Source organism: Gymnogyps californianus, chromosome 12, assembly GCF_018139145.2.
Source record: "Gymnogyps californianus isolate 813 chromosome 12, ASM1813914v2, whole genome shotgun sequence".
In the NCBI taxonomy this organism is placed as follows: domain Eukaryota; kingdom Metazoa; phylum Chordata; class Aves; order Accipitriformes; family Cathartidae; genus Gymnogyps; species Gymnogyps californianus.
This window is the reverse complement of record NC_059482.1, coordinates 7,451,154-7,595,332: the sequence shown is the minus strand read 5'-3', so window position 1 is coordinate 7,595,332 and position 144,179 is coordinate 7,451,154. Positions and strand designations below refer to the sequence as shown.

General features: G+C 38.7%; 1 protein-coding gene across 1 annotated transcript; it reads right to left on the bottom strand.

Annotated features, from left to right (window-relative positions):
• Window positions 1-38,322: 38,322 nt before the first annotated feature.
• ADAMTS18 (ADAM metallopeptidase with thrombospondin type 1 motif 18) lies at window positions 38,323-116,415 on the bottom strand. Its single transcript, XM_050903978.1, has 23 exons — window positions 116,248-116,415; window positions 116,015-116,093; window positions 113,830-114,146; window positions 87,302-87,584; window positions 83,382-83,581; window positions 82,551-82,634; window positions 81,521-81,680; window positions 80,836-80,941; window positions 77,318-77,455; window positions 75,916-76,069; window positions 74,770-74,865; window positions 73,651-73,799; window positions 67,877-68,049; window positions 65,774-65,904; window positions 65,514-65,637; window positions 64,037-64,281; window positions 53,247-53,388; window positions 51,588-51,714; window positions 46,843-47,047; window positions 44,337-44,528; window positions 43,747-43,959; window positions 42,161-42,308; window positions 38,323-38,438 (listed from the first exon to the last, which is right to left on the bottom strand). Exons 1-23 carry the CDS (start codon window positions 116,347-116,349, stop codon window positions 38,323-38,325), a joined length of 3,684 nt encoding a protein of 1,227 aa, XP_050759935.1. The 5' UTR covers window positions 116,350-116,415.
• Window positions 116,416-144,179: the final 27,764 nt, after the last annotated feature.

Below are 144,179 nucleotides of genomic sequence, written 5' to 3'. Positions count from 1 at the left end.
TTATGTAGTAGGTGAGCTGCTTAAAAAAAGTCACTGTTAACAAATTAAGGAGGACAGAAATAGAAAAATGGTTTTCTAAGCCCAAAAAGCAAGTTGGAAATAGAGCCAGGATATCATGGTACTCATGATATTTTTTAGCATGTTACAAATATAAAGACATTTTCTGCCACAGTAGGATTTTGCAATATGTACCATATAGGTGTGGAGGTTAGACCACTGTAAAAACGATGACCCAATGCCTTTTATCTTTGTGGCTGGTGAATTCTCACTGTTACACTGTCTTCTTCCTGTGTGGTTGTCATTCAACACTGGCTGCTGGCAACTTTGGCAAAATCTTATGACAAGATAACTCTAAAAACAGTATTTGAACTAGGCATTTAAGCAAATAATGTAGTTTATTCTCAATGATCATGGTAGCTAAACATTTCTTTGTGAATCAATTTTTTCCTAGTGTTATTTGCTCTTGAAATCCTTGGGAATTATATTCTAGTGACATCTGTTAACACTGCTGCACTTAACATGTAATTAGGAAGGGAAAAAAAGAAAACAAAAAACAAAAGCCCATGCCAATGTAAATGTGCCTGAAAGGCGCCAGATTGATAACTCGGGAGAATTGAGTCCTCTGTTTATGCTCTGAATTAGTGCAGCAAAATCAATGGCAGCATAAACTTGCTCATGTCACCCTGAAATGTCTTGTGCTCACTCAGCTGTGAGGGTAGCCTGGGCTTCGTTTTGCTGACAGTCCTTAGGGTCCCAGTAGGAATGATATGAAGGATGCTGTCCTGTGGTGGAAGGACTGTACTGAGAACACTAAACTCATTTCAAATAAATTTCTGACCATCCATCTGAGGTCAAACTTTTGGTTGTACTTTGCAGTTCCAGCATAGACTACAAATGGTGATTTTGAATTAAAAGCTTTATAGTGCGTTTCCAGTCTCTTAACTGTCTAATCCCCTGGTGTGTTTTATTTAATGCATAAACTTCCATTGACATGACAGAGCCAGAGGCATTACAATCTATCATGTCAAGACTTCATACATTAACAGTTCTTGTTAGCACGCATTGGCACAATACACTGTAATAGTTCTGAATTATGCTAATGATCCATGGATAATGGGTCGCAAGGAGATTTTTGAACCATACCTTTAAACCTATGCCACAGTGCTTTTAGGATGTGTCAGAGTGCATGGAGGCTTGGCACTATAACACGCTTTAATGCATCTTCAGAGCACCTTATCTTGTATGCTCTGCTTTAATTGAGATTAAATGGCTTTGAAGGACCTAACACAATTTCAAGGACAATGCAATATCTCATATTCTCAGTGAAAGGTTTTTAATGTATTTCCTTAAAACCAAGACAAATATTCCATACAAACACATTACACCAAACTGATGTTAAAGGTCTGTCTCAAACTTAGAGAAGCCAATACAATTTGAATTAAAAGCATGGCATAGTATTCCTGAGGCTATGACTAGGATGGGGTGAGAGAATTGCTTAGGATCCTTGTTTCTGCAAGAGCACCAGTTAGCAAAGTAGCAACAGAAGCAACGCTTTTTTAAAGGAAAGTAGAGGTGCCTAGATCCTGTGGAAAGTCAGATTGAATTTGTGCCGGGGAAGGCTTGTGAGAGTATTCTTCTGGGGGTATGTACTCTGAATTCTTTGCATGATGTCAAGGCAGGAGCAAAACCATCCTGAAAGTTTGGTTTAGTTTGTCCCCCAGTCTTTACTACGTTCCTGTAATAATGGTTTAAGAAAATTTAAATAGATGTCATATGAAAAGAGAAATGACAAAAGAGAGACTCAGCCCCCCTCCCCTTTTTTTGTAACTTCAGTTTAATACTTAGCATTTTATTTAGTTGCAAACTTGTCCTCTCTGCCTTGCTTCAATAATGATATAAAGGTGCTGCAGTATCTTGGAAGATGTTGTTGTATTCCAATAATGATAACACTGTAGCTTCATGACCCTCCTGAGCTTACATTTGAGGAGTCGTTGGAAAAACTGCCATCATATCGCAAGGATGTGAAGTGTAGTACTGCCAATTTTTTGAATTATTCATTAGTCAGAAGGAAAAAGAAGCAACAAAGACACTCGCTGCTTCTTTTTATTTATGGTTTTACTACTCTTCATATATTTTAAGTGAAGGGAATACAATTCTTCCATCTTTTCCACAACAACAACTCAAAAAGAAAAGAAAATGTGTGTGCTTGAAAAGTTGGGATTTCTGGGAATACATTTTCCTCTTTTAGCTTGCATTTTAACATAAGGTAAAACATTTTTTTGACAAGGTAAGTAGAGTAAACAAAGATCAGTGAGAAAGCAGAAATTATTGAAGTACTGGAAAAACTGCTGCAGGCTACTTTTTCACACATTGCTGCTCAAGTCAGGATTATGCTATGACAGTTCTAACTCTCCTGCTGACATCCTTATAGACTCTATTACATTATTTACTTCTTGTAAAATAACATTCTATTACAGCTCCTTCATGTCCTGCTGCTATTCTAAGTTCAAGGGGAAGAAATTCTACTCAACCATAATTCCTCGCTTCCAGCTCGTTAATACAGCTCTGAGGAGATCATTATTAAAAAGACTGATATGCGGCCTCTATTTCATGCCCCATTTTCTGTTGCAGTAACAACTGTATTTCTAGGGTGTTGGTCTTCACTTAAATCAACAGCGCTGCATAAGATACATTAGCCTGTGTCTTAAAGTATCAGATGAAGCGTGCCTCACCCTGTGCTGAAGATGTAATGTCATTTTTATGTCTGTAAGGGGAGAAGCTTTCAGATATTTCTCTTACCTTTTCATTGCAGGGAAAAGTGAAGCCAGGCACGCAATCATACCTGATTTCAAAAGAAAAAGAGTTGATTCTCAGTAGACTTGCCAGGAACATCTGTGGATAGAACAGGGTTAACAGCAGACAGGTTACTTGAACACTCTCTGAAAATTGGCTTAGGTCTCTTTTTCGATGTCGGGAGATAATCAAACACATATCACTGACTCCCACATAAGGAGTCTGTTGAAACTTGTTTTCTGGGAAGACATACTTATTTAGGACCCAGAAAATGAATTTGCCTATTGTCTCTGAATTCTCACTGTAAGTCCAGTTAGCAACTAGATGTACAACTAGCAAAATATTCCCACAGTATGGTAGAATGCTCCCAAAGCACCAGCCTTTGAAAAGTAGTGCTTTCATGACTGCCTGAAATCACCCTGGCAAGTCAGTTATCAGCCCTGCTGCTTGCAGTGTGAATCTTGAAAGCAGCACTCAACACTTGAAGAACTGGCATCAAACCAAACAGCAGTGACCACATGCTTTGAGATGGTCAGAGGACAGGGAACCCCTGGCACTACACACACAGTTCTGAGCAGTGCACTTCATTGGCTTTCAAAACCTGTTTGGACCATCCCTAATGAAATTTAGGTAGCATTTCATCAGTAGCAATACAGACAACATGATAATTATCTGATTATCCAGTCCTTGGGAAGAGATATTTAATAAACTCCCCAGCAAAAAGTGAATCATACATACTACTCTTTCTTCAAGGCAAACAGTGAAACCGCTGGAAAATTGGCACCGGCTGCAGTAGCATTTCATTGTGTATGTGGTGGGTCCTGATAAGAGCAGTGCAGAGCATTTGGCCGTTGATCTCTGAAGTTTGGCAGGGACTGTGTGGGAATTAAGGGTGACTTTTGCCACTTGCCTCTACCTGAACCGGGACTTCAGTCACTGTCTCTATTATTTTCACAGTTTGCTGCGCAGCTTAGAGTTATGGCACTGAAACTGGGGATAAAGTTACATACATGAGCGTGCTGTGTCAGAAGCTGGTGATTGTTAACTCTGTCTTCATGGTAATGGACATGGCTAATTAAATATCTCATTCGTCATGAGAAGATTCTCTGATGTTCCTTCACAGAGGCAAGAGGTGAGAGTAGCAGGAGGTCCAGTTTAAACAGTGTGGTTACTAATTCTACTAGAGTAATCAAACAGGATAGATACTTGCTATTTCTTTCAGATATGGGGCTATTGGTCAATCTGAAAGAATTATGATTCCTGGTACCCTTTGATTTCGAGGCAGTTTGAGACAGATTCCCATTATTTTGCTTCACAGCCTTCCTGGTGGGTTAGTCTGTGGAGTCCCTGGATGGGTCACACAGGCAGAGGTACGGGCCACATATTTATTACTGGCAAAGAAAAAAGCAGGTTGCTTACTAGTGCTGCAAATTTTTATTTCCCTTAGGCGTGAACGATGATCCTCTTATTCATCCCCTTACTTCTCTATCATCTCCCCAGTCTGACCTGCTTTTTCTGTAAGAAGGGTTGATTCTTCTCTGGGAAACACACTTTGAAAGAATTTCAGTAAAAATACCATGAATATCTGACCAGCTGTTAAGGTCATTTAGTTCAAGTGCCTGTGGAATGTTTTTAAGATCCAGTGTCCTAGCTCAGTTTGCGCTGGTAATCCAATCTTTGAACCAGGGAGTCATTGTATTTATCTGTTTGGGTTTGGGTTTTATATACCACCAATTACTGTTATCAAAATATGTTAAATTAACTGTGTTCTAGGAAAGCAGATAATTTCACTGTAGACTGGTAAATATCCGATTATAAATGAAGCTACCTTTTATTTATTGCAAAGGCTAGCACATTCATCAGCGTGCCTAATTAAAATTTAACAATTAATAAGCAGTGGCAAACCCTGTATGAAGGTCAGTAGCAACCTAAGCAAACTTATCAAAAATGCAAAGAGGTTTAGAGTTTTTAAAAAGTTCATTCTGTCCTTAATTAACAGATCTAATTACAGCTCTGCCATAGCAAAATGCAAAATGATCTCTTCAAAAGACAAGAAGTCAAAGGTTTAATAGTGCAGATAACCGTCTTCTTCAGTACATACTGACCCAAGTGTAGAAGGGAATTTTACCAAGCAGTCAACAGAGCTGATTGGATGGCTTTGACAGAAATTAAAGCTAAGCAATACATAGAAATCCCCAAACAACAAAGGAATTCAGAGGGAATAAAAACTCTCTTATGTCTTGGGATTTGAAATAACACCAAGTCAAGACTTTGGATAATCTCCTTTCTTAGCAAGTTGTCAATGTATTTATTCTGTGACCTTTACTGGTTAGTTTTGAATAACACTTTCTGTTATAGACTGCATGTGTTTAATTATCACCTCATTCAACAAAAATGGACAGTGCAAAAATCAAGGATAATCTAGCATAGTAGAGCTAAATACAATAGAGTGAAACACTTAAAATTCCTGCAGTTAATAGTCAGCATTTAGGAGCTGAAGGGCGATTTTCCAAGTTTCACTGAAGGGTTTAGTTATGCATTACTTCTTCAAGAAGACTAAGAAAAAACTGAGCGTTATGTTCATAGTTTTACAGGAAGAGGCTGGAAATGAACAGAACTGGGTTCATCAGTAAGCGAATTAAATCTTCCTGGCTGATTTATGTGGGCAAGGGTCATTACATGTGGGTAATATAAAGTGGCTGAAAGAAAAATTAGACTGCTTAAAATTAATAATATATAGCTGAAATGAATTGTTACTATTCATCTTTACGTTTGGATTAGCAGAAAGAACACCAGTATGAGAGGCAAGATCTCTTCAGGGAAACCTGACCTATGTGAATATCCTTATTGTTCCCTTTCATACCCTGCCAATGACAAAGTGAATGTAGACCTATGGAACATAGGTACATAAAGTAGAAACAATTGAATATCAGTAATTATCTTGGAGAGGCTCAAAAACACAGGAGCCATATTCATCTTATACTGGAAACAAAGTGCATCATAACAAATTTTTCAACCAAAAGGCTCATTAAACGCAACATGAAAACAGAGAGTCTGTTCTGAGCAATCTCCATGAATTGTCCTCTAGCTTTACAGCTGCACTATCATGACCTGAATTAATTTCATATGGCATGATAATTTTCTATTGGCTGTAGGAGGAAAAAAAATTAAGCCCACTCAGACTGATGCGCATTTTAAGACTTCTCTTTAATTCCTTTTCTTAAAAAGAACATAATCTTCTGTTTTTAAACTGCCTGGCTTGAACCGATAGGTAGCATCAACCATCAATAACATGCCATACTAATGTGGCCTCATGCTAGTCCTGTGCTATATATTTGAAAGCAGAAATGGTGAGGCTTTTAAATGTAACAAACATTCTTTTTCTACTCAAAGGAGCCAGACATCCTGTGTAGCCATGACATGATCCCCACCTCACCTTTAAGGAAATTATAGTGATCTGTCTAAAATGTGGGTGCTCAAAAAGAGTTTTATCTGCTATTTGGTCCTTCTCTGCATTCTGCCTCAGTAGAGGAGACAAAACTCATCCTGCTACGTTGCTTAAAAACACAGATAGTAGAAAACACGTACCACATGATCACATTCCTTTCTATGGTAACACTTGCTTTAAGATAAGAAATGAACATAATTACTTGAGTTCTGCTGATGGGAAGTGAAATATAAGAGGTAGGCATTATTACTGTTACTGTTATTATTGAAGTAGCAGGAAGTGCAGTGCTATAAAAACTCTTCTAAGCAGTCACTCCCTCTTACAGACCATTAAAGGTTCACTTCACACTTATATCTCTTTCTTCCAGACTGAATCCTGAATCATTAATTTTGTACTTGACATTCCTAAAAGAGAGCTTTTTTGAAGCAAAACTTTCTCTTGATGTCTGAATGCACCCTGAAGATGTTAATCACCAGAGCTGTAAATTCAAGACAAAAAGCCATCCAGGTGCCTTGAATTTACTGAGACTTGAAAGCAGTAAGATGCGATGATTTTTGTTTTATTTTCCAGCACCATACAATGTCCAAGCTTTAGACAATATCCTTTACTAATAGCAATCTGAGTAAGCAAAGTTGTTAAAAATAATATATGGCCCAAGGCACAATATGAAAGGGTGATAAATTAGTTTCAAGAGCAAAGTGAACCAAACCAAACACTTCTTTCTCTCCCTTGCCAAACTCTCAGTTTACAGATCAACTAGCTTTAAAGATAAAACTTACAGAGAGACTTGACACTAAGGGTAAGTACAATCTTTGGGCTATGCAGGTAAGATACCTCTAATGAAGACATAATTTTTTTTTTTTTAAATTCTACCTACCTCTATAAAGTTTTTCTTTTTTCTCTTCTCTTTCCCCCTTTCTTTTCCCTTTTTCCTTCTGTTTTCCCTTTTCCCTCTTCTCTCCTTTCCTTTCCAGGAGATTTTCCTCTGTCAGTGCTTCACCAAAACACAAAATAAATTCAGGGATCTTAAAATGTCCTTTAATATTTTGTTTGGAAGAGACACCCCTTCCCTGTATGCAGATATCCTTCCCAAAAGAGTTTCTCCCTTTCTTTTAAGAATATCACAGCAACGTGAAAGAAAGCAAGTGATTTTTCATTTCCAGTCTTCTGTGAAGCTTTTTCTTCCTCCTTTCCTATCCCAGCACAAGTCCTTTCCAAATTAAAGCAAACACATGAAGCAAATTATTAATTTTGCTTAACTGTTAGCAAATTAAGACCACCCATCTCAAATATTCTCCAGACTCAGAAATTCTGAATATCTCGTGCATTATTGCCCTCTAGTGTTACTTCAGAATGTATGTAGAAGATTCCATCTGTAAAATTGAACAACAAACGCATGTTTCAAAAAGACAGGGCCAGATCTGAACCTGAGAAGAAGTGACCATATATCCATGAAAAGAGGCATTTTGCAATCCCTTGATTTTGGTTGGGTCAATTATCTAAGGTCTTTACTAAGAACCAGTGCTTTGAATATTCATTTCCACACAAAGGGAGTGGGGGGAGCACAGGGATCTTTACTTTGCTCTCCACATCTCTATTCATACCATATCAAAGAGGATGCCACTGGTGCCATATGGCCATTTTGATCTAATCCCAGTTTTCCTGTGGCTGAAAGTTTCTCAGGGAGTTTAAAATGCTTGGTTTAGCGATGGGCCAATATAAATAAACAAACATGGCAGTGTAGGCTCAAAACAGCATTGTTGTAGAATGGCATGAACAAATTACAGTGTGACCAGTTACCATGTCTGGTTCATGAGACTTAGATGTTCATCAAAGAATGGGAAAAAATTAATAATTACAATTTTCTGTGGAAATATTCCAAGGCTTTCCAATTTCCAGGGAAATTTACAAGTTGAAATGGGAAGAAAATTACTAAGTCCCAGGTCTTTCCTTATGTCTAAAACAAATTCCTGATGCGAACAGTCCCAGACTGTGAGGGAGTGTGGATCCAGATCTAGCCTCTCCATGAAAGTAGGGATAAAATAACTACTATGCCCCTGCCAGAGAATAGTTCTATATTAGTAGACAGGCTACTAGCAGTTTGCTAGAGTGAGTGCTGAAAATTATGACCCTGTATCACTATTTAGGTAACTCATTAAACCTGATCTAATAACATACTGGCTAGTTGCAATTTTAAGTAAAAGCAATCAACAGGAATATTCAGTTTCTTTGAAAATGAGACCTCTAAAATCGTATTTTGGTTGGTATTTAAATGGTGTTCAGTGTTATTACCAGAGAGGCATCAAATACTGCTTATTTCCTCATCTGATGGAGGTCTACTGGAAAGTATATCATGTGGCTTAGTGGATAAATTTACCACCTGTGGGATGCTAAGAGTTCAAATTCTGGTTTTCCTGCATCATATTGTTTTCCTGTGCTTCATTTTTCCCATCTAGAAAATAGGATGATGAAATAATTCTCTTATGTAGAATTCTTTCTGTAGATGAAAATGGTCCATCAGAGCTGGAGTTTTACTAGATAATGTCCAAACTTCCTCTGAAAGCTCTAAACATAATAGGATAAATTACTAGATTCTTTTAATTCTCTCCAAACTTACAGTAGTTTTTCAGAAAAGTTCTCTAACCTTCCTGGAAGTTTCAAGGCCAGCTCAGCAGGTAAATGCACTTTCCTCAAACCATGCATCATATTCATTTTGCTGCCATTTAGGGGGTAGTTTGAAGGAAAAATCCGGAAGACTCAAATCAAGAGTCCCAAGGTGATCCATGGAAAGTACAGCTTCAGTTCTCTCACAGGTGCTTTCATCCTGTGCTCATGCAGGAGCTCACATGCACCACTGGAAGAGATTTTGCTGGGAACATGCTGATGAAATCCAGGAAAGAGCTCTGCTTATTTCTTACTCAAAATCTTGAAATCCCCAACACAAGACGAATCATGACATCCTAGCTGTTTACAAACAAGAAATGTTACTATGTTTTTAACATATTCATATTGGACATGATTTTTATCTCATACTGATTTTACAGCTGTATACTGCAGTCAACTTCAGTGACGTAACGTGACCTATCCTAATAAAAGGAACAGAAACAGAGCGATGTTAAATAACCCATTACATTTTGTGATCTATTTATCTCTTGTTTTAAATGTGTAAGGGGTCTGTTCTATATGTTCTTTTGCCAGCCATTTAAAGGCACTGATGATTAGACTTTTGAAGTCATTTGGGCACTTGCCATGCTCAGTACCTCCTGGAATTTTCGAAACAGCTGAGATATTTCCGGATTTAAAGGATTTTGACAAGAGTGAGATACTAAAAATTTTCAAAACTGTCAATAGGCATTTATCTACAACTTTAGAAATGAAATGTCTTTCAAAATGTGACCCTAATCCCTTTCTGAGAAGAGTAGACCATGACATCCCAGTACTGGTTGTGTTACATGACACTTTTAAAACACACTTTGCCAACATTTTTACACATCTCCTTGACCTGCCTGCAAGAAGTTAGCATTCAGACAACTTAGAGAGGATGATTTAAAATCTGATCTTGAACAAGACACTATTTTTCTAAAAGCATGCAAACGTCTCTAACATTTCATGCTCTGAAGCTCATTTTTTTAACGATGCTCATAACTAGATTTTTATGGTGAATCTTTATGATTCAGAGAAATCAAATCTCAGAGTGATTTGTGTCCCCCTTTAGCTATGGTTATAGCTTTATAGTAGTCTTAGGATATGCACTAGTTGTTTTTTATATTCAAGGCCTGTTAAAGGATTTATATCTGAAGCTAAATGAGTAAACGTACTGCAGGTTGCACAGTTTCCTAGTACATCATGAGGCCAATTGTCTTCATGTATGTGGCTGAAGTGAGAGGTTTTCCAGAGAGGAGTTCCATTAGAGTCAGGGAAGACTTCAGAGCAGCAGCAAAAATGTCTGGAGATTTACTTCATAGCCCACAGCAACTGCAGCCATCACAGTTGTAAACACTTGTCTCCATAGAGGAATCTGTTGAGGTAAGCACAGCATAGAGGCACTCGGCATAGCTCTTCATATGCGTTAAACACATTTGTATCAACATGAGAGGAGACTCCACACAACCCAACAAAATACACAAACTGTGGAAATAAGCTCTGGCTATTCACTTCCTGTTCTGAGCAGCAGAGCTGTACTGGCTGATACTAATGAAACTGCCAGCTCCGATCTCTGAGCAAAGGAGCTGAACATGGTGCATAAGCTACCTTCATTTTCTGGCTCTGGGACACAGCTGCCTTTGGGTCGTGACTGAACTTGTTGCACTCTAGATTTACTATGGAGCCAGTCACAGTGTAGTATATGTAAGGAAGATTGCACCTTTACCTCTAATTTGAGCTGGACACAAAAGAGGTATTTTTCATCGTCAGAATGCAGGAGTTGTTTAACTTGGGGGGATTTATTCCTTAATTTTTGCATAAGCAATCTAGAGTGGAAGGGGGGCTGCCGAAGAATGCGAGAAAATTCTTTTGAGTTCAGAAAACGTACAGGTCGTTGCTTGCACCTCCTGTCCCTGTGTTCCGTCTGTCCTTCTGGTCAAAAATGGAGCCAGGTATAGTTTTCCCTTCATACTCATTAAATCTGTTCCCTGCATGCCTTTTTCCTTTTATATGGCAAAAACAATTTCCAGAGTCTCTTTATTCTTGTTAGTCTTGTAGAATCAACGGAGCAGTAGGGAAGTAGTTTGGATAATTTTTTCTCTCTTACATTAACAATAGAGTTTTAACTAAGACGCCACTTCAGAAGAGCAATAATGAAATGCACAAGTCAAGGAGAACACAGCTGTGACTTTCAGAGTTTGCAGGGCTGTCAGCAAGAGAAAATGTATCTTTACCTGTAAAGCGGGCAAATTTATTCTGTAAGACTTTGAGAGAAAATAAATTTGGAACTTCACAATGCTATTTATTCAGAGTCACTTTTCAGCATATAACCACTTCTTAAAGTTCTCATAATAGTCAGTAGGAATCTCATAAGCATCTCAATGCACCTTACATTCTTACCTCTGTCAAGAGTCAGCAACCAAATTGATAACAAGACCTATCTTGTTTAATTTTGCTGGAGAGACTCTTTTAATCAGTTCACAGTTGCCTGGTATGTGTCTAATTTTATGCAGCAAGAAAAAGATGAGCATATCCATACTGACTTAGCAAGTTCAGAGATATTTTGCTTTGAAATTTACAAACAGATAGGATCCATGACTGGAATTACAAATGTAGATAAGCATAACACATTTAGAATTGCATTTCTTTTCTTCTAAATTGTTTCTCTGCAGCTTGTCATTGCTTGTGTAACATATCAGCAGACTCAGGACAGGCACAGTAACACAAATGTCATTGGGCCACATTCAGAGTAGGATACAAACTCTGGTTTCATATATGCAAATACATATTTTAAGATTGTTCACATTTTAAAAGAAAGCTGTACATGAGATATATGGGAGAATAATAAGAAACAAGGGAAGTTCAGCTTTAAATGCATTCCTACCACTATGTCTGGAAAATCTCCGCTGCATTCTGTAGAGTTTAAATCTGTACTGAGAAGAAAATTTGGCCCTGGAAATAGCACAGACTACATTGTGTAGGTCTAGCCAGGAGCATGCTGAGCTACAAGGAGAACTGAGTCTATGTGGTTTAAGACCATAGTTTCTGCCTTGAGTCCCATAAAGCAGAATGACAGAGAAAAGCCTATTTTAAGCATCATTCTGTAGCTCAGGAGCTAATGTCTTAAAGGTGTTGGTGGTATTCTGTGTATGTCCAAGCAGATACTTAGCACCTAATGCATTTCAATGGAAACACTTTGATTCAAGACTTTAAATGTTAGGTGATAGCTCATATAGGGTTTTGAGGATCCAAGTAGCTTAAACCTTACTGGTTTTCGTACCTGGGGTCAAGTTCCTCTTCATGTTCTTAGAGTCATAGTTATTCTTCCTGCCTGTAAGGTCTGAGCACAAGTGTGAACTGGTCTCCATGTGCCTGGGTTTCCTCTAGCTGGAGAGCAAGAGAAGGTTCAACATGTAGGGCTGTACGTCTTATAGTAGAGTTTGGGTTCAGATCCGCGGAGGTACATGGCTTTCAGCTGGCATGAGATGCAATAGATAATAGGTGCTTAAGCTTATTTAGGATCTGGACCTCAAATGTTGGCACTAATTAGCTCGTTAAATCACTGCTGAATGGAAGTGCAGAATGAAAAAACATTTTACCCTCAACATAGTCCTTTCCAAATTAGGATATGTTTGCCGAGGATAGAAAATATCTTGAACATGCTGTACTTGCACTATACCTGTTCTGTAGCTACACAGAGAACTAGCAGTTCTGGCATCTCTCCCAGACTCTGCAGTATGTTCACTTTCAGTTTCAACCAGTTTAGTAGTAAAAGATCCTTCCTTGGCAGTGGCTACAAATATCAGAATTCCCACTGTGAGGAAAAGTTTAAATATTCAGAAATTCTCCTTCAAAGCATTAGTTGAAAATCACTATAAGAAATTCTGCTCTTGTCTTTGTTTTTTATCTTGTGAAGAAAAGCAAACCCATAAAACCTTAAGAAACAAAATCTGTCTTTGGCCTTACCCTTGCCTGGATTGGGCATACACGTGTATGGAACTAGAGTTTTGTTAGTCAGCAACTGAATGTGTTTGCAAGTTTAATGATACAGTGTCCAACCTATTCAATTACAATACTAGGGCTTAATCACACTAGTAGCAAGCTCTTAGAGATCTGGAAGCTGTATTCTGCTCATACTTGCTACTTTTCTTTTTACCTGTTACAGTACACTTGGGCATTTGCTAGTTTTGGCAAATTCAAGTTGACGTTGTCTTAGAGAGGTAAGAGAAGACCACAGCTGCATGCCTTAATTGTAATTCCCAGAGAACTTCAACTGGGCCAGCTATGGAAAATGAAGTAATTCTCTTGGTCCAGTATAAAAAGGATCTGATAGGTGCTGTTCTGGTTGACTGTTTTTATGATGGAGGGGAGGCCTTTAGGGGAAAGCCTTTAGGCAAAAACACTATTAGAAAAAGTTTTTCAGACATTTTCAAGCTGTATGTTGTGATTCTCGATTGCATTTCTTTAGTGGCCAGGCTGAAGAGAATTGTCCCTTTGTTCTTAAGGTCTGAGTTTAGAATATAGGAAATATACTTGTCTTTCTAACAGGCTGTAAGTGTAGGCTTTGAAACTGTAGTTGACTTGATACATTCTTGGCTTGCTGACTTTGCTTTATCCTCTTAACAGAATAAATGATCTCATGTAATAACAAACCTGACACATCTTCATAATTGATCACTATTCCTGACATATGAAGGGCACAGGATGCAAACAGAATGAAGCAGTCTAAGTATTGTGCAATGTAAGTATTGATTCTTTTAATAGCAGTACTGCTTTTCTCTGTAAGTGCCCACCTCAGCAATAAGAAATTATGGGGAAAAATAGAAGTGGGAAGTAAAATTAGTCTTAAATGAAAAAAATATGTAACTGATAACTCAGAGAGAGCCTGCCAAGTAGTCTCTCATTGCCTAAGGGTTCAGTTTTACATAAAGCCCTTAACTGTATCAATAGATTCCTTTTGGACTACTGAAGGCTAAAACAAGTATAAGTAGGGGAGGAGTAATAAATCAACCCTGCTTGTACTAGACACAATTTAGTGTTCAAAACCCCTTTATACAATTAGAGTGATTTACCGATGAGTGATTGGCATAGGCTCAGAGGTGCTGTGGGTAATGGGTAGAGTGGCATGGGGAGGGCTGCTCACACCTCTTACAGCAAAATTATAATCTAGCAAGTTGTGCTTTCAAAGCCTGATGTCCTTGATAAACAAGAAATGGCAAGACTTATTAAAGTGTAGTCCAATCATTGTTATACCCTGATACTGGAAGAGATAGGTGTCAGGTTCTGTTACTGCTGAAGTTTTCACAGCATCCAAATGATCTCTTTTGAGGTGTGTGAGAAGGCACATTGGCACATAATGTGTGCACACCTATTCCCAAACCTGCAAAACCACTGCAGGAGCCCTTTAACCTGTTCTTTCATCTTCTCTTATACATCACCGTTGTCTCACAATCTGCTCCCACTGAGCATGCTGCAGTTGTCTAACAAATTTCACATTCAGATGGTTGACTCACATTACACTCCACAGGGTCATATAAATGTTCTGAAACTGACAGTTGTGATTACAAGTTAGTTGGGTAAGAAGAGGACCCCTGGGCACAAATCTCTGATGTACCTGAAAATTTTTTTGGCAGCAGTGACTAAATCTATCCCAAGCCTACAAGGTCGATTTGCAGCTCAGTTGCCATCCATATTTATCTGCCTCACACATTGAAATTTTACTATTACAGTGATAGGATCTCTAGGAAATACCTCAAGTAGATTGTTTCTATAGATAGCCTGCAATCCTCATTCTCTTGAAACAATCTTCCAGGATATGTCATTCTCCTGATGATGCCATCTTATGTTAAGTTTAGAAACAAAACAAAACACAAAACAAAATATGTTCTTATAGTAATAGAATTCACCTTGATTTCAAATCTCAATGTCTTGTAACTTGGTAAGCATTGGTCACAGCTGTGTCACCAAGTGTAGGCATTGTTCTGCTAAACAATAAAGGGAAAGGGGTGGCTGCTAGAAGGGACAAAGAATACAGTGTAAGATCATTAAGTAACTTAAATTTCTTCTGTTAGTTGTGACATCTCCTATTATGGAGGCGCTTACAAATAGAAAAAATATGGAAGACAAGGAAAATCCTGTTTACATATACAGCCTCTTTTCTCCTAAGCACTTTCAGTTTCTGATGATCTGTCAGTAGGAGTTCCTGCTGAGAACTAATATATTTAATCACAGTAATAGTATGGTGAAACACCAGATAACTACAGTTACGAAAGGAATCATTCCTACATGTATCATAAGGATTTTAGAAGCAATAGCAATTTTAGAATCAAGTGGTGGTGGTGGGAAATCAGACTGTTTAAACTGTTTTTAAAGTATTTAGAATTTAGCAAGTTTAAAAGTATTTAGCATGAGGTGATATTTGAGAAGTTTTCAGCTGAGTCTCTTGAGAGAACAGCTTCTCTTGGTCCATGATCAAGACAGCACATGGCCTTGTGTGATATAGGGACATGCCTGAAATGGAAGAAGGTTTTAACTAGGATTTTGTAATTCACTAAATGAAATGGCTGATTCTTTTCAACTCGCAACACAATACACTTCTGAACTGCTAAATACTGGAAAAAATAAGACAGTCATTGCTCTGAAGTAGCTGTTTAATATTGAGACAATGCCACTGATATTTTTGTCTGATTTTTTTTCCAAGAACAAAAGCATGCAAAAGCAAGGAAGGTTGCTCAATGGCTTGGAGAAACTGGTATTTTTTGTGGTAGACTGGAAAATGAGCACTGAAAGGGAGGGAATATAACTTTCTCTAGCTCTGTCATATGTGTTCCTTAAGTTGTGAAATATCCATGTAGCATAAGGGTTCAAGAACTTCAGCATTCAAACACTGTCACTGCAACTAACTGTACCAAGGGCCTAATATAATGCATGCTGAAGTCAACAGGAGTCTTTCCATCAGCTGGAATGGGTGTTGGATCACGTTCAACACAACACAGAAATGCAATCTCTGCAGCCCTTGCTCTCAGAGGAGCTCTCCACTATGTCAGCTGAAGTAAACTCTCCATTAGCTGAGTTGGTATTGTCATCTGCGATACTGAACACATAAGCAATTCTGCAAATTAAGCCATATGCTAGAAGGTAGTGATAGGCACTAGATGCAGGTTAGTACATATCTTCAGAAGCACCATCTCTGTGCTGTGTATGTGCTATGATGTGCATATGCAAAGTTTCTGCTCAGCAGAATTAGTCTTTTCTGTACTTAATTTTGATATTTAATCAAAAGACTGTATTTTATAGTTACTCAACAAAGAGTGTTCCCTAAGATAGGAAACTAACATACAGGGAGATGGAAATGCAGAGGTTCTTTCTGAACCTATGCACTGATCTCCCTTGTGACCCAAGGCAAAGTTGCTGTAGCTTCCCTCATCATTATTTAATTGCTACAATAGCAATAACACTTCACTAGGGGCCAGAAAATGCTACCAGTGTTCTATTGTGAATGTGCCCTCATGCCATTCACAACCTGGAATCCTAGTCCTGCAAAATTTTGCTTTTTATTTACAGCCCTCTAAGTACATTTCTAGAGCTAGATAATACAGTCTTTGTCAGAGGTACAAGCAATAAAATATTACTGTATACCTGGCATCTCTGAAGCTAGAATACAACCCAATCAAACTGACACAACTGATAAAATTCGGTGCTGCAACTCTTGCAAAGTCTTTGCAGCACTCTGAAATGCTTGACTACAGAATGGTCCTGAAATCAGTATGGTTTTGCCATAAAAACACACTACATCAGTGCCAGGGAATAGTGTCCTTTGTTGCACTGATTTAGTGCTCCATGCCAACCCCATTCTCGTTGGGAAATGGTCACCAGGAACAACTCAAAAGTGTTTTTCTGCTTTTAAGTAAGAAATCTAAATTAGTGGAAGCTTCAAGTGGAGGTGTATGTTTTCTTTTGCTACCAGAAATCCCTCTGTCCTTTGCATCAATAAAACCAATTGATTCTAAATTTGCTAATCCTGTTGAAAATGGTTTTATTGTACTCTCTGAGTCTAGTAAATGGGGATGGAAAGTGATAGTTACAGTAGATGCAGTATGATATAGATGGTGAGTCAGAACTCCTAAAGTCCAGCATGTTGGGGTTGTTTTGTTTTGTTTGAAGAGGTAATCTAGGGCTAAATTATAGATGTACCTTCAGTTCTAAGTATGCTTTGTTTATCACTTATTTCTTGAAGAACTAACTTTATATTAGGTAGCAAAGTATTTCTTCCTATACAGAGGAAGAGAAAGTTTTGGTCTCATACTATCACTGCACATTTGATGACAGGAGAAAATATTACCCATATGTATCTTTGAAGTATCTGTGGTGATATGGTACAGAGCATCACAGGCGCCAATCCTGCTATATAAAACCCATTAAAGAATTTCACTGACTCTTGTAGTTTATTGAGCCTGGAAACTTGTTCAGTAACTACCTAGCTTTTAACCACTTGGGTTTTTTGTCCTCCCTTCTGCCCCACAGGAGCAACGTAAATTTAAATGAAAGATGGTTTACAATGTTTTGAAATAACATGGTATATGTTAACTTGTAAGTGTCAAATATCATTAGACCTGATGGGAAGGATGAAAAAGACTGTATTCTGTGCCATGCAAAAATGTTCTGTTTGTAACACAAGCTTGCAGCAAAGCTCCCACCCCAGCACGTTTCCTACTGCTTTTCCATATTGCTGCAGGTGATACTAGAGAGCTAGACAAAAAGAAACACATTTTACTTTTTCAAAGCTACATCTTTCCTTCTTTCATCTCTTCTCTGCTTATCTCTTGCTGTTGTTCAAACCCCCCTCTAGGAGGAAGATTAAAGAACAATATAGAAAAACAAAGGAAATAACAAGAATTTTTTATTTTAAAGAAACCTTTCTCAAGAATATCTGTTCTGAAATGCTTACCTTCAGATTTTAATTTTATTGTGTGGTTTTTGTGTTTAAACACATTCCACTCTGTCATAAACACTCCTTGTGCCATTTCCAGTGTCAGGAAGGGAAATCTGGGGCTTGAATTGATTGTGTAAAGGTACAGTTACAAGGAGAAGCAGATGGAGGATAAAACGTTGGGTGAGATCTTCTGTCTGTCTAGCCACCCGTTCATTTATTGTTCATTTCCATCTGTCTTTGCCTGGCTTCCAAGACTGCATTGTGTATTTCTCTAAGTGCTGTTAAGTGCCAGAGATTTAACTGAGTGCTACACTAGCTTACTTCAGGAAGACATAGTATTTAGTTATACTGAATTGGGTTTGTGTTCAGCGTTTTTTATAGGATTTTTTAAAAATTTGTTGTTGTTGTTCATGGGTCTGCAGAAGGCTTTTATGACAGGTTTGTTGTGTAGCCCATCTTAACCAAAGATATGTTACCTACGATGTAGAACGCGTGCTTCAGGGGTTTTTTTTCTTCAGTGCTCGTATCTTTATTTGTCTTGCAAGTTTTTAATCCTTATTCTCACTTTTCAGCTGGCTTGCCTCTTGATACTTTTTTATTATTTTCTTTAAGATTTATTCAGCAAAATACTTTTAGGTTTTGTTAGCATGGGAAAGGAAAGGATTCAGTAAGGTAGGTGGATTGTATACAGGTTTTAAGGTGACTTTCCTGAATTCTAGGCAGGTCTGATCCTAATGGTAGGTGTTACTTCAGAAGGGACATAAACTTCTTGCCTCTGTCTCCCCAGCTGGAGCATGGAGATGCTAATGCTGCTCTCTCAACTGCAAATGGCTGGTTGAAAAGGATAGTTAAACAGTGTTAACTGTTGACTGTTTTGTACCCCATGCTGATAGTTTTAAAGTGCTACAGCCTCAGAAAGACTCACAAAACCTGGTGTTTTTAAGCTCACTTGACATTTTGTTCCGATAAACACCAGTTTTTTCCATGTAATGTGAAAATCTGTGTATGTGTATATATCAGATTGCAAATGTTCAAAATGTTCAGACTACCAGCAGCTTTAGGTTAGAGGACCATAGAATCCTGCTTAGAATAATGATGGAAATGTCCAGTGAATTGAATGATGGGATGCTAACAATTCCTGCATATGGAAAACGAGATATGGCTACTGTAAAGTTAGACAGCTAGAGCTAACAACCAGGTGCTGATGTCAGGAGCTTTTAGGGAGAGGCTATGGGAAATGACCCGGATCAGATCTACAACTGAGAAGGGATGTATATTTTGAAGAAAAGATCAGGAGATGGAGGTAAGGGTACTTATCTTCAGGTCATCAGAGCAAGATGGTAATTTTAAAGACTTAAAATACAAATTCTGACATCTTTCAACGCCTAGGTATGGTTACTGCTTTGTTCTCAGTGGGGTTCTTTTTTAACTGTTCATTCATTCATTCATTCATCGTTTCTCTGATTCCTTGTCCTGAAATAACAATTGTGTGAATTGGCTGAAAAACTCCACAAAGTTACATAAGGTTTTAACAGATTCTCAGCCTTAGGGGGGGAAAAAAAAATCCTTCTTCCTCTGTGTTTCCAGGATCCTTGTCCTCTCTCCTCTTAAGGATAGGTGCACTCACTTCCTCTGTTAGCTCTATTTGTGAAATAGTTAAATGCTGCTAGGCATTGAATATCAATGCAGAATCAGTTCACCTATGATATGCCACACAACCCTATCAGCAATTGCTACGCTGTTGCGAAAAAAAAATTCATATGCAGGTTATTTCTCGAGTTTGTCTCAAGACAAACATCTCGTTTACTGTCTCAAGACAAACATCTATTTCTTTGTGAAGCTTAAATAGGTTACTAGTTTTTTCATTATTATTTTTCAGTCACTTGAGAATACTTCTTTATGCAGTAGACTTCAGTGAAAGCCATTTGGGTAAGAATTATAGGATTAAGAAATGTAGGATTAGAAACTTTCTTCATAGAAAAAACTGTGGTTTTCTCTCTAAGCAATTACTTTATTGGAGTACCACTGGAAGTTCCCCAAAACTTCATGGCTGAATTTCTGAAGAGAGTAATTCCATTGTGATCATTCCCATATGTTTTGTAAAAAGAAACAGCAGTCTGTACTCAATTTGCTTCAACAATATGCATTAAAATATTCGTTATATATTTATAGTGGACACAGATACAACATGTATCTTCATGTCTTGTAAATAAATGCTTTTTCTGTTTGCTGGTGAATTTCATGCTATAAGCCTTTCTGAGATACCATCCGATTGAAATCTTAGCTGACATGTTTTGTTTCCTGCCTTTTTATAACATTTCAGTGGTTTGGGACCTGAATTAAAATACATTCCTCAATCTGATTTATTTTGTTATTTTATTTTTAAAGTTGCATGGTCACCACAGTGCTGCTAAGATGTTCATAGTGAAAAGGAAAAGAACCTAGAGTTTTTCTTCAACCTGTTTTGCAAACTTGGCAACACCAAGTTGCAAATTGGTGTTGGCATGTGCTGTTCTCCAGATACTCTCAAGGGAGTTTCCTGGTGTGAGGAGTCTCCAGTCTGTGTAAAAATACCACAACCAGCTCCTTTGCCATAATTCCCTTAGAGAATCTGAGGACATAGGAAAATTGTGTCTAATGTCTGCTGAAATCTGACCGTCTGGGTATGGGGGATGTCATGTTGGAAGTCACCCGTTATAGATTAGGCTAGTTGCTCTGGCTTCCCTGACTATTAAGACACTGTAATTGGGTTACTGATTTCCCCAACATAGTCAATCCCATCTGCAGAAAATGTTGTCATATAGCGCTCCCATCAAGCTACGCAATAGCCAACTTCATCACCATTTTCCTTGGCACCTCTACGTGCAGATGCAGAGATAACTGTACTATCTGGGATGTTCTTATGAGATCCCTTCGGGTAGGACCAATTCCTTAATGACTACCACAAGTTATTCCAATAGCTCATTGCCACATAGTGACACACTGCTCACATTTTCTGTTGCCTTTTTCAGAGAAGAGAATGTTTCTGTTCTGAGAAATGCACTAGATTTTCCTTAAAGTGTTTATGAAAGAGGAAGAGATAGCCATTACACTGTCATGTAGGCTGCTTTTCCAACCCCACAGTTGTCTGGCAATAAATACTTGGATAGGAGCAAGATGAAGTTGTGAAATTGAATCATGATATCTCAACAGATGGTCATAAGCAGCCTAAATATGAGGTGAGTGCATCATATGTTTGACTTGACTCTGAGAAGAAGATTTATACAGTTATGTTCTACCTTAAAAGGAAATACCTAAATACCTTTGCTAATCTAGATCTGTACTACATTAAATTTCAAAGATATACAATATCTCCATTGCACTCTAAGGTAGATTATTGGTTCTTCTGAGCCAGAAGGCGTGTAAAAAATGACAAAAGGGAATAGGCTGCTATTGAATTTACGAGAACAAGTTGATGAATTGTATGTGAAAAAGGAGGTTGGAAGTATAAATATGTTCTACATCCTTTCCATGACAGGCTATGGAATATTTATTATAAATGGATACATAAAGGAATAATCTTCCCCATGACCTCACTGTGACAAACTGGCTTTCTAATTCTTGCTGAGTGCTGATTATTACTTGGCTAACACTCTGAGCTAAAGATGAAGCATGTGCTAAGTTGCAGGAATTCTTACAAATAGGCTGAGCTATTTTCAGAAGGGCAATTTTAAGGACACATTCATGTTTTTACTTGCAGGGTTATTTTTTCTTAAAGCATATGAGTAGATCCATACATGTGCAAAACTTTCAGGCAAACAATATGAATGCAATGGCCCATTTATGCATTGTGTTTAGTGCCTGGTTCAATGAAGTAGGCTTGTGAAGTGGGGGTTAGAGAGCTTGGTTACATGCTCTGAAAGGCGCTCTCATTAAACACCTTTTTGGAAGTGTGTATTAAAGGAACAGGTGTAACATTCATAAACTTGCTTCAATTTTTATCAATTCAGAGGGGATGCTGCTGGCAAAGGTAGCATAGAAATAGCTAGGTATAACATGACAGAGTAGAGTTAAGAGGTTCCTTGTTGAGTTTTGTCACTTGCTGGAAACATTTGAACTATATTTATGTACAGACTTTCCTCATGGAAGGAAGCAAGGATCCTGCTTCTTGTAGCAGTGCAGCTGTTTTGCCATGTACTTCCATACAGTGCTTTCAGAAGACTAGAGAGAAAAGCTACAGCGAAATCACAGAAAGAAATAGGAAGTCATTAAATTAAGAATTGTGCCATTCTTCATGCAAGGTTTCCCCTGTGTAGCATCTTGATGATTTTACCATGATCTCAATTAAGCCAAAGCTACTTCTGGTCTGTACTTTGAAGGTGGCAATGCCCTTAAGCAAAGACTCATCAGATCTGTGTGACCGTACATAGGCCATCTCCTCTCCAGACCTGTAACTGTAGGAGTAAGGAGCCAACCCTTCTAGTGTGCTCTGGGCAGCGTAACATAGACTTTATACTGCTTAGGTTTAACCTGGACACATTTTAATCTAGCAAGCAGTTCAAGCCAGTCAGATCTACCTGAACAGTTGTCTTGTTGTTCTATACCTTTCCCATGTTGCATGATGTGCTCTTCCAAATCTTGCACCGACCTTTGATCAATTCCTCTTATGCTTACATAGCAACAAGCCATAGCTGAGGGACCTCTATAAGCTCTTTCTTCCCATGTTTTCAGAGCCTGTTAGTGGTAGCCTCTTTGCAGTTTTGTTCCACAGCGCTCTTGATGTGTAGATACAGGAACAAGGGGAAAAAAGGTAAAAAGTTTTCAGGTCTTACTGATACCGAACAGCAAGAATAGCACACTTCTGGGGATGGTTGTTATAGCATTTCTTCTAATAATGTCCAAAAAGTGTATAAAGGAAGGATTTATCATTCATTTTGTTATAATCTAAACACCTGTACCTTGCTTTCAAAGTTTTCCCATATGACATAAGAGTTTCTCTACAACTTATTCTACCATCTCACCACGCGGTCTGCTTCTATGATACAACACTTCTGTTCTGAAATTAAGACCACTAGGGGAGATCAGTGGAGGGAATTGTCTCACATGAAGAGTGTAAAACATCAAACAGAATGAGCAAACACCTCTTTTAAGTTCTAGATGAGCTGTGGGAAGTTTTTACTTCTATGAAGTTTCAGAGACTGCCTGAATTTAAATCTCCGAAAACAGAGAGAGGGGGTTTTTTTATTTCTTTCAGATCCAAAATATGAGACTTTCTCCAAAACTAGATAGGCTCAGCATTGAGCAGCACTGACAAGAGAGAAAAGCTATCTCCAAGCTCAGTAGCATGTTTCTATTGGCTCTGTCATCTGAGTCATGTGGTATTATCAATGCAAGCATACTGTTAATCCATATGATGTTATTAAACCAGTAGGTATATCTTAGTTTCTCAGATGGGTCAACGTTTCTCCTGTTTTACAAAAAGTGTGACAACTTTGTGTCTCTGAGGTTGTTTTCACTAAAATGGAACAAATCGGTTTTTGCAAGCAAGTCATCCAGCAAATGTAGGGTTTTTTTCTCATATTCTTGATATGACTTTGAAACTTTGCTACCTGCAAAGAATCTCAGGCAATTCATGTCTGCAGAGCATCTTTTGCAAGCACACACTGCATTAGTTTGGTTGATTGCAGCTCAGTTGAATTTGTCAAAAAACTCAAGCAAATTTTAATTGTTAAATTTGTGTTCTTTTGTATCTCATGTTCACAGGATAACACAAACTTTTACATAAAATACACTGGAGATCTATATGACTCTTAATCTAATTTTGTTGCTTCAACCTCTAATAATTAAAGAGAAAGGCTTCTAAATTTTGCTAATAGGATCTGTGCGGATATCTGTACTAGACTGGAGAAGCACACAGAGGGATCATGGAGACTGTGGAAACTGTTCCTTTAAAGAGGCTTGTGTGTGTAACTAAACAATAACTGGAAGCAGCTTTCTTGATAAAATTCCTGGACAAGTTGCAGTACTAGAAGTAAGATAAAAAACAAACAAAAAACCCAGCATGGAGGAATAGAACTCCTAACGGCAGAGCTAGAAACCTCAGCGGCTGCGGAAGTGGCTGGCAGAGGTTCAGACCAAAATGTCACATGCAGCACCTGCAAGTGCTGAATTCCAGCAGCAGAGGAGTGCTGGGAACCAGGGGCCGTTTGGGGAACACTTGTAGGTGACCCCAAGTGGAGGAGAAGTATGACACTGTAGTGGAGATGTTTCAGAAGGTCTGTGTTCCATGTTGTAAGTCTTTCCAACAGCTGGAATTTAATCTTGTAAGTTATAATTTGCCAGACTCCCTGATTTGGCATTTAAAAACAAACAAACAAACAAACAAAACCCATTCAAAAGTCACTGCAAGATCTAGAATGAACCTTTGGGATGACAGATAAAACACTGTAGTAAACAAAAGTCAGTCAGGGCCAGGAGGAGGCTTGTGACACTTAGCACTGGGTATGTTTGAACCCATAGTACACACACAAAAAAAATCAAACCAAAAGCCTATGCTTAAAAATACTCAAGACCAGGAAAGGAGAAATTACACAAAAACGAACTGCAGGACTTTGTTAAATATGACAACCAATATCTGTTATACTGAAGTGGATTAAATAATTCTAGTATTTTGTATTGGGTTTGCATGGCAAGGTTTTGGTAGCAGGGGGGCTACAGGGGTGGCTTCTGTGAGAAGCTGCCAGAAGCTTCCCCTGTGTCCAATAGAGCCAATGCCAGCCGGCTCCAAGATGGATCTGCCGCTGGCCAAGGCCAAGCCTGTTAGCGACAGTGGTAGCGCCTCTGCGATAACAGATTTAAGAAGGGGAAAAGTTACTGCGCAGCAGCAACTGCAGCCAAAGAGAGGAATGAGAATATGTGAGAGAAACAACTCTGCAGACACCAAGGTCAGTGAAGAAGGAGGGGGAGGAGGTGCTCCAGGCACCCGAGCAGAGATTCCCCTGCAGCCCGTGGTGAAGACCATGGTGAGGCAGGTTGTGCCCCTGCAGCCCATGGAGGTGAATGATGGAGCAGATATCCACCTGCAGCCCGTGGAGGACCCCACGCCGGAGCAGGGGGATGCCCAAAGGAGGCTGTGACCCCGTGGGAAGCCCGCACTGGAGCAGGCTCCTGGAAGGACCTGTGGACCTTGGAGAGAGGAGCCCACGCTGAAGCAGGTTTGCTGGCAGGGCTTGTGACCCCGTGGGGGACCCACGCTGGAGCAATCTGTTCTTGAGGGACTGCACCCCGTGGAAGGGACCCACGCTGGAGCAGTTTGTGAAGAACTGTAGCCCGTGGGAAGGACTCAGGTTGGAGAAGTTTGTGGAGGACTGTCTCCCGTGGGAGGGACCCCACGCTGGAGCAGGGGAAGAGTGTGAGGAGTCCTCCCCCTGGGGAGGAAGGAGCGGCAGAAATAACATGTGATGAAGTGACCACAACCCCCATTCCCCGTCCCCCTGCGCCGCTGACAGGGAGGAGGTAGAGAAAATCGGGAGTAAAGTTAAGCCTGGGAAGAAGGGAGAGGTAGGGGGAAGGTGTTTTTAAGATTTGGTTTTATTTCTCATTATCCTACTCTGATTTGACTGGTAATAAATTAATTTTTTTTCCCCAAGTGGAGTCTGTTTTGCCCGTGATGGTAATTGGTGAGTGATCTCCCTGTCCTTATCTTGACCCATGAGCCTTTCATTATATTTTCTCTCCCCTGTCCAGCTGAGGAGGGGGAGCGATGGAGTGCCTTTGGTGGGCACCTGGCATCCAGCCAGGGTCAACCCACCACATATTTGTAAATACCTACTTAGAGCAAACTGGATATTCATATCATTCCAATTCTCATGGAGTATAAATTTTAGTACTTACTATTAATAAGTATGGCTGGGAAAGGGGGAGGTGGAAGACTACTTTAGAGATGCCCCAATTCTTTAATGCCAAAGCCTTAAATATCTGAGTTGGAACTGGGACACTGAAAAGTGCTTATTTCACATGTCTCGGCACGGTCACAGAACACCACAGCACCGTGGCACAAATTCCTCGCTGGGTACAAAAGAGATGAGAACTGAAGTTTGTGGAGGGAGATGGCAGAAGTGTGAATTTGTCGGGATCTCTTCTGTTGGTGGTGGTACCCACACTCCCTCTGGTGATACCCTTCAGGGTCTGGTGAGCTGCCATCAGGATTTAACTCCTCTTGCCCTGTAAGGAAGGCAGTGAGATCTGAGTTTGTATTCCAGTTGCCGGGCTGATAGCAGATCTGCTTTTGTCTGTGGGAGGATAAAGGGGCTGTAACTCTTATCTGGAATAAATAAATACTGTTTCTCCTTCTCCACAGATTTTGTGTGGAACCTTTGTGCATATGTTCAGCTTCCACACAGAAGCACACCATATGTGCAGGCTAGCTCTTCCTGAGGTATAAAAAAATAAGAAATCAGCAAATGGCACCAGCCTCACATCTGGGGAGTTTCAGAACTGGAGCTCTGAGGGCTGGATGACAGTAAATTCTTGAGGAACAGGAAGAAATTGGGACAGAAGAGCAGCAACCAGTGTGAAAGGGAAAGAAGAGGCCTGGAGCACAGCATGCAATCTCAGTGTGACTGAGCGTTTTGTAGTGAGCTGAGCCATGTGAGGCTAGGAAGATTTTAAGTGAGACCTAATTAAAATAATCTGGCCCTCATTAAGGGAGATTTCTTTTTCCTTGCAATTATTTTTTGTGTGTCGAGGATATTTAATTAGGCATGTAGAGCTGATGTTTCGAGAGGAATTCAAAGTGCACTCATAGCTCTTTTTAGTATATTATTATATTGTTGGACTTGGGGATTACAAATATTGCAAGTCTATAAGAACAAGGAAACTATATGGCCAAGGCTGCAGCAATGGTTCAGGATTGACATGATCTGCAGCTATGGCAGTTCTCTGTATCTGATTTTTGGGAGGCAGTAAATATCTAAGTAGAAATTCTACAGCATCCCAAACAGAGTATCATCAGCAGGGTTTAATTGTTTCTTCTTCGACCTACTTACCCCCCTGCAGCTATTCTGTGGCATGTTAATATTAGATGAAACTTTGGAGAACCATGGTTTTGATAAGGTTTTCCTCTAGTGTCGTAATTTTTTATTTCAGCTGATCTTTTTCTTTCATTTTCTTTTCAATGATCACAGTTATAAAAAGAGACCATCTGGGAGCTTTCTTCTCAGAAGTGGTCTTCATAGCAAAAAGTAATTTAGCAAGCAGTTGTTAATAGGTAACTGCTGGACTGATGAGGTGCCAATTCTGGCTGCTTCATTATAATTCCACACATTCTGTGTCTTTCTAACATGAGGATAAAGTTGCACGTTGTGGCTCTGTGAACATCCAGAGCACTAGCACAGATATGAGACCGTAAGTGTGTAACTTTGTTGGAGGTCTCCCTGGAATAACTTTGCAAAGGCAAACTCAGAAATCATACCTGAATATTTTTCTGTGGATCCTTATGGTTGAGGGCTTTTTTTTTCTTTTCTTTCATAGAGCTAGAATTTAGCACACACAACTAGCAAATGCAAGTGCTATTCCTGATATGAACCGGGCTCATAAGTTCTCTTGTCTTACTCAAAAGACTTCATGTTATTTTCACAACCACATTCAAATTTAGATTAGCAAAAATGGTAGAATACAAACACGCTGTTGAAGTGGGCTCTCTGTGCGAATTCCCAGGGGCAGTTCTAAGGATCTCTCCCTCTGGATTTTGCCCCTTTTTTAATATTGCATGGTGTAAGGGTTTTCAGTCAACAGCAATGTTTTGATTTAGAAATGGGTACCTAAAAAAAAGGTGAGGTGAATATATATATATAAAAACGTACACATATACTTGTTCCTAAACAAAATTTTGAAAGTCGCTTAATCCATTCATTTCTAGAATCGTAAAGTGATGAGGAATCTTGTCTCACAGCTGTTAAATAATTCAAGAGTCCTTCTGCTCTGCTACTGCATTGACTACGAGGTGAAAAACCTATGAAATGCATTGCTAATTTTAGTACTGTTTTAGCACTGTATTTGTAGTGTAACTCCGGTCTCTGTAAGAGGTCACTGAACTTTCTTCCAGCTCTTGATTCCTCACTAAGCTCACTAGGTGGCTGTCTAAGAACACACATATTCTTTTATTTGCTGAAACGCAGCTCTTTCGCTGCTGTGCCATTCTCTGATCTCACACTGGAGAGCACCCTCTCATCAGCCACAGCAGGTACCAGGTGCCAGCTGCAAGGCGGGGCGGAGGGAACCGGATCCCTTTGATTAAACCAGTTTTGTTCTCCAAGACAGAATTAAGTGTTTATATCAACTAAGTCCAAGCCTCGCTTGAATGACTTCCTCGCAACACCAGTTTTTCGAATTCTATGTGGCATTCATAGGAGTTAGGTAAAAAGAGGGACTAAGGTAGACTGTGCATAACTAAGGCTAGTTTGTTCTTCCAGTAAGCTAGAGGAGTGAGGCAAAGCGGCTTCCAGAATCTGGAAATTGTGGTTTGTATGTGAGGGGATAGACTGAGAAAAAAATACATGCTGTTCACTTAACATCCTTCTTGTTGTTAAAATCCTTATTACCAGATGTGGCTTGAGTTTGGCTTGTACGCACTGATTTTGTATGGTTATGAATCCTTTAACTTAAGGGAAATTATTTCTGATTGAGACGAAAATTGGACCCCAAGGCTCAGGCTGAGCTGAACTTTGGGCATGTATCTCAGTTTTCCAATGCTTTTCATTGGAAACCCTGACTTATGAAGGAAAGTATGCATGGATCTATCTCCAGTCCATGTGTCATCCTATTGTCTTCAGTACTGCAGAATATAAAGCAGGGAATAAGACCACACAGGAATGCATCTCTCTAGAGCACCTCTGAATCTTACTTACATGGTTTGTGTTACTCGGTACTACCCCAGAAAGATGAGGCAGGGAATAGGCAGTATCTTGTCTCTTTGCCTTAATGTGATTGCAGCAAAGCTGAATCGGTACATGGCTGGGAATGGTCTTAATTGCTTGTGCATGGAGAAACAAGGGGGAGGATAGGAGAATAGTAGGGAATATAAATGTTGTCTGTACTTAATCAGTTTTTTCCCATCACTGTGTTTTCAACAGGATACTTATATTCCGTAAAACAATAATTTTTCTTTTAGTTTAGCCTTGTTGAAAAACCTAGATTTACCTGACACTTTAACAATTTTCAGTTGGAAACACTGAAACGAGATACTTAGTCTGAGGGCTGGGTCAACTCCATATCTTCCAGAAAATCTCAGACTGTGAAATAGTTTGTTTCCTGTCATCAGGACACAAAATGCTGATGTACAACTCTCCAGTGCCTTCTGGGAGTTGTAATTCGCTTGTTCTCTGCCCAGCTCTGGTATTTTTTGGCACCTTGCTACTACATGATACCTTTTCCACATGAAGACAAATGCATAGTTTTAAGCTTTCATTTGCCATAAATCCTAATTTGCATATTGCAAGTTTAGCTGAAATAATAACAAATTGCCAGAGTGTTTTTGCCTGGCCGTCAGGCGAGTATGAAAGCTAGCATTCTTGGCTCAGAATCTGCGGGATTAATATGAAACGCTAAAACATGATACTGGAGCTGATCAAACCGTGCAGCCTACACCTGAGGGGAATTTTTTCTCATGGAATTCATAAAAACGTCCGTATTTTCTCTTGATTAGATGTGACTGTTAAGGTTTAAATAGAAAGCAGCAACTTGTACATGGACAGCAGTGGGAGCTTCACTGTTCCAAAGCCATAACTTTTAATCAGCGTAGTTCCCTGTCAAAGTGGATTACCCCAAGACACTTCACAACCCACTCTGCTCCCCACCCCCCGATGGCTTCGGGGGGAGTTTTGGAACAGGAGGAGAGAAGCAGTGAAAAAGGGGATGCAATTGTCCGAGAGAGACAGAGCTGTGTGCCAAAATGTCTGAAGGTTTCAGGACTGTATGATTCTCACATTATAGGTACTTTATTTTTTAATCGACTGCTGTTTTTAAAAAGACAAATCCACTGTTTGCCTTCCTCTTCAATATAGTTAGTATGCCACAGTAACACAATTTGGAAGCTGAGGTGTAAACTCTCCTTTGAAAGAGTCCTTTGGTAGTTGAAGGATGCTGGCTGGGATCCATGCAGTAGGCATGAGGTTCAGAAGGTTAATGAGAAGTTCAGGGAAGAACATTTACAAAAGCCAGCACCAAGAATAACCCAGTTCTTGAAGTACTCTGTTCCTGGGCAAAGTGTGATTGTGTAATCTAGGAAGCTGGGGAACTACTTTACTCTGGCTGTTTCCTGAATAAGAAGACATGGCATATACGAAATAGTTTGGGTTTTTTTTCCACCTTAATTATGTTCCTTATATTAAAAAAGAGCTAGATTAACAGCCTAGAAGAACTATACAGTATATATTGTGTATATGTGGATAAGAAGAGTTTGGGTGGCAGATCCTAAAATTGGCCTTGTTAGAGGAATCTCTACTCTGACCTAAAAGAAGAATAAGACCTTTAATCTCCCTTTAAGTCACGATCTCTCAGCAGATCAGTGCTGTTATCAGTACCAGTCAACGCGAGGGCCCCATTGCGCTTGCCTTCCTGCAGACATGAGGTGTGAGTTGTGCCTGCCCTAAACAAAATTAGCCATTTAACCAAACTAATCAAAGAGGGGATAGTGGATATAGTGAGCTAGAGAGAGGTGGTTCGAGGGCTGAAAGTGATCACTTGTTTTATCAAATCCAGTTTCTGACCACAACAGACTGCTATATGTCATAGATGTAGAGAGTCCAGAATGAACCAAAAGATTATCTGCTCTTCTGTTCTCCTTCCCGTCTTCCTTCCCCAGTGCAAGTACAAGAAGTTGCAAAAACACTATCTACCACCTTACAGCAGACTTGATACAAAAGGTCAAAGACTCAAAACCTGGTAATTCGCAGAAGATTGTAGAAGAGGTTAAAATATGTGCAATAATACTAGGAATGTATTTGAAAATGTCCAGATGATCTTAACGGGGTGAGAAAAAACCCTCCTTCTTGACCATAGATTTAGCATTGGGTGTAAAAAAAGAGTGAGCAAATCACTCAACCAAGAACAAGAGGGTATTGGCAAATCCTGTACAGTATCTCGTCTCTGCTTTTTGTCAGTCAGAAGATAAATTCCCCTCTATTTTGTGTTTCCAAGTTACGCTTCAAGATGAAAAACCCATTCTTGGCCACTGCTGAAGACCAGCAGAAACACTGAAGAGTGGGTCAAATTCAATGCAATGCAAATACTGTGCAGCAAACACAACTCAGTCTGGCCTCCCTTCAACCTCCCAGTTGTTGATGACAACAGGTCAAAGCTCAGAAGCCCTGTAATCCCAAACTTTAATTTATAGCTCTGGCATCAACCCTCACCTGTTATATTAGCAGTTCTGTGAACTTCTGGCTTCTCAGCTACTTAGCCCAGATGAAGTTTTTTCACCAGTGCTCACAACCAACCTGCAACACTGCACTGTGGCAGGGAGGCTTTAGCTCTACCTTGCAAACAGCAATATGACTGGTGAAACTGAGCACGATTCTCAAAAATGTGTAAGCTCTAGGGTGGAATCACTGTGCTAAGGAATAAATAAAATGGCTGATGAGTGTGCCAGATGTTAAATGTGTCTTAGTGATTTAAATGTTTTCTGTCAGCTGCCCAAGAGTTGCATTGGTACGCTCTTGAATCAGTGTCGCTAATGTAACATAGGTCTAGCATAGCTAGAGATTAGTAGACTCTTTTCTGACACTTGAGCAAGCTGTATGCTTATCTGAACAACAAGCTTATAACAAGTTCATGATTTTCATGACAAGTTGCATTGCGATTGAGAAACAACAAAAAAAAGTCAGCATTAGATGTTAATGGGCCACAAGACAACACCAATTCAAGTTCAGAACATATAATATGGTAGATGTATATCACAGCAGCCCATATACCATCTGACGGTCTCACTCAATAGCTGAATGCTTTTCAAATTAGATGTTCCAGTTTGTTTATGTACAATTTTGGTTTTGCAACTAGTATTTTGGAAGTGGACACCAAAACCCTCAAAATTAAATTGTGGTAAATGATACAGTTTGAAGAAATACATACTGTATTTAATTGGAGAGAGCTGTGTTTACGGCCTGTTATTGTCTGTGTTGGTTGACTTTTCCCCACACACCAGCAAAGACAAGAATGAGTAAGTCGTGGTAGTTCTGGGCAACTTGGCATTTGCAGTGTATTTTTACAAAGTCTGAGCTGATGAGCTTTTTGCTGACAGGCAATATCTCTGGCTAGAAATGAAATGTTCTCATCCAGTTAAAATATTATCTATCAATGGAGGGTGCTGTACAGTTAAAGTAAAATTGTTTGAAAGTTGAAATTCCTTTAATGGACTTGGAAGTGGAGTATCTTTTTGTGGAGGGTGAAATAATGATTTGTATATTGAATCTTATTCAGCTTCTGTGGATAAATAGTGACATATCATTAATACAATGAATAATCTATGAGCACTTTCTGCAGCGTTTATCTATTTGTATCATTTGGGGAAAAAATCAGTGAGAGGATCTGTTTGGATATTAAAAATAGACCTAGAAAGCTTATTCTGTCTTTTTCAATCCAAAGTTATATTTCAGCTATCAAAAGCCCCCAAAATGAAGGCCACAACATACTTTGTTTAGTAGCTTATAAAAATCATTTTTTGGTGGTGCATTTTGAGGAAACAGAGACCTCAATTACTTTTTACTTGCTCAACAGTTACCTTGAATATACAATGTGGAAATGTGAATTCTAGTGCTCTGGGGAACACATTGCACCAGAATGGCTTTTCCTGTGAGATGAGTCATAACTGCATCCAGGGAAAACATCAATGCCATTTTCTCTCATCTTCCCTTACGGAAGGAAAAGGTAGGCACTTCTGTGCTCAGGTGCCCCGCTCTGCGTGAGCCCTGCAGGAATCCTGGGTATCATTGCAGTGTCCTGCAGTGCCTGAGGTGAGGAATCAGGATCGCTGCAATACGTTACCATGCTAAAAGCACTATGACAGTTGGTCAGAAAGGGCATTGTAGATAGGATTAAGTATTTTACACAAGAACAATTCTTGAATTCTGCAGATATCATGAATCTCTTCGACTATAATCTCAACAGAGCTAGTAGAGGGTCATTATTTCCATGGAAGCACAGGAGTGTTGGCAGGGGATTCCTGCTTTGGGGAGAATGCCGTCAGTTTCTCCTATTAGACAGCCCTAATTCAGATCTTATGGTGATATGAGAAGGTGAAGATCCCAAAGAGGGAGTTCTTGTGTATGCTTTTCTCTGAAATCTGTTTGCTTCCCATAGGTAAGAACTTCAAGAGCAGATATTTCCATTATAAAGCCTTTCATATTCTTTTTGAATGAGCTTTTGTGTCAGCTCTCCTATGTTATTATGAAAGGATTAGTGAACATTATCACAACAGAACATAATAAATTAATGCTTGGCAGCCCAAGTCACCTAAGGGATACTAAAGGTCTATCTTAACTGCAGTCAGTACACAGCAGTGTTAAGGCTGAAATGTATGGTGACAATAGCTTGATTTAGTGCTTAGAAAGTAAGCCTGGAAGTTAGGGCTTAGCTGCATTATTCTGCCTCCACTGGCAGAATCCATAAATTAAAACAGATTCTGTTCATGATTGAATACTTCTTATTATTGAACAGAAAGTACATAAAATATTTAGTAGTTTGAAGTATAGGTCCCATAATAGATGCTTTTCTTCAGCGAGCATGAGGAAAACTGGTTTTGACGTTACTACATTGCACTGTGAGTTGAGAAATTCAGGTTTTGTCTCTAGTTCAGCCCAGCTGGGACATTCAGGCTGTTTCTGCCATGGTATCTCTCATGGGAAATGAGTACACTACTTCGCCTAGCCCTACCTGGTGTGTGTTGGCTGTTAGAAGGCAAGCTCTTCGGGCCAGAGAGTGCTTCTGGTTACCTCTACCCAGGGCAGAGGCAATGACTTCCCATGGGCAATGCAATACAAATGCTGTGAATAGCAACCCTCATCTGTACCATTTGCAGTGCAAGTCTGAGAATCAGTACGGGCCCGCTACTGGTCTGTCACTGCCTGTTCTTCTGAGAAGCAAGTGTTATTTCTAAGCTGCAAGGTGAAGAACTTCAGAATGTGATACACGTCGAAGGACATGTTCCAGCCCAGCCCATACCTGGATTTGTTCTGAAGAGCAAGGGATGAAGAATATCTATGACAGTGGTGCACAGTGTGCAGGAAGTAGACTGCAAGGTCAGCTTGATTTGGCTGATGTTCATACAATATTGGCGAGGGAGGAATTGAAGGTGTTTTCTAACAGCTGCATCTCCTTATTTCAGAAGGTTTTTTATGGGAAGAAGACTTACTGCCTTGCCAAAAACTTCGCATCTCTCTAGTCCCCGATAACTGCCAGGCTAACAGTTTGAATGATTCATACGTATTGCTTTCCTCTTGTGATAGTCACTATCTTGGTTAGGACTCAGCATTCAACACACCTCATCTTTCTTTGATTCATTCCACTGTATCCCAGCTTCCCTACTGCCTTTCCCCTCTACTATCCTCTCAGGCCTCAGCAATGCTCAGTGTTTGCTTTTGAAACAGAGTCAAGATAAAGTTCCTCAATATTGCTCTTTCAGATCTTATCTGCATGGAGCTGCCTTTGAAATGTTCTGCAGTGTCCAGACAGACAGTGAGCCACAAGCAACACTTCTTCTCCTAATCACAATGAGCTCGCTGTTAACATGTTCTTTTCCTATTGTTTCTTGTTGTACACTCAGGACTGTAAGCCTTTCATGACATGTGTATACAGTGTTGTACACAATGGGAGCCCAGTGACTCACTAGGGTTGGACTTCTATTACAATACAAATAATAACGTTAATTTATTTTATTGATGCTTTTGAATAGGATTTGCTGAAAAATAAAGGAAATATGGGATATGGATCATGTTACCATAAAACCACATGCAGCGAAACGTTCATCTGTCTCCAACATTTCATGACTTCTGGGCATCCGAGATAGTTGAGTTTGATTTACACAATCAAGCCATTCATTAAATATCTGTTTGAGTTTTAGGCAGATGCATCCTTTACCTGAGTGATGAAATCTGACTACAGGAAACGGAGCTATTCCTTTGTGAAAAGACCCCATTCTGCTTTATAAAGTGAGCCTTGCAGCAATATACTTCTAGAAAACTGCCAAGCTTTGTGTACCAAATATCGTTGTAAGGGCTCAGCAATAAAACAGTTGTGGACTTGGGGTTGATCCAACATCTTTATGCAATATTTCCTCTTTCAACATCCATCTCCAACACTGTAATTCACTGACAACCGTCAGTTCATTTTAATTCCAAAATTCTAGCCCAGAACACAAAGCAGTTCAGTCTGAATTCTTGTGTGGGCATATTAACTATTTAAATCACTAGTCCAAATCATGTTCAAAAGAGCGCTCACTGGGAATCCTTCAGGAGCAGACTGATCTATTGCTTATTATCGCCTACTAGATTATACTGTAAAAGTCAGAAGCATGCTCAGTGTTTCCTATCAACAATACCCTATATAGCTTGCTGTTGTCAGAGAACTGAGTAATGGTGAATGAAGGGAAAAGCGGCAAATATATGTTAGAGAATATATATATGAAATGATCCAGTGAATCGGTGTAGTCCCTACTAGGGATTGGCCTGGAAACTTCGTAACTGAGTCATTTTTAGAAAAATAAAGTATCCCCTGGCAGATGGGAGAGGCTGTAAAACCTAATGCTATGTGGAATGAGGCTTCTTATCTTGCAAACCACCTTGCAGATAAATACATGCAGGGAAGAATCATGCTGGTTCTGTGATACACAAGTTTCCACTGTCTTTGGTGAGAGAAGCAATAGGTCAGTTTTGTCTCGCACATAGGGGGGCAACTGTGATTTTGTGTATTTTAGCTTTTGTGTTGTTACGAAAATAAAATGATGAAGTTATGTCCATTTTGCCTTTTCGTGCCTGAAATGGGCACAATCCAAGCCAGCTGCTTCAGTGGTAGGGTAGTCATTCAAATGAGAAACATCATCTGCTCTTAAAAGGCAACTACAATATATTCACTCTGTTGAATAACCAGTCGTGCATTCCTCACTTGCCAGTATAATGGGACCTTCAAAAGTAGCGAAGTTTCACATGACCTTAGCACATAGCCTGACTTTGAGTGCCTGAAAGGAATGACCTCCATCCCATTCATCATAATGGCTTGTTAACACTCAAATCCACTGTTTTGAGGGTTCCCCGCCAATATTAACCCATACAAGACCTGAATGGTAGGGGCATGGTTAGGCAGCGAGGTCACACTTAGCTATGGTGGCAAAATTTCCACTGCCCCAAAGAACAGGCTCTTCTTGTGGGCAGCTTTTGTCGCTGCCCCTCTACAGGACTGGCGTAGGCTCAGAGTCACAGGCATTAGCCAAGTACGTAGCAAAAGAAAACAGGATCATGTTTTACTTAAAGGTACTATGGGACAACCAACACAAACGCAAATGAATGCATACACCACTTATATTACTTGGTATTTACTTATAACCTCCATATTTTATTCATGAATTTTACAATTCCAAATATAATGAAACAGTTAGAGTACTTTATTACAAAGCTTATAAAATAATTAAATATTACACTTATATTTTTTGCTTTTTTTACACCATAATTCATATTTTGTGACACTACCATTTTCTTTCCTCAGTTGTCACTTAAGGAAGTGAGCAAAGAAATATAAAGGAAAAGCTATGCATTAATAAATTAATTATTTTACATCAAATAATAAAAAGGACACAATTACAAAAACAAAACAAAAAAACCCTTGCAGTTTTCCTAGAAAAAAGGTTGTAATTACACAATGTCCAATATCAAGACAGAGCAGTGTAGGTTGAGATATGCTTCCAATCATCATTTCTTAAAGTATCATAGAATACATGTTTTTAATTTAAATTGTTGCAGAAGGAACTGCTAATTTTAAGTGACCACTGTCTGGCATTAGTGCTGAGCTGGCTAATCTTACGCTGAAACGATACTTTAAAAAAACAGTAAAACTGAACTACATTCATCAAACAAAGTTGTGGGATTGGGTGGAATTAGATAAATATGTCCCTCGTAGGCACTCCCCAGAAAATTGCAGTAGAACACAGCTCTGTCTCAGAATGGGTTTGGCAAATATGTTGGGTATTTTTTCAATGCAGAAACTTTTTAAATTGTACCCTTTGATATATAGTGTCACTGAACGTCTCGATACTGAATGATTACAGATATCATTATGTTTACATTTCTTTTGTTTGCTGGTGGATTCTGAACTAAAGAAAAGTATTAGGAGAATGTATAAAAATAGAATTGACTTTTATTTGGTTAGAGTAAATCATCCACTTACTTATCTTTTTCATTTTTTTTCATATAACCTGCGTGAATAAATAACTATTTAGAGAAGTTTAGCATGAATTAACGGACTATAATATTCTTGTTATTTCCTTTGGGTAACAGATGAATCAAAATTTGCAGAGAGATTTGAGATTAAAAGGAAGACATTCTTCAGTATCTTGGCATTCAAACAACCTAGCTTCTGAAAAAAACTACTTTAAAATATCAAGTTTAAATTTTAAAATTACATATCTAATGAGCTTAGAAAGTTGAAAATGTAACCATTGAGCTCAATAAATCTGAGTTCCTTGAGTTAGTTGAAATATGAAATTCTATTTTACTTGTAACACAGCAATATTAAAAGTCCAAATATTCTAACGCTGAATATTTCTAGGAATACATTTCAAGTTACTAGTTAACCACCTCTGAGTTTCTACACAAAGCAGAAAATGATTTCTTCAAAACAATAAAAACATTAGCATGATGCAAAACTTGCTTTTCCAGCAGCAAGTCTAATAGAGAAGCACCATATATCTTTGTAGTGCACTATTTACTTCTTGTGGTCACATGTGTGATGCTGCGTTCTCCAGACAACAGCCATTTGAATGTCTTTCTGTGAAAGTGGCAGTAAACAGCTTCCTTACCCTGGGACGATAGTATCATAAAAATATAGGAAAGAAAACGCTTTTGATAGTGCGATCTGTCGTGCTGCCACACTGTAACCTTCCTCCTCGAGCTCCCAAGCTCTTTTGCTTTGCATTCTGGTAAATTAGTCAGAAAAGGCTTCCTTGCCTTAATTTCTTCCTCATAACGTATGACAGTGCAAAAGGACACTTTTAAAGAAAGAAGAACTGCCCCTCGAGTCTCAGTGTTCAAGTGATCCATAGTACCCTGTGCTTTAGTGAGGTCAGCCAATAAAGAAAAAAAAGAAAGAAACATTCCTTTTTCAACAGATATCAAACAATTACTGTACCTCAGACATTCCCTTAGAAAAAATGTCTCTTCCATCAGTGGTTTATGTGGCACCATGTCTTGCCTCAAAGCAAAGTTAATTCCGACATAAATTGAAGAAGAGAATCCCGTCACTGAAGGGTTCAGATAACACGCTGTTATCAGTTCTTCCTTGTGCATGATTTACAACATTGCTTGCCGTAAAATTTGTGGTTGCAGACACCGTGCTGGGGTACCAGATGACACCAAGTGAAGAAATCCACACAAGAAGGATCATCTGAAGGAGAGAAATCCAAGCAATATGGTAAGACTGGGTTTTAGCCAGTCTACAAGTCAGGCAATAGTTCCGCACACTTGTATGCATTTGGTAATATTAAAAACACGATGGGTGACTCAATTCAAAGAAGAGGAACCATGAACTAGCTTTCATCACAAAAAATACTAGTTTCTTTTTTAATTTGTTAAGAGGTGTTTAATTTGTTAAGAGATCAAATTTGTTAATTTGATAGAGACAGAGTTAATATAATAGGAGGGTCAGAGGCTAAAGGAATTAAAAAATTTAGAGCACACTTTGAAGTTCAGGAAAACAGGAGGAAGTTCCACTGTAGAGGATAAAAAAAGTCATCTGTGTTTTCATCTCTGATTACAAATGTTGTTCTAAGCCAGGTACTTGTACAAATGAGCCTGCTCCATGCTTGATGCTGATTGCTTGTTGCCATCAACGTCACGTGGAGTTGACCTGCACCTCAAAGTAGTGTCAGCTTTGAGTGTATGTGCATGTACACACAAACTGCATGGAAATCTGAATGCATGGACCCTCCTCTGTGCAGATGTGTGCCCGAAGTGCTCTGCTATGTGTTTGCATTCCAGCACTGTCTAGAGGGACTTATTTCTCTCCATGTGAATATGCAGGGAGCCTAAGAAATCTCTCTTCTTAGACACTTTAGTTAGGTGGCATGAATCAGACTTGTGGGACTTTGACTATGCCATGTTGTTGAAATCTTAATTAACTGCAATGGGAAAAGAGACAGGCTGATAATGTTTAGTTCTGAAAAGCCCAGCTTTTAATTACAAATACAAATAAACCATATTTTTCAATTAAGATTTTATTTCACTTAAATTTATGTACAGATCATTTATACACACAGCCCAGTCACTTTAAAAACATTTCGTAGCTGCTTCTTTCTGCAGTTTTGTAGTGGATGCTTTATGTTTCTTTAAAAGAGCAGAGTGATGATTCGTGTGGATGATTTATAAACAAATTCACCACGTCTGAGAGAGCAGTAAGACATTTAAATGAGGTTTAGCAAAATTTATAGCTAAAGTGAAATCTCTGAGCATGGGAAAAGATTCCATTCGACTCTGAGAACTACTGTTTACATGGTCAATAAAAGGAATTTACCAGAAGACAGTGAAGAAAAATCCTGCCACCGTAGTCTGCGTTCTCAGATCAGCTAAGCTGAGTCACAGAAGATAAATGCTCCCTCACATAGCACAAACAACTTCTTCATATTCTGTGGGCCAGGAGTCATCTCCATCTCTCTATAGGAACTTCCTTTGATTAGTCACCACTTTTTGCTTTTTTTAATTCCCTTTTATATGATGGCAAAGGTGATTTTATATACCTTTATCACCCTCAAATGTATTTGAATGAATAAGAAAATAATAATTTTTTTAAAAGATGCCATTTTATTCCTCAGTTTTTAAAAATATAAGCCTGTCTGTAAATGCTGATGTTATGTAAAGAAAATACTGTCCTTGAACAAACAGTTGTCCAGGAACCAGGAAGCTCAGTACTTAACTGCAGCCTTTCCACTCCACAGCATTGCCTTTCTATTCTTAATTGATTGTCAGTAGGGAGGCAACCGGGAGCTCAGCACTAGCTTTCACGTTACTTCACCTGCTGTCCACCAGACAGAATGTGCCGCTGGGAGGACCCAAAGCAGACAACAGATGAAAAACATGCACAGCACAAAGTGAGGAAAGCTGTTCTGCTTAAGTCAGGAAGAAGCTGTCCTGCCATGGAAGGGTAAATTTTCAAAAATTACAAATTACTGTTTAAAAAAAATTATAAGCACTGAGGAGGCAATGTTACTAAATCTTTGTGCCCCTTTTGACGATCGGAGTGCAATGCTAATGTTACAGAGGTATGGCCGAAAACTTTACTCTTGGGACCCGATCCAAAGACCATTGGAATGAACACAAAGAGTCCCACAAACTTCAATGGATGTGGATCAGGCTGTCAGTTCCTTATTGCTATTTACTCAAGTATTTATATGTTGTTTAAATTTTCATTCATTTTAAGCAGTTGGATTTACTAGGAGTTATGGTGACCGTAACTACATCTAACAGAGGGATGGAAATGACCCAGTTTGTCTAGGAAAGTGTGTAAACTCTCCCTGAACGATTAATTTTTTGACTGTGATCACTGAGCTGGAGCTGCATGGCCTGATAATAGAGACTGATTTGCTTCAATGTGACTCCAGCACAGCTGGTTCCCTCTCTTTTTGCTGGTTTAGACAGAAAGTTAGAGAGCAGTGAAGAGATAATTGATCTCTAGAGCCTGACGACCCAGTTATAATAAAGGGGAAAGGGCTCCTGCAGATGTGAGGAGAGAGAGAAACAGGCCAAGGCCAAAATTAATAACAGACATTACTCCAGACATGAAATATAGCAGAGGAAGGCAGGGGTGAAAGAAAAGTGCTTGCTATATCGTGACAGAAAAGGATGTAATACAGAAACTCCAAAGTACAGCAGAACTTTTTAGGAAGGTTAATTTGAAGTGTTAAGAACATTTACTTATAAAAACAGCAGAACTATTTACTTATCCCTTTTAGGACCATTTCATCTATATATCCTTGTCTGGATTCAGGTCCCCTGATATATCAGTTTGATACTCTGCATGTCTTGAGTTGATGCAGTGGAATGGTCTGTTAAGATATCACTGGGTTTTACAGGGTTTCTGTGCACAGGGAATGCCAGGAATGGGTACGGATGAGGGGGGTGGTTGGCTAATGTCAATTTACAAGATGCAGGGCCAGAGCTTGACCTTTGCTCCCAACTCTATTACCGCCTTTCTCTTGCAATCCGGCCTAGGTTTTATAGAGGTTACTTTCAGATCCCAGTTTTAAAATGGTAACAAGACGGTTAATGTATGGTATTTTGAAAGTTAATGGTTGAAGTGCTTTAGCATACCTAGATAACTAGCCTTACATGAGACAAACCTGGACCTCCATGAGCTTTTTTCCCGCAGTTAAGGAGTCACAAACTGTAACCAGCTTGTAAGCAGATATATGGGAAGGGGCTAACGCACCGCTCTCTTTCTGTGATGGTTCTGAGAGAATTCCCCTTCCATCATTCCGAGTGACACAAAACCTCTTGCTCCTCCTGATCCTCTAGAATTGCAAAACACACTGAAGAGGTGGAGAGGGATACAGTAGACATACAAGTGGGGACAGAGCTTAATTTCATGTTCCCTGATGGCATGTCATACACTGATCAGAAGCAGTGAGAAGTACATTCTAGACAAAGCATTTTTGGACTCCCAGGATATGGGTGCAATCTGAAGCTTGGGCAGACCTCAAAAGACTAAAAATGAATGGCAAATTCTTATTGCTTAGCTCAAAAGTTGCTATTGTTAATCATAAAACAGTGCCGGCATAGGATGCTTCTATGTTATTCAACAAGATAGTATAAAGATGCAGCTCAGAACCAAATGGCATAACTTTTTGATGTACTTTTTTTTTTAACATATCCCTGTTTTTAAAATCTCCTGTCTCAGTTATACTCTCAAGTCTGCCTTAAGAGGGTTCACTTTGAGAAGAGAGATGCTGTAGTATCAGAGAGTAACTGTAAAGCTGGAAAGTCTGGGAAAAAATCATTTATGAAGGAACGTGCCAAATACTAATCTTTAGTGGGTGTAACTGGAAAAGGTGATTTTTGCTGGATATGGAGTTCTAAGCAACCAACCTTGCTGCAGCATGTAGAGCTGAGTTTTACCTCTTTTCACAGGGACTGGGCAGAAGTTAGTATTGCAAGCTCTCAGGACTGCTGGTTTCTGATGGGGCAAGCACCCAGAAGCTGGTCTTCCTTGGCGCAGACACTGTACGCTCCGGGTTTGCACTCCCCCTCCACATGTTACTGTACACTGTAGAGAGGAAAAACATAAAAGCCGTCTTTCATTATAGAGACTCTCTGGGAGCCCATGAAAGCCAAAGGAGTAACTTTCAAGGGCTTTGGATGAGACTTTCAAAGAGAGAGAGGTCAGGATCGGATGTGTTGCAGTTCAGCAACCCCCCCATCACGACCAGGTTCTCAAAGATGTGTGCATCTGTTCTCCTCTCCGAAAGTTTGGTTATTTAAGGACTCAGCTGAAAATTTGGTTCCTTACTTAGGCATCGAGACAGAAACTGAACATTTTAGAAAACCTGTTCCTGATTGTCTGCACTGATTTCTTTTGAACTCTGAGCCTCTGGGCCCAACCCTGCTGTCTGAACAGAGATAAAACTCCCATTGGAACCATAATTAAGGCAGTATCTGGGGAAAAACACTATGCGTTTGCAGGAAGATCTATGAAGTATTTTAAAATGAATAAGCCTTTTACTTGTATGTGTTTCATGAAAAGTTGTCTTTAAGATAAATGTGATCATTTTCATCTGATTACAATTGTCAGGCATACATTGTTTCATGTAAATGTTATTAAATGAGTGTGTGTCTCACTGATATGTGACTCATAAAGTAGATAAGTTCCAGAAATACAGAAGCTTGTTTGCAAGAATGTAGAAACAAATACAGACTGATCCCGTAATTAATCATAGTATTTAGAGAATTCCAGGCAATCTGTGCAGATGCTCAAATACGTTGTGCATATAGATATGTAGTAGTTGAACCACAGTGCAGTTTGACGAAGACTGAGAAGAAAGTGTTGGAAAATGAGTGTGGAAAGTAGTGTCTCTCAAGCATGAATAACATTTTTAGGTGACGTTCTTCAGTTGCAGGACAAAGAAATGAGCTGCACCAAAGCACATGATGGATGTGGACCAGCTGCATCATATTTCAGTGGCTGAGTGGTGCGACCTTCTTTAGGGAATGGCTACATGCAGGAGACACCTGTGGACTGTTAGTACTGGAGATATCTCCTCCATACAATCGGGACATTTGACTACAGCACAGTGTAGGACTGGAGCTCACTTTAATCTGGGTAGCTTGGACTCACATTGCCATAGTCACAGTGGCGTGGTCTTCAGCATTTTATGCCCACCAGGTGTTTGTGCCGCTCCAGCTAGTGTTCATTCTGTGGCATATGATACCGCAGCTTTTCTAGGTTTGGTGCTCTCTAAGCCCAGCACTGCAACCTCACCTTCTAATTATGGTGGATACGCTGTCCAAGAGTCAGCAGTCACATTGCAGTTGTTTTGTTCTTTAATGCTGTGTAGTGAAAAGCACTAGGGGATGCTACTTGAGCTACTGTGTAGAGAAACTGGCTCCTTTTGTAAACTCCGTAAAAGCCAAGACATGAAATAGTGCTGGAGAAAGAGCGCTAGCCAGGACAGGGGGAGAGAGGCGAGAAAGTTTCCCATTCCTACCTGCTGCCAGGGTGAGGAATACCAGCCAGACACCATGTTATACAAGGTTTGCGACAGACAGGCTCCCTTGTTACAAGCTTCTTCCAGGTCGGTGTTCGGTTTCTTGATGTTTCTACATCTTCTCTGAGGAAAGGTGATCAATTTCCCATGCATGCTTTTCTCACCGCATTTTAGTTCTCGCTTTTGTACACCTGGGCCACAGGAGGCTGAGCACTGCAAAGGCAAAGTACACCTTTTCAATCTATAGAAACACATTCAGATAGAGGAGAACGTGCTATGTGCAAGAGACCCCACAGTATGCGAAACTACAAAAGCATTATATAACTAAACCCACAAAGACCACGTTCCGTAATGTGTAAACTGAAATATGAATCCAAGTCAGTGAAAGTCCTGAAAAACAAAGACATCAGGGTACATATAACTACATCTGGATGTAAAGAACTGTGTTTTTCTAGCGGCTTGCCTAGAACACCTGATTTTCAAATGACAGCTCAGCTTTCTTTCCTCCACTTGGTTTGTGTGTGTCCCTGAGTCAACGTTTCCAAGAGCAGCAAAGGCAGGCAGTGAGCCATGTAACTGCACCACTTTACCTCACTCCAGGAAGAAATCACCCACTGGAGTCGGTCATTTTTGGGGCAGCGTCCTAGCACACAGGTCTGCTGGGATTCAGGTTTATGGTCTCTGCTGCACATACTTTCAGGCAAGATTTTAACCTTGGGAGAACCGGTACTTTTGCAGTAGACATCCCGTTTCTTCACACCTCTCCCACAAGACTTGGAGCACTGTGATGGAAAGAAATACTCATTTGAACTAGAGGAAATGAAAATTGGCGTTATTTGTGTTTTACAGCAGAGCATAGAAACCATGGCTAATGTGCTGCCATTACAATGTAAGTAAACTTGAAATTCTGTTGGTAAATAAGTAACAGTAACATCTGTATGTCACTTTTAAAACATTGTTCTAAGTGCTTTCTTAATGTAAACTATGAACTCTTACAGCCCCCATGTAGAACAGATAAGTAATATCTCTCTTCCGTAGATGAGGTAAGTTGGACTTGTGAGCAAAATGCTTTTTTCCCTGGACAGCATAGTTGAAAGCTGGTCCTAACCTCCCATCGCAAAATTTCCCACAGCAAGATGTTCTCAGCTATTTGTTATTTTGTCCTCACCTTGGCCTAGAGGGATGAGATAGAGGCAGAGAAAACTACCCAGGGAATCTATACGTAACTCCTTCACCAAATGAATCTCACTGCGAGACAGAATCTGATACAGACAATGGTTAAGAAGTTTGACCAAAGATATTTTAATTGCCAAGATTACAACTGAAGCTTAGGACAAGTCACCAGTGAATAAATATGCATTGCTGAACCGTGGTCCAGTTGAAAAGACATTTGGTAGTTTTCATTGCCTTAGCATACAACAAAATGCATGAATGAGCCATTTGTGATGAAATGAAGAAATAAACGGCCCTGCAATAATGCTGCCAGCTTTCTACTTTGTTGCATCCTCTTCTAATTGTTCTTCTTTTTACTAAAAATTAAGGGGCACATTTGAAGGCAGAATCCTGCACTATCACTATCCGTATTAAATCACAAATGTTTTTAAAAGATGTCATGAAAGCAGAGTTGTACTGAGGATGCAACAGAAATATCTGCATGCTGAAAATCTGTGGTTTTAATCTTTCCCCCAAACAAACAAAAAACTCCTTTCATTTAAAATTACTCTGATTTGTGTAGAGAGGCTGGGTATCTTGCATTTTTTTCCTCTTAACTCCTTTGAGCCTGTGATATAGCTGAATCTTAAAATCTTCACTAACTTGTTCAATCGGCCTGTTTGCTACATTTCAGCAGGACTCGTAAACTTAATTTTCATAGGCTTATTTGAAAATCCCAACTTGAATTGTATACCTCCTAAAGAGGAGAAAAATGGATTTTTTTTTTAATTGTTTTTTATTATTATTTTAGAGGAAGGAAGGTTTGAAAATGTGAATATGTTTGAAGACTTTGTTCTTCCTTTTTAAGTATCTAATCATCCTACCTGGTTTTTATAATCTCTTGCTACACTAAGGTTTCCTTCACATGCACTGGAAGAAAAAGTTTCTTTTTGAGTGTTAAAGCTCTGTTACAGTGGACTATTGAGTAGTTACTCGTCTGTCATAGTATATTACAGGGCACTCCCCTGGAGAGGCAGTCTGTGCTTCTCAGCGGGGAATGCTTAGGTCAAGATGTTCTTGAACCTTGTTACTCTAAAGAGTAACAGTACCAAGAAGTGTACGCAGAAGTAATAGAATTTTCAGTAAATTTAAATCTACCTTGAATCTCACTAAGTGAAGATGGAAAAATAAAAATAATGATGTAGCTCCTTTTGATATGTGTACTGTCAGCTCTCTCTTAAATCCCAGATTTCCTAGTACTTCATTTAACCTTACATCAACAGTTCACGCCAGCATCAATAGTAGTGATTGTGTAAGCGTGTGTGTGTTTTTTAACTCAGGCTGGTTTAATGTCAGGCAGTTCGCAGGTTTGTAAAGCAGGGTGTGTACACACAGGAATCTGCCCAAGGGCCTTATGCCCCTCGTGGCAATTAACCGCAGCAGTACTCTCCTTGCAGTAGAATAGTTACTCTAGCAAAGGCAAAGGTACAGAAGTGATTAGTGAACATGTAAATCACGAATTTATCGACCCACAACTCACATATGTGTGTGCACTAATATGCAACTACCCCCAGATATTTCTTCATTCCTTGACTGCCTGTCATCTCTGAGAAAAGTTAATATTGCTGTGGGAAGTAATCTCAGAGCGGGGTTAGTGGCTTAGAAAAATTCATAGAGCCTTAAGTTATGAAACCAGAAAAAATTATCCATCTATTTGTATGTACCAAAAAGGACACCACGTGTCCACTTCTGGCAGGCCCTCCTGTCTGAGCACTTAGGAAGGCTAGTTAAAATATATACATAGTTTACATATTATCTTCATGAATGGAGCCACTTGCAAAATACTGATCTTCACAAAGTTTGCAGTGTTCTTCTTTTTGAGCAGAGTTTTTAGCAATATTTTCATTATACCAGCAGACAAAACTAAATTTTTCTCCAGATTACCTGAGACCATGGGCCAGGGCTCCATTCAGGTGGGCAGTCCTGACTATTGCACATCTGCACCTGTGTAGGGGTGCTGACAGGACACAGAGAATGGGCCACTGCCTCCTCTCTTTGGAAAGCCCTTTTCTGGACACACTGAATGAGACGACTTTGTTGCCCTCCTCCACAAGATTTGCTGCATGCGCTCCATTCGCCTGTTGACCAGCTTAAAGGAGAAAATGTATGTTAGAAACACAGGAGTCCAATTAGCTTTATAAAATCAATACATACGAGCCACCTATCAAATGCAAATTATTCAGGGATTCTGCTTAGCCTACTCTCCTGATGTACCGATATCTGTTCAAGCAATCAAAAAGCCGTAGTTACATAGTCTATCTTCAAAGCATGGAACATTTTGCTAGGGATGAAATACAAGTCACACAACTAGAAAAGCTAGTATTACTTATTTACAGTTCTCATCTACCAGAACCAGCTTGCCTATGAATCCGACCTGGAATCTGGAATTCCATGGCGATTGAGGGAGATGCTGCCATTGAGGCTGGTGGAATATCTAGAAGATCTAAGGGTCTGGCTAACAAATCACCGTTCCTTTTTAACCACGTCTATGCTTTTAATTGAAAAGATCTCTCTAAAACAGGAAAAGAAAAATCTTTTCTAAAGAAATGGTAGGATGATCACTTTTGTCACTTCAGCTGCTGAAGAGACCTCCAAATAGACTAACAGACCCGAGGCCAAAGGAAGAAGCCAGACAGAGAGAGTTCTGTAAATCGGTAAGATTCGATTATTGGAAAGTTCTGCCCTTTGTTGTTACATTTTTTCCTTTTTACATCTCTCTTGGAAGACAGGGTGGAGGAGGAAGATTCACCTAAGCTGACATAAGGGAAAAGCTGGCATGGCAGGGAAAGAATGGGGCCGGTGTAGCTGAGCATGTACCTCCCAATGCATTTGTGCGTAGATACGCAGGGCGACAAATGTTGGCATGGTGCTGTCCACTGGTATTTATGTCAAACCTTACTGGGCTCTGTTCACAAAAAAGAACTTGCTTGCTAAAATCAGCAGTCCTGTCATTAGTGTCTTGAGGACTTAAATCTCCTCAGACTAATAAATTTGGCAGACAGATGATGTAGAATCTAAATAAGACAGGGGGAATTTAACCAGCAAAAGCTGTTGGGCAAATCTATACTCCAGTCACAGGCACGCTTCAGTTACGCATCATGTCACTAAAGTTACACAAAGTCTAAGAATTATTGCTAATTGCTTAGGAGAAGTTCAGTTTTGAAATGTCAATAGCTGCTCAGTATTTCTGTTACTGAAGCACTGAGTGGGTCCCCAGCCTTTGTGGAACACTTTGCAAACATACAACCAAGTGTCTTTGTCCTCGAAGGCTTAAAACATAAGACCATAAATAACAACTAGATAGGAAAACAGAAGTGAAGAAACAAAGGAAATTATGAACGACTAAATGATTACTCAAGTTGAGAACTCTTCAAAGACCCAGCACTGAAATTAAACTAAAGATTTTAAAACAGCAGTTTTACAGATTTTTAATAATTTATGCCACAGAAAAGGTTCTCATCTCAAACCCGACTGCTTGGCCTATCCTACTTCCACAGTTTCTCACAGCATCAGTCCTGTGGCCACTGGAATAGCTGCTTACATACAGTTTTAATAACAAGAAAGCTTTTTTTTTTCCTTCTTACTGTGTGAAAGATGAACAGCATCCCATTTGCCTGTCTGTTCACATCTGCCTGAAAACAAAGCTAATTCCAATTTGTAAAAAATGTATAAAAAGCCTATTTTGGAAAAATCCCTTTGGGAATAGAAGAAATCCCAACTCTCAGTCTAGTAACTTCAGTAACTGCCAAAAGTAGTGGGAAATGTAAAAAGCACTAATTTAAGGACAAAGAAGTATTAATGTGAAAAGTCAGTAGTTATGTAATTCCAGAACACGTCAGAAGTGTCCTTTTTGTCTGATTTATTAATATTTGGACTATTGCAGTACAAACTTCTGGAAAAAAGTTACAGTTTCAATCCATTTTACAACTTTGAATTAGTTTGCCTTGATGTTTCTGACAACGGTGATTGGTAGAGCAACCAAAAGTGTTCATTTTAAGAGTTTATTCACCATAACTGCCCAGAAAGTTCCCCTCTTCACAGAGGAGAGGGCAATAAACCTACTTTAATGTCCTCTAGTAAACTGCCATTTTCCAAGATTATCTGGGCTGTGATCCAAGAGTATCTTTCATTAGCTCAAATAACTAAATAATTATGACCAGATTTGGCAGCTCTGAAATCCAACAACAACAGTACGCAGTACTGATGCCTTTCTGTGTTCTTGCTGTTGGGACAGTAGTTTGTTCCTACTCAGACTAATAAGTCTTTGTTCTTATGCACAAATTATTCCTCACTGACCTTTATAAGTCTGGGGCCTCTTTTATGTCACAAAACTGACACGCTTGAATCTCATCTATTATTCACCTCCTTCCTATGCCTATTATGCCTACCGTATTTGGTTTTGCTTTATTTGCTGGCTATTAAGCATTCTTTGTTTCCTCCACAGTATTTATTAATACTACATTTTTTGATGTTGGCAGTCTCGGTTTTATGGGAAGTTTTACATGCCGTGACTTTCTGGGCAGATTCCTCAGCAGAGATATTCTGGCATAGTTTCACTCAGCTGAATGGCAATCTGTTAATTTTAGACATGGTCCTACATGTAGATCCTCCATACATTAATATATCCTAAGGATTTTAAAAATAATTAATTAGTGAGTTGAATTCTTTTTCCCTAGAGGTGGCTTGGGGCTTTTATGGTTTTTCTTTTCATACTCTTTTTAGGGTTCAAGTCATTAATTGTGTTTTAAAGTAGTAAATCTAAGAATATCAGAGCAATTTCAGCATGAAAACATTGCACTGTGTGTCAAAATGGATATTCAGCATTTTCAGTGATAGGTATATCAGTGGCTGTTCAAAATACATCGGGATCTCTGGTTAACAGAAAGGGAAATTTTGTGTGTGGTCAATAGAAATGAATCTGATTTTGGTGAAGCTTTATAGCATAACAATGCCACATCAAAACGAAGGTGAGCATAAACAGCTTAAAAAGACTCCTGGGAACATCGTAGACAATACATTTCTGTGTACATGATACTGAGTTCATTGGATAAAAGTAGTTCTGGCAGAAGATAAGTTGCATATGAAAAGACTGTGTTTAGCTACAAAGATTACTTAAAATTGGTATTGAGAAAATCATGTGGCTAAACGCAAGCTAAAGAAACTGCTGAAGCAGGAACATGGGGCTCTCATGTCACATGTTACCATTATTTAAACCTTATCTCTATCGTTTTGTGGTCAGAGTGTATAATTTGCCATTTGGATTTTGTGTACTCTGCTGTAATCTTTAAATTTTGCAGGAAATTCCAAACTATTACTGGACTATTTTTTAGTATGTTCAACATATTGCAAACTATGGATTTTTAAGTAAAAACAAAGCCACTGCAGAACATATACATCTTTTTGCTTTGCCCCATCATCCTCGTCTGGATTGGGAGAGATGAAGAATGCTTCCTATTAAATTTCATTAAATGTGTTATTTTATGAAGTACGGGAGCGGGCGTAGCCAATTGCTTTTACCACCCATTGCTTTTATCACCGCAGAGTAAAACCAGCAGATGACACCAGGTCTAGAGCTTTCCTCCATTTCCTCTGCCTTCAGCTGCCTGTGCGCTTCAATGCATCTTCAACTGTCTTTATTTCCCACTGAAACACTCTTAATTTTTTCAACATATCGCTTTAGAAAATCTCCTGTTCTGGAAGTCAAAATGTCTTGTCCAACATAGTACAGCTTTCCTGTGTCTATGGAAGTAAAAAATTAAAATAATGCTAAGGTTGCAGAGTCAGGAATCCAAAAGTGAAAGAACCAGCAGAAGAAAGATGGCCAATGTGTCCTTAAATCTACCCATGTATATTCTAAGCCACATAATACTGTGTTTAATTATATGAGCACACAACTTTTTTTTTTTCCAAAGGACCCCTACTACAGCTACTATAAATCAGTGTAACTCCCTTGTTTTTAAAGGAGCTCTATTGATTTAGACCAGCTGGATTCTAAATGCTTATCTATATGTCAATGTCTTCCTTTGCATCTCACCTTTCTTATGTCTTTTAGAAAATGAGATTGTTCACATAGGCAATGTCTTCATATTTATTTTTGTGGGCACCAGGAGCATTGCTGACGATTTATTTGGTTTAGATAGTCCTTTTCTTGGTATCATAATACTCTGTGGGACATTTTGTCCAAAAATCACTAATTACACTTCACAAGATTCTTTTAACCTAATCTAATATGTGGAATCTGAGTCATGGGGCCAAGCTTCCACATGGGGAGTAGCACTTTACTCAGGAAATGGTCTTATTGATTCAAGGTGAGTAAAGGTGGCAGAACGGGCCTCTAAGTAACTTAGATTTACTCAGTGTCACATAGCTAACCCCAGCATGGTGACAGAGCTGCAAGCAATCCTCAGGAGGTCTCGCTTTGCAACATTAGAAATACCGCCTCGATTATTATCGTTGGGCAGAAGCCTACACAACTAACGTTTTTAAACAATTACTGTTCTGCGTTACAGAATAGAAGTGGGTTCATCTAGCAGGCTGTACAATTCTGTGTGCCTATCGGAGAGGACTTCTTTCGTGGCAAACTCACTCATAAGGCACAGCGAAAAGGTACAAAAATAAAGAGAACTTACTATGCTGGGCAGGGATTAGTATTGCATAGCTTTGTTTCAGTCATAGGCTTCGTCCTTGGGCCACAAAAGGAGGAATTAACTCGTGTACGATGATCTTCTAAACAAATTGCTTTTGCTGTAATGTGTCCTATGGAAGTATTAGAAAACAATACAGTAAAATAAATGTTTACTCAAAATACAAGAGAAAAAGTAGTAGGGAAGAATTTTACCTAAACAAGTCCAAGCTCATCCTTGGTACAATTCCACTGACTTGAACTAAATAAAATAGGATTTAATTTGGCAACACGTTTTTAACATTAATTTCCTTCTCTGTAACACAGGTACTACTGAAGTCAGATGAAACATTTTAGTTATAAACAGCATATTTGCAGAATCTTCCCCCAGCAAAAATTGGTAATTCTTCAAATCCTAATTCCCTGCAGAAACTAGCAGTGCTTGCTTAGAGCTCTCCTCGTGCACTTGCAAACTGCAACAAAACATTTTGCAACTTTTTACAGTGTATCTTTACAGACTTCAGAATTCTGCACGTTCCTGTACCTAAACTCTATCTAGTGTCAACATCAGGACAGAATACAGAGAAGGCTACAAATGCCTGAAGAGATGAAGTGATTTTATAGATTTATCTTTTAATTGAGATGTATTGTTCACCTCACACATGGTTCATTGGGCACAGCAAGTCAAATTTGGAAACACGGTTGTTTCCATCATCTTTATATCCATGCCGCAACCTTCATTTGTTTTAAAGGGAAGCAAGAAAAATACAGTTGTCATGTTTTATGTCCGCAGTGCTCCTGGTGGGTCTTTCTTCCATAAACAGTTCATTGAGATGCTGTGAAGTCTGACAACACACTAGCAAGATATTCCTGAATTTCACCTGGACTTTTTTGCCAATACAGGAGCATAACATGGCATTTCCTTGGTTACCTAGTCCTATTCCTTGATATTAAAGACAACTGCAACATATAGTCTTAGTTAGATGACCCAGTTCCAATTTAAAGGCCACTAAAATTTTAATTCTCAATTCTTTTTGCAGGACTTCCCACATGCCAGTTTCCTGCTTTCATTACATCCCAGAATTACTTTCACTGACAGAACATCCAGGATTTAGAAAAACAAATAGATGGTCTGCGCAAAGCGAATACCTAGAGGAATATGGTAATAAGAAATCCTTAGCTTATATAGAATTTCAGACTCTGACCTGGCAGAACTCAAATATTTGAAATTAAACAGTGAGAAGATCAGGGTGCACCTGTCAGTAAAGGTCTTGATAGGTCTTCAATTACTCTCTACAGCTAAAATAAGTTTTACTCATTATTTGGTATCTTTCTATGTTCCTAAATTACAACATCATCAAAGCACATATTTAATTCCCACATTACTTCAACAGCAAGATATCATATGCATACGGATTGCCCTAAAGAAAAAAGACTGAGTCACTGTAAGTGACGTGAATTGAGACTGGCATGAATTTTTTTTTTACTATAAAGGAAGTATGAAGGTACTTCATCTATGTTGTAAGTTGTCAAAAATATAAGGACCCGGTGTTCAGTGTAACCCCCTGTATGTATTGATACACGTTTGCAAAATTACAGGCTGCTGAAATGTTTGAGATGCTTTAAAAAAATGAAAAAGAGGATTGGCAATTGGAAAGTTACCTACCACCACCACAAGTAGCTGAGCACTCTGACTGCACCGTCACCCAGGAGTAGCTATGGTTTTTGACATACGTCTTGTTTTCATTGTTGATTTTGGAAAATGTATATTCCCAAGCAATCCCAGGATTTTTGCCTTGTAACAGGATCTATAGAGAGGTATTTGGGATTTGTTTAAAAAAAAAAAAAAAGGGGAGCGGGTAAAAAAAAAGGAAAGGATTCTGTCATTCTGAAGGAAGATGAACTAAACATGATACACACATAATATATTTATACACAGCACGTTTGTGAAAGAATTTTCAGGAGACCTCATTTTTCAATAAACTAAAACCCATCAAAGTAATCCCTAAACAGCAAAGCGCTTGCTTGGATTAACACCTGCAGGGCGTATAACAGAAGAGTGCAGACATACACGGTTCAGCATAACACTCCCTTAAAGCAGAAGGCATTTGACTGGATTGGTGAAGCAGAAATGCCTTCAGTAGATGTGAAATATCATCCAAAGACTTCTGGCAATGCAGGATTAGTCGCTGCCCCTGCCCCAGCTCTCAGTGCTCTGCTCCTGCAACTGGCCCTTAACAAGTGGGTCCCTGCCTTCACTGGGGGCTTACTGGCAGGTGCTGGAATTTGCCTGGGGCAGTGCAGTGGATGGATTAAGGATTTGGGGGTGGGAGAAATTTCCTCTCTTTTAGTAAGCAAAGTCCAGGGTAGCTGATCCTTCCATAATGCCTTCTGTGAATGAAGAAGCCTTTGCCCATTAAATAAGCAGGACTCAAGTGCTTTACTGAAAGAAGCTTGAGCAAAGTAGTAGTATAGTTGTGTGGGGACTGGGAACAGAGGTGGTTAGAGACGGCTTCCTCAGTTCTTGAGGCTGAGAGTATAAAATAGATTACTTTTTTTTTCTTGTAAAAAACATTTTTCTATGCAGACTGGTGATAAATTTTGTTTGGAAGACCCTCAGCTGGTATTTTTCTCATGATGATTGAAGCTGATAAAGCTTCAGTCCAGGAGAAGACCTGTCCCTGGGTGTGTACAAGGAAAAAAGGATTGGAAAAATCTTTTATTCATGGTTTTAGCATAATGGGTTAGAAAATTTATAGAAAGTGTGATTGCTGACTATAATAACAATCTTTGTCATTTAACTCAGGGAGCCTAGCTCTCGGGGGTGTACTATTTTAGTGGTGAATTATATTGCAGTTTTCATGTAGGCAACTTTCTAAAATTCACTGTATTCATTTCAAGTCTGAATTATAATCAATGCAAGATGCATGAGCATCTGACACAGACCTAAATTTGAGGAGAAATTTCTATTTAACAACATTTATTTTAGAAACTTTTTGGCAGCAAAGTGCTTTTATATTCATACTTAATAGAAAAAGTGCAAGAGTTTACAGTTACAGAGCTCTACTAAGTTTTAATTCTTCACTAATATGGATCTGGTCATAGTAATATAAAGAGCAGGTGCAGTTAACCTCAGTTCCTAAATATGCTTTTTGATAAGCACCAGCATTTCAAGTACAATTTCAGTCTATGTTAATGATTACCATTCAAAATATTAACAAAATATCAGTTAAGTTCACATGATCTCTAACCTGACTGCTTAAGCAATCCATGTAGGTAGAACTGATCTCTGTATAGACTGGTTTCATAAAATAGCAACAAACTTGCATTTATGTCATTTAAGACCAAGAAATATAATAACATTTTGAAATGTAGCCAAGGGTTTTAAAGTATTCTGAAAATGTACCTATTGGAAAACAGAAATTACCCATGACAGTGAAAATTCAGACCAAATTTACATGACCTCCAGCTCAATAATGTTGAACACATGAAGGATCTGGACTGCATACTGTTTACTTTTCTAGAAAAAAGAAAAACGGATGCTATATTTTCCATTCTTAGTAGCAAAAGATTTATTTCAGTCAGTGAACCTTAATAATGATCCAAACTGAGAATATAGCAATTAGGACTGTAAAAAGCAAAATACTTCCAAAAGAATTGGAGAGTACGTGCCTTCTCATTGGAAGATCGAGATTAGAAGATCCTCCAAGCACAGGTAAATTAAAGTATTTCATGTGAAAGTTTTCATCTCACCCATCCAAGCTTAATTCATGAGCACCTTAGAATACCTGTGAAATTACGGAAGAGATAGATCTGAGAGTGATTACTGACCTCTCTATTTTTACTGAATATTCTTGATAGAAATAATGTTACTTGCTTTAGGGGTGAGTCATATATGTATGTATATATCACAGCTATTTTACAAGAACAGGATTAAAATCAAACACTCTGAAATTAGGAAACATTAGACTTGAGACTGCTATGCAACTTCACACTGCCCTGCACAGATGCACTCTGAATCTCTGGGTCTCATACTGTCTTTCCAGAAAGCCTCTGCCGCATTCAGTGCTCACAGCACATGGTGCTCACTAATGAGCATATTACAATTTATTACATAAAGTATTTTACTTTATGCTCATTCATCAGTGTGTGGTTCTGTGCCCTATTTGCTATGCTCTATTCAAACCGTTACCAGTGTAACTTCTTTCAGGACCTTTCTTTTTTCCTTGGCTATTCATCACTATCAGATGTAAATGTTTTACAACATTTAACAGCCCCTTCAGATGAAGGAAAATATCTCTTTTGTATAAATTTTTATTTTTAGAAAGCTTTCCGACTGCTGATAGCAAAAAGTCCAACTCTGTTAAAACAGCTGTTCCACAGTCACTTGAGCCTCAAGTCCATGGGCATTACAGTTTCTAGAAAAAACAGGTTGCAATAATATGTGTTCACTCTACTGTCCTCTTCAGGACAAATTGAGACAAATATCTGATGTGTAAAGTTTCAGAACATGTGCTTCAGAAAAAAATAGGGTGCATTAACCCTAATAAGAATTGAGCCCTGGAGAACTATTATTTAATTAAAACAATTCCTTTCCTGCTTCTTCTTACAGACCAGACCTCAAAATGCTTTAATTTGCTTTTACTCATTGGAAGGTCCTACGAGTCCAAGGTATTAGCACAGATCTCAGCATCTTAGGCAGCCAGAAACAGTTTCAGAGACTAGCTTTATTTTCTTCTTGTGTTAGAAAAGATCTGGCTAATGTATGAACAGTCAAAGTCAGATTTCCTCTTTCATGGTTCTATGAGGATGCACTTTCTCCCATTTCAGTAGGTGCTCTGTGTTCCTTCAAGTGCAGAAGCTGAAATTCTATCTGGCCTTTTAATAAGTCATGTGTCAAAAGAGGAGGAGGAGGTTTTGTCCCTACCTCAAGACCTTGTGTAAGGGTTAGCCCTCATCTCATTTGATTCTGACAATTGTCATAAAACTGGGCTATGTCAGCGGCCAAAAAACCAGTGAAGCTTAAAACTTTTCTAATAAAAATATCTTGAAGTATTAGACTGAACACTTGTCTTCTGAAAGTGCTTTTTACTTTGTGATAGTAGAGGCAAGAAACAGAACGGATGCATCCTGAACAACAGAATTCAGAACACGGAAGAGGGAGGATGAGAAGATAAAAGTGGCAACCAGTTTTACTCCTGTTCGAGCAATATTCTCCTGGTGCTTCAACAGGGTGAAGGGAATGAAGAGGAAATGATCTCGGACGAGTTAGAACAAGACATGTTAGTATCTATCCCTTCAGAGAACAACCACACAATGATGTAAGAAACTCACAGCCGCCAGCTGAGTGAGGGCCTGTGGGGTAAATCCTGCACCCCAGGCAAGCTGGGCCATACACATTTTAAGACCTTGGGCTACACCCGCTTCTCGCGCATTGGAAAGCAGACACAGTTGTAACAGGCAGATGAAGGGAACTTCCTCTCCATTTCCTGGCCAGCAGCCAAAGCCAGAGCCCCTTCCCACCCAGCAGACTACAAGAGGGAATGTTTACAAAGCCAGAGGTGCATCACAGTCAGGTCTCTTTCCTCCTGTGTCATCCCAGCTACGTAGAGAAAGGGCAAAATCGAAGTCTGGAAAAGTACTGGAGACAAAATATTGCAAGGCACAAAACCATATACTTTGAAGTCCCTGGCACTTGGCTGAAAAATAGTGTACAATGTATAATGTTCAACCAAGTTTTCATGAGGAATGCAATTCTGTTGCAAAGTTGCAATTTTGCCAAAGTAATGAGCATATAAAAAGTTTTCTATCGTATTTTCAAACATTCATTATAAAGCCCGTCCTTAACAACCCAATAACTGAAGTCTGCATATACAGCCAAGTTATCAGACTTACAAATTTGGAAAGACCTCCAGTGCTAGTCTACTTAACTGGATGCATTCCAGCATCTTTTCAGCCAACTGGCATTTGCTCCCAAATTTACAGCTGGCAAACAACCTCCTTAAACATTTCCAGTTCCTCAATAGAACTGTTTAATGTCTACCTTTAACACACCAACCACCTGACTTCAGACACAACACTCAGCAGCTCTGACCGCAGGGCGCAGAGTTATAAAATTTACAGCTTCTTGAGTTCAAAAACCACAGACTCTACGGCTGGAATCTGCCAGATCTATTCTGAAGAAAAAGAACTGTGGCTTTCGCTTAGGGCACAAAATGTTAAAACAATGGATAAATTGAATTCTCCTGAGTAAAGAACCTTTTCCTTTTGGTGCTAATTTTGATTTCAAAGCTAAACCAATGAATTTTCTAAACTAGCTGTGCATCTGCTCCTTTGTTTGAGATTTTTCTTTTCCCTATGGCTATCCTAATTTTCCAATAGAATACTCCATTTTGCACGTCAAATTTTTAAAGAGTCTGTGAACATTGCTTTGTTATGATTGACTCTGTGCTTTTCAGGTGTTTTTTATTGTAAGATGTGTATGTGAAGTTACTTGCAACACACTGATTTAAGAGAGATTAATTTACACAAGATAAACTCCTCTTTCTTCCATAATATTCTGTCCAATGTATAGGAAAGCATGCTAATGCCTGGCATCTAACAAGCTTAAAAGATGACTCGTTATCTCTCTGAAGGACTAATAGACATTTACAAATCACTTACAGAGTGAAGCTGAGCATAGAGAAAAAGCCAGGTAAAGGAATAGCTACTGTTTACCCATCTGTGCTTCATCTATTTTCTTCTTTACTCATTCTGCATGTGCATAATTTACAAAATGGGCACGAGCCCAAACTTTGAATCCCAGCATACATGGTAGCTTTGATCTGAGTCTTCAAACTGCATCTACATTTCCTGGGTCACTCCCATGACTTGTAAGTCTTTGATAATTTCTTTAGGTGGATGTCACAGAGTTAAGCTATCTGCAGTGAGCCATCAAGTACACCAGAGCTGTGTTATGCTTGCGAGACCTGCAGTTTTCACCCACTGTGAATCTACATGCTGTTTAATAAATATTGTAACATCCAGCATCCTAAGCCAGATACTGATTTCTCTGTTCAATCAAGATTCATTCCATTGACTTTTATGAATTTACTCTGGTTTCAGTAGGACAAATTTAAGCATGCAACATATGATGCTGGTGGGAAACTGTTTAAAACAAGTTTTAAAACAGGACTGTTGTCTTGAATGGGCAGTTATTGGATGGGATCCTTGACAGTGGCTAACACCAGGAGCTTCAAAGGAAAGTGAGAGAACACCTGTTGGGAAAGCACCAGTAAAGGAAAAAATTACCCATTCGTTACTTAAGCCAAACCTTAAAACAAAAGGGGTTTTATCTCCTCAATATTTCTAAAGTCACTTTAAACACAATCTTAACTAAAAGCTTATGACAAACTATTGTTTTTCGAGAAAGTCCACTGAGGTCATTAAAAGGGAAAAAAAAAAGCATATCCTTGAAACGTCCGGTATGATCTCATTTCTACTTCAGCTGTTTCAAATTTATCTTCTGTTGTTACTGTGTCTCCATTTTTTTATTATTCACATGCTAAATGTACAACCTTCAGGGATACTGTCCAGCTAATCTCTCCTCACTAAAGGAGAACCCTTTTATCTGTTGTATTGAATCAACATCTGTATCTTATAAGCAGATCTTAGCTCTCTTTAGCTTACTTTCTCATTAGGGGAAATCAGTACAAATTTATCATCTAGTAGCTAATAATAAAAGTAATGCTTTATAACTGCAACTTGGCTTTCTCCGAGTGGCAGCTAGATCATCAGTAAAGTCATGCCACCTGGCTGCCTTTCTCTTTCCCCCCCTATTGATAAAGAGGAAGTGATTTACTGATTTTAATTAGACATATTCCTGCTTTGAAGCTCCGTTCACCTTCTCTTCTCCTGAATGTCTGCCTCTTTGCAAAGCATCCTTTCCATCTGTTACTTATTGCTGTCAAAATAAACGATCTTTTTTCACAAAGATTTCACAATTTCTTGATTCAATATTTCACCAAGTTTGAGGTAAACTTCAGTGAGGATACTGATCCTATCTCGTCCTGAAAAACTTTACAGTGCTTTCTCAAATCGTATTTGGCTTCTCAAATCAGTCAATTCTTCATCCGTTTATTTATGCAATGGAAAACCAAATGATTAAACTCTCGTCTTTGTAAGTCAGTTTATCGGTCGCTGGTCATGCAATATTTTTCATGCCCACGTAACAGTTCGGTTTCTTTTGCCCTTTCAGAATCTTTCCCGTAATTCGAGTGAGTCGTGGAGGGTGACTGAATATTTCAACAAATGGATGTCACGAGTGAACCTCACACGAGTTCTGTATTGACAGAGCCCTGGGATGGCAATGTCCCTTGTTCTCTGCTAGCCTCTTCTGGAAAGTATTTTCAGCAGTTAGTGGTGCCCACTGGCAGCCCTTATTTGCAAAGCTAGATAAATGAATGATGAATTTACTGTTTGTTTCTCCTCAAGTTAAATATTTTTCAGTTAACAGAAAAACACTGACAAGGTCTTTAAATTGAAAGTGCTGACCTTAGATTACCTATGACCAAATGACAGATATATGAGCTGAATACATTCAACTACATTAAAAAAAAAATTCCAGCATGTTTCCATTTAAGATGAGACAATTATGCTACAGAAACCCTATTTTAAAAACCTGGTATTAATTTCTGATCCTAGATTATCATTTAACTATCATATTTCTACCCCTTTGACCATTGTCTGTTATTTCATCTAACCCAAATCTGATCATTTCGGGAACTGCCTTCTGAATCCATGAATATTTTTCATTTCAGCTTTTATTGGTTTCTACAAACCCACAATCCCTAAAGTATCAATAATACTAACTTCAGAAGGATACAGATACACAAATTCTGAAGGGCACCGGTTTACTGGTTTCTGCCTTCCCTCCATCTGTGAAATTAATTCTTGAACAATCCAGAAAGGGTTCTGATGAATTCTAAAATCTCATTATGCATTTATACTTCCAGTAGTTGTGCTCAGGAAATACTAGTCCTACATATTTAATTCCACATTCATCTCACAATGTTCTCCTCCTCCTTAGAAAATACTTGGCCACTATAGTTTGTATTTTTTCTCCCACAACCTAGTTAAATTACAGATTCACTGCCCTTTGTCTTCTTTGGTATGACTCATTCCCATAATTACATACATATAATATATGTAAATATATATATGTGTATTTATTTTTTTGTGAAATTCCAGGGTAAATAAGAAAAGCACTTTATCAGTCTTTTTCTTGTTTCTTATCCATTTTTGAATAGTGTTTAGGACTGCAAAGTCTGATTAAATGATACATGCTTAGCTGAACTATTGAAAAACCTGATAGAAAAATAGATGCATAGGAACATACTGTACAATAAGATATAAATACAAAACATTTCGTAGAACTGCAAGGCTGAACTTGTGATATGCAAGACAATAGGGAATTTTAAGATTTTTTTTCTTATTTGGGTTTCCTCCTTCTCTCTTAATACATGCTTTAGATGTCTCTTTCAAGAAAATATTTTGGAGAATGACTGCATTTCAAAGGAAGTGATTGCCTTGAGCGCAGACTTGCCAGACCTGTCTGGACCTGGAGAGCACTGGTCCCATCCTCTCCAGTGAATGTTGCTCAGAGGACGTGCATGACCTGAACTTTCTGGATACATGCAGGCTGATTTGCAGTCAGAAATGCAGTCAAAAACCTGGCCCCTTTGAGTCACCACGCAAATGTCTAGCAAAACTATGACTACAAAATTAAACAGGCACAAGCTGTGTTAATCTGTCTTTCAGATCATAGTGGAATGGCAATAAATACGCCTACAAAACCTTATATTTTCTGCCCACCTGAATAATAAAAGTTCCTGTATTCATGTGTGCAATTTATTCCATTTCTCAATACCTGCAGTGTGCATTTTTACAAGGGCTCGCACTGAATTCTTCTGGGAAAAAAACTAATCTAGAAAATAAGTATTAAATTTCTTCTTAATACAACCTAATTAAAAAATGAAGAAAAAATATCTGAAGATTACAGGAAGAAGTTGAGGTCCAAACCCTGGAAAGCCTTATCTTATTGAAAACCAACTTAATTGGATAAAAAATTGCTGGCAGGACTTCTTTTGTATGCTGCTTTGAAAATTACAGATGAGAGAAAACTAAAAACAAAGCTACAATGTGGTATGCTTAAACACTCCTTTTTTCAGCCTTCTATCAGTTTCTGGTATTTATAGTTGAAGGAGGATTCGTTTCATTATTACTGCTGCAAATAGATCTTCAGCAATATGCGTGTTTTCTCATAAAAGCATATTTCTTCAGTTTTCCTTGGCGTTTTTGCTGCTTAGAGTTACTGGTAAATCATAAATAATGCAGATCTCTGAACACACAAAATTTTGCATTTTTTTCAGAATTCAGTTTGTTGAATGTTGCTTAAATTACTGAAAGGGAAAAAAATCTTAACTACAGCTCATAGATATATATAATAGGGGAATATGTAACTGTAACATTTCCAGTCGTTAGAATCCCTAGTTACCAATGCCAGTGGTGTAGGTATTTCAATAAAAATACAAGGGAAGTTTAAATAAGCTCTCAAAGGAGCAATAGCCTCCAGTTAAATGTTAAATCTTAATAAAACTGTTTAGCATAATTTCATAGGATGAAAATAGAAGTGTTATTTGGCATTAAAATTTTTTTCTTTAATCTTTATTCTGCAAAGTATGTGCATGATACGCAGCCAAGTAAGTCATCTTGCAGGCAATTTATTATTCATACTTTAGCTCTATAATAATACAGTTCAATCTACTTTGTATTATGACAAATAAGATTCCTCAGAGTTCAGCTTAACATTTCATAGTATTTATAAGCCTGCTTGTTTCTTTAGTGTAAGGCTATTTTGGAGATGATTTGCAGGCAGGGAAGCATGTCTGTAACTTGTAGACCAAACTCTTCCTTGGACTAAAGCATCCCTATTAACATACATACCTAAAATGAAAATTCTTCAACTGAGAAAAAATGTTTTAAAAAGGCATTGCAAATTGTGATAGTAATTGGTGAAAATACATGCCCTTAGCCCATGTCAAACTGTCTGTTCTAAAACATGTGTTCATCCCAAAGTACTTTAACATGCGTTCATGGTCCATGAACGCGAGTGGTTCTTAAAGGTACGTTTAAGTACATTACTCAATCAGTATGAATAGCAGTAAGGCTCTTCAGTATTCCAAATAAACACTTTACTGAATAGTTGTGAAAGTTTAAATAATCCTTGAAGAATATATTTCATGTCACAGTCTATACTTACTGTGTTTCTTAGTTTAACAGAACAAAGCTGTGTAAGGGAGACGGGATGCAGAGTTCTCAGCTAATCACTCCTGCTAAACTTCTGCAGAGAGCAGTTTTCAGTTACAGCGGTATATGATGGGGCAAGGAACCGCAGATTGCTGCCTCAGAGAACGGGTACAGCACTCGCCTCCACGCTCCCCAAGTGCACGCCAGAGAAAGCTATGTGTTTGATAGTGAGCTGACCAGAGTATCGCTGGAAGGTGTGGGAAGGAATTGAATCCCTTCTGGGGAGGGCTCCTTCCTTCTCACAGGGAAGGATTAATCAAAACAGACGTAATGGATGAGTTACAAAGCCGAAGACTTGCTAGAGCTTTTTAACAAAGCAGGCAAACTGATGTAGCTACCAGGAAGTAAAGGATTCAGTGATTCAGCCAGAAATTGACCCTCAGATGTTCTGATGCATTTAAAAAAAAAATCTAGTAAGTAACCTAATGCAGAAAGAGATTTTTCTTAGAACTATTAGGGGCCAACCTCAAAATTGTAACATGGGAACCAACCATGTAAGTACCAAATTTACTTTCTACTAAATATAGTTTCAACACGGGACATCTGGCGGACCGAGTAGGTGATATAAATTTGACTGGGAGATAAACATATATAAAATTCATTATTTTAGATGCTATCACCAATAAAACTGAATCAACAGAAATTACACAAGAGCCTATGTGTGGTACTCTGACCATCTGTGTCCCAAGGTAGATGTAAAAATGGCTACATGCGCCTGCAGTTTCAGAACCATTATTTGAAACTGTTACCATTAAGCCTTGCCATAATGTTAGATTTAATTTTTACATCACTGAATTTTATGGTATACTATTTATGGGATGCGTTCATAATCTCTATGACCATTGTGCAGCAACTGAGAAATAATGCTATCTATCTGGTGTGTTTTACGCACCTTCCTTTTCACTGAATTTGTGACAGTTTACAAAACTTCAGACCTTGCTGAACTGGTGAAAGGCCTTTCAATCTAGCATGACCACACAATTACGTCTGAATACTATCGTGGCTCAACGCTACTCTTTAATCTTGCTGAGAGCTACAGTGCAGAGCTAAAGCTGTCGTTACTAATTCTGTAATAGACATCAAGGGAAGAATAAACAGGAGAAAGCTTACTTCAAAGACCAGCGTCTCATTAGTCGGTCCTGCTGCATATAGACTCTCTGGATGGTTAAAAGAGCGTTGATAATCAAAAACTGTTCCGGCAAAAGAGAACTTTCCTGGCCAGTCAATTGTCCAGTCTCCTGTCAGATAATACTTTTTACTGAGGTTGCGCACTGCAAGGTAGCTGCTGGAGATTTGCATTTCGTGGAGCTGTATACTGCGTGCTCCTGCTGGAATAGTGACCATGGCATAGTAGTCTGAAATGAAAGAAGTAAGCAACATTTTTGCAGTTGTCATACAGATAGAGATGGCTTACCATTTTTGAGCCAATTTGAAATTTTTGCAGTTTAAAAGATATTGAAGACAGTTGTTCTGATCCACCAAAGTTACTCCATTTTCACAAGGAGAAACCAGTTCTGATTTTAACCCCCCTATGCAGCCTGTAATCAGAGTAACTCTGAGGTATTTCAATTCCTGGAATTTTTCTTTGTTATTAAAGACAAGAAAAAGCAAGTTCACCTTAGAAAAATGCAGAACAGACTAATGGTGGTTTCACTGGAATTGTTTTACTGTGTTTTCCCTGTAGTTCCCTACACTAGTTGGAAGGTACTGCTTCCATCATGGACAAGGTTTTTGCGGTGAGATGCAGTGGGATGCAGAGAGCTTTCACAAAGCCCTGTATACCACTGGATCTCCCTGCTGTGAGCCATTGCACTCTAAGCATATAGAAATCTCACTCATTCTACAGTCAGATGAGACACCACTGACAATCTCCAACACGCACTGCACACAGCTAATTTCACAGAGCATTCAGTTTAGATTATTTTTCTAGCATTGTATCTCTGTATTACTACATCCTAAACAATTTCCTGGCCTATAGTACTGTAGTATTCACATGTCTTATGATCAACAGTAAATGGATCCTCAAAATACCCCCGTGGGTAAAGAAATATTATCTGCATTTTATGCCTGGGAAACTGCGACATAGTGAGATTATTTCACAAGAAGCCTGTGACAGTCCACTAAAGAAAAGTCCACCTCCCAGTGACTGGATCATCCATTGAACCAGCTGGACAGCTTCCAGTCAACTTAATTTGAAAATGGACATGGAAATACCGTCATGTTTGGCATTATGCTGTGTATCGCTTTTTATATCTTTTACAGTCCCATTCCTGTCAGAGCTGTTGACAGCTATTTTTTCACTCACCTGAATCCTAAAATCTCTTTTAAGAGGAAATTCACACGTAAAGGGAAAATGTGGCTTAAGAAACAAGAGGAATGCTTGCAAATTAACTAACCAAGACTTATGCTCATAGCTTTCTTGTTACCAAGAAACAGGAGAAATGCGAACTCCCCTCTCACTCTCCCTGTGATTTTCAGTTCACATCTGGACTTTTAGCCACTGCCCTAATGAGCAAGGAGTCATATATATTACGTGGGGATACAGCAGAGCAATGAGTTGATGATCATGTGGAACAGCTTTCCTTACCGTTAGCTTTGTGCTGGATCAAGTATTGGCCTTTAAAGAACTTGCACGTTGAATTATCTCCTTTACAAACTCCACAAGCATCCAATACAGCTTTGGAACCAAGTCCATGATCACACCCTACTTGCTGCAACCAAAAGGCACAAGTGAAGGACTCGGACACAAGGGAATTTGAAGAAACAGCTGCATTTTCCATAAAGGAGTCAATTACCCACTTAAAAAAAATAGACACTAGGATTGTAAGAAACTTAATTTTATCTTACTTCACATATTCCATCAATGCAAACATCATATTTATTTGGAGAACACAGAGTTCCATCCTTCACTTTGCTGGACATTGCAAAGAAAAAGTCAAAGTCTTCAGCTGTGCAGTACAATTTACATCTATCTTCCTCTGGGAAAGAAAAAAACCAAAAAACACAGGAAAGTATTAGCAGACCTGCAGCACAGTTTAAAAAAAAAAAAAAAAAAAAAAAAAAGGCACCCTGCTATTGTTTCTTCCTGCATCCTCGATGACAAGCTACAAGGACCGTCTGTGGCGACGTATTAGGACCCCAAGATGGGCAGAAATATAGCCAAATACAGTAGCTTATACTATGCTATTTTAAAAGAACATGTGGGTTTGACTCTCCACACATAGAACTAAGAATTCAAAACCAGTGTGAAAACATGCACATTGCATTAGCTCTGCTGATGTGGCCCTGATTTCAGTTCCACTGGCTCACAGTTTCAAATTTCATTTTTTATTAAGCGAAATGGGAGATTGTAATAATTTTATTTAATTTTTAGTTAAAATTTGAAAAAGATATAAGGTGGCACAAATGATCAGTTCAGCTGAAAGCCAGATTTTCCCCTAACAAAAGCGCTTTTCCGCTAAAAAATCCCAACCATTGTCAATCAAATTTCTTCTTATACACAGATGGTATGTTATGCTTATAAAGGGCTGATTAATTCTACATAGACAAAAACAGTCTTGCAATTGTAAATATTGTCACAGTTGCCGAAATACACAATTTTAATACAAATAGTAAGTGCAACAAATAAAACAGCATAACAAAATTTTGAAGAACATAAAATTGGATTGAAAGTAGTATCTTTTTATTCTTAAATAAGCAGCTGGATTTTCAGTAGTACTTTCTACAGAGGCAAGGCATCTGTAGCAATTTTGAAAACCAGATCATGTTTTCAGGACTATAAATGTAGATCTTGGGGGAGATTTTGAAAAGCAGCTAAGAGAGTAAGGACAGGCATTTTCAAGTTCAGAGTCACTTGGGGACATCTTGCTTTTGAAAATTATGCCCTTTGTCCCTAATTTTAAGCTCCTATTTCTTTTACTAAACGCAGCCCCTACCTTTAAAACCAATGTAGGCTACCTTAAGTTCTATTAAACAAGATGCATTCTTCTCCCTATTATACAACATCCATTGTTACATGCTGTGAAACCATATTTCCTCTTTCCTCTGTTCACATTGGCTGTTAGGACATAGGTTTCTAAATAGTCATGAAAATGTCTGCAAAGGCTTTTGAAGAAAATATAATCAGGCTATGAATGAAAGTTACATGTATGTGTGTGTGTATATATATATAATTATACACTTATTATCATCAAAAGCAAATTTGTACAGGTGCTAAATGAAGCAGCTACAATGTGACGTAATCCAGCCACTTTTATTCAAGTAGTAGCAACTGCAGCTACAAACTGTGCTTTCAAACTGCAGAAAATATTTGTTGTATATCTGGTAAAAATGAATACCAATTCAAAATATTTGCAAAATTAAGATGTGTAAAGTAAAAATGAACTTTGCTTGTACAGAAGACAAGAAATAGTTATTGAGACTCAAACTTTATAAAGATCTCTTAGTAAATGATGACTTTAAAAAATTTATGCCAGTACATTGTTTGTTTTTCCAATTCTCATGGGACTATACCAGCAGAAAAGTCAAAAGGTTGATTTATTATTATGTTTCGAAATCTGAGAACATTCCAAAGGAAGGAAGATTCTGGTAGTGTTATTGTGGGAGCTCATATTTCCCATGCTGAAAAATCCATGGAAATTGTTTTGGTTTGGTTTTACACTAACCAATATGTAATACAAAATGAAAGAGAGGGGTAGCAACAGCCAGGGAGTCCCACTAAGGACAAAGATTTAAATTCACAACCAAAATCAATTCTGCATGTTCATACAGGCAGTATCACACAGGAGGTCGGATTCAACTATGCTAGAAAGCAAACACATCTCAAATAAGCCAACTGAATTTCTATTTGCTTACATCAGGGTGATATTTGCCCAAAGAATATGGATGAATTACAGCTTATAGCTCGCTTCCTGCGATTGCCTTTGTCCACGAGACCTGTGGCATAATTACCTTCCACTTTAGTATAGGGCTTCCATTTGTAGTACCATCCCCGGAAAGGTTTGCTGTTGTATTCTGCACACTGCTGGGCACGGAAGTCCAAGCTATTTGCTGGACATGGCTGATTATTACAAAGTTGATAAATACGACTGGAACCTTGGCAGAATTTGCCGCCATACTGTGGCCTAAAAAAAAGAAAAAAAAATTCTCTTGCAAAACCTACTTTTTGTGTGATTGGCATGTTACATGTGTATGAGAATACAGAGAAAACGAGAGGACATGTTGTCTTAGGAGATCAGTATTTCTTATATGGGCCATTAATTTTCATGGTCCCTAAAACCAAGCAAAGCAGTTGCCATGAATTATCTACTTGGATCACTGCAAACTCAGCAGAGATGCAACCATCTAGAGGTGAGTCATGTTTTCACTAATTTGAATTTATAGGGCTGTTTTGTATTGGCTGGTTTCAATCTTGTTATATAGCTATTTTTACTCTGCTGTAACCCAGGAATGAACATGTGCAAAGAATTACCTATCACAATAAGAGTTAATAAAGGATAACATAACACTGATCAAACATAAACAGAATGAATAATTACATTTGGTTGTTCATTTGTTTTGTAAATAATTTTGAAGAAATGTGCTTTTAAATAGTCAAAGGAAACAAGGACTGTGCATAGTTGTCCTGCTTTAGGAAAATGTTGGAATTCATGGATAACTTCAAACATGTCACATCCACTTCAGCAAACCTTACCTGGGCATTTCCCTTAATTTTGGCCAGAATGAAAACAGCATATACTATTACTTTGCTAGTATCTTATGTTATCAGAATAATAGTTTTTTGACTATTTGGTCTATGCACACGACTGTAAAACAACGTAAAATGTAAGACTTGCTCTTTTTAAAGTGACTGAGAGGTCTCACAAGCTGCTGAGAAATGTGTTCACTCACTTTTGTATTCCTTATGGATCTACATAGGAATTCACTGATGTTATTTTTGCAGTTTCACAATGCTCAGATATACATCTGCAAGTACTGAGCCAAATCTTCAAAACACCAAATTCTAAGAACTTTTTGTCGTATTATACAATTTCTTGCGTCAAGTGAAAAGAAATGTAACAATGCTGCACTTGCACACATTTATATAACGATTTTTAAAAATTAGGGAACATACATACTTGGAAGACAAGCTATGATCTTTCAGTGGACAGCTTGCCCATGTTACACGTTAAGGAACAAAATTAGAATAATATAAAAGATACTGAATAATAATTATATATTAACTAACAATAATAATTAATAATAATAGTATAAAAGAAACAGTTGCAACATATTGTTTGTTTAAATCCCTAAACACTATGTTCTAACTATTCCTCTTACCAAGTACCCCATGCAACTTCTCTTGACATGCATCTGACTGGAGTAATATGGAGACAGCTTGGTGCAATATGGATCAGAAAATCCAGGTGCTTTTTCTGTTTGCTTTATTACAAATTCTAACCCTCATATGTCTAACCCTCTAACCAAGCTGGGGCTTGGTTTTTATGTTTTGAATCAGCTTTGAATGTACACAATATCTGCCTTTTCTAGAATTCTGGGGCTACAAAACAGTCTTTCAAAGGAAGAGGTGGAAACCCACCTGCTAGTCTATTTAAAACTGCGTTAAAGCACCAGCAAAATATGTTGTGGGAAAAAAAACAACTTCCAGTGACTTTTCTTGAGGTCACCTACTAGCTACACTGACACTGGGTATAATGGTGAAGGTCTTAAAATGAAGTCAAATTTTCTGTCCTAGTTGGTGGCAATTCAGTCTGTGAAGGGCAGGGAGGATACGTAACATCGGTGAAGTCAGGGAGTATTTATGTTGACTTTGTGCAATTGGTGAGAGCTTTGAGTTAAGACAGCCAAACCGTTGGGTCCTTACTCAATTCTCTACAGGCTTTCTTTACAGCTTCAGCACATGTATGACTTTTGAGCTCCTTCAGCCCCAGAGAACAAATCTGCTTTAGTGTAAGGAAAAGAAGCAACCTCCTTCCAAGTAAATACCCCCAACAAGCAATATAACAGAATTATTTATGGCTCGATCGTGATTTCTAGCCACAGTCTTGCATTTGAGGATGGTATAAAATTCCACCAAACTCAGGCAGCACTGAAAGAGGCATTCTGTTTCCCAGCTCTGATACAGCATTTTAATATTACAGTACACTCCCATTACTGAAACTGTTGGCCAGAGAGTTATGGAAACTTCCCCACCTTCGTTTTTTACCAACAAGATGTCAGTAAGAGTTAAGTAATACACAGGAAACTAGATGTAGATGTACAAAACCAGATTTCTGAGAAAAGACCATTATCTACACTGACAAAATCACGCTTTTATTGGTGATGTTTATACCACCAGTACATTTTGGTTTGACTGCCTACAGAAGCTCTGGTAGTATAACTGCTCTTACAACGGAACACTTTGCACAGAGAGTATTCCAGTATTTCTATAGTGGTACAGTGTTCCTAATACAGATATAGCCTAAACTTTTCATCCATCTGTGTACTTCCCCAGCGTTGGCATGCATAGGTAAAGATACCTGCAGGAATAGATCCTGCTAGAGCTGAGGCCTTGCTGAGGATAATTGGAAAAGGGAGAAATTCGGTGATAAAGGCCAGCAAAAAAACAGTCTCCAAAGAATGATTTGGAAAAGGAGTATAAGTGCAAAGATGTAAATACTCCACTTCATATAAGACTCAAATATTAAAATGCTACAAGAGTAGCTTCAATTAATTCTGCAGTACCCTTTTAAGACTAGACTTCATGAACATGAAAGTAAGATGGATAGTCACTGCAATGCAACACAGAGAGTGAGAAATCCTGGAATTAATCTGATCAAGGAAAGTATTTTATGCATTACGAAGGGAATTAGACTCTGAAATTCTGGACTCCTATTTTTTCATGTTTTGTAATCATTTAAATTCAAGTGAGAACATTTCTGCTCATATTATGACCATATCATGGTAGTATCACGAAGCTCGACTATTTTATTCTGCATGAATTTGAAAGGTCTACAAGGTCTTTCATAGTCTTCATTTTTAGTTAGTATTTTAAATGGCATCATTACTTTGCATCAGTTTACATCTGCATTGTCTGTAGTCACTGTTACAGATATTGTACACAAAAGATTAAAAAGACGTGTTCAAGCAATTTTGATGTAGTCTTTTGATTGCATACATGTCTAAAACTCCATTCTACTCTTACTGAACAATGCACTATTGTGAAGTGGGTAGGATGCAGTCCCACAGATATGATTTAGGTATTACTTTAAATCTCTGGGGCACTCTTCAGGTTCTTTCCCAGCTAAACTATTAAATTATGTAATCTATTTCTATCTTGGAAAAGTACCTCAATTGTAAAACGTTGTCATGTATGAAAACCAGATCCATGAAATTACACTGTGAGAATTTACAGAAACATAATGATTTTAGCAAATCTGCATAGTTCTGTGTTCTACAGATGACCTCCATAGGTGTTTGTTAGTATGAATTCGTACATAACTCCGGTGGTAATTCAGAAGCCATACCCAGAGCTGTTTGGGTGTGGCCACAAGGTCTGTCTTAAAATTGTCAAGAGAAAGGGAATTGAATTGGTTGGATATTATTCGCAAGAGGAGAATTTCACATACAAACACAGGTAACAAGCGGCAGCCTGAAATTGTGGTCTTCACCTGTCTTTAAGCTTCTAATAACGCGTCACCTTTAAAATCACTGGAAACTTAGAAATCTCCCTCAATGTTCGTAAGAAGTCAGTTACTTTGAAAAAAAGGACTACTTATTTAAAAACCTCATTTTACAGTCCAGTCAGTTCTTCAGAGATCTATACCCCTTGTCCTAATCTCTTACAGAAATACATTTTATTCTTTGTCATTCTCAAAATTTTGCTATCCAAAATCGCCTATCAAGCTTTTGAACAAAATAAACATTAGCTCCTACACAAATCTGGATTAGGAAAAGTGAAATAAATATATTACATATGAAATAATATACATATATGTACTGAAATATGTAAACATCTGAAATATATTTCAGAAGTTCAAAAAGAAAGGAATCATTCTTTGTGTATGTGTAGTTATAGAGGTGAACAATGAACAGTGACTAGGTTATAAATCGTTCCATGTGGTGTAACACTGAAAATGGATAGTATCATTTTTCTAATGATTCCATATTTATACAAAAGTGCTGTGATGGAAAATACAGCTACCTGGATATTCGTACACTGTTGTGGGGATGGCTTACTTATAGTCCTGTCATTTCATCACTCTAACTCTGAGAGAGATTTATAGTATCTTCTCTTTGCTCTAACTGAATTATCACTAGTATAATAAAATTAAATTTAGTATAAACATGATCCAGTTCTGGTATCAAGTCTTACTCGGTTACATCAAGTCTTACATCAAGTCTTACTTTAATTAGAACAGACAGATCACTCTGAATGCAAGTTTAAAATACATAATGCTACAGTAACAGACACCGTGTTAGAGCTTCTGTTTGAAGACCATTGGAAATCATTATCAGATATAATAGTGCACCAAACTGAAACATTTCAACTACTGGACATTCTTCTGTCACACAGGGAGACCAAGGGAAGGCTTATGAATAAATGCAAAGAACAATGTGCATACACATAAATTTAGCAGGCAAAACAGGGACCAAAGTAGGAAGACCAAAATATATGTATGACGTGTAATTGAGACTCTGCATACTCTTGCTAAATAGTTTAATAAAGGAAACTATCCAAGTAATTTTATTTATCAAAATATACTGAGAAACAACAGAAGAGGTTGAGAAAATGCTCTGCTACAAATCTGCAAAAATTGGCTTGACTGAATGAGGGTAATAAAGACTATTTTAACTAACTCACATTTTCCTATAACATAGTATATGAAGCGTGGTTATTATTACTGCAGCACTGTATAGTAGGTGTGAGGCTTCTTTACAGCCTCATATAAACTGTGTCATATTTTCTCTGGTTTTTATTACTGCAGTTTAAATGCTGTTTTTATTGTGTGCAATGAAGAATACATGTGTCTATGCCTGTTGAAGCTGTGTATGAAATGAAACAGTGAAATCCTTTTTTTCTTGTAAGTTGAAGTGAATTGAGTACTTGGGAAAGATGCTGGTCAGATAACACTTTACCTCTACTTTGAAATAGCATTGTAAGGAATAGTAGTATTTACAATGATAAGACATTCACTAGAAGAAGATACCAGAAATGTTTCATGAGTTAGCATACAATTCTAGGGTTCAGCAACTTTATTCTGACCTGTGAAACACAAAAGAATGCAAAGAACATGACAGACGTACCAAGACGTCTGTCTACAACCATTTTGATATTGACTTTAAACATTTTTGGTTTATTATCCTGGATAATATGATCTCATCAGAAGTCTTAATAGCTTTTAAGACCTTTTTCCCTTGCTCTTAAATTATTAGGTGTGAATATGTCTGTGTGGCATTTCATTACTTCTGCAGGTATTTGATAAACTGTAGTGTCACAAAATAAATTGAGAGAGTTGGGCTGTAGATGTTCTGGTACTCTAGCAGTCTTCAGACAGCCCCTACTTTCTAGTATCAGGACATATGTCTGTCTTGCAGCTACTGACTGGTCATGTTGGACGTGAAAGAAAGGTCTTAGAAACATTTTCACGCATACTATTTCCCTACAGAAATGGACTCCTATTTTTTTGTTCTAATAACATAAATAGTTAGTATAAAAATAATACCTTTTCATATCTATGTCTTACTTTGGATTATTGCAGTGTCTTTCTTGATATGTGACCCCACCTCCACAAGTGCGAGTACACTCTGACCACTCGGACCAGGCAGACCACTGGCCATTTACAGGCTTGGGTCCATGATCACCATATTTAACACACTGTCCTCTTCGACACCACTGCCAAAAGAATGCCAAAAAATATCCCATCAGAGTTAGCGGTACCTAGTAGATGCAAAAAAGAAAAAAATCCACATTTAAAAGCTCCAGTGCTTAACCCTAATAAACATGAGGTCACCCATTGAACTCAATGAGATTGTTGACAGTAGGACAAGGACTCTGAAGGAGGACACTGATCCACACAATGGTATAGATAACAACTGTCCTAAAATTTGTCCAAGTTCTGAGTTGAAGATCTCTGAGGTACAAATTTTCAAAACTCTTCTCTTGGAGAGTGTCTTTTTGGCTTACTCTTCCCAAAAAAATCCGTGTTAATTTATGGTCCTGTGCTGTCAGAACCTCAAAACTTCCCATGTAATTTAAAAATAGCCTGCTAAAATTCTGCTAAGATTTCTCCCTTTTATCATTCAATTACGAAATACTGCACAAAGAGAAAAAGCGAAATAGAACATTTGTCAGTAACTTGAAAATCAAAACAATATTCTACAGGAAGAAACATTACAGCAAAAGAAAATATTTTGGGTAACTATAGATGAGTGTAAATTAGAAGGTTCAACTAAAACAAATAACCATGCTCTTTTAGTAGTGATCATTGATGATAATGTGCATGATGGCCTTAGCCTGTTTAGCAAATATTATGGCTTAAGGAATGTTTATATCAGAGTGGAATTTGAAGCCTTGATCTAACTTCTGTTATAATTAATGGATTTTCTTACTGATGTAGATTTGCCAGATCTTATTCCATAGCTCGATGCGAGAGGCATCACTTCCTACCATCAGATAGGTGCCACTGTGAGGACCAGTCCTGACTATGTATCGCAATGCAATCTTTTACAGAGCGATCTGGAAGTCCATGATAGCAAACTGGGAGGGATCTGGATAAAACTGGTTTTGACAGGAGTTGGTATTTGACCCAATACAGTCTAAAAACAAGTTAGAATGACATTGTCCCACTTATAAAACAACTTACCATACTTATACCACAAGCTGTTCCTTCTGCTGCTGGCATGAACTTTGTCTCGCACCTATGACCCACTTTGTGACACCAGAGAGATTTGCATATATCCTGAAAAGAAAAAAGTACTCACTATAGGACTTATAATTCCCATTATTTCCTGGTGTTTAGAAAGAGTAACAAATGATACATGCCTTTGCTACCTTAAAAGCCATATAAATAAAACCTTTTCTGAATTTAGAAAATCCAAGATTTAAGATTCATAGCACAACCATATCCTGTATATTGCCTTCTTGTTTATGCACCATGTCACTATATTTTTTTTAAAACTATTTTGAGTGTGAGACTATAATAGAACAAAAACAGTGTTAAAAAGTTCAAGGTTAAAATTTCATCACGTCTACAGGGACTATAATACTGTGAAGAGACTAGATTTTCTAAAACACAGGAGATACCTGGAAACACAGTCTCTTCACTGTGCTGTTCACCCTCCTTTGTTTATTAGCTGTAGAAGAAACACAGCTGCCATCACCTGATAAACGTGGCTAGTATAAAATAAATCAAAATACTCCAGGATAATAACAGGAGTAAAAGAAACGACAATACTTCTTTTCAGAATGAGCACTCCAGATTATTTAATAAAATGTCTTCTCTGAAGAGATCAGCAAGGAATGTAGCAGTCACTAAAATAATGAGTTAATCTAAATTACTCCTTCATCATGAAGTCAAGAGTATAAGTTACGTTTTTATTGTTCTAAAATAACCCTACAGATCTTTTCCAGACTTTGCTGTCAATGCATAAGAGTAAAACAAAACACAAGAAACTTAGTCCTTCTTACCCCACACGCCACACCCCATGCAAGTTTTGATCAAAACTCTACTGCCTGCTCATTTCCCTTAGCCTAGTAGGCAAGGGCTCATGAGTCTCGTGTAGTCAACTGCACTCCTTATGACTCCTGGAAAGAACACATTTCCTTCTGAAACTCCCCTGGGATTGTGAGATTCCTCAAAAGAGGCCAGTACCTTTAAATCAAATTGCCAAGGAAGATAAGGTAGAGAAATAGCCCAGGCCTCTGAAGAACACTGTATTACTTGTACTTATTTAGTGTACTGCAGTTCTATAATGTAATTTTATCTTTTCAAAAGTATATCAATAGGTACCTTTACAAAGCTGAGGTTGCACAGTTTTGCTTTCATTCCAAATTGCCATTTGCACTGGGTATCAGCATCATAGATCTGCCCTGGCAGTTTGTCAGGGTATTTATACTGTCCTGTTTGCTTAGGTTCATCAATCAGGCAGGCAGCTTGAGCTGTACTGTAATGAGAATGTATATTAATCATGACTATGATCTTTATATCAAAATATTTTAATTTGCTACAGACCAGCAAAAACATATAATATGGTATACAGTACCTTTAACTAGCTTTAGAGGTATGCACTGAAATGAGAATATCTGCTTGCAGGAGCCAAAAGATCTTGACATCTTGTTGGTAGCCTGACCTGCAAAGTTTTAAGCAAGCAGGAATTTCCAGGCTTTGGGACTGTTGTGACAACAAGAAAGAATGATGTCAAATTCTTTTCCTCCCTTTATTCCTGTGTAACCAAGAGCAAGGTGATCTAGTCTGCTTCTTTCCCTGAAATGGATTCCCAAAATCAGGAATCAACAGAATGAACAGGCACACTGTCTCATTTCAGCATTCGCTTTGTGTGGATTGACAAACAGAAGGCGGCTGCAGCTTGCGTGCTTTGGGTTGGCTGTGTCCAGCTTAAGACCAAAGGTACCCTATGGTCTACTTTTTTTCCTTTGTATATGCTTGAGAACCCATGTATACAGAAGGTCACTCTACGCTGGATTTATCTTCCAAGTTGTCATAGTTTAACCCCAGCCAGCAGCTAAACACCACGCAGCTGCTCCCTCACTGCCCCCCCGCTCCCAGTGGGATGGGGAGGAGAATCGGGAAAAAGGTTGAGATAAGAACAGTTTAATAACTAAAGTAAAATATAATACTAACAATAATAATAATGAAATATAATAATAATAGTAATGACAAGGAACATATATAATTGGCATCTTTCTCTTTTTCCTTTTTTTCCCCTCCAGAAACAGTATATGAAAAAAGTAAAATGTCCTTACTCATGACATGAGCTAGATCAAGAGAGAAACTCCAGTGAGAAAGGCCACTAATGTTAATTTACATTTTGTAATGACTTTGGTACCACTGTGTCTGCCCTCTTTTGTGTTCACTTCCTACTAATTCTCTAATAAACCTAGCTGCTGACAGGAATGCCTGGGAAAGAATGATATGCCACTCATTACTGCAGGATATTCATGGAGGGTGAAATTCATTCTTTTGAAATGAGGCAGGACAAAAACACTTATATGCCATACCACCTATACGCTTCGTAAGTCCCAGTGTGTGGGCTCAAATAGTACATTGGTTTGAGCACATTTTAAAAGAGGTGAATTTCACACTTAAGTAATTTTTATGTCTGTTCAAGAATTCAAGCCCAGTTACTAAAGATACATTCCCTGGCGCCAGCCCAGATTTACATCTGACCTACCTGAGAAATTTGTTGAGATACTGCCTGCTGCATACAGACCAAGAAAACACTCCATTGTTTCCTGTGAGTGTGGGAGACATAATGTTACCCTCAGCTTTTCTACAAGGATTTCCTTCTCCATCATGAATCATACCAAAGCTGAAAAGAGAATCAGGTGTGAGAGTGAAAATCTAGGTTAATCAGAAGCAAGACAAAATTTGGGGCAGAAGAAACACTTTCTGGGTAACAGCTCTATGCTTGAACCCCACAGGGAATGTGGAATTCGTCCCTTTCATTCCAAAGGGATGAAAACGTACACACCATACAAATGACTATGACGATGAAACAAGCTCCAATTACTAGCATTCAGATTTTATTGTCATCATACACTTGTCTGATGAGAAAAAGATAGTCAAGTTTCAAGAAAGTCCCATACTGGTGATGCACGGGAGCTCTGCAATGTGAGCTAAGGACAAGACACTGGCACATAAGTACTAGAGCTGCAGACTGTGTCAGAAGTTTTACGGTTTAACCACTTCTCTTTCCTGAAGCAGAAATGTTTTGTGGTGACATGGATGGAAGTAGTGGATCTTATGTTCAGTCACACTTGTACTTGCCTATAAATCTATCAGGTTAAAACATGCACGCAGTCTGAGCCTGTCTTTGCGTAGTGATAATGCCTGTTAACGTGAATGGCATGGAGATCAGAATCCAGGGAAATATCAGTGTTACACAGCTGTAACAATATAACAACTGTCCTCCTAAGAGGAGGGAAGAACTACATAGCTGAATTCAATCTGTAGCAAAAGAAGTGGGATTGAATGAATAGAATACAAGGTATGAATATAAAAATATGATTCTTTTTCTAATTTTGGCCACTAACTTGCTATATTATCTCAGGCAAATCACTTTCTTTTCTTCGCCTTTGTTATACACTGTCACTTACTTTGTCTAGACTGTAACCTCTTTAGTGGGAATACTGCCTCTTACTGGGTGCTTCGCTCAGTCTGAGCATCATGAGGCCCTCCCTGCTTTCACTAGGAGAGGTGTTAGGATAATATGAAGAATAATAAGCAATAATAAAAAACACATTAAAAATGATAAATTATGTGGATCTTATGGATATAATATAGCTAATTTTCAGTTTTTTTCCTTTCACTGTTTTATATTTACTCACTGTATGGGACATCTGTGAATTTCAATGTGTTTTGAATAGAAATTTCATAATCTGTTACTTCAACATTGTAGTACATTGGCAACTTTATGAATGTAATCTGTGCACGTGCAGGGAATATCTAATTTACTGGACTTGATTCTCTACTGTTATAAATCATTGCAGGCTCATCAGAGTTACTGCATGTGTTGCCACCAGCTGAGGCTCCAAACTTGCTAAAATATATGGCTCCTTCTATAAATGGCCAAAAAAAGTCCCAACTGAGCTAGTATTTTCGAATCCTTTATAAAATACCAACTTTGTTCACATGCATTGCAGCCAAAGAATCCACAGTTTATATACCCACTGACACAATGGGCTCTGAATTCCCGAAGGAACCTTTAAGCTTTCAGGTAAAAACACGAACTACTTAAAGAAAACCATAAAAATGTATAACAACTGAAGCTACTCAGTGGATCACAGAGTGTGATCTATACAGTATACAATATTCTCCTACTATGAAATCCTTAGGTTAATATATTCACAGTGGACCTCAGCACCTGCAAGACTGTCACAGGTTTTTTTTCTTCCAGGAATCTCTGTATCACAGAGACCAAATTCTGTTGTCTTACATCACATACTAGGTAGTCTCAGGAACACAAACAGGAACAAATGATAATAAAGACATTTTGTATCTGGTGCAGATTTTTTCCAGGAGATAAGATACATTTTATTAGACAGGAGTATGGAAGTATACCAAAGAAAGGCTGAATAATATCAGAATCAAAGGCAGTGGTGAAAAAGAAAAAAAAAAAACAACATTAAAAAATTTCCAAGCATAACCTCTCAAAGCAAATAAGAAAATAAACAGGAAGGAAAGACATTAAGAGACTAAAGAGGATAATTCTTGGAAAATAAGCTATGGGCCTGATTCTCTCCTAATAATGATCGAAGGGCATTAAAAATGTACTGAGGTCAGTGAAATTGCATTTGTGTGACAGGAGGATGAAACAATATATATTTTACATATATGGTCCCATTGAAAGCGTTGGCACAATTCCCACGGGCTTTACTGGTAGCTGGATTATTCTCTAATTCCTTGTTTCCCTTCAGATGTACAGAAACCTGTGAAAGGGTCACTCATGTAGACATTAGGTCATAGTATATACTGTAGAGCATATTTGTACAATGAAAACTAAATAGTCCTGATTCAGTCATGCAGAATCAGAAGGATTCATGCCTTGACCAAACAGCAGAATACAGTACCACTGCTTTTCAAAGATATTCTGTGCAGTAACGTTGCTGCACAAAATAAAGATCCTACGCCCATGTTTCATCTGACCCTTGACTTCAGGTTTGTACCACATACAGAAACTATGCTTCTATACTGCCAGTGGTTAGACAGACTCCAGCTTGAGCTATGTTAAAACTGAAAATCAAAACCATGCAAAAAGTTGTGAGAAAGTAATTCAAAATGATTTTGGGAAAAAACAGGAGATCTTCTTTAATCATCATCTTTAGATTTAATTCATCAGTTCAGAGAATAGATGAACCTCTATGGAAGATTATTACTGATTTTGTTTGAGAGACAGCAGGTTCTTAGGAAAATTACAGTCTTATTACCACAGAAATGAAATAGAAAGCCAATGGATATAGATACAGAAAGGCAAAAACCACCACAAAGGTTGTTTTTAGCCAAATCACGCATTAAATAGCTAGAGAGAACAAAGAAGGACAGGTTGAATGGAATGAATGGCTCCCAGATCCTATGAAACACCGAGTCTTCTGGGAAAGGGACCTCTAAGAGACTCAGAGAGATCATTTCTCCATAGTGTAAGCTGCAGTGTCCTTTCTCTTTTTGGAGTAACCACACTGATAATAGAAGTAATTTGTCTACCAGAACATGGTAGCAGTGTGGGAAGCTTGTAGATTATTGTTGTCAGCTTTTACTGTTTGTTCTGGTTATCACCTGGATTATATAAAATGTCAAAAAATAAAAATAAAAGGAAAGCACCCTGGGCAGCTGATTCACCATTTTATGCTAAAGTACACACCTTTGAGTGAAGAGTCTTGACTCTGTTTGGCCTAAAATCGCCTATAGCTTCCTATCAAACTGGAAACACTTGTGAGGTACCTGTATCAGAATAAGGTCCCTCTGCCTATGGGAGCAAAATCGATCAAAATCCCACAGTGGTTATTTTTATGATTGTTGAAGAGATGATATTTAATAAGGCCAATGTATTAGCTGGATGCTCTATATATTCTAATCATTATATAGCCCTCTATAAATGATCCATATTTAACTGATTTATATTAACTGGTGCTATGTTTCCATCCACTTACATATTTATTTATAGAAGGAGCATGTAAGACTCATGAAACTTACTTGTGTCCAGATTCATGAGCAATTGTAAAAGCCAGTCCAAGGCCTGTATCTTCATTAATGGTGCAACTACGGTATTTGCTGCACATGCCACTGATAGGTGCAAATCCTGAAGGAAGGAAGCAGTAGAATAGCTTGTTCCTCTACAGAATTCCAAATACATATATCATCTGCACTGGTCCTAATAAGCCAGTCTATTGTGGTGCATGAAGATGGTCATCTACTTCATCAGGTTTATCATGGAGGAATTACAGCAGATTTTTATTTGACAATAAAGGGACTCCTGTATAAGAAGTATAAATCAAACCTAACCTCCTAAAATACACTTTACTTGTAAAGATTATTCTTTCCCCCCTTATGCCTTTACTGCTCAGAAGTGAGTGAAACACTGAGTGGCTCAGAAACATTCTCAAAATCAAAAATATTTCTTGAAGTGACAATCCAAAAGGATGTCTTCAGATAGCTTATTTTGCCACTTTTTCTGGGGCAATGATACCAGTAATACTCTTTTTCTTCTAGGTACCTCAAAGGCAAATATGTAAAAATAATACTGTTTTCTTTCCTCTTCAAGATGACTAACATTATGTGCAAAAATGGACTTTTTTATTTTAAAACATTTCAGTCTCTATGAATCAAGATGCTGCTGTTGACACCCATGAGTTTATCGGAATGTGTTTTCATATCATACCTAAAGTATCACAGGGCTCATTTTTCCAAGAGCAGATATCAAAACCTGTAAGCAAGATGGCATGGTCATGGCGCTTTCCATTCTTCCCAACCAGAGCAGATTGCCATTGACAAAAGCTGTTCAGTGACTGGTCTGCGTGGTGGTTGATCAGTAATCCACCCTGTAGATATTTCACAGACACAGAAACAAGGTGCTTCCATCAGTACTTGAGAAAGGTGATTGAAAGAATAAGAGTTGGTTAGGGAAAAGGGAATTACTTTTTCATATTTGTTCTACATAAACTTATGTATTCCCATGTTAACTGTCTGTGATGACCGATTCAGTTGATGAGTGAATCTATTACAATTGTAAAATAAAACTGCACCTCTCACCAGACACATAGATATTTTCAAAGAAGTCAGTCGTTGGAATTACAGTGTACAAATATATTTGATTCCTGATAAAGCTGAACACTAAACCATTTTCAATCTTGTGTTTAAAATGTTTGGAGATTTCTGTGGAGGAAAAGTATTATCCAAGTAGATCAACACATCACAAATTTCTTTTCATCAAAAGAGATTTTGTCTTCTTTTGTCTCAGCACCCTTGCCAAAAGAATTGGCTCCACTCCCACCTTTTGTTACACGCTGTCTTCTGTTTGGGACTTTTGACTCCTTCCCCCTTCTGATCATCACATCCTGGAAAGCCCAGTTCAAAATCTTATTATTTAAATACTTCTTAAGTAGATTTCTCATTCCAGCCATTTCTCTTCAAGAAAATGCTGGAAATCATTAAGTTTTATCTTACTGGAAGCATTTCAATGTTTGTAAAGAACATTTATATGAAATGAAGATTTTAGTATCAAAAACCAAGCAGCAGTGAAATGCAGAAAGTGTGATTTTGGAGGTTTTTGTGATTTTAATCTTCTTCTCATGCTTTATGTCTTAAGAAAGCTCTAAGGAAAGTTCATGTACATAATGTGGGAACACCCAATGCTCCCTGTGAACAGCAGCAAATGAAGTATACCACACAAAAATTCTGACACAACTTACAGGCTCTTGTTCCAAAAGAAGAAGGCTCACAACGATAATATTTATATCACTTCCAATTGTTCCATCTTTAAACAGACTAGAGACCTGCAACGATTATTGAAGAGGAAATACCATCTACATGTATAATTTTTTTTTTTAATAGAGAAACATATGTATTGAGTTATTGCATTGGGCTTCAATTTTCAATACAAATTAATGGAGTTATACACCTTGTAGGATTAATCCAAAAGAGCTTAACCCAGGAGACTTAGGCCCCAAACCACCTCACTTATTCAAAAAACTTGAAAACTTTCTATTGATTTCAATGGGCTTTGTTCTGTCCTTGGTCTCCCGGATCAAGTGTAATCAAGTTCAAAGTTCAAGTTTTGTAGCACAAAACTAAAGAGCAAAGCCACAAAGGAAAACATATTTCTAGTTAAATTACATTATTTTTTCAAAAGAAATTTGTGCTTTCTCAAATAAATTTTTGTTTCAAGGAGAGACATCAGACAAAACAGACTAAGTTTCATGATACTAAAATGAAAGTTTCAGTTTCAGAGTATCTGCCTTTTTTGTACTACACAAGAAGTATTTTAAAATTTAACATTCTAAATATTTTCCTTTTTTTTTTTAATTTTTTTTTTTTACCCTACAGACTGTTGCCAGAGCTGTGATAATCTAGGGATGTATTTTTAAAGAGCTTTTTGATGTAATACATTAGATGAGTCTTGAAGAAAGGGTTGCGTAAGGTGCCCCTGCTCTTTCTGGTATCAGTATTTGTCTAATGAAAATCCTACTCTGACATAACAATATTCCACAGGGAAAACATACTTCAGTTACACCACATCTTACCATATTCATAACTGTCAAGATGTACGTTGTTACATTTTCCTTGCCATGTTTCTCCAACATTTTTTTATCTGCCACAACAAGGGTTTCAACATTTAGACTTCCATTTTTCTGAATTTTAGCAGATGATCTTTTGAACCTTGCAGAAGTCCCATATTCATCTGAGCGAATGTACGTCTCTTCTGTGGGTGGCTTAGGTGCATCTAAAAGGAAATAAAACTCAGTTTTGGAAAGGGTTCAGATCACCCATGAACAGTTTCATCAGAAAATGAAGTATCACAGGTTTAGAGCCTTAGATTATTTTTACAGCATGTGATTTAATACTTATGGCTAAGTTCTCGTGTATTTATCAAAAAAGACCTGATTCATTCCTGAGGGAACGATGGCTACATGGAGAGAAGGAAATGGGAGAACCACATTCGTGTGCAATAAGCAGTTTAAAATAAGGAATTAATCTAATAAAATGGTAGCATCTGTGGCAAAAAATACACACAGAATTTTTAACAGAATTTCTACATTTTTCCTGTCCTTTTGATAACTTCCTGAGGTGTTTGGCATGTGCTACTTACATAGCAGTCAGTAAAAAAGTCCTTTCCACAACAGATGTCCGCCGTCAGTACAGAAAGCAGACACACACCACAAGTAAGATTCCTGCCAGCCTGCTATTGTGATTGACATTAGCCTTCTATGCAAATTTGCCACTGACATTATTCCTGCTGGGAACATATTTATTTAGTATAGGGAAATGTCAGGCCACAGCAAAGAGGGCTTGACAACAGGATATGCGCATCCAGCCTGCACACCCCAATGCCAGGGTGCACATTTTCCCTCTGTGCTTGTGTAGCATGGTCAATGGCACGGTTAGAGAATGGTCTCTACTCCATTTCTTCAGAGAGCTAGAAAATGGGAAAAGAAATCTATGTCCTACATCCTGTAATGCTCCTTTTATTCTTAGCTGGTTCTGCATAAACCTACACTGCCTTTGCATCAAGAATTAACTCGAAGGCCACTTTAACATACTATTTGGATAACAATAGGATTTTTTTTTGACACAGGATGTAACAAGACACAAGTGAGGGGGCCTCAGGTAATTAAAAAATCCCTGCCTGTGCCTCATCAGAAAGTTTTTCCAACGACAGAGCTAAAACAGACGCTTCTTCCTTTCATGCCAAACTGGGAAATCAAGAATACCATAGAATGCACAACAGTGGTCTGCTTTCAAGAACTAAGTCACTTTGAACTATATTTAACATTGCAAGTGACTGTGTTAGATTTTAAAATGTATCACTCATTATAAACAATTGTCCTTTACAAGCTCAAAGAACTTTTCTCTTCTGGAAGCACGTCAAGACATGAAGACATGCCTCAACCAAGAGTGAAGCGTTCAGTTCAAGGCACGTCAGTTTCCATGTACCATTTTGAAGGCAATACAACTTCAAGGCATTTGACTCCTAAATCCATGAGCAGTGGAGTTTTGCTCTTGAACTAACTTCACTGTTACTAATAAAACCTAAGCATCAGCAATATTTCAAGCATGATTTACTAACTACAGTCCAGTTAATGCTCATGATCTAAAAACATTTAGATTGTGAAGAAGGCTTCGAAAGATGATTGACTTCTCTAGTGCTGACAAATTGCCAGCGTATGAAATTTTAAAAGATGGTGAGTGGGACAAGCTACTTCTATGACACTAAAAGTGGCAGTGTGCCTCTTACTGTTCAGCAAGTTTGGAGTCATTCTTCAGTTAGAATAAATTAACCTTGACTAGGTAGCGTTAATAGCAGAGGACTGCCTTCCGTAAGACTGCATTCTCAATGCCTTTGTTCATTCAAACTGAAATTTTCTAATCCAGGTGACTAGACTTGATTTTGCTGAAAATTTCAAACTGATATGACTCCAGATCTCAGAACAAGACCAGGAAAACAATGTAAAACCTAAAAATTAAAAAAAAAAAAAAGAGGAAAAAAAAAGAAAGGAAGAAGAAGAAAAGTCTCAAATACTCATAGAAGGGGTGTTGCCTTTACTGGAGTGATTTTCTCCTACATCCTATATTTGCCCCTACTCAATTAAACAATCACATGTGATTTTATTTGTAGGACTGCATTCATTCAGTGAACATGAGATTGACTTGTTCTATAGATTAACCAAGGCTGGGTATGGAAATGGATTGTTATTTTTTAGAACTCCTCCTCCCATTCTCTCAGAAGGTTATAGGTATGTACTGCATGAAGTGAGAGACCGCAGGATGTGAAAAGAAAGAGTTTTGTGGTTAAGGTAATTAAATGCAATTTTGCTTAATCGGATCCTAACAGTGCATCTGACACCGAGTTCCTAAGCAATGGGTAAATCACTTATACTAAACTCATCACAGTTGGATGCTAATTGCATGTTCTTCATTTAACATAAACCCAGCTTGAATACGCAGCTAAGAACTCATAGTTGTAACTGAAATTATTGAATACATAGGTACACATATACAATTACAGGAGCATATATTCTGATAAGTATTTTAAAGAAAAACTCAGTTTATCTATTTGGTACCCAGAAGCAATGGTTATTTTTGACCTCTCCTGTGTCTGTGAGTCCCATTTATAAGACAGGAATAATGATAATATCTTCTCCCATCCCCGGAGGTTATGAAAATACAGTGTTCAAAACGCGCTCATTTATTATAGGGATAAGCACTGTGTAAAAGCTCAAGAGGACATGAATAATTCTGAATTTGGACGAACAGTCACAGGGGGTACAGTAAATAAGGCGCAAGACCACAGTGGACAATGCAAATAAAATAAAACACTGTAGAGCAGATGACCTAACTTAGCACCATTACCCTCTGCTCTGAAGCAGGCAGCAGGAAAACCAGACAGGAGGGAAAGGGAGTATGTAATGAGGTAGTTCTGAACTGCATCAGAATGCAAATGTTTACAGGCTGAATCATAGGCTTGTGCATCTGGCATTTGAGGTCTAGCTTTCAAATCTAGGGAGAAGGATTTTTGAAGAAGCAGTCAATTTTTAATAAGCAGTTTTCAGGCCTCACATAGGCCTCAGTCTCAGACAGCTACCTTTTCCACTACCTCCTTTCTCATTCCTTCCCTTCTGTTTGTTTTCTCTTTCTTCCTTACACACCTTTTGGAAAAGGAACCTGCTCGTTTTCTCAGAACTCAGGTAGGAAGTTGGAAGAATATAACTGGACTGAGACAATGTTTTCAATACTGTGTGCAGTCCTGGAGACCCTCATTAAGAAACTCAGCTCAGAAGCAGATCAGCTTTCAAAAAGAATCAACTGAATGCTGTAAGTACAGATATAGGGTCCAAGGGGGCTCTAAAATGTTCTGCAATTTGAGGGCCTAACGAAGGACTCAGAATAGACCTTGGCAGGATAATATATTCCAGTATGTTTTTTAGGAGGTGGCTCCAAAATCTTATTTAAACAATTTACATGGGAGGTTCTTTTTGAAGATCTCAGTTGCTGAAAATTTCATTATCAAATGATGAGTTCTGAAAGACTTATTCTCCATCCTCTCAGAAATTAATGATTTGGAAGACTGTTTCTTCATCTTCAAGCCTAATTAGTTACATATCCCCAAACTAACAGGGAGCAGCAGTTCAGGGACTTGGCATCCATCACTGTGCAGAACTGCTTACTGAAAACTATGTCAATGTCAAAAAAATCAGGCAAGGGATCTTTTAATCTAGGTAGAGAATAAGGAAACTAAACAGTGATTCTGATGGCTTAATGAAACAGATGATGACATCAATTTAAAGGAATAATCTAGTTTCTCATATCTATTTCACTTTAGAAAGGTTTAATTTAAAATTATTATGTCTCCATCGCAAAGGTGGCTGTGAACCACACCTCAGAATCACCATACAGTCTCTAAGAGCCACTATCTCAAACAAGGAGAGAAAGTTTCCTTACATACATTTCTTGCGACGTCCACAAAAATGTTGCTTTTGAAACCTTCCATGGTGGTAACCATTCGCTTGAGCATGATACTTGTGGGAAGTGTGAATTCTGTGGTGACCAAAAGAAAAGTATTTGGGACTGGACTCTACTGTGTACCGGTGCACCTTCTCTTCTGCAGTTCGTTTATATAATACATGAGGATGGTGTCCGGCAGGTGATGTGTAGTTGTGCTCCTGTGCTAGCTGCTGAGGTAATGGAGATATAAGGAACTCGATCTTCCGTGTCCTTATCAAACCTGACTAAAAAAAGAAACAGCACCACAAATTAGAGAAAAGACTGTCAAGGTTCACAGCTGGAACATGCTAGCTCTTAAAGTGATCTCCCTTCAAAGCCTAGACAGATTGAAATGTGCTCCTCTAAATTAGATTTACTCAAGATATAATCTTGATAGTCTTCCCAATTAAAGTATGCATTGCTGCACTTTGGAGACAACCATGTTTCACATTTGGTAATACACAAATCAAGAATGTTGCGGGACTGGCAGCATAGCACCTTCACACAGTACCATGAGTAATTTCATATGCAGTATTAATCTAGTCTTCACCGTATAGATTTGTTTGTATGTGTGTTTGTGTACAGGATATACAGTCTCACTTAAAAAGAAAATGCTTTTGGAAAATGCAACTTCTAATAAATGCATACATTAGTAAAATAAAATATTTGAATTAAGATTCAGGGTTTTTTCAGAACAAGGTATTACCAGACAGGAATCCCAGACTTAAGGTTACTCTAAGTAGAAACGTAAGCACATTATAGTACAGCAGCACAAAGTGGAAGCATCTGAACATTTTAGTACTATCATTCAGTAATCAACTCCCCGCAATTTAATCATCATAAACGCAGTTTAAAATTTATGCCCTCCTACAAGAGAAAACTGATCAGTGAAAGTATCTGATTGTTTTCCTTCTTGGATCCCTGAAAGACAGAAGTAAGTATGGGAAAACTACACTGTAGTTTTCACATAGTATCTGTGCATAAAACTGCACATGTGATGAAGTGTTTCCAGGATCAGGGCCAGGGAAATGTGGGTGGCACTGAGGAAGTATTTCCATGCAGCTCATTAATCAGTTATGATTTTATTTCATTTCTTGGTTTTGTAAAACATGTTGTAATAAACACTCCTTTTTACCAAGTCAAAAACCAAGAAGAAGTTTCATCAGGTAATTCTATTACATTATATACGTAATACTAGATACAGATTTTTGTTTTGGATCAGTGAGGCTCTACCATGTGCCAACACCCTCCTGCCAAAATTGACATCCCACGAGGACTACATATCTCTTATGCTTCAGAAAAATATGTGCAGACAAACAAATGTCAATTGCAAACCATCTTGCCCGACATCTTAAGTCCTCCCAGATCATGATTCCACCTCCTTCTTCAAAAAATATTCTTTGAAAATGCACATATTAGACATGTATCACCTATTCCCTTCTGAAATAGATGCTTTTCTTTAGACTAACCTCCTAGAACCAGAATGCCAAGGGTATCAGAAGGAGAGCAGTCTGAATGCTTAATGTAAGCATTGTATTTCTTAAGGATTTGTGGAATTTTCTGCACTTTCAGAACTGTCTCCCATGAGGAAAACTCAACAGAAAATGAAAAGCAAGTGAAAATAGAAAGCTTCATATGAAATCTTCACAGCTTTAACTGTTTACTCAGCTAATGCTAAAACTGACTTCAAGTCTATTCCAGCTGAAAAGCTTTATCAGAGATATACAGGTCCTCAACAGTCTATAGTCATACACTATGCCCTTTTCATGGAAATTCACTTCTGTCTTTCCAAATCAAAGGTAGCTTCACAGTATTCCCCAATATAAGTATCCTTCACAGGGGCCTAATAGCGCTTATAAAATCATACTGTGATCTTAATTTTGACAATAGAAGAGATTCCATATTATGAACTGGGAGGGTCTCATTGCCTCCTGAAAAATAATATGAAAACAAACATAGATTATATTCTGATTAACAATTTGCCCCCTCTCCTTTCTTCAACATGAATTCATAATTATGTATCTCAGCCTATATCTACTTATCATTCTAAATGAAGGTTAAAACTGCCTCTGTCAATAAGAGACAGGCTTTAAATAATTGACAAGAATTTAACTTGCCTGCTCACTGCAATAAGTTGGCATATTTCAAGTGTCAGATCACATTTGGTCATGACAAAGTACTTTCCTGTAGGGAAGAAGACTAATATTTTAATCCTTATGATGTGTGTCATCACACAATTTAAAAGTGGTTCTGAGAGGCATTCTTTATCTACTAGAGTGCACTGATAATTGGGCACTGCTAAATTATTTTTTTTTTCAGCTGGAAAACAGAAATGTAGCGAATCTGGTTTTTATTTCCCCATTTTAAAGGTTTCCACGTCTGAAATTATTCCTGTAGGATTCATTTTGTAAAAGATTCAAACCATACGGAACAAAGGGTTTTCTACATTTTCCTGTACGAAACTGTCCCTGATGTACACCAAGTTTCAGCCCCAAAAGTAATTTCTATATTTAACATTGTAAGGGTGGATTGAGAATTTGGGGAGGGGGCAGAGGAGCGAACTGAATTCTGGGCCCTGCACTGCATGTCTATTGCTGCACCTTTACATAGGCTGTGGCTGACTGAGTGCCTTACAAATGTATTCACTTTTTCTCCAGCACAAATTACCCTAAATCTCACGTAAGACTTCTTCCCTTTGGGTTTTACATCAGACGCATCCTCCAAATTGAAAAATGTTGTGTGAATGAAAGATCCCTTCTTTTTGATAACATCTAGTTTTATGAAGTTGTCAAGAAGAAAGGGGAAGTGCTACAGAGCAGTCTGGACACTCATTCAATCACAGACCATTTTCCATTTCTTCCAGGTATGGGATGGTTTCAAGGATTCGTATTAAAATAATCTCTTTGGTAATTCCAAAGTAATGCTGAGAATGCTGACCTGGCTTCTGACAGAGATGCAGTCCTGGATCACTGCAAAGGGGGCAATTGGGCAATAACTGCCAGATACTTTTCTTGCAGGTTCTTGAATTTTAGCCTTAGGTAAAGCAAAGTGGTCTATGGCTATGGTCATGTTGGCTGGAAAATATGCCAGCCGAGAAACCCCAGAGCACAGAGGCAGGATACTAGCACAGAATCATCTTTTCTAACTTTACACTGCCAAGGAATTCCAGTTTCCTGAGGGTCAGATTTTGGCTAGTCTGTACTCCTGGGCAGTGTAAGCGTTAAAAAAAAAAGTGTTTCTGGGAATTTACATGAAACATCTCTCTAATTGTGAGTTAGATGCAATATGTTTGTCCAGCTCAAATACTTCAGTGGATGAAAAAATACTGTCAAAACTGTCATGGAAATTTATGCATTAGGTTTCCTATTACCAGCATAGCTTTAAGTATACACGTGATTTTCCTTGAATCAGAACTCAGGGATATCTTTCCATTAACTTTCATGGGTTTGGGACCCAACAAGGAGAGGGTCAGATAGGTCAAAACTCCATTTTTATTTCAGATTCTCTGCAATTAGAACACCATGAGAGGAAGCAGGATGACAAAATCTAACATTCTTACTAAGTCTAGACAACACAGCATGAAAAAGACCAGGGACTCCTGTCTATTCCCTCTCTCTCCCACTGTAGCTATCACTAATAATAGCAGTAATTGTGAGAATATGGTGGGAAGGAAAACCCAAGAGATTGCTCAGTTGGAATTCGCTGTTCTCTTGTTCTTCCCTCACAACACAGATTTGCTATCCTTCTGTAAGGGATATTCCATGCCATTGGAAAGTAAATGGAAAGACATACGTTGATCTGTGTGGTTAGCAAATAATTCTGAATCAATAAATTAGAGGAACTTGCAGTTTGTTTGCAGAAAAGTTGAGAAGAGATGAGAAGGCAACATTCCTCCCACTTATTTGTTATGAAATGTTTGCTTAGCTCTGGGCTAAAGGAATTTTCAGATCCAATACATCTTTGTGAAATTCCTCAGTATCGGGGTGTTATCACCAAGGTAAGGCACTTGTTCTGGTTTCTTGGTGTGTTTCAAAAGGAGGAAGAATCTAAAAATGAAGTTTGGACAAGGGAAATGATAATAAAATATCTGCTTCAAGAGTTTTTTAAATTGAAGTTGGACTATAAACTGAAAAATAAGAATTTTTTAAACCACTGGAAGTTCATCTTAGCTATACAAAACCAGGTAAATCTTCCACTGATTTTAGATCCACATGGAACAGTTTTGAGAGTCACACGCTAACATATCTCTTTCTAACAGGTCTCATTGGCCTCTTACTGGAACAGCACAAAGGCTGATCCCATTTGTCTCCCCCTGTGTTCTTAAGACTCTGAGTGAAGCCTTTGGCAGCTTACCAGCCTGTAAACCTAATTCATTTTGAGGTTTCAGCATCTCCAAAAAACAGACCCTCCATAAAAAACACAGCAGTGACAGCGAGTGAAGGATTTTCAGAACTATTATTTCTTGCCTATAATTTAACAAAGCTAAGTTCTGAGATAGTAGACCAACCCTTGCTCTAAACTAGAAGAGCCTCATGGCTGTGGGTTCTCTGTTTGCATACAAGGCATTTTCATTACATGCTAATTAAATTAAAGGCAACAGCTTGGCCATATGCATATTTAAGTTACAGGAGTTTCATAAACCAGATGCAAATAATGAGCTAAGAAGCATAATGAAATGAAACTGAGAATTAAAACATATGCATAAATGAACTGCAATGTCTCTGCTAAACATAACTACTTGATACTGATGCAAAGTTAAATTACTGTTTGTATGAAGACAGGGAGATCTCAACTAAATAAAGTTCTAAAAAGTTTGCATGTATTGTCTAAGGAATACTACTTATATCCAGAATGCTTTATTCAGTGTTATGAGCATATACCTAAAACTAGGTGTTAAAAAACCACTGTCTTAACTGAGAGCAGCTAAAACAATGGCCAAAGAAATCAATGAAGTCTATACCGTTAGATCGGTGTGCATGTACTCAACATGAAAAATCTCTCAAAAGGAAGAGTTAAATGTCGTTTCACACCCATTAAAATAGTTCCAAATATTCACACAAAGTTTTAAAAGACTTGACAAAAGGCCAACTGAAATTGGCATAAATCTTTCCACAGACTTCAGTGGACATTGATCCAAGACTTCTGTTGTGTTATTTCCCAACTGTCCAGCTCCTAAAAAACACAAATCATTGATTCAAACACATCTTAAGAAGAGTTACAGCACGTAAAGTACAGAGACATAAAGTACAGTTTTTAGTTCTACTTAAACAAAAATGTAAATTAAGAACTTCCTTGAAATATAAAGAATAAGAAGAACAGATGGCCTAGGAACTACGGTTGCTGGTTATTTAAAATTATCTGAGGTCAAAGTTGCCTATATATCTAGTATTCACATCACAGTATTGTTGGGACCACCTCATGTCACATCATATTGGAATTTTTTCTCATTTACTTTGCAGTGAAAACTCATGAAACGATCTTAGCTACAGTTCGTTTTAATCAAAGCCAAACTCTTATTTTCTGCCATGATGCCCTGCTAAGTCTCTGGCACTTTGGCACCACAAAGGAAACACAAAAGACCTATCTCTGCCACCAAAGAATTCCCTTCCTGGAGGAGAGACTCCCCTAGCTCAGATGTCCCACCTGTGGGTTTTGTCTGCCAGACCATTTCCCATACTGGAATAATGAGCATCTTAGAAACAGAAAGAGGGTACGATGGAGATCCAGAGAACATGAAGCTATTCACACCACTTAGAGCTACCTGACAACAGCCAGAAGTTGCCTTTGGGCCCAGACCAGCCTCTAGAATTGGGCAGACATCAATTTTCAAATACCAACATACTGCACCATGTGCTAGAAGAAGGGAGAGGTCTCCCCATAACTCCTGTACCTCTGCTCAGATTCCACCACAGACTGATGGGGAGATGAGGCCCTTCCCTCAGGTTTTATAAGCAGATAATGGTAGTCCCTTCACAAAGTACAGAAATGATCTTCATGTTTGAGATCAACCCTCCATTCATTCTGCACATGCTCCAAGGCAGCTGGTGGCAAGCCAGCTCAAACTAGAAGCAATGTAGCTGCTAAGAGACTGGGTTATTAGCTAAAACACAGCAAAACGTTTATGTGTCTACATGGTGTTTTGTAACATCTAGGTCATGGCCAGCAGCTTGGAGAACAGCGACAGTGATTTCAAATCCGTTTCAAATGCATACTCAGAGAAACCCATGGGGAGATGGCAGTCCCCTGTGCATATACCAGCAGCCTGATACAAAATCCTGTCAAGACAGCAGGAAAAGTGCCAGCTGTTTAGAACGGGGTTTGGGTCAAGCCTTGTAAATGGAGTAAAGATACAGTTTTCTCACACGTGCCAAGGAATCCCAGGAAGAATAAAGTCCTGTTAAGTTTGCCAACATTCATCTTATGGATTCCTCTTTCCTCCAAAGGAAGGATATTCAACCAATACTAGTACAAGGCTGTTCAAAGCAATCCTGCATCATGTAAGCAGTCTAAATAAATTATTGTTTCTTTAGAGAATATGTAATGAAGCAGACTCATCTCTTGGGATGGGTTAAGTTGGTAGTCTGAAAAATATGCGAGACTATAACCTTACTACAGTCATAAGCAAAACTACTTCCAAGAATTATAGCCAGCAGTATAGTACAGCCTGACCTGGAATTGTAGATACCCGATATCACTAACTGACTTTTTGAGAGATGGGTTATTGAGCACCTCTCAGGTTAGGGTCAAGATGTCAATGCTCTGGAAAATATAATCAAAATGAACAAATTAAGATGCAAAATTAGGTAGAAAAAATGACAAGCAAGATATCTGGTAAAGCAGAAAGAAGGAGCCGAATTGCAGAAAGTGTTGCTGAGGTGAAAGATATCTTTACCCTTGGGAAGCATCATGAGCAAACAGCCAAACCAATGGCAGTAAATCATGGTAATTAAAGGAGTTCATTCCCTCTCCGCTATGACGTACACCCCCTTTTCTGGGTGGTAACTGCAAAGGGGACAGCAGCAGCTAACAGAGCTGAGGCATATTTTGCCTCCATATGCTGTTTCTGTCCCCCTCAGAAGGGCACTTCACACAGATGCGCCCATGTTACTGAAGCACTGGGTAAATTAAACAAGCTTCTGAGACACAATGACAGAGACACAATCCATGATTCTCCAACAAAACGTGAAAAGTCTGGACCCTAAATCCATACACAGGTTGTTAAATAAATGACTGACTTTTAAAGAGTGTGAAGCACCCAGGAGTTCCCGTTGAGCTGAACGTTGTCTCTGCAAGCATTTCCAGAGCGCGTTTATACCAATTTGGGAACGAAAATGTTCTGGGAAACTAGTGAGAATGGACTCTCATGAGGTTTCCAATAATACACATGTATTATTGAAGTCAGAAATCCCATGAGTAAAACTCAGAGCATGTTCATTTTTGATCCTATCCCAAACCAGGCAGCACAAAGGCATGCGAACACACTAAAAGAAAGAGAGAATTTAAGTTAACTAAACTTTTCCCTAGCTTTTATGTTTGCCAAACAAATTCACCCACCCTTCAGAAAAGTATCAGGTCTGTACGTGGGCAGTTACTGACGACTGCCCGGAGTCAGGGAAGTACAAATGTAATGTTTTGTTGGACTGGGTCCTTGGCTGATGAGAATAACCTCAGCAGACCTTTACTGATTTTCACCAGATTGGAATATCTGGCTCTGTACCACAGCAAATGTTTAGGTTAAGTTAATGGCCTTTATACACACTAAAATACTTTTATCATGAAAGAAGCATTAGAATCACTGGTTGCCTATTCTGACTTGAGAATTGTGCAGCAGATCACATTTTTCTTTAGATTCTAAGTGACTCACAAAAATAACTCACTTTATTCTGTTTTCTAACATAATATAGATTTCTTGCAAATGTAAAATGTTAAGAGTTCTTAACAATATAGCATTTTATTATCTGAGAATCTGACAGAAGGAGAGTACGACGTTTAAATTGCCAGTCTGAGTTAGTCATGAAAGACTACTCTGTTTGGTGTTCAAAAGAAGTGCTATGCAGAACATTCAGCAATTATTAAAACAAGGTAACAAAATTGCATGTCTTTAATTATTCCTATATGAACAAAGACAGCGTTATCTCTGAATAGTGCCTTTGTATTTCTGCAGTTGACTGAACTTGTTTAAAACATCTTTATGCAACCCTCTGTCAACATATGGCAAATAAGGAAATATTCTTATTTGTTCCTCCACTTAAGGTAATTGAACCAGTCACATTGGTATTTAAATGTATTAAATTGGTATTTATTGCAGGGTAATGAGATATTCTAGAACTAACACAAACTCGATTGCTTTGCCACAGATTAAATACTTGCTTGTCAGTACGTGAGCTCCCTCATTTCTCATGTTTTGGGTTTTTTTAAAAAACAAAAGTAGGCATGATAAATGAACAGAAGAAAAATACTAGCATAAACTACAGCACTATGACACTAACAATATTTTAGTTAAGTGCCAAAGGTTTACCAAGTTGCACTCAAGATCACTTCATTAATGATTCCATCAGTATGGCTCTTTGCCTTGCTATAATGGTTCTGGAAAGCAATTAGCTAAAACCAACAGCTCAAATTTAGGCTTGGTAGCTGTACAAGCACTTGGGTATGGCCTGTTTAAGCAAATCCCTGCAACTGTAAGATAAAATCTAGATATTTTATTAGTTATGACAGTTCTGAAATCCATCACAAAGCAAACAGGAAACAGCAGGATTGTTTTATGAATGCATTTATGCTTCACTTTTCCTAAAAAGAGGCAGCCCACTATTAGTCATGTGCTGTCTTACAGTTGATTAGTTACTTACGGTACATCAAGAATAACAGAACAACTGACTTCAGAAGGTAGTTTAGTTAGTCCCCTAATCTAGCATCCCATATAACTGAGTGCATAGCTTAAAAGAATCCTTGAAGTATGAGAGGAGGTGTACCTTTTGGAAATTTTGAAGCGTAGAAAATGCAGCCCTCTCTGTCCTCTCATTCTGTGTAACAGCACAAAAAAAGCGCACCATTTATGTTCCTCTTAAATCTCTGAAACGTGACTTCAGGATACCTAGATCTTTAACAGACCTTTGGACAGGGCAGAATTTCACCCTAAGGTTGGTTTGCTATGAATTATTCATGCTGCTCGAAGGATTAGGTGCAATGAAAATGTTCTGGCAAGATTCTCCTTCTCCTTTGTGTATAGCTAATCGATTTTATGTGGATGGAATTCAGATGTACTAATATTCTAGGGAAAGTGCATGCCTTCTTTATGAATCTTCTGCTCCTATAGTTGTGATAAAGGCAAAACCAATAAGATTAGGGCATAGTGACACAGAAAATGAACGGCTTAAAAAAAGAACTGATGATAGATAACTAAAATCAGTACTTGGAAATTCTTTTCCATAGGTACTTAGCATTAACAGATGCTTGCTTGAGTGTTTCTGATCAGGAACATTCCTCCCTATCAGACATGCAACTCCAAACATTAAAAGTCATGAATCAGGCCTTGCAGGAAACAACACTATAAATTACAAGATTTTTTTAAAATAATGCCAAAGGGCTTTGGTGTTTTATTTTCTTTCTGATTTCTTGAACCATTTTCAACTGAGTTTTTAAGAGGTTTTTTTACCCTTTATGATCATGTGTACTAGAATCAAACTTGGGTTTTTTTTAGTGAAAACGCAGCTTTTCTTGTGATGATGGGACTTCGGCAGCTGGACCTTTCAGAAGAACATTTCATACCATGACTGAGAGTGGCAGACAAGCCTGAAAGAATCCCTCTCCCTTACAAGATACCCTGTTGAAGTTGCAGCCAATAGAGAGAGACACTTACCCAATGCACTTGGACATCACATAGGGCTAGCTGATAGTAGACCCTTCACTCTGTTCAGAGGTCTTGGCTTCAGACTGACTTACACTGACTGCATCAAAGCCCCAAAGCAAATGCTCTACGCAGTGGTGGTTCACTACCCATACCCACTTTTCCCCAGCAAAGATCCTCCAGATAAAAGCTTCAGCCTGGCAGAGCTGATGCAAATGAATTTGAGGGGGCAGAAGATCTGAGCCTGTCTGACCTGGGATAATTTGCATTCAAACAAAATAAATCCAGCTCAATTCCCATAGCAATTTTACTTTGCTATGAATAGCTCAGGCAGCTCCAATAACGAGGAGCTCGGGTTACATCTGATTGCCAGCTGTATTGCTTACTAAGAAGTTAGGTCAGTGGTTCCCAACCTTTTAATTTTCCTTGTTGGAGTAGACATCGCTATGGATTAGTTACATGAGAGAGTGGTCACAAGGAACTCTGTAGGGAGCAAAGTATCAGCTTTGCTGATATTCCGCATACACAGGCATATACGTATGTTGAAATATCTATGTGGGAAGGAGAAAGTGAGGGGAACAAAAGAGCTTAGGCCACTAAGGGAAGGGAAAACAAGAAGCAAAGATGGCCCAAGAGTGAGAATGTCAGGCTGGCGCCTGGGTTATCTGGATTAAACTCCCAGTTCTTCAGCAGTTCAGCTTCTCTGTTCCTTATTTTTCAGTTTTATAGGCAAGATTTTGTAATCAACCCAGTAAATACTCAAGAGAGACTTGTGAAGGCTCACATTTGACCCCATTTGGGTTGTTCTATTAAAATGCTTCCATCTTCCTCACTATAAGCTGCAGTCCCAGCCTTCAGGATGTCACTCGGTAGCTTGAGCTGTGATCCAGTGACCAGTTGCACTAAGCACAGAAGGTCACAGCATAGCTAGGTATGTGCCATCTAGCACGGCTCCCTGCTGGCAAGTGCCCTGTTCAAAGACACATTCCTCAAACGTGGCTCTGCCCATGATCTGTCCCTCAGCACATCACTGGATAGGCTTCTGCCATGTGATCCCACTCACAGGAACAACAATGCTACATGGTATGTGACCCAGAAATATGCAGTCACATTCATTGGAGTCTGAGAAGGTTGACAGGTTTGCTCATAACTAGGAATTCCCTTGCTATAGTGCTTTCTATTTTTCACATGCCTATAGAGAAAGTGTGATTACTTAGCATCACTGTGAAAGGAAGAGCAGAAAAGAATAAATCTCATCTTCTCTTCTTTTGCTGTAATCACCTCTTTGAAACAGGACAGCAGCCTAGGTGTGTCTGAATCACATTTTTTTCCCAAGAAATGGCAAATCAGTAAAACCTTGAATGCAATTCATACTATTAAACCCGAAATATAGGGCAGCATCATCCCAAAGATCCACTGAGTTAAAGTAAGACCTCACCATTTTCTCAGTTTTTCACAACATTAAGAAACCTGTACAATGGCAACTCCATGTAACATTTAGATAACCATACAAACATCCTTAGCATCCAGATCTTAGTTTACAATGGGCATTTGAATAAGAAGTGAGTTATGTGCTAAGATAAATGTAGTAACTTACATCTATGTTCCATGTCATGAAAAAGCCTCATATTTGTAGGCACCATTTACAGCCATGAAACATGCCTTCACAATATTATATTGCCAAGTATACCATGGGTCCAAAAATTCTTTGTTTTCCTACTTGTAGCCAAATGCTACCAATCAGCAGTGCTCAGACATACCGCACTAATCTTTGTCCTGCTTTAAAACTGTGCACACTCATTCACACTCCTCTCCCACAAATTAGCCTATGTTTCTATTTTAAGGGAATGATGCACGAAGGTGAGCATGCTATAACTGCTCTGCTGGTGTAACTGTACTGAAATTAAAAGCAGGAAACCTGGGTGGATTTGTCCAGACCAGAAAAGTTTTTAATACTATTATAAATGAAAGTTTGAGGAGAAATAATTTTCAGTACAATTTACTAACTACAGAAATCTCTGTAGTAGAAATAACTGTGGTGACACGCAAAAACTGCCACAAAGAGGTGCTTGTTTGGTATGAAATAAAACGTCATGCCATACTGTCTTAAAATGGAAACAGTAATACTACCTTAATATTGGTCCAGATTTTCAGCATAAAGTGAGGTAAATCCATTCTTCCACCCAATACAACAATTTACATCTCCTGACATCCTGTCTACTGATAGGGTCAGAGTACAACATGCAAGTCTAAACCAGTATTTGGAGTGTTAACACAACAGTTTCCAGATATTCAGATCCATGTTTGACTTGTACTTACTGAATAGGCGGGCAGAACTAAACTGGTCATGAAAGGTTAGACTGATTTTACCATAAGCAGACTTTAGTATAAGCCTGTGAATTATGTGACTGTTTAGCAGGGATGAGTGTTAAGAAAAGTATGAAAGATGGTGTGGGAGCATTTACTTCTGTCTTTTCATTGAAGAAATCAGTTCTGTTATGCACCTCTGAGAATCAGAAATGAGAACAGAGGACAAAGAAGCAGCTGAGGAGAGGACATAAAGGTTCCCATTTCTACAAAGTCCCACAGAAACTGATCCAAGAAGGGAGGGCTTTGATTCCTGTGTCAGCAAGCACCATTTGCTATGATTTTCAAGCAAGTGAATAGCCTTTCTTCATGAAAACATTTGTACAGTAGAGTGTTTTCAGCACACTACCTTACATATTAGGCTCTCAAAACATAGTCTGTGGAGCACCAAAGATCTAAGTAACCCTGTGATGATCTCTGAGATCTCAGGAAATAGGAAAGATAAAGTGACAAAGGGAAGGTTGTGCCTGAAAGCAACTTTTTCTTCTGTGAGATATTCTTTATATTAAATTGGTCCAAGAAATCTAGAAATCTATTGCCACAGATGTTGCCACTATGTTAAACACTATAGGCCTTCTTATTGAAATAAAAATGCAGTAAAGTCAAGGGAGACGATAAAATTATATGGAATTTGTTGACAGCTCAGCATGCTGCAAAGTTATAAAAGGATGGTAAAAAAAAAAAAAATAATCAGCAGAAGATTTAGGAGGCAAAATTTCCTAAGCAGCCTGACCTTCTTTCTGCAATGAATCTATAGAACAGTAGGTTAAGCAAAGGTCAGGTTAAGCATAGGTTAAGAAAAAAGCTCCAGGACGAGGAATGTGCTGTCAGGGTCAGAGGCTCTGGGACATCAGGGAAGTGTGTGAGAGTTACAGACACTTCAATCTCATATGTAGTTCCTAGTCCCAGGGCCTGAGTGTGCTCTCTGCTCCATCCTGACACCACAGAACACAAGACTGGAGTTCGCTCCATGCCACACCGCAGCCAGCAGCTGTTCTCTGTGGACTCCAGGCATAACTTGAGAGAAGTGCTGCACAGCTGCTGTTGTATCTTGAGCCCTTACTTAGACATCAGGATACACTTGGTGTTCTGAGAAGTGCTGCATGAGTCAAGTAAGTAGTGCATCAAAGCATACCGACTCCCATAAACAAGAGGTAATTTGTCTACTTTCATAGGCAAGAATTACAAAAGTGAACGTGAAAAGTGAAAAATGTGGTCCTCCCATTCTGAGTCTCTCTGAAGCTCCGTGTCGCTTGCACAGCCACTGATTTATCATTCTCAGATTCTAACTTCTCTGCTAGAGCCTGTCCTCAAGCCCCTGTCCCTCACATTAGTGTACCCCTGACTTTTCCCCCAAATAATCTGGCTGTTCAGTGGCCACTAAAGGGGCGCTGCCTGCCAAAAGACTACTGGCATGAAGGTAGTCAAGCCCTATTTGTGCCTACACATTTTCCTACATAAGATTATATGTGCTTCCAGGAGTTAAAGTGCAATCCTGCCACTTCTCAGTGTGAATTTGCCCAGCTTAATGTGTCATGACTAAAGATGTGACTGTTCATGCAATCCATCTGGATCATCAGTCATTTACTCCACCTTTTCTTCTTTCCAGGTGGTAACGTAAACAGAGGAAAAGCCAGAAGGACCTCTTGTTGTGAAACATTTCCTCTCTTCACAGCATGTTACACTATACACTCCTCCCACAGCATAAAACCAGCAGTGTTAATGTGCTATGGAAGTAAATTAGTCACAAATAGCACCATAGGGAACTTAAATATTTTGAATGTATACCATATAATCAGGAAATGCCCACCCTCTTTATCTGTCAGGAACAAAGAAATTGAAAGCTTTGTAATTTTAAACTGCCCATCAGTTGCTATGAATCAATCAAACATCTTACTGTGGAGAGCTAGCATGCACAAGAATGCTGGTAAGATAAGAGAGGGTTTAAACTACACTCCCCATCCTGTTGGAATAGTTTCAGCCTAAGATTCCACATTTAATCACCCCTGTCCAGGGCTTCTCTTTATACACCTCCATTGAACCCCTCGAAAGGACTAGAATAGGACATTGAACTTTCATAGTTTTTCAAATTATTTATACTATTACTAATTCTCACAAATTTCACCAATCCAAAATAAATTTGATTTTTTTCAAGAGTAAATAGATTTTATAAGATAATTTACAGACTTATAGTGACTTATTCCTTTAACATATATTAACATATAATGACAGAAGTCATGCAAGACCGCATAGTCTAGACATCCTCTAGATTATAATTTTTTGCAATAACCCTACATCCATCCACTTACTACAAAAGTCAGAGACAAATCACATCAATCTTCTCTTTAAAATTTAGGTCCCTTCCTGGAAGAAACATGAAGGTGTTGATTTAAGTGATAATTAGTATTTTGCTAGCACATATTATAGTTCTTGAATGGCAGAAGAGACAACAGCTGTAAAGAGCATTGCCTTGTGCAACTTTATGGAAATACAAATATTAATATATTTCACAGACAATGGATACTGAATTGCACTGTCCTTTGTAAAATCAAGATTAAAGGATTGGCACCAATTTAGTGCATTGGTATAGATACATATGTACGTATATATAAATTTCTCTTCCTTTTTATTGGCAAGTAAAATGCAAGTCAGGTCCAGAGGCTAAGCTGTCATTAAGGACATGTGGCATATCCATGGAGGTATTTTGGAGCACGTGGGCACCATTCAGACCAGGCTGATGGTGAGCAGGAAACATAGCCCCATGGGGAAATGCTCCACATCTTCTGTTAAACCTAACACAGAAGTAGGGCTGTGGAGGTAGAGTGACCTTTGCTATGCACAAGTGCTAGTTTGCCAAAGACAGACCTTCATTCTGGGTGAACATCATTTCCTCTTGTTTTTTTTTTCCCCTCACATTAGAGCGTGTTCCTGACTTTCCCAAACTGTAATCTTTAAAATGATTAAATAAATCATGTGAGCAGCCACAATAAAAAAAAATTATACTACTTCCTCAGCCCTCAAGCTATTTCCAACTAATTTAGTGTTGTGGTGTTACTCTGCACACCAGAAAGCCAGTTTTCAAGAAATGCTTGGAAAATTACAACAAAAATAAACTTCTCATGGCACTATAACCCAAAAGCTGAGAACCTGTAAATAGAACCGGTGCAATATTCATAGGCCAAGACCAAAGTCTGGCACATTTTTGTTCCCAGCTTCAACTGTCTATGGTAATCTATCAGCCTCTCTTTCTGATTCAGCTTCTGGTCCAAATTGTCCTTTCATTGGTATTTCATCTGTCTCACAGGCTGATGGAGAAAGCAAGCCTTTGTCACCATACCATTAGTCTGGTGTTCAATGACACATGGCGCCAACTGTACGCTGTTCTGTCACAGCTCCCACCCTGTATTTGGGTTCATGCATGGTCTTCGTTAAGTGAGACCTGCAGGACTCTGTGCCTTGGGCAGTTAAAATGACCACCCAGGACTCTCTGGTAAGCAGAGCAATCACAGGAATCGGAGGAATCAATTAACTATTTCTGTAACAGACTACATATTCTCCTCTCTGCAATTATTCGTCTCTCTGACCAAGAGCAGAAGATGAATGAGGTCTTGCATTGGTGTTCCCAGGATGACAAGTGATAATATCCTTGCACATTTTTGTAGATCAAAAACTGTAAAGTCCATCTCCTGTCTAACAAGGGAAACAAGCCTCAAAAGCTACTTTCCTCTTTCACTCCCAGACTTGACTTTATCAGGACTTGATTGGGATTAGGCCAAGTAATCTCTTTACAATGACTCTTGACTTCATATTTTTTGATGACCATTGTGCTTCCTTTACTCCTTCATTGTCATAATACTCTGGCAGCACAGCAGAATGAAAACAGTTGGCATCAGTACACTGAAACATATCTGGCAGCTGCAGGCACCACATGCCAAGCACTTCAGTGCATTTTCTAGCAGCAGTAGCAGCAGCTGGTTCTCTGGGAAACTGCCTGAACTCCTGCCTCATTTCACTCCTGGCTGTTACTAGTCTGAGTAGTCCATGAGAACAGCATAGGGTCAGTCTGCAGATGGGTTTCTTTGCCCTTCAAGTAGGCCATTTTCCTCCATCTCACTTCTGATTCAGTGAAATCTGATTATACAGCACCACCTTGGATTATTTACAAGAAGTGTTTTGGGGTCTGCCAGTAGAAACAGACATGCTTCACTTTCTTGATGAGCCAGTGGTACTTTCCATTTGCAAAATGTCTTTCTAAACCAAATAGTAATGTTTCCCAAAGAAATGGTGTGCCTGTTGACTCAAGGGCCAAGATGATGTAGGGAGGAAGAAAAAGGGAACTCTCCTGAGGCCAGGTTCTGATCCAAAGCAGTCAGCATAAAACTTTTTACTCACTACAAGCTTTAGATGAAGCCCATAAACCAGCAAATACCTGTCAATGAGACTGGAAAATATTGTACTGCAGGAATCAGTAGACATCAGCTGCTGAGTTGTGTCTCAGCCTGGAAATTGTCCTTTTTCCGCCCTTTTGCTCAAGCCTTTGCTGCTAGAGGCAGGATAACAATCTGATCATCAGTACATGATGTTGGGAGTGCAAAAAATAGCCATGTGGCCTTCAGCATGGCTTCTAGCATGAAGAGAAGCCAGCAAACAGCAAAAAAACCTGGAGGCTGGAGATATTGTTGCGGTAGGCTAGTCTCTACAGTGATTTCACAGACATCTATTGCAAACAATGTAACGTAGAGCGGACTATAAGGAACGATCCTTTGTCAGAAAAAGTAGCAAAAAAGTGCAAAAGTGACATAAGCATTTTTCTTGTCCATACTGTAATCATCCACAGTGGGCTGCAAAAAATTCATCTGGGCCCTAGCCCAAGATTGGTATTTTAATCTTCAATTTATACTTGCATCTAACAAAACAAATAGCATAACTTTCTGTCAAGTGTTAATAAGAAATGAAACTGGGTAGCCACATTTTTAGAAAAGTTTAAACTTTCTTCTCCAACACTGTGTTACAGCATTTATACCTATCCCTTACCATGACCAGCTTATACTTTAATTACAATATTAACTTGAAATATTTCTTGAGGTTTAGTCTAGCCTAATTTTAAGACTTACTGTTTTGATGACTTCTTCCTAAAAAAAGAATAAGTGTTGCATAAAACAAGCCTGCTCAAGATAGAATTATTTTTAAATGCTCACTCTTTTCACTGAAGTGCAATAATTTGCATGAAGAAAAAGCAAATCTGTTTTTAATTTCGTGATTTAAAAAACCTAATTATATTCTGGTGTTATATAAATTCTATATCTCATAGCAAAGAAACTGCAGATCTGAAGAGTAATCCATGTTTCATTAGTTTGTGTATTCTGCCACAGAATATAATATTACGTTCTTAAATTAGTTGGAAGCCACACTGTGCTGCAGAGTATAAAAACAAAAGTGAGGGCTCAAGCTAGGTCAAGCATATTTTGTATAGGTCCATTAAAAATCTCATTCCATTAATATTAATAAAGATGTTGAGACACAAAAGTCCTTCAATTAACATATATTAGGCAGGCAGGCCCAAGCATTCAAGTGATCCCACTGTGAACATCAAGAATCCAGTCCTCAAAGAAGAAAGCCATGAGTGTGCTGTGTACATAGTGGGGCAGCTAGAAATGCTAATGCCACAGAAGAGTGAAAAGGCAACACCCTATTGTCTGTGCAAGTAAATACCACTTTATTGCCTCAGCTTCCTCTTCTATTAAGCAGGTTTGTGCTGGGCCTCGTTATTCCAGTAAGAATAACTTCAAGACCTATTATCTTTGTCATCAAACTTTTTTGTTTTACTATTTTTTGTCAGGAACTAGCTGGGCAGCCACATATGAGATTCAGGAAAAGGATTTTCATCTGACTGTACAACTTGTTTGCAGATTTCCCTAGCTTATGAACTAAAATTGTAAAACAGAAATTAACTTGCATGTTCCAGAAATTGTTCTGGACAATAATGGTTCCCACAGTACTGAGCCTCAACCATCAAGACTCATTCACTTGCATATGACCTGATTATTTGACATTTCTTCACCCTCATTCTTAGTGACTTCCAAGCATGATAAACAATAAAAGGTTACTGATGTCAACCTATTATGAGCCAGGATGCTGTTCTCATCTAATACACAGTAAAGCCAGTACTGAAGCTTAATTAATACATGTTTGTAAATTGTGCTGAGCTGCAAGGCATTATGATTTCAGGTTTCTTCTGTAAATGTTTACCTCGAAGCTTTAGTCAACGCTCTACTGTCTGAACCAAAGATAAGTTCTGCTTCCATCAGCTATTCACATAGCTGGTCAAATCACTGTCAGAGCAAATCAATAGGAAATTCCTTTAGCATACTGTAATTTATAGTAGACCTGCAGCAACAGAATTGGGATTAAAACAGGATAAGAAAAGGCAAGAAAGAACCAACATTTCTGCTCCCAGTGACATGATCAAAAAGACAGAGGAAAACCTTGTTTGTAATGTAATTATCCATTAAAGTTCAATTCAGATACCATTTAAGGGCTAGTCAGAGCCTTCCTAACACAAAATGAGTGGTTTTTAGAAAAAAGATGCTGAAGTCTGAGTTTCAGCTGATAAAACTCACTGTAGGTCCACTGCTAGCTCTCACTGCAGAGATAATGAAGTTTAACCCCCCTTCTGCCAGCTCACTGAGAAAAGACTATTACAAAGTGAGGCACGCAGAGCTAACAGCTTCTGTATGTGGTCAGGAGTCAAGTCGGAGGGAACACTTCTCATGACTAAAAAGGCTGCTGACTTTAGTGGGGCTGCTGTCAGGTTATCACTGGACACTGCAACTTCCAAAAAGAGAAAGCAGGTATTTTCTAGAAAAAAATCCCTAGACAGCTATATATCTGTAAGTCAACAACATTACTCATGCTCAGGAGAGAATGAAATCAGATGCAAATAGCTCTGAAATTGTCTTAAAGAATTGACCAATATTGGCATCACAGCTCTGGATGCCTTTGTCTAGCATGGCCCTAGCTTTTATCTTGCCCCCATCAATGGACTGCAAATTTCAAAACCACAGACATTGAAAACAGTCTTTAGACCTCCATCCTTCTCTCACTGTTTGCAGTACTGGATAGTAGTTCCAGTGATCAATCTACCATCTCTTTCGAAGGGTATGGGACATGCCATGCATCAGAAACACAAACCCTTCCCTAAAAAGTTGCAAATTAGAAAACATGGTCTTAAATACCTTGTAGACTTAAACACAACTGTGACAAACAAAAACTGTAGGTGCCAAAATGACTAAGGGACTTATAGAGCTGGTAACAAACTCCCAGTGACCATCCAGACCAGTTATGACTGGGCAGCCTACGTTAAATCAAAGTCAAGTTCCCAACTGAGTACAAGTGTGCAAATCACAAAGCTGTCATCATAATCAGGGCACTGGTTTTGCAGAGAGGCTAAGGAGGGAGTAAGCTTGGGGAAAAAAATGTTTAAGAACAGTTTTGATACCACTGTTTGCTCAAATTAAGTGGACTGTGCGGCAGGGCCAGGGCACAACCAAGATACTCCTCTGCTTTCCACTCTACTGCTATGTGTCAGGAACAGAGCTCTAGGAGTGGGCTGCTTGAGTTGGGCTTGAACTACAGTTTCACAGACTGTCATTGTGTTTTGGGTAAACAAAAGCCTTTACACTCCAGGTCTGCAAACCTGGTATCTTCCTCAAACACTTCTGAAGTGGAGGAAGAAGGGGAAAAAGACAGAAATAAAACCCTGTTTAGGTTAATTATTAGTGACTGAAAGCTGCTATTAGTTATTAGAATCTGCCTCTAAAAAGAGAAATATTTTAGAAGTTCAGCAGTTCGCAGCTATGCAGAAGAGAATATGTTGCATCTCAGCAGCAGAGATGGTATGATCCAAATGAAAATAGTGGCGCTTAAAATAAAAATCCTCATTTACATCAAAGACATCCTGTTATGAAAAGGTCAAGTCTGTGCAGACAGGTCATCCTCTCCTGACCCATATGAGAGCATTTGACTATAAGCTTCCCTCTAATGGACTAGGGAAAGTGTGGGAACTAAGCTTTGTGGAAAGACTGTGCTACAGCAAGAAAAATGCTGATGTTTCAAGTATAGATAGAGCCTACTAATTCCTTTAGAATTTATGATAAGACTGCTGCTTAACAAGAAAGGCCAGGATGAACTGCCTATTTGTGTACAAATGGTTGGCTCCCTGTTTCTGGAACTGCTTTAAGGGTGCAAGCAGCAGTGCTCGCAACAGCCTGAAGTTTGGTCTGAAATACACCGATGAACAATTTCCATGCTCTTACTGCCAGCTGAGCAATAATGGAGCAGGCAAAAATGACTGAGAGGACCAGCTCCTGCGGGCACTCTTGCGAGCTGTTCTGTGTCCACAGCCCACTGTGTTCAGGCTGATGAAGCCAAACTGCTTTCAGTGACACCGTATTTCCTCTATGTATGTTCCAGGTTTCTTAATATAAAACCTGGAAGAAATGCAACCTCTATTACTTTTCCTGTCCAGGAGAAGCAGATTATTTCTCCATCATTAATCCTCTTGAATTCCATTTCTTACCCATTAGGAATCAGTAGGGTCAAAATGCCTGGGATAACACTGTCTTTGTCTTGCAGAGCTAAAGCCAGAGTTAAACAGAAAGCTTATTAGACAGATACGGAGAAGGGCAATCAATAATCTAATCACACAATTCATTCCCCATCAGCAGTCAATTCAATGCTGAGACCAGAAACAGTGTCTTGTATTTGTCTACTATAATTTGAAATATCTTCAAGAATATGGCTTTTTCCCATTGTCACCTCATTTTCCTGTAAATATTTTTCTTATTTTCATCTTTACCATATTATGGAGTGAATAATGGAAAAATGTCCATCAAAACAGTGGACAAAATGATGATCCTGTAAAACACAGTTTGTGTTTTATAAAGGATAGAGATGTAATGGTGTATGAATATAAATAAAGTCAAAGAACTCATATGCCAGATGCTGTTCATGTTGTGCTGGTATAATGGCAGAAGATGTAGGATTTGTATATTGGCTTGCAGATGGACTAAAAATAGTTTTGAGAATGAGTCAAATCACCAGTTCTGTACTTAGTTTCTCTTCAAGGTCCCACTGGGCCAAATTTTGTCCTATTTTTACAGCTGTAGGTTTCTAAAGGAATCTCATTGTGAACAGCAATTATTTTGTACTTTTACCAGCAGTCTGGCTCACTGATTTTGATGGGAGTTCGTCTGCATAAGAACCTTGGGATTTGTCTCAACATATTTAATTGGACTTAAAGTGTGAGCTCTAGGAATAAGAGGCTGTTGTTAGCATGAACTTAAATAATGCTAATACAGGGTGCAATTAAACGACTACAAAGAATGGGTACATGAGTTGCCTTGCCTGCCAGCCTCTTAGGTGGCCAGACTGCATTAAGAAGCTTTAATTTTGTGGCTTCTTTGATACTTTGAGCAAAGTCCTGCCCTCAGACACACACGCACAACTTCTATTGAATTAACACATCTCCTGTTTATCTCTCAGTGCTACATCTAACCCCTTCTCCAGTCGTAGACTCCTCTGACAGCTCAGTGAGTGTAACATGATTCATCCTTTCCTCCTCTTTCTCTTCCCTTGACTAGACACTAACAAACATAACAGAACTTGAGACAAGAGAAAGAGGCCCCTTATAATGAAAGATTCAATCACATCTTACCAAAAACAAAGGAGGGCACTAGCTAGTGCATGAAGCCGACTCCACTCTTCTAATCGAGGTACATAAATAAAAGGGATATATTCACCTCTAGTGTAAGCAGGTGCAGCCTCTCAGGCCTCCATGCTAGTGTGTTTGCTTAGGGCTGAATTTGGCCTGAACAATAAAACTGTGTATCATATAGTTCTGAAGGACCTGAACCGTTCCACTGAACTGTACTGATTTTCTCTCTGACCCAAAATACACATGCATGTCTCCTCTGCGATGTAATGGCAGGAGGGCTCCTTTATGTTGTACGTATGTTTCTTTCCTCTGGGTGCACATGTTTTGTACTTGCTATATACCCTCACATGTCTCCTCCACCAAATCACAGCAACGTCCCCACAAATGCTATACAATAAACTACTCATTCATTATGTTCACTATTTTCTATGTTGTGTATTGGACTATAGTGTAAACTTGTTTGACTTTGTAAGAGAGAGTTCTTGTTCACAAGGGGAATGTGACTTCTGCTCCTAAATGCAGTTATAAATTACTTTTAAGAATGTCTCTAGAACACAACTGGACTACTAACAGCTCTGGGGTTCTCTTGTATTCTGCCCTGATTTACTGTGTGACTGCAAACAACTCGCTTTATACAACAGATTTTGTATACCTAGACCTAACATAAGGCGACAGAAAGGAGACAAAAACTAGCATATAGAGACAAACACACAGCTTATACACAGACTAGGAAGACAGCAGTAAGGCTTTTAGAGACAACGTCATCATGAAAGTGGAATTAGAGATGGTGAACCTACAATAGATACCTGTTTCTAATGCAGATGAGATAGCACAACATGTGGATGAGAATGGGCAAGGACGCAAGAGGAATGAGGTAGGAATACAGATACGGCCACACTGAGTAAGTCCTAAAAACGATTTCTTATTCTAACCGTGGCCAGCGCCATCTCCTTCAGAAAAACCCCTGCATTCTGTGGATTTGGCATAGTCTGCCTCCCAATTAGATAGCTAAAGGCAATTATAAGTAATAATATGTTACTAAATAATAGTGGTAGTAAAAACATATAATTAGAATAAGTAAGAATTAACTCAAGTCAGGAGTTTGGAAAAAAAACCTGAATTTGGGAAGAATGAACAGCTTGAATTGGAGAACGTAAGCAGAGGATGAAGCAGCAAGATGAACCAGTGGCCTGGATATATCAATTGGGAGAGCACAAGGGATTGAAGGAAACTCCAAGAAGTCAAGAGTTTTAATAAAAGCAATAATGAATATCAGTGGAGAAAGGAGTTGAAAATTTCGCATTAATTTCTATTCAGGCCACATTAAGATGAAGCCAAAGAGGAAAACTAGTTTTTTATTTACTAATGTAAATGAACTCATTGACGCAAAGTTGTAAGAGTTAAAAAACCCTGCCTCTGAGAGTGAGAATATATTAACAAAATATATGAAAATGAAAAAAATTATCACAACTTCTTTGGAGAGAATGTATCATATTCTCCACAGACCGTCCAGAAGACATTTTTTGTGAAGGTGTACAAAGTACATCCATCTTTTCAGCATTTTTGATAAAATGACTTAGCAAATCTGTATGATGTACAACATAAGCCTGAATTTTAATAAATCTGTTGTACTCTTTTATCGCTAAGTAAGTATGATGCTGCTACTCAATGCCTGATGGTGAAACAGACACTTAGGAAGATCTAAACAAGATTTCTTGCATATAAGTTAATTTAATTAAAAAAAAAAAAAAAAAAAAATCACAGCTTTCTTGCTGCATAACAGATACTCCAGCAAGTAAAGGATGCTGACTGAAGCAGGAAAGGGCAGAAGACAGAAGAAAGCAAGTTTCCGGTTGAAAATCAAAGCACCTAAACACTTTGATGATGAAAAGGCAAGAGACAGTACTCATAGTAAACTTGTACATATTCTCCTAAAATGCTAACTTATGTATTAGAGTACTTATTCAGATAAAGAGCATAGATCCAGTTTTGCCTTCTGACACATCAAGAAGTGTGTTGACTGATGGAAACATTTGGTCTCAAATCAACACATCAGCATAAAAATGTGGGGCCTTACTGCCAACTAAGCTATTAAAACAGGAGTAAGATACACCTATCTCTTAATAGATCTATACCAAAGCAACAAATTCTTGCTCCTTTCCAGTGTTAAGTTAAGGTCATCCTGCCTAACAAACCATTTCATATAGAGTCTCTCAAAAGTCTACTCTGCAGGCAATGGCAGATAACAGACAGCTGAATGACTGAATACTCTAGGTCATCCAAAAAATTAGATCAAAGAGTCCCTGTAGTCTATTGAAACGCAGTTGCTTCCAAATCACATTGTGGTGTTCCAGGCTTGAAAGAATGGGTCACTGCAGTTTTATTGTAGAGAAGCTATTGCTAATGAAAGGAACAATGGAAAGATTAGTGCTACCAACCATATAGAAGAAACACCACTTTCGGTTTAATTGCAGTGAACAAAGCAAATAGGAAAGAAGGGCAACCAAGTGACAAAAGTAGTTGGTGCAAATAGGATATAGAAGCTATTCACAAGGTTCTCTTGATCAGAGCACAGCGTCCAGACTTAACATATGATTACTGAATTTGGATCACAGTAAAAAATGACGTGGTTGTCATTACAGACAGCTGACGACACATTTTTAAGGCAGCCTTGCAAACTGAGTGACTAAGAATCCTGTTGATAATTTGCCTGGGATTCATTAGGTGCACTGAAATTAATAAATGGATAGGGAGAAAGGAACAATTATACTTTATTTGTGATACCTACTCTGCAGGAGATTATTATAAGTAAAGGTTTACTTCATTTACCAGTTTAAAAAAAACAATTTAACATGAAATCTATTGAACCTTGAAACTGATTAAAGAAAGAGAGAGATTCTAATTGGTGATAATCTAGGTACTGAAAAACGTGCTGCCATAATAAATTTGTTCATGCCACAGTATTTATTCTCTTTTGATCAGTTTCTCGACCTTTTCTAAGTGAAGCTTACCAGTCATAACAATCTCTATGTCGAGACAGTGGTAAAAGATCCATTTCAGTCTCAGTTAAGATCACCACATTCTGTTTCTCTGTGACCTGAGGCAGACTTGAACCTTCCTTCTCCAGACAAGACTTGACAAGCCCAGCTTCACTTAGCTCATAAAGCATGTTAAAAAACAAAACATGACCAAACAGGGGAGATCACCCAAACTGTAACTGTTGTGTGTAGGTAGAGCACTTCTCTTAGAGGAAAAAGACAAACACTGCAATAAGTGAAACCAGGTCTTTTTCTGAATAAATATGGTAAAAGCTAGCAGTTGTGAAAATGAAGCTTCCACAGAAACAACTAAGCACATCCGATATTAACAGTTCAGCACTACAAACACAACTTAAAAAACAAAAGAAAGCTTCATTCCCATTCCTGGCACCTGCTCCAAAGTCACGTTTGCAACTATTCCAATGAACTATATGATACTAATTCCTCTAACTTGGTGAGAAAAAAAAAGCAGAGCATTCAAAATATAATCCAGACTACTTCAACCAGTTATCAGTATTCAACAGCTCTTCCTCATGAGCCACCCTCTTCTCAAGTCACTGATTACTATTTCAAAGGAAACACTGGGTGTCTCAAGTGCTCTTTTTTTGGTCCCGCCACACAATTGAATAGCCCTTATGGACAAGTACCTTTGCAATACAGATTTCTAGAGGGTGACCCAACATATCCTCTGGACCTTAGTCAACCACAAAGCATACAGATACCTTCATATACCTAACACTTAAATGTCACTGCTTTAATCTGCATCCATAGGAGATTGCTTTGCAAGTGCAAAGGCTTAAGCCTAAAAAACATCAATAACTATTAATTCAGTAGATGGTTCTTCTGAATTACATCAGTAAAGAATTCTCTGCAGGCAATGAGCACTGTCAAATGTATTTTGAAAAAATCATTTGTGAGAAATAATTTTTCATGAACTTGGATGACAGCCATAAATGGAAAATATGCAACGATAATATTTAACACATTCATAAGAGATCAACTAATCAAGATTTATAAACCCAAATAAGGCTGGAATTGTCAAAGAAAACGAAGGGAAAATGGTTCGTAACTCCTGCTGAGCTAGGAAATTCACCCTTCCTTAAAGCAGTTGACAAACCTAGGTATAATATTTTTTTCTCACAAGCTTATGGATTGATTTTTTTTTTTTCCTTTATTCATAGTAGTTCACAAAGGCAGGAAGAGCATTTACTTGAGAGCAAGCAAAAATGTATAAACTATCACAAAATATAACAAATGAAGATTGCTATGGGATAATTACTAGGACTACCAGCCAGTCCTCTGTTTTTTTTCCTGAAAGACTGTGATCAAAAATACAAAGGGTGTGATGCAGTTCATTGGCTATAACTAAACCTCTTCTGTTCAATGCAATAACAACTAGTGGTATTAGGAAAATCACCAAATGGTGTACAGTACCCTGAATATTATATGAATTACATACCTTCAGCTACTATTCCACGTATGAGAATACTTTTAAGGCTGATTTGTTTTAAATAAACACTTACCAAGCCTACACATGTAGATATTGCTACCGAAGAGGTGCTATCATTCCTTATAAATCCCTGGTAGAAACACTGCTCAATTTCATGTTCCTGAGAATTTGAGACTCCATCCTTCCCGAGTACCTGGACAATAAAACTGTTGCTTAAAATGGTTGAAGGTTTAAGTTCTAAGTGAAGTTCCTGTCCAAATGCTGAAAATTTGTAGTGCAAGGAACTCTTTGAACTCTGCGTTGATCTCTTTCTCCTAGTACTGTGCAAAACATCATGTGAAATGTACGATCCACTGGAATCCACTTTGACAGGTGTCACAAATACATAATCTGTAACGATAAAGAGTTAGCCATCAGCTTTTGTATCCGACAAATACGGTAAGCTTCATTCTGACACTGTAAGCATCAGGCTTTCACTATGGCATGAAGCATTCCCTCACTTAGGGAATGGCCCGAAAGCTCTGCAGGCTATGTATGTATAGTCTTGACTGGATAAATTCACTCCTGTAAGTCACACAGGCTCTCAAACTATGTTTGTTTCCTTTCTGCCCCACTGAGAGGTACAGACTAACTAGCATAGCTGTGAACATTCCCACAATCGCTCTTCTGAAGACATTTGTCATCACCAGCAGATCTGTAGATTTTCCCCTCCCCCTGTATTAATTGCTGTCAAATGTGAAGGCCGCTCTGGTTTGAGAGTTTTTTTTCCTTCCCTAAGAATGCAGCAAATATTATATCACCATAGGGGTAACCATGACTGAGACTTTGTAGAACTGTACCACTTGTTCAAATGGATTAAAGGATTAATTTATTAATGCCTTAACTGAGTGAGACCTCATCTCTTTGTAGTGACTTGATTAGACTGGGTTTCAAATTGTAACTGACCTTCACCAGAAAGAGATTACATCCTACCTAATAACCTTTAGTCAGCCATTGCTAATTGCATGTCAAAGAAGTTTATTGTTTTTGATAAAATACGTGAAAAATTACAAAACTATTTGTGAGGAGAAGACTAAGATCTACTCACAACCACCTAAGAAAGGGAAAAATAGAGGCTGTGATTCAGCTAGCTGTATAAGCAGGTACCTAGCTTGAAGTACATTACCGTTGCTGTTGATCTAGCCATACAGGGATTACTTGCATCCTGGAAGCTGGGTCTGAATTTTAGCTGTTTGCTGAACTAGGACCTTTGCACCTATTCCTGGTTCTATGAGTAATTATGCTGAATAAACTGCTTCCCAACCCCGTTTCATTTTTGAGCTGTATTTCTCTGTGAATACTTGAAGATGTCCATGCATTTAACAGTAAAACAATTCATTTCCTAAATTGAAATAACACCGTTAAAAAAGAAGAAACCCCCCTCCTTCTTGTGTTGTAACAGATGTTGCGAAAACTATGCATCTCTTCGCCTGAATAGACATTACTGGACACACATTAAGCTGAAAACATAACCAGTGATAGGTTGTTTTTCCTTAGACAGTGGAAACAATACATCAAGAACTTTCACTTTCCTCGAGCGGTGTTAATCAACGGCAGAAGTTGAGGACGCTAAGCAGGCTGGCAGCCAAAAAATGCAAGCAGCTGCTGGAGAGAGGGAATCCCCCAGTGAGCAGACGATAGGGTGCAAGAGGGTTTTCCTTTCTGCACCCTGGTGTGGTTCTCTATTGTACTTTGTTTCCACTCGCACCCAATAAAAAGCATATACTGCACTTCAAACTTCCCAAAGTCATCAGCATCTAAGTGTTAGTCTGCAACCTCAGAACAAACAGCTCCTGAGCTCTCACTCACACGAGTCCTTTCTCTCCAGGTTTGTTTTCCCTTAGTTTGCATTGCACAGCTGCTTCTGCTCTCCCACCCAAAGCTTTTCATTACTTTTGTCTCATTGCTTCCATAACAGACACATGAGGTTTTGTTGTTGTGGCTACATATACATTCATCTTTCTAATTGCACATGTAAACGTGGATGTATTTACCATCTCATTCATTTGCTTTGCTGTTACATATTGTTCCTTTTAGCTTTTGCACACAGGGCTTAACAGGTTAATCTCTGCCCATGGTTAGCTATTGTACAGCAGCCAACTTGCTTTCACTTTATGTTCCCCGAACACTGTGGCTTCTTCCCTTTAAATGCTCAGTCCACCAAAAAAAGCATCCATGCAAATGTTCATATACACAGACACAGAAAGAGCTATACAAACCATGATTCAATTCATTGATGCTGTCACTGGTTAAAGTTGCTGCATGAGACATGCAACAGAGGCAGCACAGCTGAAGGGTCTGCAAGAGAAAAAAAAAAAAAAAAGAGAGAAAAGGAGTATTGGGCGAGATTTACTTGACAAGGGGAGGCAGAAAGACAAGGCACCAGAAACTGTGCAGTAACCTGGTATGAAAGTACACTAGGCGACTGCAAAAGAAAGTGCTCTCGACCTGCCTTTACAGTGCTTCCAAGCCACGGGAGAGTCGGGAATTGCATGGAGCTGCCGCTGAGAATCGCAACAGGTAAAGTCCAGACGACAAGCAGGAGACAGTCCATGTTCCGCCGTGCACCTGGTGTGCTACCTGCTCCCCGAAGCGTGCGGCGGGCGAGCCCGGATCCCCCGCATGGTCACCTGGGCTCTGCCCCGCAGCAGCTCCGGCGGCCGGCTCGCAGCGCCGCGCCCCCGCCGTGCGCGGCGGCGGAGCCCATGGAGCGGCGCCCAGGTGAGCGCGCCCTCGCCGCCACCGCCGGCGCGCACGCTTTAAGCTGCCGCCGCCGCCGCCGCCGCCGCCGCCGCGGGGCAGCGCTGCCTCCGGCGCCGCGTCTCGGCGCGGCCGCCGCCCGGGGGGCGACGCGGAGCGGAGCGGGCGGGACCAATGGGGAGGCGGCGGGGCCGGGCCGGGGCCGGGGCCGGGGCCGGGGCCGGGACTCGCGGGCGCAGGCGGGGAGGTACCTGGGAAAGGGGGTGGCTTGCGGCCCTCCGCAGACCCCGGGGGAAGCGAGGAAGCGGCCGGGCTGAGCAAGGGCAGCGCCAGTGCTAGCACACCTGTGGCGATCTGCAAAGAGATGGGGGGGACCTTCGCTGGGGTAGGGGGGGTGCAAAAATGGGGGGCCGACCCACAGCGCTTAATCAAAAGAACCCGAGTTTTCGTGACGATGCTGGGAGAAGGAGTAGAGTCCAGTATCAGTCATTCGGCTTCCAAAGCACCATTCACTTGGAGAGAATATGCTGTTATTTTCTATTAGTTTTCAAGGTAGCTTCATGGGAGGACAAACAAACAAACAAATCAAAGAAAATCAAACGAAGATTAGGTTGCCTGGGAAGAAAATACAGCTGCGATAGCCATGACCAGTTACCGATTATTGAACACTGATGTCCATAAAGGAGCTGACTTTCACACAGTGGCTACACGTATTGAGCCAAATGCAGCACCAGGATCTGGTCTCGACTAATCTAGTCTATGCTATTAGGTTACACTTTCCCTTCTACAGAAAACTTCAGTAAAGGATCAAAGATCTAAATAATCTGAAAGGAAACTGAAGTATGGAAGTGAATGGGACTGGTCCAGGCTGGAACTCAATACAGAACTTGTTTCTGATGCTTTTGGCTGTACTTGGAGAAGTGTCCCTCACCTCATGATCTCCCTTCTGTGCTAGAGAGCTTTCCAGTATGTGTCTCAGTCCAATCTCACTCAAAATCTGCCTTGTCTCAGGGTCACACCATGAAAATAAATGGTAGCTGTGTCAATCTAAGGTGTCTTGCTGCTCCAGTTGGCACACAAGCTGGAGAGCACAATGGAAGCCGGGGTGAGCTGGAGGTCATCTCCTCTATCTACCTCCTTCACCAGGGGTTTTGTGGTAACTAGTTTGGGGCAGCGGATTAGACAGATCAGAGATATTTTCCCTTCTAAAGCATTTCCTGTCTTTAAACATTAAATAAGTTCCCAGGTGTGGAATTTCTCCTTCACCTCTCTCTATTTCCCAGTGGGTTTTACATTATCACCTTCCTGAATATATTATGATAAAGTTTCGAGATCTTTTTGTAATAGTGCACCTGTCACCTCCCACTGAGTATATTCAAATGAAATAGCTGGCTACAGGTTTACTGTGGTCCCAGTGGAGCAGAACACATAAAACATGCTGTGCATTGCAGATAATAGGAGAAAAATATAAAATTATTGGGCTGTAATTTTATTATCAGCCCTGAACACCCTGAACAGACAGACTTGACTGTTTTCAGTAGACTACCTGACTGTGAAGACTGACATTTTATTTGCTGTGAGGGGAGGGAAATAAATACAGTTCTCTAGCAATTACAAGAATTGTTTAAGAAAGCAAAAGACAGCTCTCACCGTAAACCTAGCACCACTGAAGGGAGTTTTGCTCTTGATTTCTGTGGAGTTAAGATCTCACCCTGGGGATTTATATTTCTTGAGTATGATCAAAGAAGAAGAAAAAAATGTGACACTGCTTTGCATGACTATAAATGACATGTGTCCAAATTTGAGTTGGCATTAGGCAGGGGACCCCAACCTTTCTTGGCCTGTAGGCAGCAACATTGATCAGTTAACATGCTCAGACAACATCATACTTTGCTCCCTGAGTCAATCAAGATCCCAGCAGTGATGGTCATAAACATCAGAGAATCCTGCAGGCAGCTCGTTACCATGTGCAAACATAGTTACCATGCAAAACGTTAGAGAAATAAAGCTCCACAGTCAGCAGTGTAGTAAACAATGCAGTCAGAGGGTTTTTTTCCTCCCCCCACTCCCTAGCAATTCCCACCTCAGATGACCAGCAAGCATATATTCCTTCAGAGATAATTATTACCATATTACAGTCTGTTATTGGGCTCATCTCTATTCTCCCTAAGCTGTCAGGTTGGATGCTCCTATCACTTTTTTATGCTCATCAGTTTTAACATGTTTTCAGTAGGTCTTTTTCTTCCCCTACTTGTTTGTATCCACCTGTTGTAATTGTGTTCCACCTACACGAGAAACTCCTCCATTACTGGTGAATACAAGAAAGTGTGGAGACCCAGTAGAAACTTGTCACCCTGAAGCAGCATTGCACTACAGATAATCATACCCTTCTTGGGGAGGGATCTCCAGCGTAAAGAGATCATTTATGTACCATGACTCAGCAAGTCAGGATTTCTCTTGTATCTGCAAGGGAAAGTAGGGGTTTGCTACTCTATACCAGCAGTGAGTTACTGCTTCACTTTCATTACCACACTGAGGCTCGCAAGAGCATAGCCTGAGTTTCACCAGGGCTTCTTATCCACCCACTCTAGACAGATCACACCTGCATGCAAAGTGTCGATCGTCTTGGTGTCTAGATGGATGTTCTTGTTTCCACTTGCTAGCTTATCAGAGAAAATAGATTATTATTTTTAATAACTCCATTCTTTCTAATTCTAAATCCCTCTTTTCTCGTGAATTTCTCTAGACTTTTTTCGCCAAGAACTATGCTGTCATGGCCTTTGTGATAGAGTCTAGCCCCACACAGAACTCACATTATCGGTAACATGACTGACAGGCATGCAGAAGAAATAAGCCCTGAATTAAAATGCCATCATGTTTGTTTGGCCGTCTTTGTTAGAGCAAATTCTTTATCATGCGAGACATTCGTGACCACTGAGATGAGTGAATGATTCACAGAAGTCTGTTGTCTGATAGCTTTCACCTCTTCCTCTGTCAACCTAGTTTATTTTTCCAGATATGTTTGTATTAGAAATTAATTTGAATAATTTATACCATATTTGAATTGTATATGATTGGATGACTGGAAGCAGAGTACTTCCAATGGAAAAATGGTGCAGTGAGGGCTTGTTTCAATCAGGCAGTCACATCGTATTGAGTGAATACGCATAGTAGAATCGGAGCAGATATGTTTTTTGCTAACTTGGCACTCAGTTTCTGCAACTGTCCATTCCTACTTGACCATTTCTGTGACTGTTTCTTACTGAAGGACATAGTTGTTGGGTTACTCAGGATACACGTAAGTACTCCATAGGATTCTTCCAGCTCAAACTTTATGCTCTCTTTGTGTTTATCCTCATGAAGATGTTTCACTCTTGTGAAGCACAGAAGCCCTTTGCCTTCATTTATAGTCACTGGTGATCAACCACACGCTGGGTGAAACTCTTTGTGGAGAAGTCTTCATGGAAACCTCTTTACAAATGAAAATGACCCTCTTTAGAATGAGCTGGTAGTTTTCAAAACCCATCAAGTTCATCTTTGTCCCGAGTTGAAGAGGCTCCAAAGTGAAGTTATGCTCCAAAGCTGGTTATGCTCCATACATACCACAACTGCTAAGGAGGCTTTTCTTTCCCATTATATTATTCATTCAATAATCTCAAGGCATTTTGTGAATTTATATAATTTGTCTAAAGAGTTCAGCAACTGCTACTCAGTTGTAGCAGGACAAAACCTCTAGTTGAACAAAATATAAGCAACTCAAAAATGAACTTGTGGAAAGGTTCATGTAGCTTAAGCGTAGTTGCAGGGACGTAGTCATCTGGTATCAAATTACATTTGCATGGCTATTTGTACATTATCTAAACCCACTCAATACCATACAGTTTAGGAAGAGGCCAGATCCTTTCAGCTGGCATAAATGATCTATCTGGCTGAGTTACAGAACCTGAGAAGATAGTCTACTGTATCCTTCCTGCCAGAAAGATCCCTTGTGCAGAAAGGAGATTGTAAACAAAGAGAGTTCATGGCCTACCTCCCTGCCACAGGGAGCACCTCAGGTATGGCACGGGGGCACAGCTGGAACATGACACATCCTAACAGACTGATGGTCTGAGGACACTGGTCAGCCTCCCCTCCAGCTGGAACAGCATTAGCACTTGGTCTTCCACAGAGTAGGTTTATAAAGTACCAGACAGTATTGTAATGCCTGCTAACAGCAGATCCACTCCTACACCGTATCCTTTCCCCTCTCCCCAAATTTTAAAAGGCTACTCTCATAAAAAGAAACGATGAGGACTTCTTTGTTTACTTCTGTGAAATCTGAAGCTGAGTACAGTATTCTCAGGAATGGAAAATGCAAGTCTAGCGTGTTCCCAAAAGCATTATTTCTGCATTTCTAACCAGTGTTCAGTTTATAATATGAGCCACTGTAATAAAGTTGCTTTTGCATGATGGCTAATTGCATTCTTCAGTGACACATGGCATGGGCTATACCATGTCACTGGCTATTCTGTTTATAGGTAACTATATTTCAGCTCACATGGAAACTGCATAAGTAACAAAAACATCTACTGGTTCACTTAGTGTGGTTCCTCCATTAATTCCTGTTCCTTAAGGGCCTGAAAGTTCACAGAATAAAATTCCACTGTCTCACCAGTTTCTGTATTAAATTCTGCTTTCTGCAGAAGCCTCAAAATGTGGTGTTAGGACTGAAGTTATGTCCTCAAATGGTCTCTAAACCCACAGTTTTCAGTTTGCATCCTATAAATTCTGGCAAACTCCATGCAATAAAGAGTAATCTCTGTGGAATAGGTTTTCACCACCATTTACAGTAATATTTTCTGTCAATAAGCCCCTAAATTCATTTCACATAGCTTTTTAATCACAGCCACTGGAAAAGGAGCTTGATCCAGCATTCCTGCTGTACCCTAACTCCCAGCGAAATCAAAGAAACAATGTTTACATTTTTTCCTCACCCAATTTGCACGTAGCACTGCACTGTTATAGTCCCAAATAAATGCTTTTGATTACAAATATTAAACACAATTTTCTGCTTACATGCATTTCTCTGTATTGCACAGCATGTCCATCCTAATTTGATTAGTTCTACACATTTATTTGTGCTAGCTGGACATCCTACTTTCTGGCATGGAGTATGAAGTTCCAGCTATCCTGCTGACTTGTTACCATTGTACTTGCTCTATCCTGCGACACTAGAGATTTGGGCTCAGGAGCGGAACTAAACCCACCTCCATGCTGGATGCTTACGGCTGACATACAGAAACTTCACAGAGCAATGTTCTGCATTTCTCTTGCAGTCAGTGCTGTAGGCTAATGCTTAGATTTTAGAAGAGATTAACTGACTTGCATTTCTGGTGTCACCAGCAATTTTTAAAAGGGGGAGGGGAGACCAAGGAAGCAAGAAAGACAACCTAAAAACTCCGCAAATAGCGTTCATTTGGCTTGGATCCAAATGTCACAAGCTGCTGCCACGGTGTCCCGACACACTCTGTGGCTGAAAAGTGAACAAGAGGGAAGCTGCAGCTCAGTACATGGGGGCTCTGTCACACACCCAGACCAAAATTAAATGAAAATGTCCATCACTAATAAAAGAAAAATAAAAGCTGTCATTGTGGGTGGCCCGACTGAGGCTTTGCAAGCACTACATTTTAGAAGAGTTTTCCTGGAAACTTGCCAAGTGTAATTAAAGCACAGGTACCTCCAAACGCGCAGAACTCTAATAAAAACAATTATGCAGTTTATACTGTTGTGCACGTGCCAAAATTTGTATTTATACAATGGATCAAAAATGGCACGGGAGAAACTGTGCAGTCCAGCAGGTTCAAAGATCCACTTTGAAAATGCTTTTTATAAATACTGATTTGCACTACTCCCGGAACACTGTGTAGCCTACGGAGTCGCAAAGACATATTTAAAACCCCTGCAAATTATTTCTAAGACACTAGTATTGGTTTCAGACATACTTTGGCATCACGTGCAGGAAGGAAAGCCCAGTCTCTGTTACAGTCAGCCAGCATCTGCACCCCAGAAAAGGATAAACCAGGCCAAGAAAGAAAATCCATATGGAAGTTTCAGCCTCTGTCTTCCATGATAGGAATGTCTGAGGTTACTCCACCCCCAAAACAAATGGCATTGGGATGAAATGGTACCTCATTCACTTCTTATTGGTTCTTCTTTTCATCTCTGTAAACAAAACATACTTGTTTCATCCAATAGAAGCTAAAAGTTGTTTTTTTCTCCCCTGCTCCTAGTAGTGCCCCTTCATCTCACCCAAGCCTGACATATTGTTTTGCTTTTTCTTTTTATTTCTGGACTGGAAAGGTAACTTCTGCTGATGTGACTTGTTCCTACAAGTGCTAGCATCAGTTTGTGTTGCTTTGTAAGATAAGATCTCTGATGACAATTTTCCTGCTTGTAGCCAGTTAGTTTCAGGGTGGGAGTCTGAGTTCTGGGATGAAAATTTAAGTGCACTCTGGGGACTTAATTTTCCAAAGTACCAAGAATTCACAGCTCCAGTTGAGATCAAGAGGAACTGAACCTGCTCAGCATTTCTGAACATGAACCCTTGTACTCTTTTGAACAATATACCCTGAGAAGAATGTTGCTGGGAAGATTTAGTCTCCAGTCCTTTTTACATGTGTTTCTTCTTTTATTTGCTACTAATGTCATGGGCCAAGCAAAGAAGAAAATTGGCTTGTCTCTCCTCTGAATTTCATTATTTGCAGATTTTTTTAATACAAGATAATGCTTCTTTGGCTGGCCCCTGGGATTCCTCTATTAAAAACTTCCCCCCCCCTTCACATCAGTAAGCCTTTCTTACTTCAGCCTTCTTGCTGGGAACACAGATTGCAAAGAAGTTCAGGAGCCTTTTCAGTCCCTGCTGTGTAACAGTTGCAGTGTACCCAGAAATACTTTGTTTTACCATTTTCAATTAAGTATCATCCCATTTCCTATGAAAATTAGGTGGTTCAGTGTGTGTTCATCTTCCCTTTATAGTTGTCTGCCCAGACCCACCACCTTCATTTCTTTCTTACTCAAAATGGACGTCTCAGTGGGAATTTTAACTACAGCTTGGCAATCAAACAGGAAAATGTCTCCCACAGAATTATGGAGCTGTTCCATATTTGCTTCTATAAGAAAGGGCTTACAGCACCATACAATACTATACAAAGAAGACGTTGTCTAATGAATCTGCATAGATATTCTATTTGCTGTGTACTGAAAGACTTCAAACTCTTGTACCATAACAAGAGTGGGGTTTGTGTTAGACATCGGAAAGCTGTATTTTTTGAGGACCAGATTGTCATTTCTTGTAAGCTATTTTGCACCACAATGGCAGCAAGCAATCATTTCACAGCTTTGTATAAGGGTATTAACTCTCAATATTTAACTTGCTTTATACTCTTTCACCAGCAAAACAAGGCCTTCATGACTTACCTTTTATTTTCTGCAAAGAAGAGTATTTTTACCACTATTTTTCTTGCCAAAAGATGATGATAACAGATGAAGAATATGGAAGCAGTAGTTGTATAGGACCCCTTGAGCTAGGTGGTGAACACACACAGAACAGAAAATTGGTCCCTATCCCAAGAGCTCAGCTTACAGTTTTTAATTTACCACAGCCTTCTTTGCATTCCTAATTTGCAAACAAAACTATTCCTTGACTGTGGTGTTGATTTCCAAAGTGATTTCAGCATGTTGAGGAGTCAAACAGTTGTTTTACAAACTCAGTGTTGCACCGGTTGCTGTGACAACATTTAATAATATCTTACTGTGTGTGCGTAGTGAGTGGAAAGTGTTTGATTTTTGTCTATTTTCAATAGAGCTGGATGTTGGGAAGAAAAAGGAATGAAATCATTTTAGGCTGTATGCCTGTAACATTGAAATTAACAGCCCCTCTTCAGCTGAATTCAATAAGGGTACAGTTGGACCTTATGGCGGCAATTCTGAACCGGCATATTAAGACAAGCGCTCTAGTGGGGCAAGAATGTAAAGGTAGCTGGGAGAGTTACAGAAGTGATTTTTAGGCATGTTACAATAAAAGAAATGTAGAACAGAATATTCATGAAAATCGGAGTCATGAAGGTTGAAGCTTTAATCAGCAAACCCTTATGTAAGAGACTAATGCTAGCTATGCTCATGTTTGCTGGGAGGTGCCTTATAATCAAAATCCTTCCCTTCCTCTCCTTTAAGAAATACCAAATACTGTGAAAGTGCTGTTGTTTTGCTCTATGGATGAACTCTTTAAGAGTGTAACATTAATAAAAGTGATTTCATGGCCTTTTCAATCATTTTACTTTTAATGAGAGCAGGGGTTTTTTAGCTTGAATTTAAATGAGTTTTAAACCTTCTTGGCAACGCAGACACTGCAACATTGTGCTACAGCTTCATAACCAGAAACTGAAACTGATTCCTCTATTTGAGGGTAACCTGATTATTTTTTATCCATGCTCGCAGGATAATTTTACTGAGTTGCATCTAGCAGGAAGAAATGTGCTGACTCCAGCTCTGCCAGGCCAGCTAGCACTGCCTGCTGCCCTCATGGTATGAAACTGGAGTCACACACTGCATGGTGTGTATTGGGATATGCACAGGATCTTTCAGAGGACTATGGAAGGCATCACATGTCTAGGACTTAGCCACGGTCAAGCAAAAATTATTTGCAGTCAGAAGTCTACACACTAAAGTCTACAGCTTGAGTTACCTTGGCCTATTTTCATGATCCAGAATAAAATGGAATTAAAAGTAAACAAAAAAATGTGACAGGTAAAATATGAATTAGATTGACAAAGTACTTTTATTTTTTATGACCTCTAATAGTCTAACCTGCAAGATCTTTTTTTTTTCATGATCTACCTTATCCATCCCTTTGATTGTATATATACACTTGTGTCTTGCTCATTTGCAATCACACACTAAGGCTGTCAAGAGCAGCAAGACATAAATGCTGTTCTCATATGTAAAATTTTCTCATTGCAAACTGAGGAAAATGGGCAGTTTATTAAGTCTCTGTTTTCCAGATACAATTTTTCTGAAACCTTCCTCATCACAATATAGAGACAATGTGATCTGAAAGCATATTGTTTTGGATGAGGGCCAGCCATCTGGGAATCCTTCACAAGTACCTGAAATAGAAGTAAGGTAGGGCATATTGAGGTGAGCGGCTTCCAGATTTTACCTGAAAGCTCTGTAGGTGGCCTAAGGCCACTTGAATCTAATCCAAAACAGGCACCTGGCTCTGGCCTGGATGCCTGCCAGTTTCATAGCATATTCTATCCCTGAATTATGGTGTCTGGTCTTATTTCATGGCTTATTGTTGTATGTCTTTTAAAACTAATTCCTCACTGAAAGATGTTTGAAATTCAAAGCTTTCTTCAGTTTCCCACTTTACTCTGGAGCTGCAGACACTTGCCTTATTAGGTCCAGGAAAAACCTGCTCTAACAATTCACTAAATAGAGCTTAATGCTTTGGTAGTGTGCAGGTTGTTGTTCTTGGGAGGAGGAAGAAAAGGGAGAACGGAGGCTTGTGTTATGGCTTTACCTTGTTGATAAACATGACGAGGTATAACTTTGGTAATGTCAGAATTTTCACTAAGTGCCTGTGCTGCTTAACTTTCAAAGCACTTTTTTATAGGTGTAAAGGGAGCAATCTACTTGCAGTGATTAAAGCTTGGTTGTTTATTAACTACAAATGTGGCTTGTATATGCTAGCCCCTGAATTATCACAGTGCTTTTATATTTATATCACAGTGCTCAGTCTTTCATATTTCAGCAAGATTATTCTAACTTCTTCCTCATGGGCTGCCCAGAAGCAACTCGACTATGGAGCTTCATGACTATTGGACTTTTTTGGAATACCAAGTCAGACTTACTCATACTCCAAAACTCTGAATGGAGAAAAGAAATTTCCTAAAATCCAAATGCGAGCAGTATAGTCGATATTTCCTCCACAGAGGAATAAAATAATTAAAATACTTAAGGGAGAATTTAGCAATGGGTGATACATGTAAATATGAGAACTTTTCCCTGAGAGCCAAATGTTTAGCTTTTGATGTTGAAATATTTTAAATGGAAAGCACTACAGGATTTCTCAGTGCTACAAGGGCAGCTTAAATGGTAATGTATTCATCATTCTTCTCCCTATCAGATCTGTCAAAATGGTTTGTATCTTCATGATTTTGTATAACCAGCAAATCTAATCCTTACCAGATGCCTGGACTTTATATTGCAGTGTTGCCTATTCGTAATTATGCTGCTATCTGCCCATCTTAACACTTGATTATCATTATCACACTAAGCAGTCTACTTAGCTAAACTTTTAAAGAAACGGAAAGGCAGACTTCTGCAAACTCCTTTCCTAAGTTGGGTAGCCTCACTGTTACAGAAAACATGCTGTTTCAACAGCCCAGAAAGGAATTACCTGAACAGAATAAATAACAACTGCCTTAGGGCATGTTCCCTCTCAAATGCTGATTTGAAATTGCTGATCAAGTGTTAGATTAACTGAATTACTTACAACTCTCAATTAATAAATACCAAAGCAACCTGGCTAAGAAAAAAACAGAGAACACTAAACAAAGAGAACAATGCCCACGTCTGCAAAAATCACTTGGAGTGGTTTGTCAGATACCAGGGCATTACACAGAGAAGAGATTTCTACTGAATCATCCTCAGAGCTAAATCAAGGGTCATCTGTTATTTCCCACCTAAAAGTCTAATAAGTGACTCAGAAGGATTTAAAGACTGTTGGGCCTATAGGAAAATTGCAAATAACTGCAAAGTCAGGAGAACACTTAACCTGAGATTTATGTGTTGTATCAACAATAATGGAAAGCCCAAGAGAGACTACGGGTTCAAGACATGAACCTATTACGTGTGTGTGTGGAGTGTGGAATGTGGGAAGCTTAGGGCTACCATATTTCTGTCCAGGTTTTCCCAGACAAAATGAAATGCAGTGAGACTAATGTGTCTGGGATGCGTCCTTGATTTATACACATACAGTAAGTTCAGAGTGAATTGGATTTACTGTGCTCACACAGATCATCTATTCAGTGCACACACATTAGATCCCATGCATCCCAAATGCATGGGATCCATTGTTCGTATACCATAGAACAGATCTGACCATATGCAATAGATACATCTGTAAATGGCCTTGATCAGCTCATCAGAGTCCTAAACAGGCATCACATATTACCTCAATTTTTCCTGGACAAAATATCTAGGTAGAAAAAGAGGACATACCTGGAAAAAGTCAGATGCAGTCCTAGGTAGACTGATTAAGTACAAGTTTCATTTGGTATGCTTAATGGTATCATTATAAAACCATCTGAAGACATCATTCGTATCAGGTCAAAAAAAAAAAGGAACTGAATCCACAGATACTTGAAATGGAGAATTCCATTTTATTGCCCTGAGTGCTCAGTGGAGAGAGATTAGAAAAATATGTCATTGTCCACTCTTGTCTAAAGAGGGACAGAAATAAGTGCTGGTGTTCAAGAGGGAGAGACACTCCTTGAAACATGAAAAATCCAATAAGCCATTTTCTTTCCAGCCTAATAGATATGTTTGATTAATATACACTAAAAATCTTGACCTTAACAATAGATTTCAAGGATTTTAAGTACTTTTGGAAATGCACTTCAATGTATTTGTAGTTTGAACATGCTCTGCAGTCCTGAGATGGGAAAAGACAGTCCTTCATATTCAGAGTGACTGAAATGTTTGGAACTCCAGAATGTACACTTGCTGTATATCCACACATTCCCTGTCTTGGACTATAAAACTGGGAAGTCATATGATGAAGTAATTCTATCCTCAGCAATGTGCCATTAATATTTTAGTATACTAGAGGAAATAACTGGATTTGGAATGGTTAGTGCAACATGCTACTCTAGTGTGGCTGAATGACTGCACCTCAAAAAGCTACGCTGTCTGTATGCCTACTTCTCTGAACCCTGTCTAATGTCATTGTACCATGACCCAAGTTCTGCACATACTTATTGACTGGCCTTTACAGAAACACTTTAAGACAAAATCTGATTTTATTTGGCAATGTACACTGATGGCTATCAAGCTATGATATCTTATCTGACTCCTATTTCTTTGGATTTAAAAAAAAAAATAGGGCTACTTTTTCCTAAAATCTGTCTCATTACAGCATGCAATGCCAGAGGGACACTCCATGTTCAACTCCAAGCTTATCTGCCTAAGTAACCTAACTCAAAGCATACCCACAAATATTTTTTAAAACAGTATGAAAATAATGCTAAGCAATTTTTCTAAATTCAAAGGGTAGGATTCAGGCAATCACAAACCCAGGAGCACTTATTTGGTGACTTTTGCATACAGTCCCTCTGCATGCTCCAGCCTGAAAAGCAGTCAGTGTGGAAATGGTGGAACTTGCTACGCACATCCAAAGGATATGCTAGACCTAGTATGTGCATAAAGGAATTCTTCTGTTCTACACCACCATAATATTTTATATCCTGACTCCACTGCAGCCAAGAAGCAAGTCAAGACAAAATTTCCTTTGCCAGTAAACCTGAAATTCCATCCAGCAGATGTCAGCAGCGAGCCTTGCACACCCGTCTCCAGGTTACACACTCTTCTGTAGTTCCTTCCAGGGCACTTACTGAGCTCAATTTGTACAAAAAGTAGAAGACAAAGTCATCGACATATAAATCAAGAAGGAAACAGCTGTACTAGAAAAAAATCAATGAACATTTCCATTGCAAGGGTGATTATGTGGGAGGCCTTTTGTCTTTTTAAGAACCTCTGGCTTCCACCTTTTGACTCTTAAGCTGAAAGATGCTATTTAAAACTAGTGTTTCAGCATATAACTTCTATTTCTTTATGCCTTGTTTTCTTAGATCTGCTGCTATCTTTTATAGCTAAGCTTTTCAGATTTTTCGTGCTGCTATATAACTCTGAAACGTGGAAATTCTCTAATACCAAGCGTTATATCACTGAATTGAAGTGTGGCATTATAGTCCCATCATTACCAAGTCATGATGGGGTCAGTTTTGTACATGCTCCAGATCCTTCACTCTACTGAAACTGAAGCGAAATTCTATAAATGACAAAAAATTCCTACACTACCTTTCTCATTCAGAAGAGAATCTTCCTTACTCATGTTCTGTTAATCCACATAACTGACAACTCTTATAGAGTGCTCTGAATTTCACACCACATCACAGCAAACATATTTGTAATAAAACTGGGTATCAGTTTACTAAAAAGCATCAGTGAGACTTCACAGGCTTCTTGCTGTGAAGAGGGGGTCAGATTCTCCCGAAAGTCTATGCTGGTGTGAACCGGTGTAGCTCTACTGAAGTCATGTTTTGCTGAAACCTATCGCTAGACAGAATTTCAGGCCAGCTCAGAGTGTAACAAATCAACCAAACTGGAGCAATGTGCATCAATAGCAAATTTTGCCTAAGGAATATAAAGCAATCCAAGAGGCTTCTTAACCCAATCTGGATGTCTCATATTGTCTATACCCATAAACAAACTGTAACACCCAGTAAATCCTACAGCCAGAATTTCTTGAGGGAAAGAGCTCGCTCTGTTGAAGGAGAGAGGAGAGTGCTCTCACAGAAAGCTTTGTACAGCCTACGTACACAGAATTATTCCAATGGTTCCTGGGGAGTCACTGTGTAGGTGCATCGATAGTTTTGGGGACAGCTTCCAGAAAGGCTCTTAGTAGAAAAGTAGGCAATTACTCTTAGCGAGTAAGAGTCAGTATTCAAGTAGCTAACACTTTTGCTATGGCAGCCTAAACACACTTTTCTATCTTCATGGGAAGACTGCTGAAAAAACACGTTACTGAGGATTTTGTTGTGGAAGACAGTGCAAGATTGAAGATTGAAGACTAGTCTAGAATGCCACCTATCACAGCCTAAAGAGCTCATCCCAGTAGCCTATCTATAGTTCCTGGAGAGGAAGATGGTCCTCCAGAGGATGCTTCAGAGGAGGTCTAACTTGGGTGGTGTTCCAGAAGAGCCTCCAGCAATGACAAAGTGTTCTTCTACCCCAGTAAATATACACACACAGGTTTAGGTCTAGCAGTGGCCTCAAAATCAGCTACACAAGGTCTGTTAAAACCTTTAAATAGCATCAAGTCCACATGCTCAATCCTCTGACAGCCCCGCTTGAATACATGGGTTGGTGACATTCATTATACAAAAGGGGGAGAATTTGTTCAGTGCCCTTAACTTCAAAGAATTCTGGTAGTTCATTTTGTTTAAAAAATTCTCATTCAAAATTTTAATCTGTAATTAGCAGTTGTAACTCTTCAGGTTAAACTTATAATTTAAATTCAAGATACTTTAAAACTGTCTGGACAAATTAGATATGTACTTAGAATACTGGCACTTCTCCAAGGCAAACAGTGTCTGTTATTATCAACAGTGCTAATGTTACCAGAATAACTAGGAAGCTTTACAAATCAGCATGACAAATTAAAAAGAGGAAAAACAAAAATCTCTGAAGGCAAGGAGTTTTTAGCACTCATTTAAATTTAATCTTCATGGCTAGATTTGTTTCCACAAACATACGTTTGTTGTAATTAGCTACCAAGACTGGAGCTTAATGAGTTTAATAAATATTTCAGGCTGTTAGGAGATGGAAGTGGCACTGTGATGACTGGAGATTTTCTGCAGTTCAATGAAATATAAATGGAGAGTAGAAATTAATAATTAAAAGAGAATTGGAATGACTGAATCACACATTTCCTAAGGGCACCATCCGACTCTCTGTGGAGCGGAAGAAGTTATTAGGAACTGGGCATGGACCATAAGCTTCTAAACAATTGTCCAGCACAAGAACAGAAGATCAGTCCGCTGGAGGTATCCATTACAGAAACCTGAACAATTATGCACAATGCGGACAGAATATTTTCCCCAAACAGGAGATTGAAGAGTGCAGTGGAGTTATTGCTATTTGCTTCAAAATTATTTTCACTGCAACCGCTGTGAATATCACAGAGTTTGATGATGCCCTATGAGGAAACAAGTAACAGGAGCCACATGCAGAATTACAGGGTTCATAAATCTTCAGACAACACCTCTCTTCATTTAGACTTCTGGCTGATAAAATATCTTCCTTTTTTTTCTGTTCCTTTATTTTAGAATATTTGTTTTTGAGATGTTATAGGAAACATTAATTTTCACACCGTTTGGATTTTGTAGTCTTGAGTAGAGATGCAAGTATGTTTCACCTGTATGTAATCCTGGGGCTACTTATTAACAGATTTAGACCACCTCTCACTATCCAGATATCCATGTTATCAGAATGCAGAGAAGGCCAAGGCACCACTCCAGTCCTAACTCTAGCATTTCACATCCAATGAGATGTATGAGAGCCGTCTTAAAAATCATGAGAGAAATGTACAAGTCATTAAATCGTTATGTACTCATGTTTGCATGAGGGTTTATGCAGCAGAAGTCACTTGTGCACAGGTTATTTGCTTTAGTTTTTCGTAGACTTTAGCCTTCCTTTTACAACTACAAGATGGAAACTTCTTTTTTTTAGATGAAAGGTAATATCCTTAAATGACCACATGATTTCAAGGAACTTGGGACATCACCTCCTCCTTACTACCATCACTGAAGTTGATAATAAACATCAAATCTTGGACCTAAAAAGCAAAATTTTGGAATTTGGAACTTCCTTTTAGTACTGACTGACTATTCTTAGAGCAGGGACAATTTTTGCTTTTAGGTGATAAAATCACACTTCAGAGAAAACAAATTAAATGCTGCTTGTTTTGAAGATTCTAGCTCATATGCTGCCTTCAGGTGCCTGTGGCTAGAGATACTTCTTAAAACCAGCCAAGGAAAATTCACGTCCACAATCTTGGAGCAAGTACTAAACCAGACCTTGCAGCTTGATGTAGAGTGTTTGCCCAGGCTCTCGAGAATCTCATGATTTGCGTTGCATGGAAGATAATCTATGGATAATCTAGTCCATACTGTATAATAATTCACTACTTCAAAGGAAACAGAGAACTGTGCATTTATCAGATAACTGTAATGTCATGAAAGGCTGAAGGATATAAGAATAAGATTGAACTACAGAGATGGAAAGTTAAGTATTTAAATGTTAATGTGGAAACACTTGCTACATACCATAAAATACATAAAAAATCTTAAAGTAGAAGAACACGCTAACAATGGAGAACTGGCTTCAGGCCCATTCTCAACTGTTATTTCAGTATTTGATCATAGGTTATCATTCAATAATAAGGTGTAATCTAGCAAGCAGATACCATTTTGAAATGAGGCTTTGGAGAACTACCCCTTACTTTGATTACCAACAAATACTAAAGTTGTTACTTTAATGTGGAGTGCAAATGTCATGTCAAAGGACACTGGTGAGGCTTTTCCTTTTCTTCCTCTCTAGCTCTTTAAATTAGCCTGACTCACAGACCAAACAAAACAGGTAAACAATCTAAACTTTTGTTTGTAGCTGGGTTTTTTCCTTATTTCACTCCATCTTTCTCCATTTTATTCAGTGGGCCTGCAAATGGAGCATTGTCAAACTTGTTTTCCTGGTTTGACTCATGGCTCATTCCTTATGCAGATGCAGAAGAGGGGGAAGGGGGATTTCTACACGGGTTCAGCATGTCCTAAATTATCCTTATTTTATTTAGTTCAGACAGGCGCTTCCACTGGTTAAAATATTTTGCAGAGTACATATGTCTCAAGAAATATAGCAACATGTTAACTATGAATATACCAACCACAAAAATCAGCTTATCTCAAGCTGTTCATAAAGACAAGAAATATAATGACTGATGAAATTAGGAATCAGCTGTCATCACTTTGTAATACTCTCACCCCATATATTTTCATAATTTCACGTGGTTATGTCACAGAACTCTTTAATGATTGTACAAGTTGTGTGTCATGAGGTGGAAAGATTTAAAATTGCTGAAAAAAACTGGTATGTTTTTTCTTTCTTTTTTCCTCATGAATTTGACAAGTTTCTCATCTTCCTATTAACAGAGGGCTCAGTAGTTGAAAGTTGCTAAACAGTATATTCCAAAGAATATGAACATGGTTCAAATAATATAGATTAATAAAAAAGAAATCATAACTGCAAATAAAGAAAGCTAAACAGAAACATGTTTGACATTTTGCAAATAAATCTTCAAAAATCAAGCCCCATGAAAGTATATTCTCATGCACTCAAGTGGAAAAATGTGATCTCAAACCAAATGTTTATTTTTCAAACAAAGGAAGAAGTAACCAGTCCATTTTATTCCAATGTCTTCATTGTGGTCTAATTAATCAAATCAAAATGGGGAAAAAAAATGGTAACAATTTGCCAAACACATAAAAGAGATGTCTGATGCTGATGATTAAACAAACAACTCCCCCAAACAGTCTGAATTGTTTCTAGAGGAAAGAATTTTAGGGGCTTTTGAGCTTTCTGAACTTTTTCTCATAAGTTGTTTTCAAAAGACCAAATACAAATTTACCATTTATCAATCATATTACATACAAGAATTGGGGGCGTCTTTGCAACTCTCTTCACTTGAACTTCTGCATCTGCTTTAAAAAAAAAAAAGTCCTCTATGGAATTTTTTTCTTCTAGAAAAGGCCCCATTTATGAATAGCTCCACTAAAATATATATGACTAGAAAAATGAGCACAGATGCAGGTGCTTGGTACATCATTTATAACATGCATTCCTGATGAACTCAAGCAAGTAATTTCTATTAATCTCTCAAGTAAAAAGCAAATACCAATACTTTCATGACGTATCTTCATTATACAAATTCAGAGTTTGATAGATGCTTGTTTCTTGCCATATTTCCAGCAGCTTGCCAGGGGCAGCCTTAGTGCCCGATGGCAATTTACTTACATCATTTTACACCTATGATAACAATTGTTTCCAGTGAAATTCTCTATTTTTATATTCATGCATGTTTATGCTCCTACATCACAGACATGTGGCTCAGAGACATCACTGAACAGGTTTGCTAGAGCTGAAAACTAAATCAGTTACCAAATATAAAATATCCCTGAGGCAGAAATGAATGTCAATAAATAATGAAGAGGACATAAATCGCTGTTACTTTGCTAAATGGCAAAGGGTTTTAGCTTATTCACTCCAACCAGAGATATAGAGGGAAATCATATCAAGCGTAAGCAAACTGCAGATTGTACATCGGAATAATAAAAAGAATGTGCATGCAAAACTTCTTGAACACTACAGCCACATGTTCCCACTCAGAGACATTATGTGAACCAACACACTGGGAATTTTAACCACAGCCTCTTTGTGCCCCATACACAATATTTTAAGGCCAATTAATCTGTGTGTTCACACACGTATGTGTGGTCTCCTCTCCGGTCCAACCACATTGCTGATTGCTGGTGCCGTGAATACCTTTTCTCTGCCGGGCCAAAATAATGCACTGCCCCTCTTGTAAGGCTGTTACGCTGGTGCTTTCCACACAGAATCAGTTCATGCAGAGAAACAAGAGTTTCATCGCCTTCTGCACCAGAGTGGACTTCACCTGTTTTGAAAACTGGTAATACCAAATGTCAGAGAATATAATTTCAACATGCTGTGGCTGCTGCTCTGTAACTGTAGCTACTGTGTTTCAATCAGAGAAGAGTGTAAAATGTTTTTCTGTTGCTTTATTTGATTTCAGCCTCTATAGAAAATAGGTCCAGAGCTCTAAGCCATCTTTGTGCTTTTTTAATAACCAAAATCAAATGGAAATTTGCACACTTACAGACAAAAACCAGTCCCAATGTCAAAAGAAATTTTCAGCAAGAACTGACAGTCAACTTAAAGGACTAATACATGAAGAGGATATAGAGGTGTAGCTAGGGGCATGTGCAGATAGCTATTATAAACAGTAGCATATACTGAAAAATGAGATATGTAGTCCTGTATGTTTGAAGTACTAATTAAGTTACTGTTATTGTACAGGGAAAATACATTTCTGATAACATAGCTCTTATCTGTCACTTTCTTATATACATCAACACAATGAGTTTTCTTCGTGATAAATATCACCTCTGTTTTACAGAGAACCTGACACTGAATTATTCATATTTATGGTCTGCTTAATAATAATTGTGAATGTCATCTTTTGATGAGTAAATTGAGTATGCCCCATATTTCCAGCCTAGCAGAGGATCCTTTACTAATACTGATTAATATTACCATCTGTTCCACTGTATGATCACAATACTGCCATGTGCATTCTGCAGGACCCAGAAGACAGTCCATTCCCAAAGAACATGTCACAGAAGAGTCTTTCTCAAGAGAGTTGAACATTAGGGTAGCAAACAAACCAGTTGAGAGAGATTCAATTGCTTAAATAATTAGTTGTTCATCTCAGCGCAGTACAATCTTTAAGGATCTGAAGAGCTGATTTATTTCTTAAATCAAAATCCCCATTAAACTCCAAGAGCTTTGCCCAGGCTGCTTTGCAGCTTTAGGTTTTGCAAACAAGGTTTTGAAAATTTCACTTTTTGAGTAAAAAAAGAAAAAAGGCTTTTGAAAATTGGCTTCCTACCCAGCTGGCTGACACAGCCTGAAATCCACCTGCCCACAAAGGATTTTCAAAAAACACTGGAGACAAAGAATGGTGTTGAGGGGATCTATTGTTGCAACCTACAAGCATATAAAATATTTTAACAGTCTATTTGTGAAATTCTTACCGTAAAATAGAGTTGTCCTTAACTGGCATGGAAAGAAAAGCTCCCTGACTATGGGAACTGTTGTCAATATTGCATCATTCCCTTCACCCAGGCTACAGTCTTCTGTTGCTTTTACTCAGTTTTAAAGGTCATTGATCCTTTAGTAAATTACCAGAGGGCACTGAAATCAGTAGGGGTCTTTTCTGTTCACTCACACACTTGTTAGATTAGGCTTGTACATATTCCCTTGCTGTAACATGGTACCCTCATAATACCCAGAAAATCAAGTCTCCCTCTTTCCATCTGTGGTACCAAGACAAGCCTATTGAACTATCTATCAGAGAACCCACTCCGTGTTCACAATGGGAGGAACACTCAGAACACACACTCTAGTGTTTCCCTGACTCACCTTGCAGCTGGGTGTCATGGTATGCTAACTGTGGTTTGGGATCAGTGCATCACATCACCCCGAAGAAAGAACAAACATTTTACTGTTCTTGCAGTTACAGCTATGGAGCTTTACCAAGGAATAAATTTTCATCTCACTAAGGTCTTCAGTTCTATTATTATTATTGCTTTTGAACTAAAAAAGTCTGCTTTAATCAATATGGTTATAGTTTTCTTTCTGCCATCCATTGAAGCCAGTAAAGTATCTCCATTACAGCCCAATCAAAAGGACATTTCCTCTCAAAAGAAAAGAGCAGCATGTTTCATGAAACAATTTATTTAAAGAACATCTGCTTGAGTTTTCAGAATGTTGCTGTAGGATATGGTTACACTGAACTGTAAGACAAAAATGTCTGGTTTTACTGTGTTCCGTATCTTAGTTAAGTCAATTTTATAGGACCACTTATGTAGGCTGAAAGTCTTCCTAATAAATCATTAGAGGATATTTAGGCCTCTCTCTCAGTTTGTGGCCTTTGTTTGTTTTCCAGTAACCACAAAACATCTGAATTAAATTATCTAGTAAATTCGATTACTTGTATTCCAGAAGTTGTACATCTTCAAGATATGCGAATGTCATTGCTACATCAGCAACCTCATGTTCTGACTGCATTTAAATCACTTGGGTCCTCTTTCACTGCATTGCTATCACATAGGTGTTAAATCATATACAAGCAATATTATACAGCTGCAACTTTTTCTGAAGTTGAATATGTAAGTTTTTAAAAATATTTATGCTTGGATCATATCACATGCCCTATTTGACCTTTTTTAGCCATGACCCACTGCCCCTGCAGCTGATGAAGAAAAAATAAGCTGGTATCTTCCATAGTGGTATAGGCTATATGGTTTTAGGATGAAGGGTTCTGAAAGAGGGTTTGTGACAATACCTAGGTGACTATTTTGTCCATTCCAACAAATTCTTTAATGAAATAGAAACAATTGAGTTTCAAAGTGTCTGAATGTTCTATTTGGATATGCCTCACCTTAGAAAGATTTGATTTTATTTGAAATTTTGAAACAACTTTTGGAGAAAACTCAATGTATTTTTCAGAATTTAGTTTCTTCAAAATAATTAACAGCCTATGTTTCCATCTTGATCCACAGTGTTTCTTTTCCACACAATCTCAATATTTTTTACAAGATAAGGCATTTATGTTCCAATCAGCTGTGTTTGTTTCTTTGTTTGTTTGTTTTGTTGCAGCCACGGTGTAAATGAACTTAGCACAGAAGAGATGGTAGATGCCTCAGTATGGGATTGCAGACAGCAAGAACTAGTCCCCCTTTATTTACTAGAATTACGATGTCTTCATTTAGACAATACACTTTTTTTTGACAAATGAAAGCAAAAGTAAAAAAAAATAAATCCCCAAGATGATACAGTAACTCTTAATTTTCTTTAACAATATGAGAAACCACTATTTTTTTTTTTAATTTGCTTTTGCTGCTTAAAAGTGAGCTCTAATTGTATGTAAAAACTCTTAAATCCAAACCCAAAATAATAACGTAAAAACAGCTTAAGCCACCGGAGAGCAAGTGTAACCCATGAAATGCATTGGCTATAACCTGGGAGGTGTCTTTGCACGTTAGCATTCTTCAGCATAGGGAATACAGAAGTTAATTAAAATAGATATTAAATTAAGCATAGTTTTGACACAATACAGTTCATTGGAATTTTATACAATAAGCTCCTAGAATTACTCAGGGTCAATAAAGAATTACCTCAGCAACCCCCCATGGCACAGACATTGTCCCATCAGGCAAGACAAGAATGTACCACACATTCCACTATTCAAACTGGGCTTTTAAATGTTTAGATTTTTTGGGTGGGTGACGGAGAGAAAGAAAAGGAAAATTAACAGTCTTTCAGCAAACAGTTTGATATAACATAATAGGAGCAAAGAGTCTTTCTACTCTGCATTGCTCCTCTGGCCTGCACGAGCAGACAAGGAGGCTTTCAGGCACTCCATTTGTGTTGCACTCCAAGCTACATTCCACATTTCCTTGCTTTGGGCACCATCTGTAGTTTGCATATTCCTTTAGGACGCCAAACATCCCTGGGAAAACAACAGCAAAAAACCAAACATACACAATATGCAGCCCATTCTCACACAGCAGAAGCCTCAGTTGGAAAATCCAGACAATAAAAGCTTTAAATAAAAAATATTATCTCTAGGCAGAACTGTATTTTCCTGGTCCCCTAGAGAATTTTTCTCTTGTTTCTGGCTTTGTTTTTTGCTAGTGGGTACCCTGCTTCCCTGTTGTTTGAGGTAAAGAAATCTATAATGATGTCTCTTTCTCCATTAAAATGTCCCTGCAAATGACTAGAGATAAATTCACAGGATTTTTAAAAGCCTTAGTGGGTGCAAAGTTGGAAAACTGCAGTGTTTTACTGCCACACTAAGAATATTACACAATCTCAGTAAACCTAATGAATCTTAGTACAAAGCATACAGGTTGGTTCATTGCAACACAGCTTGCCTGCAAGCAACAACTTTGTCTTTACTGATCTCCTGCCTACGCCAGACAGAGATGCAGGGGGAGGTTTACTTCCCACATCTCCAGTGTTTGCAGAAGCTTCAGTAGCAGTGTGTCACTTTTCCACACACATTCGCCAGCTGTTTTATCTTACAGATCACTCAGGGCTTTCAGGATAAGGGAATGTTCCTACAGAGGAAGATGGTGAAAGCAAGCAGTGTAACACCCTTCCTTAACGTACCTCCATTTTCAAGCTGTTCCAGACGTGAACTGCTGAGCATTAAATACATCAGTCACCACGTCCACATCCAGGGGCTTGGTATTACCAAGCCTCAAGCAATGTTCCATTCTGTAAGAAGTGAAATTCTTACATTTTCATGCATTCAGTTTTGTAATTATTTAATGTTCCCAGTGTACAAATCGTCTAACCTGTGCCTTGCAGCAAGTCTGCTGCAGGCCTGAGCTTTCATGGGTCGCCATGAGATGCTATTATGGCCTAATAGGACTTTTCTTCAGAATGGCACCAGACTGTGGGACTGCTTAAAAGTGGAGTTTTGAGAGCAGCAGGAGAATATTGCATGAGGCCTCAGTTATTCTGTGCTGTCAGGGAAGCAGCAGCAAAGCATGGGGTTCTCATCTAGCAGATCCATGACAACCTGGAGATATTCAGCCTGCCCCCTCCCAAGTCATACTCTTTAAGTATGGCTCTCTTTTTAAGGATCTTCATTAAGGCTCCATCTCCTTAGTTGTCTTGTAGAAGAACATCATCAGGATCTTAGTTCCTTCATTTGCTCCTCTGAGGTATCATTTATATCAGCTCTTTCCATGCAAAGATATCGCACAAAACAGTACAAGATAACCAGACCTCAGCAATGGAGTATGTATTTGACACAAGAGGAATGCACAATTTACAGATAAGTATATTTTTAACATCCAGGATCTGTGTGGTTTTGCTCTTCTCTTTTTATGGGTGCATATTTTAAATCATGCTTTAAAAGACTGACCTTTTGCTGAAGAGACATAAAGCTGGGGTGAGAAGGATTAGGGGAAAAGGAGTAATAAAAATCTTTATTAATTTTTACTTCTTCTGTTGCTAACAAAGGTGACTACGCATGAGAAAGCAGCCTGCATGTAGTTCTGTCCATCACCTCCGTGAAGCTGAGCTTCAGGTTGCACTTAATTCTGAAAGGAGTAAGGCCAAGGAAAGACAAAGATATGCTTTACTTTGTTGTGCATGTGGTCTGGCTAAAGCAATAACAGCCCCACAGAAGAAACCCAGCCAATTGCTGCAGACATGGCTCTCTGTTTACATGTCCTATATGAACATTAGGGGGTTGCTTTGTTAGATTTTCACAGAGTTCACAATAGTCCAGCTCTGAAGCCCACCAACATTGGAATTTTTGTTTTTCAACTTGCACCAGGTTCTCCTGCAGCTCTTTGACTTGTACGAACATGTACTTTGTTGTTTTGGTTGGTCAGGAAAAGCACGACAGGATTCCATAGGGAAACTTAAGAAGGTCTCAAGAATCTTTGGTTTCAAAGCTATTAGTAGGATAGTTCTATTGAATTTTTGGGTGGCTCCAGGCTCAGAGCCCTCCTGTAGTAGGCACCCTATGGTACATCACTGCCTGCTTCCAATGAACTAGTAGGAGGTGATTTGGTTTTTTTTAATATGATACAAATAGTTTTTATTAAAGAAAATACAACTGTAAAAAGGGATGCTGTCTTGTGATCATTAAAGGATCTTTAACCTGTTCAGCGTCAGTACAAAACTGGGGCTCAACAATGTATGAACATCTTCTACCACTATTAATTAATTGCTGCATTTTAGGTTTGATATGGGACAGGAGAGATCACTACAATATATCTCAGAGACACATTTTTCTTTCAGCACCTCTCACATGCTTTTTATATCCACCCACCAAGTACTTTGTTATATTTAAATTATAAACTCTTTGGTCTGGGACCATCCCTTTTTATAGGTTTGCACAGTGCCTAACGTAACAAGCTCCTACCTTCGAGGAGCTCTGCAGTGCAAATTAATTATGTCAAGTGTCCCAAAACCTATATACAAAAGGACATTAAGTTTGTGAAGTAAGGATTCAACAACCAGAAGGTACTAGAATTAAGGTTTCCTCTGCAATTGCCTATGCAGTGTTAATTTGGCATGCATGCGTATATGTATTATGGTACACACTCTCATTATACAGCCATATGCCTTGTACAGGAACAGGCAATGTTCACTACCGCTATTGAGTATTTTATTTTGTTCCCCTCCCTCACTACATACATTCCTGCATTGCCTGCTGCACTGCATCAGACTCATGAGTCTTCCATAATTGCCAAATGTGCTATCTTGTTTTGATTGCCTGGTTTAAGAAGCATAGGGCTTGACTTTTTAAAGCAATTACAATGTATAGCACATTTCCACTCAGAACAGATGTCAATGCAACAGAGATCTTGCCACAGCTGCAAACCAGAAACATTAGCTTAGATGTCTCAAGCTGGATCCCCAGAAAATGAGGAACACAGCATTACCACCTCCAAAATCTTGGTTTAAATCACTTACTTTTACTAACTACATAGAAGTGTCTGCCAAACATACAGTTCAGCAGCACCGATTTGTCTTAATACTTGAATCCTCTGCCCCTTTTACTGAAGCCATGACACGTCTCCTCAGAGATCTCTTCGAGCTGTCAGTTATTTAGCAACTTCCTCTCAGAGCTAAAAGCTTATTTTAGTCTGTGTAAACTAAGCACCTCAAGATAGGTACAGTTCTCATTAGACTTCTATCTGGGAGGAGAACATGGCACACGTTTACTGCCTTGCCAAGGTCTTCAAAGGGAGTCCCTGTGTGATCTTGCCAGGTTCCTAATCTGAATAGTTTGGAAAAACATGGCCTTAGAGCATGCTATGTCACATACCTGTGGCGGGGTCCAGCTACAGCCTCAGTAATAAAGTTCACTGCAGCACCCAACGAGATTAATTTCTCATAAATGTCTACCACACAAAATGCACAGGAGTCCCCTTTGTTCACCAGAGACTGATCTTTCATAAACCTCCATTGATCTAGGACTTTGCTTGTATTGTTGACTTCTTTGACCTGAATTTGTCTACTTGCCATACTCCTTCTTGCTATTTTAGGCTGTGAAGGGTGCCTAATGATCATGTTGTTATCTTACAGCAAGATTCACAGAGCAGTGATCTCCTCCTATTATTCTCAAATCAGCCTTGAGACATAATTAACAGTTCCCTTCCCCACAGTGAGCATACCATGTAAAAGCAGCATGACACCTAGCTGGTCCACTCTAGAGTCTCACCCTCACAAACATTTTTCTTTGCTCAGACACTTTTTTTGCCCTTGAGCTCTATTTTATCCAAATCTGTGAAGCTCAATGCCACCTTTGAGGACAAGGAGCAAAAAATCCCAGTAAGAAACTACCTGGACTACCTACACTTGCAAAAACAACACATACAGACCAAACAGTGCTTACGTTTTAAAGTTTCCTAATGTTGGGATGAAGATTCACTCTCCCCTTAAGGAGACAGAGATAAGAGTGTTTTCCCCTGAAATTCCTGTATTAATTAAAGAGAAAATAGTGCTTCACTGGAACAAATCCCTTGTGCTACTTCCTAATCATCAATTTACAAGTACAGATTCTAAAGCAAAACACCTGTGGGTGGTTCTGAGATCATTAACAAGATATAAATCTTTTAATAAATAATCTCATGGGTATGGCATCTCAGGAAGACTGGTACCAACTTCTACACTATTTTAAAGCCTGTGCAGTTAGGCTGGATGCCAGTGCTGAAAAAGAGCAGCCTGAATCTTGGCATGGCAAACCTCCAGTGGGCAGCTTTAGTCTGTGAGTGGTCATATTGTGCTCTTCCAGGGCCCGGTTCTGCAGAAGCCCTGGAAGAGGAAGAGGCCCATATACTGTAGTGGAGCATTAGCAATGTGTAAATCCAAGTGCTTTCATGCTGTCAACTGAAGCCTACTTAACACAGACTGTGTGCACAGCATGTAAAATAACTGGGTGAGCACTTCCTCTCCCAGTGTGCTAAGGCCACCCTTATAGCAAGGACTGGGAAAGAAAAATAGCTGCCCTGTCAATTTTCATTTAACTCTTTCAAGAAAAATATGGCGCACACAGTCTCTAACGGTGTGTATGTCTGTGGTGACAGCAACAGGAGGAAGAACTTGCAGGGGGACCATAATTCTGGATGTGCTTTCCCTGCTAGCATGGCTGTAAGTGATGGGTGATCTCAGAGGTGGCTGAATTCCGTGCTTTTCTGACTGGAATGATAATGCCATCAGGAAGATAACAAACGAGATGAAGCATCCAAAATGCCTTATTAGCCTTTGATGGGATGTGAGGAGCTGCCAGCAGAAGCAAAATATATACAATCTGCATTTCAGCTGCTTTGTGTATGGAAGTGCAGTGCTGGAGCAACGTGGAGGGTGTGCATACATTAATTCTCCTTCCATGTGGCAGAGTGGGTGGAAAAAAAGCCAGGAGGAAGAATTATAGTAGTCTCCCTTTTATTGTTGTGATTTTATTTATAGTCAGCTTTGTCCTTTCAGTCAGTTATTTACAATTCTGTTGTTTGTTCTATTTATTGTTACGGGATCATACACTTGGCCTGCAAAGTCAGCATATTTTGCATGAAGACTGTATCATTTTGATGTTTCTTTTAGCAGTTTTTTTTCTGTTCTAAACTGCTTGCTCTGGCTATCTGGTTTGAATAGCTAATATAGAGTTAGTCTATTCTGTTGGACAGTAGCACAAGGTCTAGGACAGCTTATTGGGCTGTATTACAATGAAAAAGACCTCAAACAACTTAAGAAAGAGACTTTGTGTATTCCCTGCCACAGCTGACTTGGCTGTTGGTTAGGACAGCAGCACAGTATGTGGTCAGACTCCTTCTCTGCCTCTCATTGTCTTCTCTGAGACTACGCTAGCTCTATATTGCTCAGCACAAGTGGTCATTTGTTTATGCTCTCCTCCTCGCCTCCACCCTGGGAATATATATAATGGAAGAGAAGTGCTTTGACCCATTTTTACACTTCACAGTG

Excerpts from the sequence above, each read along its gene's own strand:
- ADAMTS18 (XM_050903978.1), bottom strand. The coding sequence starts at position 116,349 with ATGGACTGTCTCCTGCTTGTCGTCTGGACTTTACCTGTTGCGATTCTC. Across the intron at positions 81,681-82,550 it reads TTCTTTTGGAACAAGAGCCT|GGTGGATTACTGATCAACCA; the intron begins GTAAGTTGTGTC and ends AAATATCTACAG. Across the intron at positions 38,439-42,160 it reads CCCAGTCCCTGTGAAAAGAG|ATGATCCTTCTTGTGTGGAT; the intron begins GTAAAACTCAGC and ends TCTCTCCTTCAG.